Consider the following 144179-nt stretch of genomic DNA (forward strand, 5'->3'; position numbering starts at 1 on the left):
AGCCTCCCTACTTTTATTCTCAACTTCCTTTGAATAAAGGCCTAACATACGATGAACAGCTGAGGATCCTGGGATTGTACTCATTAGAATTCAGAATGGTTGAGGGGAGATCTTATAGAAACGTACAAGATAATGCATGGCTTAGAAAGGGTGGACGCTGGGAGGTTGTTTCCATTAGGCAGGAAGACTAGGACCCATGGGCACAGCCTTAGAATTAGAGGGGTAAATTTAGAATGGAAATGAGGAGACATTCCTTCAGCCAGAGAGTGGTGGGCCTGTGGAATTCATTGCCACGGAGCACAGTGGAGGCCGGGCTGTTAAATGTCTTCAAGGTAGAGATTGATAATTTCTTGATCTCGCAAGGAATTAAGGGCTATGGGGAGAGTGCGGGTAAGTGGAGTTGAAATGCCCATCAGCCATGACTGAATGGCAGAGTGGACTTGATGGGCCAAATGGCCTTACTTCCATTCCTATGTCTTATGGTCTTAATTCATTTGCTTTCTCTATTACTCACTGAACCTGGGTATTAGTTTTTTTTTGTGTGATCTATTCATGAGAACTCCCAACTCCTGTGGCTTTCTGCAGTCTTTCTCCATTTAAATAATATTTAGCTCCACACCATCCAAAACTAAACTGCATAATGTCACAATTCCAACCAATATATTCACCCAGAGAGTTGTGAGCGCATGGAATAGCTTACCAGTGGTAGTCGTGGAAGTGGAGTCATTAGTGACATTTAAGCGACTGCTGGACGTGCACATGGACAGCGGTGAATTGAGGGGAATGTAGTTTAGGTTATTTTATTTTTGGATTAGGATTATTCCACGGCATAACACTGTGGGCCAAAGGGCCTGTACTGTGCTGTACTTTTCTTTATTCCATCTGCCAAGTTTTTGCTCACTTTTTAAATTTGTCTGCATCTTCTCTGCAGAATCTTCACATAGAATAGAATCACAGAATCCCTGCAGTGTGGAATCAGGCCATTCAGCCCAACAGATCTATATCGCCCCTCCAAATGGCATCCCACCCAGACCCATTCCCCTAATTTGCCATGTCTAATCCACCTGACCTAAACCTAAGTGATGAGGGCGTGGAATGCCCTACCGGGAACAGTAGTAGACTCACCAAGTTTAAGGGCATTTAAATGGTCATTGGATAAACATATGGAAAATAATGGAATACTGTAGGTTAGATGGGCTTCAGTTTGGTTTCACAGGTTGCCGCAACATTGAGGGCCAAAGGGCCTGTACTGCGCTGTAGTGTTCTATGTTCTATGCTCTATCCCCAGGCACTGTGGGCATTTAGCATAGCCAATCTACCTAACCTGCACATCTTTGGACTGTGGGAGGAAACTGGAGCACCCAGAGGAAACCCATGCAGACACGGGAGAATGTGCAAACTCCACACAGTCACCGAGGCTGGAATTGAAGTCAGGTCATTGGCACTGTGAGGCAGCAGTGCTAACCACTGAGCCACTGTGCACCACATTATCCTCACAATTTGTCTTTTCACCTATTTATGCATCATCCACAAACTTATCAATGGTACTTTCACTTTTTTCATCTAAGTCATTTACATTCATTGTAAGTAACTGCGGCCCCTGCATGAATTCTGGTGGCATTCCACTGGCTAAAGTTTGTAATCCTGAAAATGCCCCTTTATCCCAACTTTGTCTTTTATTAGTTATCCAATCTACTAACCATGCTATTGTACTACATCCAATGTCACGGGCTCTTATTAAATTTTCTAACGTGTGGGGCCTTATCAAATGCCTTCTGAAAATCAAAATACATTACATTGCTTCCCTTATTTACCTTATTTGTTATCTGCTGATAGAATTCTATAAAATTTGTCAAGCATGTTTTCATCAATAAGCCATGCTTATTCTGCTTGGACAAATTATATATTTCAAAATACACTGCTCTCATTTTAAGATCTAAAGATGTGTTTTTTTCAAATGAAACAAGTAGCAGAATATGAATAAATGCATCTACTGCCCTACTGCATACTTAAGTACTCTTTCTATGCTTGGAATACGGTGCAATGTAAATAATTTACAAGCCGTAATGCTTTTGCCAATGGAGTATTAAAGTTAATTGTTACTGAAATAGATCTGACATATAAAATTAAACAGGAGCCTGCTGAGGGCATGAAGTATTACATGGCATATTTAGCGCATTTTAATTAGAATTTTTCAATATGATGCCTCATTCATGGCAAAGGCAACCTTTACCCACCTTATAATCTGCTATAAGATTCAAGGCCTAACAACCAGCTGAGAATGAGTTACTCCATGAGACAGAGTGAGATGCCTGTGGTGTCAAATCCTACAAAAGAACATTGGAACAATATTAATTGTTAATGCTCCACTGCAGTACTGGAGCTGCTGTCTTTTGAATTTAGAGGTTAAATTGATGCCCTGTATTTAGCCGTTCAGCATGTAAAATATCTACATAGAACATTACAGCACAGTACAGGTCCGTCGGCCCTCGATGTTGTGCAGACCTGTCGTACCGATCTCAAGCCCATCTAACCTACACTATTCCATGTATATCCATATGCTTGTCCAATGACGACTTAAATGTACCTAAAGTTGGCGAATCTACTACCATTACAGGCAAAGCGTTCCATTCCCTTACTACTCTCTGAGTAAAGAAACTACCTCTGACATCTGTCCTGTATCTTTCACCCCTCAATTTAAAGCTATGCCCCCTCGTGCTCGCCGTCACCACCCTAGGAAAAAGGCTCTCCCTATTCACCCTATCTAACCCTCTGATTATTTTATATGTTTCAATTAAGTCACCTCTCAACCTTCTTCTCTCTAATGAAAACAGCCTCAAGTCCCTCAGCCTTTCCTCGTAAGACCTTCCCTCCATACCAGGCAACATCCTAGTAAATCTCCTCTGCACCCTTTCCAAAGCTTCCACATCCTTATTATAATGCGGTGACCAGAACTGTACACAATACTCCAAGTGCGGCTGCACCAGAGTTTTGTGCAGCCTCAACAAAACCTCTTGGTTCCGGAACTCGATCCCTCTATTAATAAAAGCTAAAACACTGTATGCCTTCTTAACAGCCCTGTCAACCTGGGTGGCAACTTTCAAGGATCTGTGTACATGGACACCAAGATCTTTCTGTTCATCTACACTGCTAAGAATCTTACCATTAGCCCTGTACTTAGCCTTCCGTTTACTCCTACCAAAGTGCATCACCTCACACTTGTCTGCATTAAACTCCATTTGCCACCTCTCAGCCCAGCTCTGCAGCTTATCTATGTCTCTCTGCAACCTACAGCATCCTTCATCCACTGACCTTAGTGTCGTCTGCAAATTTACTAACCCATCCTTCTACGCCCTCATCCAGGTCATTTATAAAAATGACAAACAGCAGTGGACCCAACACCGACCCTTGCGGTACACCGCTAGTAACTGGTCTCCAGGATGAACATTTCCCATCAACCACCACCCTCTGTCTTCTTTCAGCAAGCCAATTTCTGATCCAAACTGCTATATCTCCCACAATTCCATTCCTCCACATTTTGTACAATAACCTATTATGGGCAACCTTATCGAACGCCTTGCTGAAATCCATATACACCACATCAACCGGTTTACTCTCATCTGCCTGTTTGGTCACCTTCTCAAAGAACTCAATAAGGTTTGTGAGGCACGACCTTCCCTTCACAAAACCGTGCTGACTATCCCTAATCAACTTATTCTTTTCTAGATGATTATAAATCCTATTCCTTATAACCTTTTCCAACACTTTACCAACAACTGAGGTAAGGCTCACTGGTCTATAATTACCAGGGTTGTCTCTACTCCCCTTCTTGAACAGGGGAACCACATTTGCTATCCTCCAGTCGTCTGGCACTCTTCCTGTAGACAATGACGAGTTAAAGATCAATGCCAAAGGCTCAGCAATCTCCTCCCTGGCTTCCCAGAGGATCCTAGGATAAATCCCATCCGGCCCAGGGGACTTATCTGTCTTCACCTTCTGAAGGATTTCTAATGCCTCTTCCTTGTGAACCTCAATCCCACCTAGTCTAGTAGCCTGTATCGCAGTATTCTCCTCGACAACATTGTCGTTTTCTAGAGTGAATACTGCTAAAAAATACTCATTTAGCACTTCCCCTATCTCATCTGACTCCACACACAACTTACCACTACTATCCTTGATTGGGCCTAATCTTACTTTCGTCATTCTTTTATTCCTTAAATACCTATAGAAAGCCTTAGGGTTTACCCTGATCCTACCCACCAACAACTTCTCATGTCTCCTCCTGGCTCTTCTGAGCTCTCTCTTTAGGTCTTTCCTGGCTACCTCGTAGCTCTCAAGTGCCCTAACTGAGCCTTCACATCTCATCCTAACATAAGCCTTCTTCTTCCTCTTGACCAGAGATTCCACCTCCTTCGTAAACCACGGCTCCCGCACTCTACAGCTTCCTCCCTGCCTGACAGGTATATATTTATCTAGGACACACAGGAGCTTTTCCTTGAATAAGCTCCACATTTCTAATGTGCCCACTCCCTGCAGTTTCCTTCCCCATTCTATGCTCCCTAAATCTTGTCTAATCTCATCGTAATTGCCTTTCCCCCAGCTATAACTCTTGCCCAGTGGTATACACCTATCCCTTTCCATCACTAAAGTAAACATAACAGAATTGTGATCGCTATCACTAAGGTGCTCACCTACTTCCAAATCTAACACCTGGCTGGGCTCATTACCCACTACCAAATCTAATGTGGCTTCGCCCCTTGTTGGCCTATCTACATACTGTGTCAGGAAGACCTCCTGCACACACTGGACAAAAACTGACCCATCTATAGTACTCGAACTATAGTGTTCCCAGTCAATATTTGGAAAGTTGAAGCCCACCATGACAACTACCCTGTCTCTCTCACTCCTATCAAGAATCATATTTGCTATCCTTTCCTCTACATCTCTGGAACTATTCGGAGGCCTAAAGAAAACTCCCAACAGGGTGACCTCTCCTTTCCTGTTTCTAACCTCAGCCCATACTACCTCAGTTGACGAGTCCCCAAACATCCTTTCTGCAACTGTAATACCGTCCTTGACCAACAATGTCACACCTCCGCCCCTTTTACCATCTTCTCTGTTCTTACTGAAACATCTAAATCCCGGAACCTGCAACAACCATTCCTGTCCCTGCTCTACCCATGCCTCCGAAATGGCCACAACATCGACGTCCCAGATACTAACCCATGCTGCAAGTTCACCCACCTTATTCTGGATGCTCCTGGCATTGAAGTAGACACACTTCAAACCAACTTCTTGCTTGCCGGTGCCATCTTGCTTCCCTGAAACTTTATTTCGGACCACCCTACTCTCAACCTTTTCTATAGTCGAAATACAATTTTGGTGCCCATCCTTCTGCTGAATTAGTTTAAACCCACCCGAATAGCCTTAGCAAATTTCCCCCCCCAGGATATCAGTACCCCTCTGGTTCAGGTGAAGACCATCTTACTTGTCGAGGTCCCACCTACCCCAGAAAGAGCCCCAATTATCCAAGAATCCAAAACCCTCCCTCCTGCACCATCCCTGTAGCCACGTGTTCAACTCCTCTCTCTCCCTATTCCTCGCCTCACTAGCACGTGGCATGGGCAACAAACCAGAGACAACAACTCTGTTCGTCCTAGCTCTCAGCTTCCATCCTAGCTCCCTGAATTTCTGCCTTAAATCCCCATCTCTCTTCCTACCTATGTTGTTGGTGCCAATGTGGCTCCCCCTCCCCCTGAAGGATACCAAAAACACGATCAGAGACATCACGCACCCTGGCACCTGGGAGGCAACACACCAAACGTGAGTCTCTCTCGTCCCCACAGAACCTCCTATCTGTCCCCCTAACTATGGAGTCCCCAATGACTAATGCTCTGCTCCTCTTCCCCCTTCCCTTTTGAGCAGCAGGGACAGACTCTGTGCCAGAGATCTGTGCCCCACTGCTTTCCCCCGGTAAGTCGTCCCCCCCAACAGTATCCAAAATGGTATACTTATTGTTGAGGGGAATGGCCACAGGAGATCCCTGCACTGCCTGCCGGTTCCCTTTCCGTCCCCTGACCGTAACCCATCTGCCTTTTTCCTGTACTTGAGGAGTGACTACCTCCCTGTAACTCCTCTCAATAACGCCCTCTGCCTCCCGAATGATCCGAAGTTCATCCAGCTCCAGCTCCAGTTCCCTAACGCAGTTTTCAAGGAGCTGGAGTTGGGTGCACTTCCCGCAGATGTGGTCAGCAGGGACACTAGTGGTGACTTTTCACATATTACTTTGAAGGAAAATGAGGGGATTATCCATGGCATCCTAATCAATATGTATTCTACAATTATTATTATCACAAAGCTCGATTTTCTAGATGTTATGATATTATCAAGAAGATTAATTTTAGAGATGAGAGGTTTATCTTATGAGACAAGATTAAGTCGCTCAGACCTTTACTTGCTTGAGTTTAAAAGATTGAAAGGAGATACAACTGAAACATGTAAGATGCTAAAGGGAATTGACTAAGAATTGGGGCCAGCACGGTGGCTTAGTGTTTAGTACTGCTGCCTCACAGCGCCAGGGATCCAAGTTTGATTCCACCTGCAGGCAGCTGTTTGTGTGGCCTTTGCACATTCTCCCTCCGTCTGCAAGGGTTTCCTCTGGGTGCTCCGCTTTCCTCCCACAGTCCAAAGATGTACAGGGTAGGTGGATTGGCCATGCTAAATTGCCTGTACTGTTCAGGAATGTGTAGATTAGGGGGATAGGGCTGAGTGGGGCTTCAGTGCCAGTGTGGACTTGTTGGGCCAAAAGGCCTGTTTCCACGCTGTAGGGATTCTATGATTCTAAGTTGAGGTTTTCCCTTGTGGGGCAATCTAGAATCAAAGGTCATAGTTATAGGCTAAGTGGTGATGGATTTAAAACAAAGATGATGAGGAATTACTTTTCTTAAAGGGGTGTGAATCTGTAGAATTTACTACCCCAGCATTCCGCAGATGATGAGATACTGAACAGAGAGGAGATAGACTGATATTTAATTAGAACCGGTTTAAATAGTTATGGGTGCAAGAAGTGCAGCCAAGGCCAAGATAAGATCAATCATTATCATATTAAATACAGAAAAGGCTTGAGGTGCTGAATTGCCTACTACTACTCCGAGTTCTTATATTTCTATGTTTTTATGTTCTCTTCATCAAGGTCACAATAGAAAATTTTGGAAGGTTGAATTTGAATGCAGAATACAGGGTTAATGGCAGGATTCTTGGCAGTGTGGAAGAACAGAGGGATCTTGGGGTCCACGTTTATAGATCGCTCAAAATTGCTACCCAAGTTGACAGGGTTGTAAAAAAGGCTTATGATGTCTTGGCTTTCATTGGCAGGGGAATTGAGTTTAAGAGCACTGAGGTTATGCTGCAGCTCTATAAAACTCTGGTTAGACCACACTTGGAATATTGTGCACAGTTCTGGTCACCTCATTATTGAAAAGATGTGGAAGCTTTAGAGACGGTGCAGAGGAGATTTATCAGGATGCTGCCTGGACTGGAGGGCAGGCCTTGTGAGAAAAGAATGAGGGAGGTAGGGCTTTTTTCACTGGATTGAAGAAGGATGTGGAGGGATTTGATAGAGGTGTGCAATGATGATGAGAGGCATAGATAGAGTCGATAGTCAGGGATTTTTTTTCCCAAGGCAGAAATGACTATTACTCGGGGACATAATTTTAAGGTGTTTTGAGGAAGGTATAGGGGGGATGTCAGAGGTAGGTTCTTCACACAGAGTGGTGGGTGCGTGGAATGCTCTGCTGGCTGTGGTAGTGGAGTCAGATACTTTAGAGGCTTTAATTGACTCTTGGATAGGCACATGGAGGATAGTAAAATGTAGGGTATGCAGGGTGGATTGATCTTAGTAGGATAGTAGCACAGCACAACATTGTTGGCCAAAGGGCCTGCACTGTGCTGTGCTGTTCTATGTTCTTAAAATGGTTTGAAGCTCATTGACTGTTTCAGAGGTTGAACAAGGGAACAAACACTTTAAACAAGTCAGTACTGTTGGAATGGGATATATGTAAGGACAACAATCAATTCAAACATAGTAACAGATGATCAGAAGTTGCTGAACAGCTTTTGATGTTATCGCCTAGGGGACCAATGGCAAAGTTGATAAGACAAAGATCAAAAGACTCAGGATGCTGGTGGTCTGAATAAAAGCAAAGGAAATCTAGATAACAAGGTATAGAGCTGGATGAACATAGCAGACGAAGCAGCATCAGAGGAGCAGGAAAGCTGACGTTTTGGGTCTGGACCCTTCTTCAGAAATTTGCCTGCTTGGCCTGCTGTCTTCATCCAGCTCTACACCTTGTTATCTCAGATTAGATAGATAGGCTGGAGAGTTGGGCAGATAAATGGCAGATGGAGTTCAATCTGGGCAAATGCAAGGTGATGCATTTTGGAAAATCTAATTCAAAGGCGAACTATACAGTAAATGGAAAAGTCCTAGGGAAAATTGATGAACAGAGAGATCTGGGTGTTCAGGTCCATTGTTCCCTGAAGGTGACAACGCAGATCAATAGGGTGGTCAAGAAGGCATATGGCATGCTTTCCTTCATTGGATGGGGTATTAAGTACAAGAGTTGGCAGGTCATGTTGCAGTTGTACAGGACTTTGGTTCGGCCACATTTGGAGTACTGTGTACAGTTCTGGTCGCCACATTACCAAAAGATGTGGATGCTTTGGAGAGGGTGCAGAGGAGGTTCACCAGGATGTTGCCTGGTATGGAGGGTGTTAGCTATGAAGAGAGATTGAGTAGATCAGGATTATTTTCATTAGAAAGACAGAGATTGAGGGGGGACCTGATTGAGGTCTACAAAATCATGAGGGGTATAGACAGGGTGGATAGGAAGAAGCTTTTTCCCAGAGGTGGGGGACAAAAAAAAAGAAAAAAAATTCTTTGTTCTTTTGGAAAGTTCTTTACACAGAGGGTGGTGGGTGCCTGGAACGTGTTGCCAGCAGAGGTGGTAGACACAGACATGTTAGCGTCTTTTAAGATATATTTGGACAGGTACATGGATGAGCAGGGAGCAAATTAGAAAATAGATGACAGGTTAGACAGAGGATCTCAATCAGCGCAGGCTTGGAGGGCTGAAGGGCCTGTTCCTGTGCTGTAGTTTTCTTTGATCTTTGTTCTTTTTTGAAAGATTCTCCAGCATCACCAGTTCCTACTATCTTGGAAATGCTAGAAATACTCAGCAGACATGGCAATTATGTTGAGAGAGAAAATTAGTGCTAGTGACTTGGATGCTGCAAATTATTCTTGCTCCTGCAACTTTCCTGTAGCAGATTGTGTAAGAGTTTCAAACCATCTCCATTCTGTCCGTTGTAACATCCTCCACAGATTCAGGAAAAACGTTTATATTTTGTTGAAATCTTTCGTTTTGTATTCAGCAGGACAAACACAATAATGCTAAATTTCAAATCCTTGCAGAAAAAAAATACTAGTGGAAAAACTGATTGACATCAACTCTGCTTAGCAAACACATTGTTATGGAGAAAGCAATGGAGATTTTTGGCCCTCCATGTATCTAAGTAATACAACAAAACACAAGGTTTTAACAAATTACTTTTGCTTTCAATAAACTTCTAATGACCTGTCATGCTCTGTTTCTTTTTTTCTCTTCCTCCTTTCTTGAATGTCAGCAATACAATTGCTAAAGTCCAACCTGCAAGAATCATTTCAGGATCTAGGGAACTTCAGAAAATCATTGTTCATGCACCAATCATTTCTGCAGCAATCCCTCTAGAACTTAGAATGGAGACCATCAGGTCCTAGGAATTTGCTGGGTCGTAGTTTCTTTAATTTCTCCAGGATTTTTTTCTCTGCTCATATTAATTACCCTATTTTCCACCTTATTAGCCCCTAAGTTACCCTTTATTCCTTTTTTTGCAACTATTGTCCTGTGTTGTGAAACTATACATAAAATATTTGTTCACTATCTGTACGATTTCCACATCTCCCTATTATAAATTAGCCTGCCTTTGCTTCTCAGAAGCCAAGCATTAGCTTTGCTACTCTTTATATACACATACAAGTTCTTGAAATGGCATTGACTTCCTGGTCATCAGACATTTGGAGCCTGGATGCACTGTGACAGATGTTTCTTGGGACCTCTAAGAAGTCACAATAAAATTACATTCTGGGAAATTTAAAATTCTGATGAGTAAACTTTGATTCTTCAGTTTGTAGATGCCCATAAAAAGGCACCCAACTATAAGCTGAAACTTCAGAGAGTTCCAGATACTGAAAACTAGACCAAACGCAAGGTCTGAAAAATGATAGGGTAGGTAGATAACTGATTCAAAGATTTGGAAATTGAAAATTTGAGCCCCGCTGGTTTCATATTGCTATCCAGTTTACTGTCATGTTTTGTTTTATGACAATTTTGTTGATCTTTGTTGGTTTCTAAAATACTCTCAATCTTCATGTTAACTACTATTAATTGGAACATTATTTCATCTAACATCTTAACTAAATTCATTACCCAGATTGGGTTGGATTTTTTAGTTGAATCTTTGTTTGGTAATGGAATGTGTTTTGTTAAACATTTTGAATTGATGCTTTGAATGTTGCCTCTTGCCAGCATTTGTGCTATTCCTGAATTATCTTTGAACTGAACAACTTGCTCAATCAAGAATCAACCACATTTCTGCGGGCCTTGTGTCTTGTAAGACAGGTCACGCAAGGTCAACAGATCTTTCCTTCTCTAAAGACATGAGTGAACTAGACTTTTTTTAGAAAAATAACAATTGATGATATTTTTATTTTCATGATAACATTTGGGATAATTTAATTCCAGATTTTATCCACAGGATTTAAATTCCACACAGCTGTCATGATGGGGATTTCAATCGAAGACTACTAGTTCAGTGAACTTACCACGCCACCCACTTCCCTATTTACCTTTAGAGCTTTCACCCAATCAAACTGAGCCTGCACTCACTGTATAAGTATTGGAGTAGCTTTTGTTAAGTTTAATATTCTTGTTTAGAGTGCGAGTATGTCACTTTTAAATGAAAATGAAATTTGCAGGAGGTGATGGCTTAATGGCATTAGTGCAAAGCCATTATTCCAGAGACCCAGACAGTGCTCTTGAGACCCAATTTCAAATCCTATCATGAAAGATATTGCGATTGAATTCAATAAAAATCTGGAATTAAGAGTTTAATGATGACTTCAAAATAATTGGAAAAGGAACATTTCATCTGGTTCACTGATGCACTTCAGGGAAGGGAACTGCTGTGCATAATTGATCTGGACTACATGTGTCTCCAGATCCATAGCAATATAACCGACTCTTAACTGCTCTCCAGGCAATAAATGCTGGCCCAGCTAGTGACACCCACAATCCATGATGGAATAGTTATGTAAGAGTAGCTATTTCCCAGTGGATAGTTTACTGTGAGATTGATAAACAAACTTTCATCACTACACAATACTACAGTCATAGAATCATATAGCAAGTAAACAAACCCTTCGGCCTAACTCATCAGCGTTGACAAGATTTTAAATAGCCTCATACTTTGATGGTGTCACAAGATAACATTCACAGAAACTGTCACAAAAATATTCTACAAATTCATCTTTCAAACCACCTTTGCCAATTTTCTTGATTGGTCCAAATTATACAAAAATTCAAGTCACTTACAGTTATTATATCCAGGCTAGGAAATGTGTATGCAAAGTGCTCTTGAATTTAGAAAAATAGTAGCATAAAAATATTTAATTGGGAAAAGTGGATTTCAATGAGATGAGAATGGATATAGGCTAGATAAATTAGAGTCAAATGTTGGCAAGAAAAAATGTTACTTGAAGAATGGATTACATTCACAGAAGAGCTACCTCGGCTCAGTCAATGTCTATTTTTTCAGATGAGAAAATTACGGCAAAGAACTCCAGAGGTCTCTGCATGACAAATCCCCAGAGGACTTAGGCCAGTCAGAGACCAAAAAGGAGATTTATGCATGATAGCAGAGAACATACCTGAGGTATTAAATTAGTATTTTGTATATGGCCTTACTAAGGAAGAAGGTAATTCCCAAACTATGGTGAAAAGGAGGTAAATAATACATTAAAAAACCATTAAAATTGAAGAAGCCAGTATTGGATGGACTGTCTATATAATTCATACCACACAAGAACTAGATGAGGTATACCCAATGACGTTGATGGAGAGAAGAGTCAAAGCTATCAAGATACCGGACATATTTTTTTCATTTTCCTTAGTTCAGAAATTATGCTCAAGCTCTGAAGAATTGAAAATATCACACTGTTATTCAAAAAGGGTGTAAAGGCAAGCTCAGCAACTGCAGGCCAGTCAGTTTAACTTTGGTGATGAGGAAACTTATAAAAACAGTAATACAGGACAAAATTAATTGTCACAGAGACAATTGCAGATAACGGAAAGTCAGCATGGATTTGGTGAGGGAAAGTCAGATTCAATGAGCTTGCTGTAAGTTTTGAATAGGTAACAAAGAGTTGCTGAATGCATTGCTATTGATGTGGTGTACATAGAATTGAATAAATCAGCTGATACAGTGGTGCAAGTAGACCAGTGGGCAATTTTTAAATAAAGCATAGAGTTTTAAGCATAGAATACAGATAAGCTTTATCAGTAAGGGTACAATGAGCAAGGCAAAGAATGTTATGCTTTACTTGTACAGGGGAATAGTGGCACCCGGGTTTGATTCCAGCCTTGGGCAACTGTCTATATGGAGTCTGGGCATTGTCCTCATGCCTGTATGTGTCCCTAAGATGTGCTTCTGTTTCCTCTCACAATCCAAAGATGTGTAGGTTGGGTTGATTGGCCACTTTAAATTACCCCTAGTGTCCAGGTATATGCAAGTTAAGTGAGTAAATGGTAAATGTGGGGCTACTGGCCTGAGTGGGATGGAGGGTGGACAGTCAATGGGCTAAAATGGCTTTTCTCTACCTCTGGGGATTCTGTCATTCTACAAACAATCAAAGAGGCACAAATGAAGGCCATAAAATTCACAGAAAATTATTTTCCTAAATTAGTTGTTTAAGGTATGTTACATTGCATTTTTAAAGCATTAAGCTTTACAAACGCCATTGTATCTGCAAAAGTAATTAAAAGATTGAAATTATATCTCTGAGGACAAGACAGCCACAGATCATTGGAGCTCAAACTGGCAAGGGAAATTTTCCCTAATATTTTGTCTTTACCAATAAGCATCAAATTGGTTCTTGAGGGAAAGGCACCAACTCTACAACAAAGTTATTCAATCTACATTGTTTTCCCAGCCCACTCTCCCCCATCCCATATCCGTCTTCTCCTTTCCCCTCTATCATCCTTCATCAATTCTTTTTTATTTTTTGACAGCATCCACATCCTCACATCTCTCCTGCTACTTCATCTTTAATTTTGTTTCATAGCTGGCAATCATTTTTCCCAATTTATTTTCCTGGTTTTTAATCTGACTTTTCCATGCCTTCATTTTTGATCATGGTTGCTCCCAGCTCTTATAACCGCACCTATTTCTGAGGTGGCCATAGTATAACAGCAATGCCATCGGACTAGTAATCTGGAGCCCCAGCCTAATATTAGGAAATACAAATAGAAAGTGCTGCAATAATCAGCAGACCAACATAGTTTCAAATCCCACCATGGCAGATGGCGAAAATTGATTTCAGTGAAAATCTAGAATAAAAAGTTTGCTTAATGCAGATCATAAAAGCACAACCAATCATCTGAAAAACCCAACTGATTCCCTAATACTCTAAGGTCAGAAATCTTACATCCTTACCTGGCCTGGCCTACGTGAGACTCTAAAACCCCCCAGCTATGTGGTTGACTTATTTTTCTTGGGCATTTAGGGATGGGTAAAAAATACTGACCTTATCAGTTAAGTCTTCATTCAATGAATGAATAAAAATAATACATAAGAACGAGTGTAGGTCATTTAACCCATCAAGTCTGCCCAACATTTATTATGGTATATCACTTCCATTAAAGAACTCACCTTTATTCAAGTAAATTCTTCAACTGTCTTGTTCGAAAGAACAATATAAAAAGTTGGTGTGAATATTGGTTCTTCAGGAAAACTTGCCCTTGTTCAGCGCGTTTTAACATAGTATGTCTGAGGAATGGAGTTTAGTGGACTCAAGGAAATGTTTCTGAAGAAATGAGACTTCTTCTTTATCTTCTATGTGGATTTGATTGACACATCCCTCTTAACTTTTGGTAAAATGGAAGCAAAACTATTGTTTTAATCTTGTTTGAAGGACCATCATTATAATACAAATTCATTTTAAAAAATCAAAATGATCATCATTGCACCACCAACATAGTTTCAAAAGAAAAAAAATTTAAGTGGAATTAATCACTATTCACAAAAACGATTATGTAATGCTGTTTTGAGTGGACCTGAATATTATTGAGTAGCTTGATTTGTGACTAACTTCAAAGATAATGGTTAAACAGTGAGAATGAAAATTTTAATTATATATTTTAATGCTGACAATTTGTCAGTCATATCCCATTTAGTGTAGTATTTGCAATTTTTGAATTGAGATTATAACAGAGATGCAAAGAGTAAAATATGTCACAGGGAGAAAAAAACAGAATTCAAGTACTCATAATGATAATTGTTATGGATGAATTACTTTGATTGCAGAATTGGGCTGTGAATACAATTGGGCCATGTGGCATGAAAGAGCTGCTGTTGAAGGCTAGGCAGAAGAAGAAGACACTCATTGGAAATGGGTCCAGGAGAAATATGCTCAGGGCAAATGGAAGGAACAATTTATAATCAGTTTGATGGTCTCTGTGAGCAGATTGATTCACAGGGGAAAAACAATTATCCCAAGAAATCTTTGCCTCCTGTGGCACTGATGGCACAGACACAGTGAGAAGGCTAATCGTCCAAACGTCTGTGCTAGTGACATTGGCCCAGATCTTCTAAGCAGTGGCAATGATCACCAGCTTGCCATTATCCCTGACCTGGCAATACTTTTGAATTTGTTTTGGGACATTGCAAGCCTGGCTTTCCCAAAACTGTTCAGCCCCACATCAAATCGGACAATTTGTCAAAGCTAAGCAGATCTGGGAAAAATTAGGGCACTCCCCTTTATTAGAAAGTAGCTGTTCCAATGTCAGATGATGTTCTTAAATGCCTAGTCTTTCACAGTTAGTGATGGATGAGTGAATGCATAGGTAGTAGAATGGGAGGATGGTTAGATGGGTGAAGCAGTCAAGTACATGAGGAGGGTAGATAGTAGGTGCAGTATGAAACTGAGTAAGTGGATAGGTTCATATTGTGGGCATGTGGAGTAAGTGGGCAGGTGAGACTGGAATAGTCAGGAAAGGCCAGGGGGTCATAGTCAGGTCTGATCATGGAGTAGTTAAGTAGAGAAAACAAAAATGCTGGAAATCACAGCAGGTTAGGCAGCATCCATGAAGAGAGAGCAAGCTAGCATTCTGAGTCTGGATGACTGTTCATCAGAGCTGATGTGAAGTGTGGAGGGGACAGCATTTCTGCAATGGTGAGCAAAGTAGAATGCTAACAGAGCAAGGCTGCAGAGAGTGTAGAGTTGTGTTTGGAATATGAGAATGGCAGAACAATGGTGCGTCAAAATGCTTAACAGGAAAGAACAGACTGGAGTGGGGGAGGGCGGGAGGTAAAAGAAGACATGGTAACAGAGAATGCAGCAAGTAAAGGAAAAGAAAGTGAAGGTGTTAGGAATAGATGTGGTCGGAGGACATATCAGCTCTTTTTAGTGAGGTTGTCAAATGGTCAAAGGGTAGACAGATAGTTGGGAGTTAGGTTTGGAGGCAAGCAAATTGAATCAGGTGGCTAGTCAGATAATTAGGAGTAGTCAGTAGTTTGGGAAATTAATCAGATGGTCAGTAAGGGTGACAGGGTATGTGGCGTACTTAGCAGTTTTGCATTTATCCATATGGCAGAGCTGACCAAAATCACTAACTCTAGATCTGAGCTGCAGACATTATGAATATAGAATCAGGAGTAGGATTTTCAGCCTACTGAACCTGCCACACCATACAATATGATGATTGCAAAATTGAAGACTTCAAGGTCTTTTGATTATCTCATCCCAATAACCTTCTATACCAATGGTAATATAAATCTATTAATCTTTACCTTGAACTTACTCGGAATATGAGCTGCCAAAGTTCACCTCCCTTTTAGTACAACAAAATTCTCCTTATGCTGGGTATAAGTGGCATCCCCTTGGTTTTAGAGTTCCCAACCAGGGAAAACATTTTACCTGCATCTACCCAGTTTATCCTTGAAAGTGTTTTGTAAGTTTCAATCAGATCATCGCTCATCTTTCGAAACACCAAAGAATACAATTTGTCTCTTCAGAGGATAATCTTACTATTCCAGGAACAAGTCTGGTGAATATTCATTGCACTCCACCGATGGCAATAATATCTTTACTGAGATGAGAAGACCAAACCTGCATACGGTACTCCAGGCGCGGTCTAGATCACAGAATCCCTACAGTGTGGAAACAGGCATTTTGGCCCAAGAAGAACACCCCATCCAGACTCAGGCTCATAATCCAAACATCCCTGAACTCTATGGGCAATTTACCACAGCCAATCCATCTAACCTGCACATCTTTGGACTGTGGAAGGAAACTGGAACACCCAGAGGAAACAACACAGACATAGGGAGAATGTGCAAACTCCACACAGACAGTCACCCAAGGGTGGAATTGAACCCAGGCTCCTGGCACTCTGAGGCAGCAGTGCTAACCATTGAGTCACCATGCTATCCAGAAACAAAGAGGTCCAGCATGGGGCTCGAACCCATGGCCCCGAGATTAGGAATCTCATATTCTATCTCCTGAGCTAACAGGGACAAAAAAGGATTCTATACAATTGTAGTAAGATTTCTCTACTTTTGTACTGAAATCCTATTGCAACACAAGCTGACAGTACAGTAGCCTTCCTAATATTTTGCTACACCTGCATGTTAACCGTCAGTGAATTACCAACAAGCACATCCAGGTCTCTAGGTATATTTACACTTCCCAACTTCTCACAGCTCTGCACACCTGTTTCTCATATCAAAGTGGATAATCTCACAACTTTTACACTTTATATTCCACCTGTGATGTTGTTGACAACCCAGGACACCAGCAACATCAATTAGGACACCACCTTGAAACTAGTAGATTTGTGCCTCACAACCCACTTCACCTTCAACGACAACATATCCCCAGTATCAGGACTGATTGCAGAAGCAGTGATGCAAAGGTTAGAATGGACAGCACCTCCAAATGTACAGCCCGAACTTTGGGTCCAATATGTGGATGACACCTTTGTGATTATTAAACACACTAAACTGGAAGAAACCCACCAACACATAAACAACATCCTTCTAGGGATAAAATTCACAAAAGAAGAGAACAACAACTGACTACCCTTCACAGATGACCAACCAGACAGCACAACATAAACCAAAGCAGAAACTGTTGAAAAATCTCAGCGGGTCCAGTAGTATCTGTGAAGAGAAATTAGTGTTAACATTTCAGGTCGAGTGATTCTTCCTCAGAACTCAGTGCAATGTAACACTAGCAGTAAGGAAGCCCAAAGAATGAGCAGAAGCACAAACAGTGGGTTAAAAGGTACCATTTGTCTTTGACAAATAGGATTAAGGAAAATCCTATTTTTTTTACGTATTAAGGAGCAAGTGATAACTAGGGAAAGATAGATACACTCAAGGACAAGGGAAGGAATTTATGGGTCGAGTCAGAGGAGGTGGATGAGGTCTTTGATGAATACTTTGCATCAGTATTTACAAATGGAAAGACATGATGGATGGTGTCTCAGGAGGAATGTGTTCATATTCTAGGCCACATCACTATAAAAATGGAGGTGGTGTTGGGAGTTTTGAAAAGCATTAAATCAGATAAGTCCCTAGCGCCTAATGAGATCTATCTCAGAATGCTGAAGGAGGCAAATGAGGAAATTTCTGGGGCCTTATACAAAGTCTTTGTAACCTCTTTAGGAACGGGAGTAGGACAACAGGGATAATCTGGGAAATTACAGTCTGGTGAGCCTTATGTCAGGGGCAGGATTTACTGGCATGTGGAAAATATGAATATTAGCAATAAGCAGCATTGCTTTGTACAGGGAAGGTTGAATCTTTTAAACTTGATTAAGTTTTTAGAGAAGGTGGCAACGATGATTGATGAGGGCAAAGTAGTAGATGCTGTCTACACAGGCTTCACAACACCACAAGACCCCTCCTACGGGCTGATGCAAAAGGTGTAAGTCACACAGGATCAGCAATGAGCTGATACGGGACTGACTGAGACATAGAAGATATACTACAATTTGTCTAATTCAGAAAAGGTTCATGGCAGATACATTTCCCTGCCCCTATACTCATCCCTGGAACATCTGGATAATAAGGACAATTATGTCAGACTCCTATTTATTGACTATAGCTCCATTTTATTCTAACAAAACTCATTTCCAATCTCTGAAATCTTGGGCTCTACTTTCTGCAGCTGGATGCTCAACTTCCTGACCCACAGACCTCAGTCAGCAAGGATAAGTGACAACATCCTCCACAACAGTCCTCAACACTGGTGCCCTACAAGGCTGTATACTCAGTCCTTACTATACTCTTGATTGACTCACAACTGCATTTTCAAATTCATTTCAAACTCCATTTATAAATTTGTTGATGACACCACTGTAGTTGGCCAGATTTCAATCAACACCAAGACAGAGTACAGGAAGGAGATAAGCAGTTTAGGTGCATGGTATAGAGATAACAAACTCGCCTTCAATGTCAGAAAAATGAAGGAGCTGATCATCAACCTCAGGAAGCACAGGACACACCCCTGTCTGTATCAATGTTGCAGATGTGGAGGTGGTCAAGAGCTTCAAATTCCTCGGATCTATCCTGGTCCATCTACATCCACATCCACACTATTGTTAAGAAAGTATACTAATGCCTCAACTGCTTCAGAAGGCTAAGGAACTTTGGCATGCCCACGATGACTATAACCAATTTCTATTGATGTATAAGAGAACGCATTCCATCTAGATGTATCGCAGCTTGGTATTGCCCAAGACTGCAAGAAATTGCAGAAAGTTGTGACTGCAGCCTAACCCATCATGTAAACTAGCCTTCCTTCAATTGATTCCATACACACTTTCCACTATCTTGGGAAAGCAGCCAACATAATCAAAGATCCATCCCATCTCAGGTATGCACTCTTCCAACTTCATCTATCAGACAGAAAATACAAAAGTTTGAAAACACATAACAACAACATATTTAAGAATAGCTTCTTCTCTGCTGTTATCAGACTTATGAACAGACCTTTGTTTCATTAGAGTTGATCCTTATCTTCACCTTCCCTGTTGTTGTAATACTGTATTCTACATTCTGTTCTATTACCCTGATGTATATGTGTAAGGTATGATTTGTCTGGTTAGCACACAAACAATACTTTTCACGTATCTTGGTAGACGTGACAATAATGTATCAAAGCAAATCAAGTCAGCATTTTATGACAACAAATCCTGAAAAACAAATATCTCAGCAGGAATTGTCTTATAGCATATAAGGGATCATTAATTCCATGGATTAGCATAATATGCCGGCTCATTTTGGCTTCCCAAAATTTTGTACCTGGTAGAAGCCAATAATCGAGCAGTGTCCAACTACCAGTATGGACAGATCTTGGTATAGTCACAATTCATGAGGCTCCAATCACACAAGTGACTCACACATGGCACAATTGAATCAGCTGAAGCTGAAGACATTCTTAAAGTTGACATATTACATTTTGTCCAGAGCCAAAGTGCACATCACAAGCCGACAATGAACAAGTACATGAGTTGCAAAAAAACGATTACGCAGTGATTGCCTGGGAGTATTAAAGAACCTTCAGAGAACATTAATTCCTTTTACCCATACAGACCTGAATTTGGTATATCTTATGGCAATCATTTTAAAAGCAAACAGATCCCAGTACTAAAATCATTATGCCAGGATACCCTGTATATGTTACACCTGAACATATGATTATTGAATACACAAAAGCTAGCAGGTGAATCTTTGTTTCAGAGATAGTAGGAACTGCAGATGCTGGAGAAGGGTTTTCTGAAGAAGGGCCTAGGCCCAAAACGTCAGCATTCCTGCTCTTGTGATGCTGCTTGTCCTGTTGCATTCATTCAGTTCTACATCTTGTTATCTCTATATGTGAATCTTTGTGCTGGTTAGATATGATTCATGATATTCAATGACTCATAAATACATGTAATGCGTGATAAAAATACCAACTCCAGCAGCAGTGAGAGATTATACACCCACATGATGTTTCGCCCACTCCTTGATGAAAATAACAACAGAATTATTCACAAAGCACAGGGATGATTACAGTCTTGTAAGATTATTCTCCAAATTTCCCATTGCTCAGCATCTTAGCAACAATCAGTGCAACAATCATTGAGATGATGTCTGCAATTTTCAGTTTATTTGGTGTCTTGAAATGGACAGTGTATGACAATAGGCCACAATTCACCAAACCATTTCAAGACATTTGTGCTAAATGAGCAGTAGATAATAGGACATAAAACTGTACAGCACAGGAACAGACTCTTCGGCCCATGATGTTGTGCCAAACATAATCCCTTCTGTCTTCCCTTGGTCCATATCTTTCTATCCCTTGCATGTTCAAGTGCATATCTAAAGGTCTTTTAAAGGTGCCTATCATATCTGCTTCCATCATCACCCCTCACAGTGCATTCCAGACTCATACCACACTCTGTGTCAAAAAGCATGCCCCTCACATCTCGTTTGATCATTCTGCCTCTCACCTTAAATGTCCCTAGTATTAGACATTTCAACTTGGGAAAAAGATTCTGACAGTCAACCCCATCTATGCATCTCTTAATTTTATACACTTCTATCAAGTCTCCCCTCAGCCTCCACCTCTCCAGAGAAATCAACCTGAGATTTTCTAGCCTCTCCTTATAGCTCATACCCTCTAATCCAGGCACCATCCTGGTAATCCTCTTCCACACTCTCTATTGCATTGAATGCTATACACTAAGTGTGACCTATTCAAAGTTTATAAAGCTGCAACATGACATTCTGACTCTTGTACTCAATTCCTCAACCAATAAAGGCTAGTATGCAGTCCAGGCAGCCTCAGAGGAGCAGGAAAGTTTGACGTTTTTGGTTGAGATCCTTCTTCAGAAATGCAAGGAAACAAGATATTTTCAATGCTTTGCATTGCTGCATTTTTTGGAATACCAGTGAAAAAGAGGGACTACCACCCTCAGCACAACCTGTGCGCAGAAGACAAGTATGAATGACCTTGCCCAGCAACTAATTGCCTAACCAATGCAAAACACAAGACATACATCTTCAAAGACAGAAGAAAATGAAAGAGATACATAGTGGTCAAGCAGGTAGAGAATTTTCAAATCTGCGCACTGGGAAAAGAGTTTGAGTCAAAAATACGAATACAATTACTTGGTTATCAGGGTGTCATGTTGGAGCTTTATAATACTTTGGTTAGGCCACATTTAGAGCTTTGCATTCAATTACGGTTCCCACACCACAGGATGGATGTGGAGGCTTTGGAAAGGGTGCAGAAGAGGTTGACCAGGATCCTGCCTGGGTTAGAGGGGAGAAGTTATAAGGAGAGGCTAGAAAAACTGTTGAGTGGCAGAGGCTAAAGGGAGACTTGATAGAAGTCTATGAAGTTATGAGATGCATAGATAGGGTTGATGGTCAGAATCTTTCTCCCCAGAGTTGAAATGTCTGATACAATCCCCAGAAGAGCATTCTACCCAGAACCAAGCCCTATCCTATCCCAGATAACAAAGTGTGGAGCTGTATGAACACAGCAAGCCAAGCAGCATCTCAAGAGCACAAAAGCTGATGTTTCGGGCCTAGAGGGAACTGGAATAAATAGGGAGAGAGAGGGAGGTGGGCTGAAGATGGAGAGAAAAGAAGATAGGTGGAGAGAAGAGTATAGGTGAGGAGGTAGGGAGAGGATAGGTCAGTCCAGGGAAGATGGACAGGTCAAGGAGGCAAGATGAGGTGGTCGGTAAGAAATGGAGGTGCGGCTTGAGGTGGGAGGAAGGGATGGGTGAGAGGAAGAACAGGTTAGGGAAGCAGATACAGGCTGGGCTGGTTTTGGGATGCAGTGGGTGGAGGGGAAGAGCTGGGCTGGTTTTGTGATGCATTGGGCGGAGGGGAAGAACTGGGCTGGTTTTGGGATGCAGTGGGGGAAGGGGAGATTTTTAAGCTGGTGAAGCCCACATTGATATCATTGGGCTGCAGGGTTCCCAAGCGGAATATGAGTTGCTGTTCCTGCAAACTTCAGGTGGCATCATTGTGGCACTGCAGGAGGCCCATGATGAACATGCCATCTAAAGAATGGGAGGGGGAGTTGAAATGGTTTGCGACTGGGAGGTGCAGTTGTTTATTGCGAACCGAGCAGAGGTGTTCTGCAAAGCGGTCCCCAAGCCTCCGCTTGGTTTCCCCAATGTAGAGGAAGCCACACCGGGTACAGTGGATGCAGTATACCACATTGGCAGATCTGCAGGTGAACCTCTGCTTAATGTGGAAAGTCATCTTGTGGCCTGGGATAGGGGTGAGGGAGGAGGTGTGGGGGCAAGTCTAGCATTTCCTGCGGTTGCAAGGGAAGGTGTCAGGTGTGGTGGGGTTGGAGGGCAGTGTAGAGCAAACAAGGGAGTCACGGAGAGAGTTGTCTCTCCCGAAAGCAGACAGGCGTGGGGATGGAAAAATGTCTTGGGTGGTGGGGTCGGATTGTAGATGGCGGAGGTGTCGGAGGATGATGCGTTGTATCCGGAGGTTGGTGGGGTGGTGTGTGAGAATGAGGGGGATCCTCTTTAGGCGGTTGTGGTGGGGTTGGAGTGGGAGGGATGTGTTGCGGGAAATGCGGGAGACGTGGTCAAGGGCAATCTCGACCACTGTGGGGGGAATTTTGCGGTCCTGGAAGAACTTGGACATCTGGGATGTGCAGGAGTGGAATGCTTCATCGTGGGAGCAGATGCGGCGGAGGCGGAGGAATTGGGAATAGGGGATGGAATTTTTGCAGGAGGGTGGGTGGGAGGAGGTGTATTCTAGGTAGCTGTGGGAGTCGGTGGGCTTTAAATGGACATCAGTTCCAAGCTGGTTCCCTGAGATGGAGGCTGAGAGGTCCCGAAAGGTGAGGGATGTGCTGGAGATGGCCCAGGTGAACTGAAGTTTGGGGTGGAAGGTGTTGGTGAAGTGGATGAACTGTTCGAGCTCCTCTGGGGACCAAGAAGCGGCGCCGATAGAGTCATCAATGTAACGGAGGAAGAGGTGGGGTTTGGGGCCTGTGTAGGTGCGGAAGAGGGACCTCTTCATCTCTAACAGCCATCGAGACATTAACCGCCTCAACCTCTCCACTCCTCTCACCCACTCCAACCTCTCCCCTGCAGAACGGGCAGCCATCCGCTCCAACCCCAACCTCACCATCAAACCCGCAGACAAGGGTGGCGCAGTCGTAGTATGGCGCACTGACCTCTACATCGCCGAGGCCAAACGCCAACTCTCCGACACCACCTCCTACCGCCCCCTCGATCATGACCCCACACCCGAGCACCAAACCATCATCTCCAACACCATTCATTACCTCATCACCTCAGGGGACCTCCCACCCACAGTCTCCAACCTCATTGCTCCCCAACCCCGCACGGCCCGTTTCTATCTCCTTCCCAAAATCCATAAACCTGTCTGCCCTGGTCGACACATCATCTCAGCCTGCTCCTGCCCCACCGAACTCATCTCCACCTATCTGGACTCCATTTTCTCCCCTTTGGTCCAGGAACTCCCTACCGAAGTCTGTGACACCACCCACGCCCTCCACCTCCTCCAGGACTTCCAATTCCCTGGCCTCCAACACCTCATTTTCACCATCGACGTCCAGTCCCTATACATCTGTATTCTGCATGCAGATGGCCTCAAGGCCCTCCGCTTCTTCCTGTCCTGCAGGCCCGACCAGTCCCCTTCACCGACACCCTCATCCGCCTAGCCGAACTCGTCCTCACACACAACAACTTCTCTTTTGATTCCTCCCACTTCCTACAGACTAAGGGGGTGGCCAGGGGCAGCCGCATGGGCCCGAGCTATGCCTGCCTCTTTGTAGGTTACGTGGAACAGTCCCCCTTCCGCACCTACACAGGCACCAAACTCCACCTCTTCCTCCGGTACATTGATGACTGTATCGGCGCCGCCTCTTGCTCCACAGAGGAGCTCGAACAGCTCATCCACTTCACCAACACCTTCCACCTCAACCTTCAGTTCACCTGGGCCATCTCCAGCACATCCCTCACTTTCCTGGACCTCTCAGTCTCCATCTCAGGCAACCAGCTTGTAACTGATATCCATTTCAAGCCCACCAACTCCCACAGCTACCTAGAATACACCTCCTCCCACCCACCCTCCTGCAAAAATTCCATCCCCTATTCCCAATTCCTCCGCTTCCGCCGCATCTGCTTCCGCGATGATGCATTCCACTCCCGCACATCCCAGATGTCCAAGTTCTTCCAGGACCACAAATTTCCCCCCACAGTGGTCGAGAACGCCCTTGACCGCGTCTCCCGCATTTCCCGCAACACATCCCTCACACCCCGCCCCCGCCGCAACTGCCCAAAGAGGATCCCCCTCGTTCTCACACACCACCCCACCAACCTCCGGATACAACGCATCATCCTCCGACACCTCCGCCATCTACAATCCGACCCCACCACCCAAGACATTTTTCCATCCCCAAGCCTGTCTGCTTTCCGGAGAGACAGCTCTCTCCGTGACTCCCTTGTTTGCTCTACACTGCCCTCCAACACCACCACACCTGACACCTTCCCCAGCAACCACAGGAAATGCAACACTTGCCCCCACACCTCCTCCCTCACCCCTATCCCAGGCCACAAGATGACTTTCCACATTAAGCAGAGGTTCACCTGCAGATCTGCCAATGTGGTATACTGCATCCACTGTACCCAGTGTGGCTTCCTCTACATTGGGGAATCCAAGCGGAGGCTTGGGGACCGCTTTGCAGAACACCTCCGCTCGGTTCGCAATAAACAACTGCACCTCCCAGTCGCAAACCATTTCCACTCCCCCTCCCATTCTTTACATGACATGTTCATCTTGGGCCTCCTGCAGTGCCACAATGATGCCACGTGAAGTTTGCAGGAACAGCAACTCATATTCCGCTTGGGAACCCTGCAGCCCAATGGTATCAATGTGGACTTCACCAGCTTCAAAATCTCCCCTTCCCCCACCGCATCCCAAAACCAGCCCAGTTCGTCCCCTCCCCCCACTGCACCACACAACCAGCCCAGCTCTTCCCCTCTACCCACTGCATCCCAAAACCAGCCCAACCTGTCTCTGCCCCCCTAACCTATACTTCCTCTCACCCATCCCTTCCTCCCACCCCAAGCCGCACCTCCATCTCCAACCTACTAACCTCATCCCACCTCCTTGACCTGTCCGTCTTCCCTGGACCGACCTATCCCCTCCCTACCTCCCCTCCTATACTCTCCTCTCCACCTATCTTCTTTTCTCTCCATCTTCGGTCCGCCTCCCCCTCTCTCCCTATTTATTCCGGAACCTTCACCCCATCCCCCTCTCTGATGAAGGGTCTAGGCCCGAAATGTCAGCTTTTGTGCTCCTGGGATGCTGCTGGGCCTGCTATGTTCATCCAGCCTCACATTTCATTATCTTGGATTCTCCAGCATGTGCAGTTCCCATTATCACTTGATCTTACGTTGGTATTCTGTAATAATGATTTTGCAGATGTAATTACTGTGCAATTTTAACTTGCTGTTGATTTTTTTTTGTGATAGTCCCAGAATTAAGGAAATAGTTTTCACAGAGTGAGCCAGATTATTGAATGAACTGATTTGAATGAATGAATGACTGGCCTGGAAGGAAAGTACTGAAAAGACAGAAAATTGCAGATATAGCTTGAAACTACAAAATGATTCAGAGTAATCACTTCCAAATGAGTGAACGCTGAAGTTTCAAATGCATCTGACTTTCAAATAATTGTGAAAAACCTACTGGAAAGTATTTCAGCTAACAATTTTCTAAATAATGTATTCAGTGAGTCATTTGAGGAAGACAAATAAAAAAACCATTTAAGGTTCAAAATTTTAGCTCAAACCTTTACGCGTCGTAAATTGAACTCAGCAAGCCCTTTACAACCGGCCTTGGAGCTAGGTAAGAGACTATTTTTGTACTTTTTAAAAATACTGCCATGTCAATTTGGAGCAATCGCACTGAAATGCACTGCAGAAATTCAGATGGTAACTAAATTTCAAGCATTAGCCATGCCAGTGTTCATACTCAAGTGATTGTAAACAGGTCAGTAAAGTGGACCACATAGAATATGAATTCGCTGATTGCGGCTGTTAATCTGGTCCAATCAGGGAACCCACGCTGATAGGTATAAATGGGAATGTCAGACATTCTTTCAGAGATAGTAGCAACTGCAGGTGCTGGAGAATCTGAACTAACAACCTAAGGGTTTAGGCCTGAAACGTCAGCTTTCCTTCTCCTCTGATGCTGCTTGGCCTGCTATGTTCATCCAGTTCTACTCCTTGTTATGTCAGATACCCTGTTCACTCTGAGAGCTGAGGAAACTGGTTCGGTATCAAGAACTTCCCATGCGTAAATAAAGGGTGGCTTCTGATGGGATGCTAACCTCTGTGGAGTTATTTCACTTTTCCTTCAGACCCAAATATCCGCCGATACACGAAAATTTGATGTGGTGGCTGGTTATGTTGAAAAGCTGTTGCATTACCCCATTCAAGAGTGCATGATTTGCAACAGATGGATACCACAATTCATGTGAGAAATCTACCCACAGTTTTCCATTATACCATTTTTATTTTAAATCATGTAGCACACTGGTTATTTTTGATGCAATACCATTGTAAACAGATCAGCATTTTTCACTTTTCTGAGCACAACAGGTGGAGACCAAGTTTGGTTCCCATTTTCTCAGTAAGTTCACATTTCACTTGTAACCACTGCAGAAAAACCTTCCTTTTGAAATATCTGTCAAAAACTTAGATACAATATTAAAATATATTGTTGAAAAGTCATGGTTACTGTAACACTAAATCTAAACCATGCATTTTCAGCTGTCAAATTTTGTTGCTGGTATTGAAGTCTTGTGATGTTATTTCAACAAAGTGGAACAAAACGAGTTAAAAATTTAATTGTATGAAATTGAGTTATGGGCAGTTCATATTAGGGATTTAGTCAAGACAAATTCATATCCGAGAACAACCTTGCACAAATGCAGGCCAAAGAAAATGTTTAAAAGAGTCAGATGTTCACAGAAGTGTGAGGAAATAGGAAAACTAGCCAGTAACAGACAGTCAGCCTGTGTACAATGAAGCCGAGGGGAAATGTTCAAGAGACCAACATGGTAATGGGCAGAAGACAGTATGAACATATCTTATTCTTTTGAACATTTTGTCTAGGAATATACTGATGATCCCAGAGGTAAGGAAATGTAAGCCTGAGAGAGATTTGTGCCAGAAAAGCACAACAGTTTGAGAGCTACAAATAGCATGCTCCTGCAAGTGCGCAATAAACTGAGAGGTTAAAGGGAAGGGACCATGAGGTGATTGGTGAGTACCTGGTGAATTTTTGTTTGTCTAGATGAGGGAAAGTTTTGATATTAGAGTATTAAATACAAGCATGACATATAACGTCAGTTCTTCTGAATGCATACATTGTGTCAACATTTGACCTACAGTATTCTCTTTGTTCCCCGAATAACCACATGTGTAGGAATTGTTGTCAACTGTAGCAGCTCCAAGTTTGGTGGCTTGAGCAGCAGTTGACATCATTGCACTATACCCATGAAATTCAAGGAGGAAGTAGCGAGGGGTCAGAACAAATACGCTGTCATTTTTAATTAATGACATTGGACTCCCAAATCTAACATGCTTTGGATGTCGACAAGCATACAAATTGATAAAGACAAAATGTAAGCAACTTTTATCTCAGAGATGGAGAATGTAATATTGTAGAATGCCTCATTGTAATATAGAAAGTAAAAGGTGAAATTGAAGAGAAAATTAATAATGCATTTTTTGTCACTATTTTGATCAGGAGAAAGGAGGTAGCCTGAGCATCTATAGGTCAGTCACCCTAACATCAGGGATGAGCAAATTGCTTGATAGCACACTAAAGAGCAACATTAATCACCATTTAGAAAAGCACAAATAAATCAAGGATAGTTTGCATAGATTTGTTAAAGGACAATTGACTAAAGGAAAGTCTAACTAATCTGATTGAATTTTTGATGGTCAATGCGTTTACTGTATTTGATTAAAATACGATGTTTTCAAGTAAGATTTAACTTGCTAAGCAATAGATTTTCAGCATTTCCTGGAGAGGAATTGAGTTAAAATTAGACGTGGACAGCAGAGCACTAATGTTTTGTATGCATCTTTCATCTATTCTCAAATTATTGGATGAGCTGACATAATACATATTTGGCCACACACAAAATTTTATATTACTAAGCAAAATGGTTAATAATTATTGCTAAAAGGAAGACATTTTGTTGAAGCTTTTCATCTGTTACTTATCAGGATAATTCACAAGAAATCCCAATATAAAGGTATGCATTGGTATTTCTTGCAAATTTTCCTGATGAGTGTAAGATGAAAAGCTTGGACAAAACATCTCTCCTTATCACATCAATATTCACGTCCGTACCAAACAACTAATCAATGAGAAGTATGTTATAATTTATCAATAATACCAATTGTATTGCAGATCCAACAGTTTTTCCAAGCTTATCTGTTTACACAAAGTTTATTGATCCATAATGGCAGTGAGGAGAGACTTTCAATCCATCCTGAATGCATGCTGAACTCATTTCTATTGCAAAGTTCATGGATAAGGTGACGGCAGAGTAAGACACTCCAGCTGGAGCTTCTCTGCTCCATTTGGTTTTTTTCTTTCCTTCTCCCTCTTCTTTTCTTTCTCTTATCTGCATTGGGGAATGGAGGTGCTGGCAAGGCCCAGAGGTGAATCCTAGAACAGCACTGGTGCAGGGGAAGTGACGCCAGGAGCAATGGTCAGCACAGGGAAGCAGCAGTCGGTGCAGCTTGGTCTATGTGGGTACCCTTGTTCAAAGGTAATCATTACCCGAATGAGAACCTGGCATTAAGTGGCGGGGGTGGGGAGTCCCAGTGAAAACTATACCCCACCACAGCTGCCAATTGTTCTCCAAGTCTTCTGCTTAGCATGCCTGCAACATAGATATCCTCCAAATTTTACTTACCTTTGGCCCAGATTGCACCGCATGTCTGGTTCCTCATTGCAAGTCATTCTGGCAGCAGCCACCATCTCCCTGGTGATGTTATGAATAAAAGAACTGTGGATCTCTGATTGGGCCAATTGTTTCAATGGATGGGATTTCCTACCCTTGGGATACTTTCCTGTGGGGCATCTGACAGTGGGTCTTCAAATGCCTAATTTGTTCATGATTCACAATTTGGGAGGTATGGGAGGTAGGGCGTAGGTGCTTTCCCCAATGGAGGCAATGTGAGTCAGTTACTACCTCTCCAGTCATCAGGAGAGCATCGTCATCCCCATATGATTCCTACGACTTTTGACCAAACGATCATAGGGCACAGGAGGAGAAATAAGCCATTGAGCCCTCCAAGCCTGCTTCTACACTTAATGAGATCATGGTTGATCTGATAATCCTCAACTCTACTTTCCTGTGTTATCTTCTGAAAGGGTGAGTTTAACCTTTATGAGACTCAGGTTCTTTTGTTTAAACATTTATTGGTACATGGGAGAGGAACATATTCAAAAATAGTTTACAGCTCAAATCTTTACAGCAAGATTTTAAAAATTATTTTGTGGGAGGTGGGCATCAGTGGCTGCCTAACATTTATTGCTTGTCCAAAGTTGTCCGTGATAAGGTGGCGGTGAGCTGCCTTCTTGAACTGCTGCAGTCCAACTGCAGTGGGCTGACCCACAATGTTATTAGGGAGGGAATTTCAGGATTTTGACCCAGCAACAGTATATTATATATTTCCAAGTCAGGATAGTGAGTGACTTGGAGGGGAACTTGAACTTGGTGGTATGGTTGCTGCCCTTGTCCTTCTGGGTGGAAGTGGTCATGGGTTTGGAAGGTGTTTGAGGGACTTTGGTGACTTTCTGCAGTGCATCTTGGAGATAGTGTGTGCTGCTGCTACTGAGAGTCAGTGATGGGGAGAGTGGACGCTTGTGGATGTTGTGCCAATCAAGCATGTTGCATTGTCCTGGATAGTGGCAAGTGTCTTGAGCATTGGTGGAGCTACAATCATCCAGACAAATGAGGTGTATTCCATCACATTCCAGACTTGTGCTTTATAATTGGTGGATAGGCTTCAGGGATTCTGTTACTTGCCACAGTATTCCTAGCCTCTAACCTGCTCTTGTAGCAACTGTGTTTATGTGATGAGCCCAGTTGAGTTTCTGATCAATGATAATCCCCAGGACGATGACAGTGAGGAATTCAGAGATGGTAACACCATTGAATGTCAAGGGACACTGATTAAATTGCGTCTTGTCGGAAATGGCCTTTGCCTGTGTGTTATGAATGTTACTTGCCAGTTCTGAGCCCAAGCCTACATAATTTTCAGATCTTGTTGCATTTGGCCACGGACTGTGTCAGTATCTCCAGAGTTGTTAATGGTGCTAAACATTGTGCAATCATCAACAAATGTCCCCATTTCTGGCATTATGTTGGAGGGAAGGTCTTTGATGAGCAACTGAAGGTGGTTGGGTCTAGGACACTACTACGCTGAGAAACTCTGCAGAGATATCCTGGAGTTGAGATGACTGATGTCCAATGACCACAACAATCTTCGAATGTGTTAGGTATGACTCCAACCACTGGAGAGTTTGCCCCAAGATTCATATTGATTCCAGTTTTGCAGGACTCCTTGAAGCAACACTTGGTCAAATGCATCCTTGATATCAAGGGCTGTCACTCTCACCTCATCTCCGGAATTCAGCTCCTTTGTTTATGTCTGAACCAAGGCTGTAACGAGGTCTGAAGCTAGTGGTCCTGGCAGAACTTAAACTGGGTGTCACTGAGCTGATTTTCGCTGAGTAGTTGCTGCTTGTTAGCATTATTGATGACACCTTCCATCACTTTGCTGATTATCAAGAGTAGAGTAATGGGGTGGCAATTTTCGGGATTGAATTTGTCTGTTTTTTAGGTACAGGGCATACCTGGACAATTTTCCGCCTTGTCAGGTAGATGCCAGCGTCATAACTGTACTGGAACAGCTTGGCTAGGTTTGTGGCAAGTTCTGGAGCACAGGTCTTCAGTACAATTGCCGGAATTTTGTCATGCCTGCATCCTTTGCCAGTGTCATCAACCATTTATTGATATCAGGTGGAATGTATAGAATTCGCCAAAGACAGGTATCTGTAATGCTGGGGACCACTGGAGAAGGCCAAGATGGATCATTCACTTTGCACTTCTAGCTGAAGAATTCTGTGAAAGCTTCAGCCTTTTCTTTTCTTTTGCATTGATATTCTGGGCTCTTCTATCATTTGTGGAGCCTTCTCCTCCAATGCGTTGTTTAATCGTCCACCACCAATCACAACTGGTGTGGCACGACTCCAGAGCTTAGATCTGATCCATTGGTTGTGAGATTGCTTAGCTTTGTCTATCACTTACTGCGTATGCTGTTTGGCAGCAAGTAAGCCTCTTTGGCGGCTTCATCAGGTTGACACATCATCTTCAGATATGTCTGATGCTGCTCCTGACTTGCCCTCCTTCACCCTTCATTGACACCAGGGCTGATCCCCTGTCTTGATGATAATGGTTGAGTAGGAGACATACCAGGCAATGAGATTGCAAATTGTGCTGGAATACAATTCTGCTGCTGTTGACGGCCCACACTACCTCTTGGATGCCTGGTCTTGAGTTGGTAGATGTTTTAAAAGTCTGTCCCATTTAGCACAGCGATAGTGAAACACAACATGATGTAGGTTATTCTCAATGTGAAAGCAGAACTTTGTCTCCACAAGGACTGTGTGGTGGTCACTTTTACCAATGCTGTCATAGACAGGTGCATCTGCAGCTGGCAGATTGGTAAGTATGAAGTTTCTCTCTTGTTGATTACCTACCACCTGTTGCAGACCCAGTCTCGCAGTTATGTCCTTTAGGAGCCGACCAGCTCGATCAGTAGTACTGTTGCTGAGCCACTCTTGGCAGTGAGCATTGTAATCCCCATCCAAAGTATATTTTGTGGCCTTGCCATCATCAACGCTTCCTGTAAGTGTTGTTCAATTTGGAGGAGTATTGATTCATCAGCTGAGGGAGGATGGTCCGTGGAAATCAGCAAGCGGTTTCTTTGCCCAAGTTTAAACTGAAGCCACAAGAACAAGGTTTTATTCTATTTTTTTAGAAATGACAAGCTTCAAATCAATTACTTCTATAGATAATAAATCTCATGTAAAAGTTTGTACATTTACTCATTCATATTTCAATCGAACCATGTTTGCAAAGTTGCATTCCAAATCAGTACATATGTATGCAACCGTATTCAAATGAATACCTACGTCTGTGTTATAAATCATATCATTACATGTTCACATCTTCTAACTGTTGATACAGAGTTGTGATACTGAAAAACCTGTACTGCCTATTTTCCCTTCAATTGACTATACTGTCTATTTTCCCCTTTCACACAGCAACTTTTGATTCCTTTATCTCAGTTTTGAATATATTTAATACCACAGCCTTGACTGACTTCTGCGGTTAAAAAAATCCACAGATTTACCACAATATGAGAGAAGAAATTCCTCCTTATCTCAGTCTTAAATGTGCAATCCCTTCCTCTGAGAATATGCCCTTTTATTTCAGACAATATCAAAGAGGAAACAACCTCCATGCATCTACCTTGTCAGTTCCACTAAGAATCTTATATGTCTCACTAAGATCTCCTCTCATTCCTCTAAGTATCAATAAGTACAAACCAAACCTACTCAGCTTCTCCTCATAAGAGGCCTGAAACATCAGCTTTTGTGCTCCTAAGATGCTGCTTGGCCTGCTGTGCTCATTCAGCTCCACACTTTGTTATCTCGGATTCTCCAGCATCTGCAGTTCCCTTTATCTCTGATCACAGTAGACTAGCTGTTTTATCAAGACCTCCCTATGATTGTGATTTGCTTTGATTTGATTTATTGTAGCCACATATACCTGTATACAGTGAAAAGATTTGTATTTTGGAAGTAGTACAGGCAGATCGTAGCAAACAAGAATATGGAGATCAAAGTATGCTTTGACAGAGCGAGGCATACATGTTGCACCACACAGGATAGGCACAAAGTAAAATCAATGTTAAAAAGGTCAACATTATTTGAAGTTAGAGGGTTCATTCGTCAGTCTAATAAATGACAGGGAAGGAGCTGTTTTCGAGTCTGTTGGTACTGTGTTCAAGTTTCGGTATCTTCTGCCTGATGGAAGAAGTTGTAGGAGAGCATTACAGAGGTGGGAGGAGTTTTTGATGATGTTGGTAGCCTTTCTGAGGCAGTGGAAAGTATAGATGGAGTCCATGGATAGGAGGTTGGCTTCCATGATGTTCTGGGCTGTAGTTTCTTACAGTTCCGGACAAAGCAGTAAGAAGGATCCTGACCCAAAACATCAACTTTCCTATTCCTCTGATGCTGCCTGGCCTGCTGTGTTCTTCCAGCTCCACACTGTGTTATCTCTGACTCCTGCACCTGCAGTTCCTGCTATCTCTGCCTTACCAGGCTGTTATGTACCCAATAGAATGCTTTCTATGATGCTTCTGTAAAAGTTGGAAGGGGTCCTTATGGACATGCTGAATTTCCTAAGTCACCTGAGGAAAAAGGGATGTTGTTGTACCTTCTTGACCATCGCATCTATGTTGGAAGCCCAGGACAGGTTATCAGTTATTGTCACTCCTAGGAACAGGATGCTCTCAATTCTCCCTACCTCTGCTCCATTAGAACATAGAACATAGAACACTACAGCGCAATACAGGCCCTTCAGCCCTCGATGTTGCACCGACCTGTGAAACTAACCTGAAGCCCATCTAACCTACACTATTCTGTTAGCACCCATTTGTTTATCCAATGACCATTTAAATGCCCTGAAACTTGACAAGTCTACTACTGTTGCAGGCAGGGCATTCCATGCTCTTACTACTCTCTGAGTCAAGAATCTACCTCTGACTTCTGTCCTATATCTATCACCCCTCAATTTAAAGCTATGTCTCCTCGTGCTAGCCATCACTATCCGAGGAAAAAGGCACTCACTGTCCATCCTATCTAATCCTCTGATCATCTTGTATGTCTCTATTAAATCACCTCTTAACCTTCTTCTGTCTAATGAAAACAGCCTCAAGTCCCTCAGCCTTTCCTCATAAGGCCTTCCCTCCATACCAGGCAACATCCTGGTAAATCTCCTCTGCACCCTTTCCAATGCTTCCATATTCTTCCTTAATGCGGCAGACCAGAACTGTACGCAATACTCCAAGTGTGGCTGCACCAGAGATTTGTACAGCTTCAACATGATCTCATGGCTCCAAAACACAATCCCTCTACCAATAAAACCTAACACACTGTATGCCTTCCTAACAACCCTATCAACTTGGGTGGCAACTTTCAGGGATCTATGTACATGGGCACTAAGATCTTTCTGCTCATCCACACTACCAAGAATCTTACCATTAGCCCAGTACTCTGCATTCCTGTTACTCCTTCCATTCATTCATTTCGGATCTCACCTATATCTGTGGTAAGCATGGGGACGAAAAGTTATCAGGCTGGTTGAACGTTGGGTTTTGTGGTAACAATCTGATTAATAGGCAGAATAGGCTCGAGGGGCAAATTTACTTAATCGTTTCTTGTTTATATATTTATAAGCACAGGTGCTGATATCCTAATATGCACAAAGTCCTGGATACCCGTCATACCTGTACAGGCAACGAACAGGATTGTACAGCACTTTGGTGAGGCCACAGCTGGAGCACTGTGCGCAGTTCAGGTCCCCACACTATAAGAAGGATGTGATTACACTGGAGCGGGTGCAGAGGAGATTCACCAGGATGTTGCCTGGGATGGAGCATTTCAGCTACAAAGACAGGCTGGAGCAAAGTTGATGTAAATAGCGGCATGTGCTGCTCCATTCTTCCTGAAGTCAATAATCAGTTCTTTCATTTTGCTGACATTGCAACACAACACCAAGCTCTCTATCTCCTTTCTGTATTCTGACTCATCATTGTTTGATATCAGTCCTGCCACGGTGGTGCCATCAGCAAACCTATAGATGGCATTTGTTCAGAATTTGACTACACAGTTGTGGGTATACAGGGAGTACAGTAGGGGGCTGAGAACACATTCTTGGGAGGCTCCAGTGTTGGGGAGTATCATAGAGGAGGTGGAGTTGTCTATAGTCACCGATTGCAGTCTTTCAATCAGGAAGCTAAGGATCCAGTTGCAGAAGGCAGAACCAAGACCTAGGTCTTGGAGTTTTGAGATCAGTCTGGAGGGATTTATGCTGTTTAAGGCAGAGCTGTAGTCGGTGATTAGGTGTCTGACGTAGGTGTCCTTGTTATCCAGGGAGGAGTGTCAAGCAAATTGCACGAACTTGGGTCAGGCTGAGAGGCTAGAGTTGATGTAGGCCATTACCAGCTTCTTGAAGCACTTCATGTTATGGAGGTCAGAGCCACTGTGTGGTACTGGGATGATTGTGCACTTTTTGAAGCAAGAGTAAGAACTTTGCCTCGTATGAAAAAGAGGTTGAAGATGTTAATGAATACTTCTGCCAGCTGGTCCACGTGGGATCTAAATGCACAGTCCGGAACTCTGTTCAGGCCCATTGCTTTTGTTGAGTTGACTCTCAGAAAGACTGGCCTGATGTCTTCAGCAGTGATGGAGGGACCAGGTCCCTCTGGGCTGTCAGAGCAGGTGACACTGCGCAGCAGGCATTCTGCTCAAACCGAGCAGAGAAAGCTTTGAGTGCATCACTGGGGGATGTGTTTTTGTCTGCTATCGTGCTCCACTTCAGTTTGAATCCCATTATGTTGTGTAGGCCTTGTCACAGGTGGCAGGTGTCCGTATGGTGGGTTTTGGCCTCTAACTTGGTCGGTACTGCTTCTTGGCATCTCTAATGGCTTTGCGGAGGTGAAATCTGGATTTTCTGGATAGGCCTGGGTTATCCAATTTGAATACTACAGTCTCATCTTCAATTAGTAGTGGATTTCCTGGTTCATCAAAACTTTCCAGTTTGGGAACTCCTGGATTGACGTCTTTGGCACACAGTCCTCCACACATTTGATAATGAAGCCTGTGACAGTGGTGTCATATTCATCTAGGTGGTCTGCTGAATTCTTGAATTTGATCCAGACCACTGACTCCAAATAGTCCCAGAGATGCTCTTCCGCTGCCTCAGACCAGCACTGCATTTCTTTCAGTGAAGGATCCTCCCATTTCAACTTCTGCTTGTAAGCTGGGAGGAGTAACACAGCATTGTGACCTGATTTTCTGTGGTCTGGATGGGGAATAGAGCAGTAGAGATCTTTGGTTGTGTAACAGTGGTCCAGGACGTCTCGTCCTCTAGTGAGGCAGGAGATGCCTTGGTGGTGTTTTAGCAGCACCCTCTTGAGGTTGACGTTGCTGGCCACATTATGTAAAACCTTGGGAATTTCTTCTCCAGAGCATTTGTGGTGGTGTAAGTTTCATCCAGGGCATTCTTCCCACTCACGTGTGGTGATATATAGACTGCTGTCAGGATGAACTTGTGTGGCAGGAAGTAGGGAGTGCATTTCACTGTAGGTATTCTAGATCCGAGGAGCAGTGGCTTGCCAGGGTTGCCTTGTCTGAGTACCAGAAGGTGCTGATCAGGAAGCATACCCCTCTGCCCTTTGCCTTACCTGCGAACACTGTGCAGTCCTTATAATGCATGGAGAACCCTTTATCTGGCAAGGCACAGTCAGGTATGGCAGGAGTGAGCCATGTCTCCATAAAACAGCACATACAATTTGGATTGAAGTAAAAGTCAACAGTCCATTTGTCTTTTCTACTTACCTGCTGAGCTTGGATGTGAGCTTTTTGTAATTCACAAGGATTTTTTGATGTTAAAGGAGAGAGTTTTAAAAAAAGACATGAGAGGCAAATGTTTTACAGAGGGTGGCTCTTCCTCGTGGACATAGGCACAATTATAGCACTTAAAAGGAATTTAGATAGGTTCATGATTAGGAAAGGTTTGGAGGTTTATGGACCAGGACCAGGCAGATGGGACTTGTTAGTTTGGGATTATTTTTGGCATGGGCTGGTTGGTCTAAAGGCTCTGTTGCCAGGCTGTATGACTCTATGACACTGCAATCTAACCCTATTGCAACTTTCTGCGGTCGTTTCTCATTTAAATAATATTCAGCCCCTCTATTTTCCTGCCAAAGTGCACTACCTAGCAATATAATAAAATGGGAGGCTGGATGAACACAGCAGGCCCAGCAGCATCTCAGGAGCACAAAAGCTGACGTTTCCGGCCGAGACCCTTCATCAGAGGGGGGATGGGGTGAGGGTTCTGGAATAAATAGGGAGAGAGGGGGAGGCAGACCGAAGATGGAGAGAAAAGAAGATAGGTGGAGAGGAGAGTATAGGTGGGGAGGTAGGGAGGGGATAGGTCAGTCCAGGGAAGACGGACAGGGCAAGTAGGTGGGATGAGGTTAGTAGGTAGGAGATGGAGGTGCGGCTTAGGGTGGGAGGAAGGGATGGGTGAGAGGAAGAACAGGTTAGGGAAGCAGAGACAGGTTGAACTGGTTTTGGGATGCAGTGGGTGGAGGGGAAGAGCTGGGCTGGTTGTGTGGTGCAGTGGGGGGAGGGGACGAACTGGGCTGGTTTTGGGATGCGGTGGGGGAAGGGGAGATTTTGAAGCTGGTGAAGTCCACATTGATACCATTGGGCTGCAGGATTCCCAAGCGGAATATGAGTTGCTGTTCCTGCAAACTTCAGGTGGCATCATTGTGACACTGTAGGAGGCCCATGATGGACATGTCATCTAAAGAATGGGAGGGGGAGTGGAAATGGTTTGCGACGGGGAGATGCAGTTGTTTATTGCGAACCGAGCGGAGGTGTTCTGCAAAGCGGTCCCCAAGCCTCCGCTTGGTTTCCCAAATGTAGAGGAGCCACACCGGGTACAATGGATGCAGTACACCACATTGGCAAAAGTGCAGGTGAACCTCTGCTTAATATGGGAAGTCATCTCGGGGCCTGGAATAGAGGTGAGGGAGGAGGTGTGGGGGAAAGTGTAGCATTTCCTGTGGTTGCAGGGGAAGGTGCCGGGTGTGGTGGGGTTGGAGGGCAGTGTGGAGCGAACAAGGGAATCACGGAGAGAGTGGTCTCTCCGGAAAGCAGACAAGGGTGGGGATGGAAAAATGTCTTGGGTGGTGGGGTCGGATTGTAGATGGCGGAGGTGTCGGAGGATGATGCGTTGTATCCGGAGGTTGGTGGGGTGGTGTGTGAGAACGAGGGGGATCCTCTTTGGGCGGTTGTGGTGGGGGCGGGGTGTGAGGGATGTGTTGCGGGAAATGCGGGAGATGCGGTCAAGGGCGTTCTCGACCACTGTGGGGGGAAAGTTGCGGCCCTTGAAGAGCTTGGATATCTGGGATGTGCGGGAGTGGAATGCTTCATCGTGGGAGCAGATGTGGCGGAGGCGGAGGAGTTGGGAATAGGGGATGGAATTTTTGCAGGAGGGTGGGTGGGAGGAGGTATATTCTAGGTAGCTGTGGGAGTCGGTGGGCTTGAAATGGACATCAGTTACAAGCTGGTTGCCTGAGATGGAGACTGAGAGGTCCAGGAAGGTGAGGGATGTGCTGGAGATGGCCCAGGTGAACTGAAGGTTAGGGTGGAAGGTGTTGGTGAAGTGGATGAACTGTTCGAGCTCCTCTGGGGAGCAAGAGGCGGCGCCAATAGAGTCATCAATGTAACGGAGGAAGAGGTGGGGTTTGGGGCCTGTGTAGGTGCGGAAGAGGGACTGTTCCACGTAACACCACCTAGCATTTTTGCACATTACATTCCCCCTTCCAAACTTTTGTCCATGCAATCAACCAACCTGTATCTCTTTGCTGACTCTACACATACAGCAACTTTTTTTTCATCCTCAAAGTAGGTGACAAAACATTCACTTCCTTTGTCCATGTCATTAATAAATATTGTAAGTAGTTGTGGACCCAACGCTGATCCCTGTGTCACACCACTAGTTACAGGTCATCCTGAAAATGCCCCTTTATCTCAACTCTGCCTTCTATTCATTAGCCAATTGTCTATCAATGTTGATATACTATCTCTAACACTATTGGCTCTTACTTAGTTAAATAGCTTTATGTCTGATAGCTTATCAAAAACCGTTTGGAAATTGAAATACATTAAATTTACTGCTTCCCCTTTATCTATCTTAATTGTTACCTTCTCAAAGATCTGTACCGAATTGGTCAGGCTCAACTTCTCCCGCACGAAGCCATGTTGAGTCTGCTTAATTATATTATGCATTTCTAATACTCTTTTATTACATGCTTTATAATGAGCTGTTAATATTTACCCAATGATTGATGTTGAGCGAACTGGATTATAATTACCAGTTTTTGTATTCCCCTCCCTTCCACACTCTCACACATGTGTTGTGGACAGAGGGAAAGACAGGGAGGCAGGTATGTGATTTCCGAGATTATTCTTATGATTTTTGTGCTGGCCAGAATGTTGCTTATTGGTAATCCTTCTCTGGATTGTTCCATTGGTTTAAAAGAGACTCACGGTTGCTCATTTACTTATGACAGGGTCTCAGTTTCAACAATTCAAAGTCACAGCTTACAGAAAATGTTGAAGAAAAGACAAATTAATTTCCTTTAGGCTTAAAGTGACTTTTACTGCAGAGATTGTAAACAGTTCCTGAATTTTAAAAAAAATTCTTGTACATGATATAGACATTGTTGACATTGTTGTCCGTCCCTCGTTGCTCTTAAATCAAGTGTCCCATTCAAACATTTCAGAAACCAATTAAGAATCAACCACATTGCTGTGTTGTATTATTTTCTTAAATGTCTGCCATTGTTTCTCAACTGTCTTCTCTGATAAATTCTTTTCTCAGTCCATTCTATGATGTGGAGGAGCCAGTGTTGGACTGGGGTGGACAACATCAAAAATCACACAACACCAGGTTATAGTCCAACAGGTTTATTTGAAAGCACAAGCTTTCAGAGTCTCATTCCTTCTTCAGGTATTAGGGAGGGAGGTGACATTTTTAAATTCTGTGTCTCATGCCACCTGTCTCACTAATACCTGAAGAAAAAGTGAGACTCCGAAAGCTGGTGTTTTGAAATAAACCTGTTGGACTATAACCTGGTGTTCTGTGTTTTTTTCTTAACCTCAATCCATTCTATCTGACGCTGCCTACATTCTCTATTTACTGATTTAAGTTTAACAGAGTTGTTTCCAAACAAGGTTGCTCTCTCTCAAATTGAATAATTCTCAAATTCTACCATGGTATGATTACAGTTTCCTACTGGATGTTTTACTCTGAGATTATTAATTAAACATGCCTGATTTGACATTATCAGATTCAAAACAGCCTGATTGATGGTTTGATGTACACCACAGTACTCCAGCAATCCGCACCAAATATATTCTCCACATTCTTCCTCTTGGCTATTTTTGCCAATTTGATTTTCTCAATACCATGACTCATGATTAAAGTACTGTTTATTTTACATGCCCTCCTTATTTCCTGATTTATTATCTGTCCTACAGAATTTGTTAGGGACCATAAGGATTACTCCCGCCGGTGTTTTCTTCCCTTGTTAATTAATCCTGAACTTTACACATGGATCTCTTTTGTTCTGTTTTGTGCTATTTTAAATGAGTCTTAAATCTATGTTTTGTTTTGTTAATGCTGTAAAGTCCATTCCCTTGTTGTAGATTCTATCCCTTACACTAACAACTGTCTGAGGCTAAGCTGAATTGTTTGCCATCCAATCAAACCTTTGTCCTTCTACTCTGTGATTATCTTTGATCCTAGAGCCATTTGAAATCTCTATTTTTTTTCCAATTTTGACTAGCACAGCCCTAAAATTCATGACTCTGTCCTTCTGGCATCTGTCCTTCTCTGTGCCTAAACCCTAGGATCTGGAATTCCCTTTTAAATCTCTGCACATGTTGACATCTGTTTTCTCCTTAATAAGATTCGAAAAACTTTTCTTTGACAAAGGTTTTGTCCCTTTCCCTGAATAGTGACTGTCATTATATGTGAATCAGCGTCAAATTTTCTTTGATAACATTCCTATTAAGTGTCTTTAGTTATTGTATTGCTTATACAATGCAAATTGCTGAATGCAGTGGGAACGGGTAAGTAACAAGCATTGAAGATTGAGATCTGCAATTTTTTAATGATAACAGATAGTAAAATTGTAAAAAAAAACTTACATTTCTAAAAAAGGGCACAGCAATAAGGGAACAGTTTTCTTTTGCTTATTCTTTGGGCTTCATGTTAGACGGCCAAATTTTGGGTCGCAACTTCCTGTGATTGAGTGTCTTCGAAACAATGAACCAATATATACGGGTCCTTGGTTCTTTTTACAAATTGAACAGTTGTCATGCCAAGTGTGGTGTTTCTAAACTGGACCCAATAATCCTGGATATTATTCTGGATAAGGTCATAGAGCTATTACCTAAAAGATCCTCCACTTCTGAGTCTTGAGTTAGTCATTTTATGTGGCTGGTAAGCAATTTTTTTGATCTGCGTTGCAAGCACCATAGGTAAAAACAATGTAAGTTGATGACCCTTTATTGCCCTTGAACTGATACCCCTGTCAAATAATTACGGAAGACAGATGGGCATCAACCACATGGTTTGGAACAGGAGTTAGATTTAGGCCAAATAGGCAAATGTAGCAGATATCATTGCTCGAATTACATTTAAAGGCAATTAGTGTCTGATTGAAAAGCCCTCGGTGGGAAGGGGATACCGACGGAATTTCATCCCATTGACCTTCTGCCAATCCTCATTCCACCATTTCCATGACCCCAGAATACTGAGTAAGAAAAACTTGGATTGGATTGTTTTTCTTTAGATACCATTCCAGCAACAGTCAGTGCAACCTGATTACATTACTGATGAGGTGGGCTTTTATTACAACAATTCATGACCGCGTCGTGATTACCTGTAACATTAGACTAAAGAGTTTAATTGGTTCTTTAAGGTCTGATCAAAATGAATACAAGAAGACAAACTTTGTTATAAAGCAAATTTATTAGCTTCATCTACTTTAGATATATTGGAACAAATTATTATTAGCTAAAATTACTTCAGATACATGCAAGCTAACGAATGGCTCTACTAGTTTAAACCACTTTAGGCACATTCAACAAATCAACCTCACATCTACCTGTCCATTGGGAACCCATCAGTGACAGCTTGCATTTGGAGCTCAATCTCAACTTTCATGGCGCCATTCATGAACCAAGTCTGATAATGAAGGCCCACAAACTGTGAAAGTCACCAATATTAATAGAATACTAGATTTGATGTTACATGCTGAACTGCCTCTTCAGAGTACTTTCCCACACATTACACTGTGCCTGGTGATCAAGAACAATTCCAGGTTTCACTGCAAAACAGCTTGTTCTCAGGTGTTACTCCACTGTCCTATTAATTACTTATATCCAATTATGCTATGTCCAATTAACCCTTAATGATCTGGCTTGGAGATATAATTTTTGGATTCATACTCCACATTACAATAACTGGGTCAAGCTTTCAATTCCAGTTTTTATTTAATTTCAGACCCATAACCAAAACCATCTAGAAGGAGAAGGGCAAGCGATAAATGGGAATGATATCACTGTCACCTGTAAGTTTCCCTCCAAGTCACTCACCATTCTGATTTGGAAACATGTCGCTATTCCTTTAGTGTTGTTGAGTCAAAATCCTTGAACTTCCTCCCTAACTGCTTTGTGGGTGTACATAAATGAAATGGACTGTAGTGGTTAAGGATGGTAGCTCACCACCACCTCCTTGAGGACGACCAGAGATGGGCAATAAATGCTGGCCCAGCCAGCAAAGCCCACATTCTTTGACTAAATTAAAGAAGCAGGTCATTAATGCCTTCATTCCCAAACAATTTTGTGGAATTATTTCTGTCACCTATCACCCACAATCTTAATGTCAAATCTGATTCCTTCACCTATCAGAAGAATGTACTAAAAACATACACCAGCCTCAATGTTGGCATGACATTGGTGTTGTTTGCAACGTGCTAATGTAAAGAAACTGCAGCACAGCAAAGTTGTTGATGATAATTTGTTTATTGTTTGAGTACAGCTTTAAAACAATTTTTATAGCTTGACAATAAAAAAGTATTTGTGTGTGTGCATGCCTTCTTATGTGTGCACATTTATGCAATAGAAACTATAGAAGTTATTATGCAGCACCCTGCTGTTTGCAGACGAAGAACATGTACATACGCTGCTCCTACTTCAATACAACAAAATGTGAGGTTGGATGAACACAGCAGGCCAAGCAGCATCTCAGGAGCACAAAAGCTGACGTTTCGGGCCTAGACCCTTCATCAGAGAGGGGGATGGGGGGAGGGAACTGGAATAAATAGGGAGAGAGGGGGAGGCGGACCGAAGATGGAGAGTAAAGAAGATGCAGTTGTTTGTTGCGAACCGACACTCTCATCCGCCTAGCTGAACTCGTCCTCACACTCAACAACTTCTCTTTTGACTCCTCCCACTTCCTACAGACTAAGGGGGTGGCCATGGGCACCCGCATGGGCCCCAGCTATGCCTGCCTCTTTGTAGGTTACGTGGAACAGTCCCTCTTCCGCACCTACACAGGCCCCAAACCCCACCTCTTCCTCCGGTACATTGATGACTGTATCGGCGCCGCCTCTTGCTCCCCAGAGGAGCTCCAACAGTTCATCCACTTCACCAACACCTTCCACCCCAACCTCAAGTTCACCTGGGCCATCTCCAGCACATCCCTCACCTTCCTGGACCTCTCAGTCTCCATCTCAGGCAACCAGCTTGTAACTGATGTCCATTTCAAGCCCACCGACTCCCACAGCTACCTAGAATACACCTCCTCCCACCCACCCTCCTGCAAAAATATCCATCCCCTATTCCCAATTCCTCCGCCTCCGCCGCATCTGCTCCCACGATAAGACATTCCACTCCCGCACATCCCAGATGTCCAAGTTCTTTCAGGACCGCAACATTCCCCCCACAGTGATCGAGAACGCCCTTGACCGCATCTCCCGCATTTCCCGCGACACATCCCTCACACCCCGCCCCCGCCACAACCGCCCCAAGAGGATCCCCCTCGTTCTCACACACCACCCTACCAACCTCCGGATACAACGCATTATCCTCCGACACTTCCGCCATTTACAATCCGACCCCACCACCCAAGACATTTTTCCATCCCCTCCCCTGTCTGCTTTCCGGAGAGACCACTCTCTCCGTGACTCCCTTGTTCGCTCCACACTGCCCTCCAACCCCACCACACCCGGCACCTTCCCCTGCAACCGCAGGAAATGCTACACTTGTCCCCGCACCTCCACCCTCACCCCCATCCCAGGCCCCAAGATGACATTCCACATTAAGCAGAGGTTCACCTGCATATCTGCCAATGTGGTATACTGCATCCACTGTACCCGGTGTGGCTTCCTCTACATTGGGGAAACCAAGCGGAGGCTTGGGGACCGTTTTGCAGAACACCTCCGCTCAGTTCGCAACAAACAACTGCACCTCCCAGTCGCAAACCATTTCCACTCCCCCTCCCATTCTCTTGATGACATGTCCATCATGGGCCTCCTGCACTGCCACAATGATGCCACCCGAAGGTTGCAGGAACAGCAACTCATATTCCGCCTGGGAACCCTGCAGCCATATGGTATCAATGTGGACTTCACCAGTTTCAAAATCTCCCCTTCCCCTACTGCATCCCTAAACCAGCCCAGTTCATCCCCTCCCCCCACTGCACCACACAACCAGCCCAGCTCTTCCCCCCCACCCACTGCATCCCAAAACCAGTCCAACCTGTCTCTGCCTCCCTAACCGGTCCTTCCTCTCACCCATCCCTTCCTCCCACCCCAAGCCGCACCCCCAGCTACCTACTAACCTCATCCCACCTCTTTGACCTGTCCGTCTTCCCTGGACTGACCTATCCCCTCCCTACCTCCCCACCTACACTCTCTCCACCTATCTTCTTTACTCTCCATCTTCGGTCCGCCTCCCCCTCTCTCTCCTATTTATTCCAGTTCCCTCCCCCCATCTCCCTCTCTGATGAAGGGTCTAGGCCCGAAACGTCAGCTTTTGTGCTCCTGAGATGCTGCTTGGCCTGCTGTGTTCATCCAGCCTCACATTTTATTATCTTGGAATCTCCAGCATCTGCAGTTCCCATTATCTCTCAATACAACAAAGCCTTCTTTCATCCATTTTTCAGGGAAATGCCTTGACCAATCAGTCAACCTCCATTGTTTAAACAAAGTTTACAGTTAGCTGCTAGTGATCATTAATTGTTTCATTCTACATGGCAACACCTCTGCAAATAAGTGTCTACCTTCCAATTAATCAGCATTCTTTCTCATCGACTATAAGACGACTTTCCCTTTTCTTTGCTGTTTCTTGTAAATTGTCATGATCAGTGCAAATTGAAAAGCTTTGACAAAATGTGTCTTTTATCATCGACAATAGTTGCTACTGCAACAGTTGACACAAGAATGACACTCTCCAGAGAAAGAATATCATTCTAGAAATGCGCAGATATCAGGAAAATTGTCAATGGAAATAAGCAAGATTACCATTAAGAGACTTATTTAAAGCCTAAACATGGAATCCATGTCCAGAAACTGATCGAAGTGGAACTGAGATAATAAGGTGCAGAGCTGGATGAATACAGGAGGCCAAGCAGCATGAGATGAGCAGGAAGGCTGACATTTCGGGTGTAGACCCTTCAAGTTCATCCAGCTCTACACCTTGTTATCTCAGATTCTCCAGCATCTGCAGTTCCTACTATTTCCGAAGTGGAACTGACATGTGTAACAGCACACTCTGCAAATGCATGATCATAATTTTGTGACCATGTTAATCGGGTAACTTAGGTAACTCTGAGCTCACCCATCTTTGCTATTCACATTGTCTATGTCCCTCATGATATTACTATTTACGGAGATTGACTCATTGAGGACACATGCTCTGAATTTGCTCATAATGTTGACCATGTATCAACCTCCGAAACATGTGATTTGATGATTTTCAGTTTGTTAATTGAATTACTTTTTTGACACTTTGTGATGAATTGGTTACAAGAAAATAAAATTGGTATAACAAAAAGTTATGACAATCCATCAAAATATATTAATATTTGAAACTCCAAAAGTTCAAACCAAGCTCTTGTAGTTATAGATAATAATGTCTGTCCCTGAGAGAAGAGGATTGAGAAAGTCAAGCTTCCTTATTTTGGTGATAGATTCTGTTAAAAAGTTATAATATTACTGGGGATTGTCAGAAAGAGGCTCAAAGTCTGAACTGTATGTATCCAGAAGATCCCTTTCATTTGTTTCTTAATGTATAACCACGCATACAGAAACAGGACAACGTGGCACATTCTTCCCAAGAGCTTATAAAATTTGTACTCATTGATATTGTACACTGCATACAGATGACAAATCTAAACATTTGTTGTTTTGGCAGCAATGACGCCAGTAGTCCAATTCTAACACATGTTTACCACAGCAATATATTTTTACAGCAATTGCAATTCCACAAACTATCAGAGAGTGTGGCAAGGATTTAAATAATTTTAGTAAAAATGTGCATTATTTTTATATGGGATTTAATTCAGTACCCTCTGTTGTGGCAAGTTTGGTAGCACAAGCATTCAGTCAGGTGGAAAGGTGGTTGGTGGGGTCACAGTCACCAGTGTTTGCATTGATTTAATCTCACAATTCTTTTTCTTCTGCATGGGCATACAAGCCACTTGCCTGCAGTGACTTTCAAAATTAGACATCAATGTTGTGAATGGCTTCACCAGGCACCATGTATGAACCCTGTCAGAGTGTCAGAACTTTGTGGGAAGCAAGGGAAGTGATTGATGGGGCACCTTGCTGAGATATTTTTGTCATTGAGAGCCAGAGATGACGTGCTGAAAGACTGGAATGTGGCTAATGTGATGCCATTATTTAAGGAAGATGGTAAGGAGAAACCTTGGAACTGTAGACCAGTAAGCCTGACATCAGTGATAGGTAAATTGTTAGAGGGGATCCTGAGGGTAGGATTTACATGTATTTGGAAAGGCAATGATTGATTAGAGATAGCCAGCATTGATTTGTGCTTTGGAGATCATGTCTCACTAACTTGATTAAGTTTTTTAAAGAAGTGACAAAAATTTTGATGAAGGCAGGGTTGTGAGCATTGTCTATATGGACATCAGGATGGTGTGTGACAAGGTTCCACATGGTAGACTTGTTAGTAAGTTAGATCACATGAAATCCAGGGAGACCTAGCCAATTGGTTACAAAATTAGCTTGAAGGGAAGAGACAGAGGGTGATCGTGGAGGATTGTTTTTCAGACTGGAAACCTGTGACCAGTGGTGTGCCACAAGGACTGGGGCTGGGTCCACTGCTATTTTGTCATTTGTGTAATTGGTTTGGATGTGACTAGATATGAATATTTCTTGGTTAATAAGTTTACAGATGACACCAAAATAGGTGGTGTAGTAGACAGTGAAGAAGATTATCACAAGTGCAACAGGACCTTGATCATATGGGCCAATTGGCCAAGAGTGGCAGATCGAGTTTAATTTAGGTGAGTGCGAGGTGTTTATATAAAGTCGATGTTGAACCGCCCCCCCCCCCCCCCCCCCCACCGCCGATAACTAACATGTAATCATCCAAAGAGGACTGTCTCACCCTATAGTGTGTATAAGGAGCGTGAAAGTGGTGTAATTTGCCTTTCTGCAACTTCTAGTGGTTAAACAAAATAAACCTCTGATGCTCACTTTGCAATCAACAAGCATCAATTTATTTATTTAACTCTAACACCAAACAAATTAAATTATTAACAAAGCAAATATATCCCTTCTGACTCCTAACTATTCGTGAATAAAACAAGATTCTAATGGCGCTGTTCCAACAAATACAAGCCACACCTACATATTGGGGTGGCATGGTGGCACAGTGATTAGCACTGTTGCCTCACAGTGCCAGGGACCCGGGTTTGATTCCAGCCTTGGGTGACTGTCTGTGTGGAGTTTGCACATTCTCCCCCTGTCTGCTTGTGTTTCCTCCGGGTGCTTCAATTTCCTCCCACAGTCCAGAGATGTGCAGGCTAGTTAGATTGGCCATTCTAAATTGCTCATAGTGTTCAGGGAGGTGTAGATTAGGTGGGTAATAGGGGATGAGTCTGGCTGGATGCTCTGAGGTTTGGTGTAGATTTGTTGGGCCAAAGGGCCTGTTTCCACACGGCAGGCGTTCTATGATTCAAAACAAAACTAATAAAAACAGAATTTAGTCTGTTGAAAATACAGCCAGGTTACATATTTTCCAGAATGTTCTGTATCTTCTCTGTCAAATATTCTGTCAAGAACACCTTCTCTGTCTAATTCTTCTCTCAGGAATATTAATTAGTTATGCTGCAGATACCTTTGATTTAGATGGTTCTTTCTTTAAAATGTAGCGAAGAATATGAGAGCTAGCGATTCTCTCTTGTGAGCTGAGAGATGTTAACTCTTGTAGATGGCAGTTTGCTCTCCTGTCTTGCCCAACTGCCCCATCTTTTATACCCTTAATGACATCTCAATTCTGTAAAATTGAAATGGCCCTAAGTTGTCAAAATCATCAAATTTAAATTTAATTGGTTTTTGGTATCTAAGTGCCTGATTCAAATTAATTGGCAAAATTCAAAACTTATTGCCTTGATAATAAAACAAAATTGTTGCTTGACCTGCTAACTATACATGCTTTTGATATAAATGTTTCAGTTCAGGTATTCTGTGCAACTGCAAACCCACAAGCTGCAGCCCACAGGCATCCTTTTTTGAATCTCTGAGCACAGAGAAAGGACATCATCTTTTAAAGGAAACATGTACTGCTTTACCCCTAGCATTTTAGAAACACCAATTTCTAACTTCCTTCTTCCTAATCCACAAGCACTTTCCCCAACATGTAACATGTTGCATTTTAGGAGTTGGGTCCTGGAGAGTGTTGTTAAACAAAAAAGCCTTGGGGTGCAGGTTCATAATTCCTTGAAGGTAGAATCACAAGTGGATAGTGAAGAAGGCATTTGGAATACTGGCTTTTATTGGTCAGTGCATTGACTATAGGAGCTGTGATGTCACATTACAGCTGTATAGAACATTGGTAGACCACTTTTGGAATATTGTCTTCAATTCTGGTCTGCTTGCTATACAAAAGAAGTTGTTAAACTTGAAAGGGAAGCAATTGGAAATAATTCTTAGATTTACACACATTTGGAAAAGGATGGCCTAATTAGGGGTAGCTTTGTGCAGAGTAAGTCATGTCCTACTAAGTTGATTGAATTTTTTGACCAAGTGACAAAGATGATCACTGAGGGTAGAATAGTGAATGTTGTTTACATGGATTTGAGTAAAGCTTTTGAAAAGGTCCATCATTATGGGGTCATCCAGAAGATTAAGATGCATGGGATCGACTGTGGCCTGGCCACATGGATTCAGAATTGGCTTACCCATCGAAGACAGAGGGTAGTGGTGGAAGAGATAATGGGAACTGCAGATGCTGGAGAATTCCAAGATATTAAAACGTGAGGCTGGATGAACACAGCAGGCCAAGCAGCATCTCAGGAGCACAAAAGCTGACGTTTCGGGCCTAGACCCTTCATCAGAGAGGGGGATGGGGAGAGGGAACTGGAATAAATAGGGAGAGAGGGGAAGGCGGACCGAAGATGGAGAGTAAAGAAGATAGGTGGAGAGAGTATAGTTGGGGAGGTAGGGAGGGGATAGGTCAGTCCAGGGAAGACGGACAGGTCCAGGAGGTGGGATGAGGTTAGTAGGTGGATGGGGGTGCGGCTTGGTGTGGGAGGAAGGGATGGGTGAGAGGAAGAACCGGTTAGGGAGGCAGAGACAGGTTGGACTGGTTTTGGGATGCAGTGGGTGGGGGGGTAGAGCTGGGCTGGTTGTGTGGTGCAGTGGGGGGAGGGGACGAACTGGGCTGGTTTAGGGATGCAGTTGGGGAAGGGGAGATTTTGAAACTGGTGAAGTCCACATTGATACCATTAGGCTGCAGGGTTCCCAGGCGGAATATGAGTTGCTGTTCCTGCAACCTTCGGGTGGCATCATTGTGGCACTGCAGGAGGCCCATGATGGACATGTCATCTAAAGAATGGGAGGGGGAGTGGAAATGGTTTGCGACTGGGAGGTGCAGCTGTTTATTGTGAACCGAGCGTAGGTGTTCTGCAAAGCGGTCTCCAAGCCTCCGCTTGGTTTCCCCAATGTAGAGGAAGCCACACCGGGTACAGTGGATGCAGTATGCCACATTGGCAGATGTGCAGGTGAACCTCTGCTTAATGTGGAATGTCATCTTGGGGCCTGGGATAGGGGTGAGGGAGGAGGTGTGGGGGCAAGTGTAGCATTTCCTGCCACCACACCCGGCACCTTCCCCTGCAACCGCAGGAAACGTTTCAAAATACCACCTCTAGAATATAGAACATTACAACACAGTACAGGCCCTTCGGCCCTCAATGTTGTGCCAACCTGTCATACCGATCTCAAGCCCATCTAACCTACACTGTTCCATGTACGTCCATATGCTTGTCCAATGACGACTTAAATGTACCTAAAGTTGGTGAATCTACTGCCGTTGTAGGCAAAGCATTCCATTCCCTTACTACTCTCTGAGTAAAGAAACTACCTCTGACATCTGTCCTGTATCTTTCACCCCTCAATTTAAAGCTATGCCCCCTTGTGCTCGCCGTCACCATCCTAGGAAAAAGGCTCTCCCTATCCACCCTATCTAACCCTCTGATTATTTTATATGTTTCAATTAAGTCACCTCTCAACCTTCTTCTCACTAACGAAAACAGCCTCAAGTCCCTCAGCCTTTCCTTGTAAGACCTTCCCTCCATACCAGGCAACATCCTAGTAAATCTCCTCTGCACCCTTTCCAAAGCTTCCACATCCTTCTTATAATGCGGTGACCAGAACTGTACACAATACTCCAAGTGCGGCCGCACCAAAGTTTTGTACAGCTTCACCATAACCACTTGGTTCCGGAACTCTATCCCTCTATTAATGAAAGCTATAACACTGTATGCCTTCTTAACAGCCCTGTCAACCTGGGTGGCAACTTTCAAGGATCTGTGTACATGGACGCCGAGATCTCTCTGCTCATCTATACTACTAAGAATCTTACCATTAGCCCTGTACTTTGCCTTCTGGTTACTCCTACCAAAGTGCATCACCTCACACTTGTCTGCATTAAACTCCATTTGCCACCTCTCAGCCCAGCTCTGCAGCTTATCTATGTCTCTCTGCAACCTACAGCATCCTTCGTCCACTGACCTTAGTGTCGTCTGCAAATTTACTAACCCATCCTTTTACGCCCTCATCCAGGTCATTTATAAAAATGACAAACAGCAGTGGACCCAACACTGACCCTTGCGGTACACCGTTAGTAACTAGTCTCCAGGATGAACATTTCCCATCAACTACCACCCTCTGTCTTCTTTCAGCAAGCCAATTTCCGATCCAAACTGCTATATCTCCCACAATTCCATTCCTCCGCATTTTGTACAATAACCTATTGTGGGGAACCTTATCGAATGCCTTGCTGAAATCCATATACACCACATCAACCGGTCTACTCTCATCTACCTGTTTGGTCACCTTCTCAAAGAAATCAATAAGGTTTGTGAGGCATGACCTTCTCTTCACAAAACCATGCTGACTATCCCTAATCAATTTATTCTGTTCTTGATGATTATAAATCCTATCCCTTATAACCTTTTCCAACACTTTACCAACAACTGAGGTAAGGCTCACTGGTCTATAATTACCAGGGTTGTTTCTACTCCCCTTCTTGACCAGGGGAACCACATTTGCTATCCTCCAGTCTTCTGGCACTATTCCTATAGACAATGACGAGTTAAAGATCGAAGGCTCGGCATTCTCCTTCCTGGCCTCCCAGAGGATCCTAGGATAAATCCCATCCAGCCCAGGGGACTTACCTATCTTCACACGCTGTAGGATTTCTAATACCTCTTACTTGTGAACCTCAATCCCACCTAGTCTGGTAGCCTGTATCTCAGTATTCTCCTCAACAACATTGTCGTTTTCTAGAGTGGATACTGTTGAAAAATATTCACTTAGCGCTTCCCCTATCTCCTCTGACTCCACACACAACTTCTTACTTTTGTCATTCTTTTATTCCTTAAATACCTATAGAAAGCCTTAGGGTTTACCCTGACCTAATGAATCAAGATATCTTTATAGTCTTTTTCACTGTGCACCCTACCACCAATTGGGCCAGTGAAGCAGCCGGGAGTGGGGCTCTGGTGGAGGTATGGCGAGGGCTGGAAATCCCTGATGGGAATGCGGCAGTGGAAAGGAAAGTTGGACTCTCTTAAGTTATCTTTTTCCCTTATCATATTATTAAGTTAATGTGAATGGTGCCATGTGGGTATGGTTAAGGTACACACTTCTCACTGCACTTTTACATTGAATACACGTGACAATAAATTATTCAATCAATCAAAGCCATGCTGACTATCCCTCATCGGTCCCTGCCTCTCCAAATGCATGTAAATCCTATCTTTCAGGATCACCTCAGAATGATCGATGGAGATGAGGTAAGAGAGGGCAGGCCCAATGGAGGAATAAACCCAGTATGGGGTGGATGGGCCAAATGGCCTGCCCGCTGTACAATTCTATCTAAACCCGCCCACCCCTTCTCTGTGTGTGCCTATTTCTTCTCCATTTAGAGCCTGCTGAAACCCCTCTCCTTCCCTCCCTCCCTGAGGGAAGTTTCTCTCACCTGAGGGCTTTCTAGGCATCGCATAAATGTCAGTTGTTGTTGGTCTTCTCCATTGCCCCAGCAACTGAGCCCGCCCCTCATCGTACGCTAAACCTAGCATTCCAAGGATCATCCATGTGAATCTCCGCTGGACACACTCCAGCGCCAGTATGTCCTTCCTGAGGTGTGGAGCCCAAAATTGGACACAGTATTCTAAATGGGGCCTAACTAGAGCTTTATAAAGTCTCAGAAACACATCACTGCTTTTATATTCCATCCCTCTTGAGATAAACAACAATATTACATTCACCTTCTTAATCACCGACCCTACCTGCAAGGTAACCTTTAGAGAATCCTGGACAAACACTCCCAGATCCCTTTGTACTTCTGTTTTATGAATTTTCTCACCACTTAGAAAATAGTCCATGCTTGTATTCTTTCTTACAAAGTGCAAGACCTCGCATTTGCTCACGTTGAATTTCATCAGCCATTTCCTGGACCACTCTCCTAAACTGTCTAAATCTTTCTGCAGCCTCCCCCACCTCCTCAGTACTACCTGCCTGTCCACCTATCTTCGTCTCATCAGCAAACTTCGCCAAAATGCCCCCAGTCCCTTCATCCAGTTCATTAATATATAAAGTGAACAGCTGTAGCCCCAACACTGAACCCTGCAGGACACTGCTTATCACTGGTCACCATTCCAAAAAAGATCCTTTTATCCCAACTCTCTGCCTTCTGCCAGACAGCCATTCCTCAATCCAAGCCAGAGCTCACCTCGAAAACCATGGGCGCTCACCTTACTCAACAGCCTCTCGTGAAGCAACTTATCAAAGGCATTTTGGAAGTCTAGATAGATAACATCCACTGGGTTTCCCTGGTCTAACCTACTTGTTAATTCTTCAAAAATTCCAACAGTTTTGTCAGGCACAACCTCCCCTTACTAAATCCACGCTGACTTGTTCTAATCTGACCCCGCACTTACAAGAATTTAGAAATCGCATCCTTAACAATGGATTCTAGAATTTTACCAATAACTGAGGTTAGGCTAATCGGCCTATAAATATCCGTTACGGGACAGCTGTGGAGGCTTTGGAAAGGGTGCAGAAGAGATTTGCCAGGAATCTGCTTAGATTAGAGGGTTTGAGCTACCAGGAGAGGCTAGAAGAACTTGGGTTGTTTTCTCTGGAGAGGCGGAGGTTGAGGGGAGACTTGAGAGAACTCTACAAAGTTATGAAATGCATATATAGGGTCAACGGTCAGAATCCTTTTCCCAGACACGAAATATCTAACATTAGAGGACGTTTATTTAAGGTTAGAGAGCGAAACTTCAAAGGAGACGAGAGGGGCGGGTTTTTTACACAGAGTGTGGTAGAAGTCTTGAGCACACTGCCTGTCTATGGAACTTTTCGATAAGCATGTGAATATGCAAGGAGTGGAGGGATATGGACCAAGGGCAAGCAGAAGTGATTAGTTTAATTTGGTGTCATGTTCAACATAACATCTTAGGCCAAAGGGCTCATTCCCCAATCCATGCATCTGTACAGATCTATGTTCTATTATCAATGTGCAGAAAAGATTTACAGGGACGTTGCTGGGTTTTTATGGCTTAGGCTATAGGAAGATGCTAAATAAACTGGGGCTATTTTCCCTGGAGCATCAAAGGCTGAGGGGTGACCTTATTAGAGGTTTATAAAATAATGAAGGGCATGGGTAGAGTGAATAGCTCAGGTTACCTGCCCAGGGTGGGGGAGTCCAAAACTAACGGAATAAGTTTATGGTGAAAGGGAAAAGATATAAAACAGACCTAATGGCCAACCTTTTCAAGCTGCCAGAGGAAGAGGAGGAGTCTGGTACAATTGCAAAATTTAAAAGGCTTCTGGGTGGTACATGAATGGTAAGCGTTTAGTGGGATATTTGGCCAAATGCTGGCAAATGGGACTAGATTAATTAAGGGTATCTGGTCAGCTGAACAACTTTATGCGTGGCTGCATGGGCATGCAACTACACAGCTTGGCGGGAAAGTCACCTGTCAATTTCCCAGAACCACCTGGATGGCCTTCCTGCCTCACTACTAATTGAAACATTTAAGTGGGTAATTAATGGTATTTAGCCAATTGGTAGGTGGGAGACAGCTACATGGGAAATCTGAAATGGTCTTCAGGGTTCCTTCAACAATGGGAACTCAATGTCTCATTGAAAGGCAAGTCTTGCCCTTGGTCCTCTCAATCTCCTCCCCCACACCCTATCATACATCCCATATCAATTGCAATCCTTCACCTGGGAGGGATGGGAGTGCATATCAACAGGATATACCATTTCCCAGTTGAATATCTGATTGACATTTAATGTTGTGGGCCTTCTTGAAAAGAGGTCACCTCTCCAGCACCAGGAGACATCCCATTGTCTCCATTAAATATTGCCATTGGCATGCACAACTACCATTTCAAAACTCATAGAGTTAAACAATAGTCATAAGCTGAAACCTGCACAAGCTTGAAAGGCTAGATTTTGTGACAAAAAAGTGGTGAAATAACAGTTTTTGTGGTTATTCACATGGAGATTAGAAAGCAATCTTGAAAACACACATGCAATTTACATGAAGAAATTAAAGAGTTCCTGTTCAGGATACCCTCTTTCTTCAACGTTGCACAATATTGACATGTTGCCATCAGACTGTACAATATACAAATAGAATGTTGTGTCATTGCTTCACTTACCTTTTGTACCTGTTAGTCTCACTATAAAGGTTAGGGTTTGTCCATTCCATCATAACTAGCTTTTAAATTCTGCAATATGACTCAATTACCATTTCACTATCTTATTTTATGACTCTAAAAATGCGTTTTACAAGTGTATGGTGTTATTTCTACAGATTCTAGTGATTGTTGAAGATTTTTATGTTTTCCTTTTTTTTAACCTATTTTAAAACTGAACTTTACCTTTCATTGTTTGTTTTATTTTATACACATAATTTAACACTCAATTAATTCTCTAATTTGCATTTCTTGGTTCATTCTTTGCTTTACTAATAATTGGTGAACTCTGATTTGTTGGGAGACCAAATTTTTCATCTTGTTCACATAGAATGCTGTACTTTTGCCTCCTTGATGACAGTGAATTTCAATATAAATCCCATAGAAAGTCTGATGTCAAGTGTAGACATAACATGTAGCACATACCTTTATTCACCACTACTGCAAATTCCAGGAAAATCTGGGAATCTGAATGTCTGGTGTATAAGCAAATGACTGTCCATGTTACTGAAATAAATGAGCTTGCCTTCATTTGGTAATGGAATGCACCCTTTAGTTCTCAACACAAACATTCCAAAGTGAATTCAGGCTTGGGCTATGTTATTCTTCAATTTGTATCATAATTCTAGAGTCAGAGAGTTTTAAAGTTATAGAGCTTTTACAGCATGGAAAAAGGACCTTTGGCTCATCTTATCTATGCCTGTCATCAAGCATTTATGATGTGAAGGTGCCTGTGTTGGACTGGTGGGGCAAAGTCAGAAGTCACTCAACACCGGATTATAGTCCAACAGGTTATTTTAAATGACAAGCTTTAGGAGCGCTATTCCTTCATCAGGTGAAATCTTCAGCTGATGAAGGAACATCAGTTTGAAAGCTTGTGATTTCAAATAAACCTGTTGGACTATGACCAGCTATTGTGTGTGATTTCTGGTCAAGCATTTATTTATTCTAATCATATTTTCCACAACTTGGCCCATAACCTTGTATGGCATTTCAAGTACATTGAGTGTGGGAGTTGGGAGGTCATGTTGTGGCTGTATAGGACATTGGTTAGGCCACTTTAGGAATACTGTGTTTAGTTTTGGTCTCCATGCTTTAGGAAAGATTTTGCTGGACTTACAGTAATTCAGAAAAGATTTACAAGATGCTTTTAGAGGGATATGAGCCAAATGCAGGCAAATGAGACTAGGTTAATTTAGCATACCTGGTCATCATGGATGAGTTGGACAGAACAGTCTCTTTCCGTGTAGTACATCTCTATGACTGTATGACTATAACCGCATTTAAATACTTTTTAAATTATCTTAATGATTCCTCTACCTCTACTAGTGAGTTTAGCCTGATACCCTTCAACCTCTAAGTGAAAACAAAACTTCAAACAAAACCAGAAATTGCTGGAAAAATATCAAATTCAGCCTTTAGCTTCTTAATGTAAAACCTGTATCCCCTGGTTACTGACCGCTCTACTGGAGGGATATGTTCTTCTCCACCTACCCTGTCTATGGCCCTCATTACCTGATTCAAATCCTTCCTCAGCCTTCTATGCTGTAAGGAAAACAACCTTAGCACATCTAGCCTCTCTTCACAGCTGAATCACTCCAGTCTAGCCAACATTCTCATGAATTTCACCTGTACCCTATGGAAATGCAATCACATCCTTCCCTATTGTGGTGACTCAAACTACACAAAGAACTCCAGCATAACAAAGTGTGGAGCTGGATGAACACAGCAGGCCAAGCAGCATCTCAAGAGCACAAAAGCTGACGTTTCCGGCCTAGACCCTTCATCAGAGAGATCTTTCTGATGAAGGGTCTAGGCCTGAAACGTCAGTTTTTGTGGTCCTGAGATGCTGTTTGGCCTGCTGTGTTCATCCAGCTTCACACTTTGTTATCTTGGATTCTCCAGCATCTGCAGTTCCCATTATCACTGATACAAAGAACTCCAGCAGTGGTCCAACTAATGTGGTGTGCAAGTCCATTGTTAACTTCTTTCACCTTGTACTCAACGTTTTGACTAATAGAGGCAAGTATCCCTTATGTTTTCCTAGCTATCTTATCTACCTGTCCTGCTAGTTCAGGATCTATGGACATGCACATCAAGGTCCTTCTGATCCTCCATACTTCCGGGCCTCCTGCAATTCAAGTGTACTCCCTTCCCGAAAATGCATCACTTCACACTTTTCAGGATTAAATTCCATTTTCCGCTGTTCAGCCCATCTGATCAATCTGACTGTAACGTCCTGTGGAGCGAAAGCCTCGCTATTTTCGTGCCATCTGCCAAAGTACACAACGAACCGGCAACATTTTATTAACATAATGAGATGTCCCTAGGTTGCATTTCTGTGGCGGTATGAAATATATACACGCCGGACTAAATCCATCGATCTGGAACGTAAGCTCCGTTTCTCTCACCACGAACGCTGTCTAATTTGCTGAATATTTTTAAGAGTCTCCTGCTTTCCACCCATCCGGTATTTTAATCGTGTGCTGATTTTATTATACCTGGCATTCTAAACAATCAGGCTGTCTTCAGCAGCTAGTGCTTGATTTCGATAGAGTAATCGCATTTTATTTATTCCACTATATGCCCACAGCCATCAGCTATTAACTGGTATCAATTTAGACCGCAACACAACGTGTATCTATTAAACACACATTAACATCAAAGGGAAGAACATCTCAGCTCCATCTTTTGGGTTTCAAGTCGGCCGCCCACAAAATTGCAAAGCTGAAGTCGCAAATATGACAATATTGTATCTGTCACGCTTCATTGAACTGAGCTGTTGATGCCAAAAAAAAGTCCTTGAGCTTTCCAGCTTGTATTTGGAAATTAAGTTAGCCCTCTCCCCTCGGCGTCAAAAACTGAAACATTGAGATGAAAGGGCTGAATGTGCTGAGACGGTAATGGACCTGATCTCTGGTTCCTATGGTGAAAGGTCTTGGTGTCCACTGAATTGTGTCTGTGCTTATACCCGCAGCGAATCACCGGGTAGCCGGTCATATCCGGAGAACAATTAATCCACCAGTACCATCTGAACAGCAGCGAAGCAAGTCTAGTCAAACATCGGATTAACTGCAGCGAGCTCTGGTTGCGTCTAAACGGGTACAGTATGTGAGTTTAATTAGAATCTAAATGTGCATGCTGTATGGTTAAATATGGTTAAACAAACAGCCTGAACGGAGGTAGAGTAGGATGAAATGTAATTGCTAGTCTTTTTTTCCCTATCGCATGTTTTTTTTTGTTGAAGTGCATTGGAAGCCCTTTGGAGCTAAATGCTTGCTTTTTCTTTCCTTGATCTATTTAGTAAACATTCATCTGTTGGTGATTGCTAAGAGAGATGTCAACGACTTCGTGGTAATTTGAAATAAAATTGCAAAATGTAATTACCGACAGCATACCAAAGGCTGCAGCTACAGTTTTAAATAGAGGTCCGAAGGATAGCAAATATAAACAAAAATCATATTTCGCACCGCCGGTTCACTCCGTAATTGTGGAATATTAAGGACTTATCTCCGGAAAGAAAAACATTTTTTTTTCAAAAAGGAATTTATCTTTTCAGTTAACCTCCAAGTACAGCTAGAGTTCATAGAATTGCCGGCAGTACTATGTCACTGAGCACGTTTTACCAAAAAAACTTTTTTTTTTGTCCAGTTACTGTGTTGAATTGCTAAATACGCAAGTATTGTATCTTCTAAATGAAGTCCTCAAATCTGTCTAGTGTGCTAAGGTGCACGGTTTTCTCTCTGCTGTAGTGTTTACAATAAGCAAAACTGTGAGCGATTTCACCACGCTAGCAATAAAAATATGGAAAATCTCTTTCCGAATCCGGTATCTTCGAACGTCTCCTGCATGGACCAGGAGGTGAATTGTTTGTCTGCAAATGGCAATGGGACCAATTCGACAGGGCCAGGTCTATACCCTGATTTTTACATTGCTATCCCTGTCATATATTCCGTTATATGTGCAGTTGGGTTAACGGGTAACACAGCTGTCATTTATGTTATACTCAAAGCTCCAAAAATGAAAACGGTGACAAACATGTTCATACTGAACCTAGCCATCGCCGATGAACTTTTCACTTTGGTTTTACCCATAAACATTGCTGACTATCTGTTGCTTCAGTGGCCCTTTGGTGAGCTGATGTGTAAATTAATCATTTCCATTGACCAATACAATACTTTCTCAAGCATTTACATTTTGACTGTCATGAGCATCAATCGTTACCTGGTGGTCCTGGCCACGGCGAGGTCCAAGAAAATGTCTTATCGTACTTATAGAGCGGCTAAGATAGTCTGTTTATGTGTTTGGCTCTTCGTCACTGTCATCATTCTGCCCTTCACAATTTTTGGTAAGATCCATGATGGTGAAGGCAGGCTACAATGTGTCTACGTGTTTCCATCTCCTGAGATTCTGTGGTGGAAAGCTCGTCGGATCTATACTCTCCTAATGGGATTTACCATTCCAGTGTCCACAGTTTGCATCCTGTACTCAATGATGTTACTCAGGTTGAGAAATATGCGTTTGAACACCAACACCAAAGCTCTGGACAAAGCGAAGAAAAAGGTTACATTAATGGTGGTGATTATTCTAGCAGTCTGCCTTTTCTGTTGGACACCTTACCATGTGAGCACAATATTAGCTTTAACAACACATATTCAACAGACCACGCTCATCATTGGAATCTCCTACTTTATCACTAGCCTGAGCTATGCAAATAGTTATCTTAATCCTTTCCTCTATGCCTTTCTAGATGATAGCTTCAGAAGGAGCTTTCGGAAACTGGTAGAATGCAGAACAACACCCTGATATTTGTAGTTTTGATGAACGCATCTGGTTACTCAATGTAGCACGTTTATTTTAATTACTGTCTTCTTCAATTGCACTCTGCTGTAAATGCCCTCTGATATATTCAAAAGCCTTTAATGAGATAATTATGTTTGGGGACTAAAAATTGAGTTTCCCATTTATTAAAGTAGTAGATTGTCTGGAATTTCTCCTATGATGTGATATAAAATTAAAATATGCATGCTATTAAAATTGTGTTTAACTTAAAATCCAGGATAAAGTTAATGTGCATCGTTTGAATTGCACTTCTATTATATTCTACGTAAGAGTAATGAGAGCATGATAACTTGTTAGACTTTTACACAATATATGGCAATAGTGTTTAAATGTCAGGAAAAAAATCTTTCACTGCTTGCTTTAGCATTTTTTTACAACCTAAAACTTTTATTACAGATCTTAAGTTCAAAATTATGTGCACAGCTCCTGTTAAATATCATGAAGACCACCAATTTTCATGATGTAACTGCAAAATCTTCATTATATATCAGTTACTTAATTTGCATTAAGCTGTTCAGTAAATGTTTCTTATTCAACATTTTGACTGCTGTTTTCTCTATCTACTAAGAAGATTCTGAATCACTGACAGAAAATAGGATGCTTGCCAATGCAATCATGTTTAATTTTCTATCTGACATCGGCTTCTTCAGAGATCACCATAGAAGTTTGCTCTTGCAGTTTCTAATGACTGGTGACAAATGCATTATAATGAAACTATTTTTTTCACCTAGTCATGTTTAATAAATAATGAAAGTAATTACAAATTAGTACAATTTTGTTTAATAAATATAAAATAGATGGGCAGCGAATTTTTAGTATTTGCATTTCAGTTTCAAATTGAAGACACACACATGCAAAATTCCTGCGTTAGCACTTGGTAATAGATATGTTTTTTTGAAAAAAGTAACATTGCCACAGTCTTACCAGACCATTTGTTGCTTTCTTATTAGAGAGAGATGACTGGTGTATTTTAATCTGAAGGTCACCGTGCCTCAGACAAGTGGAGAGGTTGAGTAACCTGAGCCAGTGCAGGAATTGAACGCCTACTGTTGGCATCACTCTGTATGGTGAACCAGCTCGTACACTAGTTGACTCTCACAGTGTTAAATAATGCAAAATTAACCATTCAATTGTTTTACTCACCATTTGAGAAGCTTGAAAGCTGCAGTTTACTGACTTGTTATGCTGAAGCAACAAAAAATTCTTGTGGCAAAAGCGCATATATATTTCAGAGCAACATTTCGTTTTGACGGTTTGTTCTTTTTTAGCCCTAAAATTCCCTGGAGCCTCAGTGCAAGTATTTTCCATATCTGAAAGTTTTCCTCAAAAGAAGTGCACTATTCTGTTAGCCTTTTGTATGTGCCTTTATAATATAGTCTACAATAATCTGCACAAGACTTGAAATCAAAGCTTTACCTTCAGTCATGTATTCTCAAATGGGAGAGAAGCCTGATGCAACAAAAAAAAATTCTTGCTGCAAAAAATGCATATATATTTCAGAGCAATATTTTCTTTTGAGGGTTTTTTTCCTACATTAATACTGTAGTTACCATGCACAAGTCATTATCATTCAGCTATGTGAGAAGTGTGCTATAGTTAATTAAAAATATCCCAAAAGTTTTAAGGAGTTTTATGATATAGAAAGTCCTTCTCCCTCAACCTTCTTATACATTATATGGAGGAAATATTTGTGTAGATTATCTACAGATTTTAAAGTATGATTCACCCCAGAAATCTTTGCAGTTTTATTGTATTCAGTAATAAGGCATGTGGCAGTTGTGTGTTTCTTTGGAGACACCTGCTACAGACTATTAAAAGCTAAATACATCAATGCAAATAACATAGCACACTGATGTCTTTCATTCATTCTCTAAAGAATAAAAATGCATCTTGTACCCATTTTTCAAGATAACGATTATCATTTTTGATATGTCTATGTCTTAATTCTGTTGACTGAGGTAGCAAAAATACATTGCACTGTCTTCTCATTTGCATGACTAGCTGGCTGCATTTTTCCATGCTTGTCGAGCTTTCCTGTTTTGCCAACTAGCATCCAGCAGTCTGTCTCTCTTAGAGGGAAGAAGCACTGAACATATGGAAGCTGCTGCTTACATCAATACTGTGATAGGCTACAATAAGGAAAAAATAACAGGAATGGCAGAAATGTAAGAGGAGTATGGGCTTATACATGGCAGCAATGAAGATGGCAGTCATGGATTAACTGAAGAAGCAAAGTCATGTTTTCCCAGAGCTAATATTCTTCAAAGTACAGTGGGAAAAAGTAGCAAGTGGATCAGAAGGTGAATGTAAGGTGTCTGGTCTCCAGGACTTGGCAGCACTGTCATAAAATGTTCGTCAACATCATAAAGATATTCAATGTCAGGGAATTCATTTTTATTAATTGACAGGATATAAGCAGTATTGGCTGTGCCAGCACTTGTTGCCACAATTGCATTTACGAATGAGATGAGAGAGTCATCTTCTTGAACTATAGTAATCCATGTGATGAAGATGCACCCACAGTGCTAGGGAAAGAGTTTCACATTTTTGACTCCATGATCACTAAAGGAAAAGTGATATAGTTCAAAATCAAGATGGTGGAAGGTTTGGAGGGGAAATTACATCTAGAGGCACTCCCGTATGTCTGTTGACTTCGCCCTTCTACATGGTAGAGTCGTGGGTTTGAAGATTGCTTTAAAAGAGGCATGCGTGAGTTACTACAGTGCATTTTGCTGTTAGTACCTGTTTGTTGAGCATTGTTTGTGTTGTGAGTATTCTATCACATTCCTGACTTGTTTCTCACATATGGTATGCAGGCTTTGTAGAGTCAGGAGTTGAGTTAGGAGGGGAATTAATAATGTTAATTGTTACAGTGTTAATTGACCTTCAGAGAGCATGATAACTTTTAAAAAACAATTTTGGATTTCCAGTTACAAGTTGTAAAATTGCTGCACCAAGATTTCACGTTTTAGAAACTTGAAATTTTACTGACACTGTTGACTACACAACAATCACCATTGACTGAATAATTTCTTTTGCAGGAAATTTACACATTAAATGACAAAAACTAATGCTCCCCTATCACCCCTGTTTATCACCCATCACATTAGCTATGGAATTTAAATTCTTTTAGCCATTGTCCAAAGTTACTGTCAGCTTCCAATGAGTCATCAAATTTCTGTTTCACTAAGTAGTAACTTTGCGTGACTGACTTCAGCTTACCTGAGTTTTTTTTTGGACAGTTTCTTCAAAACTGATCAGATAATTCCTTTTCATACGCAAACTTTAAAATACAGTTCCACATTATTATAATCATATAAACTTCACAGATGTATCAAAATGCAAGTGAATTTCAAGAATAGACAATTAGATTACCATTCATTAGAGATAGTCATTGCTTAGATTTTTATGCAAATATTAGTTGCCACTGATCAGTTCTTGTTGCTTGTGGGCATGGTTTGCTTCAGCATCTGAGGATTTTTGAATGTGCTGAATGCTATACAAACAATGAACATCTGTACTTAAGATGGAGGGAAGTGCATTGCATAAAGCAGCTGAAATTGGTTAGACAGGAGACAATGCTGTGAGGAGCAGGAGCTGCTATAGCACAGTCAAGGTGTCCCTATTTCTGAGCCAGGAATCTTGTGTTCAAGTCCCACCTGCTCCAGAAATAATAACGTCTTTGAACAGATTGCTTCGAAAACAAGGGGCCTTGTGGTGCAGTGGTAATGTTCTTGCCTCTGGGCTAGGAGGACGGGGATCAAGTTGCACCTGCTGAAGAAGTGTGTTATCACATCTCTGAACAGGTTAGTTAAACGGAAACTGCTCTGAGGAACACCTGCAGCAATGTCCTGGGATTAAGCTAATCAGCTACCAAAAACCACAAGTGTTTCTTTGTACAGAGTATGACTCCAATCAGCGGAGAGGTTTCTCCCATTTAACCTCAATTTTGCTGGGTTCCTTGATACTGTCCTGAGTCAAGCCCTGTGTTACTGTCAGAGACAATTGCTGTCATCTCACTTTGTCTTCCCATGTTCAATAAAGGCTGATGGCATTGGAACCAAATGCCCTGGCATAACCCCAATTAACATCAATAAGATGATTATTGATGAGTAGGTGCCACTTGATGTGTTGTTGACAATTATTTACGTCACTTTGCTCATGATGGAGAATGGGCTGATGGAGATTAGCTGGATTGAATCTTCCCACAGCATGGACAGGACAAACCTGTCACATTTTCACATTGCTGGGTAAAGTGCAGGGTCATAGCTGCATTGAAACAGCTTGGCTAGGGTCAGAGCAGAGCAGCTTACATTTTCAATGCCATAGCTGTATGTTGCCCGTGTCCATTGCCTTGAGCTCTCGCTTGCTGTCATGGAGGTGAATTGAATTATCTGAAAGCTGACATCTGTGATGTTGGGGATCTTAGCAGTCTGCTGAATTAAATCATCCACTTAGCAGTTCAACCTACAGATGGTTATAATTGCTTCAGCTTCACATCTTTCAATGATATCTCCTGTACAACAGAGCATTAATATGTCATTGTTCAATAAACCACACCAATATCATTCACCCATTGGTGGTCTCAACTGACCATGACTCAGTGCTGCAATCAGATATTAGCCCCAACCTCACACATCACTGTCATATTAGCTTCATAACCACCTGTTGCAGTTTTCAGCTACTCAGCTATGGTAAGCACATCAATGAATCATATTAGTATTCAAACACAGACAACATGCCCTCACACTAATAGGACAAGATCACACCCAATCAATAATAGCACAGCAGAACTAGGCAAGGTTCAAGAAAGTCAGTATCATCTAAGCCTTGTGATGTTGGTGTCATGGTGTCATGGGTCTATTGCATTCACCATACACTGAGGGAATTGAGAATAATAATGTGATGGTTCTTGCCTTGTGCCCTTTTTCAAAATGTGGCCCACCATCATCTTGCATGAAGGGCAAGTTGTTGATGGTCTGACTATTGTGCTCATCATCCTAAACATTTCCTCCCCTTCTACTTTTAGCTTTCAGTCATGCAAGAATTGATCTCTGGCCAGAAACAGCAACTTCCAGATGAAAATATGGCATGAGAGAGAGAGAGAGAAAACAAGAGCAACATCACATTGGAGTTGAGACTGTTTGATCTGAAACATGAAGCCATAAAGTCAGATATAGGAATTGTACAAACTTTAGAATCTCATATAGAGTTGAGATCTCTATGCACTGAGTCACCAGGTATGAGTGAGCTGCAACCGGTCCAGCTCATGTGCTAGTTATCTAAGGTTTCAGATCACAAAATGAGTTCATCTACAGAGGAAAGCGAGATAACAAGGTGAGAGCTGAATGAACACAGCAGGCCAAGTAGCTCCTCCTCTGATGCTGCTTGGCCTGCTTTGTTCATCCAGCTCAGTACCTTGTTATGTCAGATTCTCCAGCATCTACAGTTCCTGCTATCTCTCACCTACAGAGGAATCAGATTAGGATTTCGCTGTGTGGTCTTCAGGGAAATTCTGATGTACAAGAGCACCAAGGTATTTTAAGGATTGATAGGTTTTTCAGAGACTGTCTTGTCATTCTCAGGAATTATGCTCCAAGGTGGCACATGATATGATATAGAGCCATTGTCTTAACTTACCAAGTTGCACAGGCAGAACCATAGAAATTAGGACCAAGGGTAGGCCATTCAGCCGACCCTTCATAATGCTTCGGTAACTTCTTAGACAAGGTGAGTGAAATAATAATCATCGTTTCCTTTCCACCCTGGCATTTTCTAATGTATCCTGGGAAACCATCTCTTTGCAAACATACATAAGAATGTCTGTTTAGGCAGAGCCTTAACTCTACATTTCATAGATGGCAATGACATTTTCATGAAGTTAGCAGACCTAGCACCCCACATCCCATCTCACTCAAATATTCCACCCATGCCCTAAACATAAACAGGTGAAATAATAGTCATTTGCTCTTTCATTTCTTTTATCAGGAGAAGAGAACAGCCAATTCCCAGGAGATATGCAGAAGTGGAGTAGAGGGGAAATCATGGCATCCTGAAGGCAATGGAGGAGAATGCACCGGAATTTGTAAAGGTTTGGAAGGGCATGCATTGACAGGTTGTTTCCAATGGCTAAGGGATGAAGAATCATGGATCATTTGGATCATACACCCCCTCCCAAGTGATTTGTGTGAAGGCCAGAACCTACTTGACTGATGCTGATCTGCCTTCCATCCTATGAAGGGCAATGAAAGTGCTGCAGAGCCAGTCTTTGGTCAATTGATGCCCTTAAGTGGCCAATTAATAGAGACATGGACAGAATTCTTGCACTGATCCAGTAAATGGCCCTCCATGTGTGAAAAAGATAGAACAGCAACTAGACTTTTGATGGAACAGGCTCCTAGCCATTCTTTTTAGTCTTAGGGAGAAAACACATCTTACCATAAAATCCAACCTAGATAAAAATTAAATTGTTGCAACTTAGAAGAGGGCCATTCAACCCATTGTGTCCATACGGGTCCTCAATAAGATCTATTCTCTAGAACCATCTCTGTTATTTTTCTCTATAGCCACATAATTTACTTTTCTCTTCCTTTTGTAATCCAGTTCTCTTTTGAGGGTTTAACTTGACAAAGCCAATATCACACTTTCTGGAGTGTCCATTTCAGAACACAACCACCCACTGTATAAAAAAAAATTTTCTTCACATCACAATTGCTTCTTCTGTTAATCAACTTAAATTTGATGTCGTCTGATTCTGGACTGTTTTTTAGCAATGGGAACAACTCCTCTCTCTCTCCTCTCTGTCTATTACTCTTATAATTTTGAATTCTGTTAGCAAATCTCTTTTCAATCTTCACAATCTTTAAGGAGAACAACCTTGGTTTTCTAAATTATGGACTATAACTAAAGCTCCTTATCATAGAGGCATATCTTCAGGACAAGGGAGTTGATCATTTATTGCTGAGCCAACTTCAGTTACAGAGCTCAATACATCAGTACCATACAGAAAACTCTTGCTACATTGTATGAGGCGTATAACCAGAGCAACTATAGTCATAATTTGGTAATGATGTTTCCAGTCCTTTTCAGTCCAATGTGGATTTCTCCATATCTCAAGTTCAACAAAATATGAAAGGTAAAGACAATCTGGGCTTGGAGTACATTCATAACCTGACCAAAATAAAAACAGAAGATGTTGGAGAATCTCAACAGCTCTGGCAGCATCTGTGAAGCAAGAAACAGAGTTAACATTTCAAACTTTGATTTGATTGGATTTATTATTGTCACTTGTGTCTAAGTACAGTAAAAAGTTTTGTTTTGTGAGCAATACAGGCAGATTATAGCAAACCAGGACATGCGGATCATTTATGCTTAGATAGAGCAAGGTACACAAAGTTAAGACTTCACAGGAGTTGCACAAAGCAAGATCAACATTAGCAAAATTAACATTATTTGAAGCTGGAGAGGTCCATTCAGCAGTCTACTAACAGCAGTGGAGAAGGCGTTCTTGAACCTGTTGGCCCATGTCTTCACGTTTCTGTTTCTTCTGCTTGATGGAAGAGATTGGAAGAGATCATTACTGAGGGCAGGAGAAGTCTTTGATGATGTCGGCAGCTCTTCCACAGCAATAAGAAGTGTAAATGGAGTCCATGGATGGGAGGTCGGCTTCCACAATGATGTGGGCTGTGTGTACAACTTTCTGTAGTTTCTTACAGTCCTTGGCAGAGCAGCTGCTGTACCAAGCTATTATGCACTCAGATATGATGCTTTCAATGGTGCATCTGTAAAAGTTGGTGAGGGCCCTTATGGACATGCAAAATTTCCTAAGCCACTTGAGGAAGAAGTTGTAGCGCTTCTTGACCATCATATCTATGTGGGGTGCCCAGGACAGATTATCAGTTATCATCATTCCTAGGAACTTGATACTCTCGGCCCTTTTCACCTCACTTCAGTTGACGTAGATCAGAACATGTTGTCCTCCTTTCTATTTGAAGTCAATGATCAGTTTTTCTTTTTGCTGAGTTTGAGAAAGAGATTGTTATCATTGCATGTTTGCACGTTAACACCAGACACTCTATCACCTTCCTGCATTCTGATTCATCATTGTTTTTTTATCCATCCTTCCATAGTGGTGTCATCAGCAAACTTGTAGATGGCATTCATTTCGAATTTGTCCACACAGTCGTGAGTGTACAGGGAGCACAGTAGGAGTTCAGGATGCATCCTTGCGGAGCCCAAGTATTGGAGATTATCGTGGAGGATGTACTGTTGTCTATCTTCACTGATTGTGGCCTGTGGGTCAGGAAACTGAGGATCCAATTGCAAAGGGTGGATCCAAGGATTATGCCTTGGAATTCTGGGATAAGTTTGGCTGAGATTGTAGTGTTGAAGGCGGAGCTCTAGTCAGTGAGTATGAGCCTATGTAGGTGTCCTTGTTATCCATATGATCCAGGGAGGAGCGTAAGGCTAGGGGAATGGCATGTGCTGAGGACCTGCTTCATTGGTAGGCAAATTGCATGGGATTGATGCAGGTTGGGAAGCCAGAGTTGATGTGGGCCATGACCAGCCTTTCAAAACACTTCTTCAGAATTCTGCGCATTTCTTGACACAGATGCTGCCAGACTTGCTGAATTCCTCCAGCATTCTATTTTTCCTCACAAATTTTCAGTGCCCACAGCATTTTGCTTTTTATCTTCACAATCTGCTCACTTTGGAAATGGGAGAGAAGGTGTGGATCAGCGACCAACAGCTAAGGGACACAATGATTGCAACAACCAAGATCACAGACAGGTTCCTGGTCTATTCAATCCACCCCTTGAAACTGTGAAACCTGTACATGACAGAATTATTTGCAAACCACCCCACCCAAAAATATGTGATTACCTGAGACAGGTGGTATGCTCTGAGAAACTTCACTTCAACTCATTAATGCAGTAGGAGATCATGTATTGTTTTATAATGCCATATAATTGCTACCTTCTGCATAATCTCTGTCACAGCCAGAAATAGATCTTGCCTTTGCTTGAGGGAATTCAGTAAATTGTAAAACATGCCTTTTAATGAACAGCATTGGATCTGTATGCAGATCATGCAATGCTGCATATGCAATAAAATTAAAATGACAAAGAAAAATTGAAAATAATTCACCAATTTCCCTAAGAGTCTTGAAAAGGAGCAGCTGAACATTGTGGACATATTTTACACTCTACTCACTTGGAGTTTAAAACCTCCTGTCAAGAGTGGCAGCATATATGGTTGCTGAAAAAAGCGAAGTATTTGTACTTTCCTTGGACAGTGGTTATACTAACAAATGTTCTATTTGTAATATTCAACAGCCTTGGGGTGATTAGGAATTTGGCTGGGTGAATAAAAATATCTAATCTTGATAAGTAACTATTGTTTTTTCTTTCCTGCTTTTTGTTACTATTCAGTAATATGTAGTTTGAGAGTTAGAAACCATCAGCACAGTGATGGTTCTTGCATGTTTAAAATTTCAACATTTATTTCGGGCAGGGACACCTATAATACGGTAGCGATGGCAACTTTATAAATCAGATATACAAAGCCACACTTGCAGCAATTGTTATAGATTATATTCATCTCTGGTCGATTCTTGCCATCGTCTGTTAGCACTTTGTGATTTTATTTTATTTTATTACCAGTAATGAAAATAGCAGTATCTGTGCCAATGATAATGGGAACTGCAGATGCTGGAGAATCCAAGATAACAAAGTGTGAAGCTGGATGAACACAGCAGGCCAAGCAGCATCTCAGGAGCACAACAGCTGGCTTTTCGGGCCTAGACCCTTCATCAGAGAGGGGGATGGGGACAGGGTTCTGAAATAAATAGGGAGAGAGGGGGAGGCAGACCGAAGATGGATAGAGGCGAAGATAGGTGGAGAGGAGAGTAGAGGTGGGGAGGGGATAGGTCAGTCCGGGGAGAACGGACAGGTCAAGGAGATGGGATGAGGTTAGGAGGTGGAAAATGCAGGTGCAGCTTGAGGTGGGAGGAGGGGATAGGTGAGAGGAAGAACAGTTAGGGAGGCGGGGAAGAACTGGGCTGGTTTTTGGGATTCAGTGTGGGGAGGGGTCGAGCTGGGCTGGTTTTGGGATGCAGTGGGGGAAGGGGAGATTTTGAAGCTGGTGAAGTCCACATTGATACCATTGGGCTGCAGGGTTCACAAATGGAATATGAGTTGCTGTTCCTGCAACCTTCGGGTGACATCATTGTGGCACTGCAGGAGGCCCAGGTTGGATATGTCGTGTAAGGAATGGGAGGGCAAGTTAAAATGGTTCGCGACCGGGAGGTGCTGTTGTTTATTGCAAACCGAGCTGAGGTGTTCTGCAAAGCAGTCCCCAAGCCTCCCACTTGGTTTCCCCGATGTAGAGGAAGCCACAACGGGTACAGTGGATACAGTATACAACATTGGCAGATGTGCAGGTGAACATCCCTCACACCCTACCCCCGCAATAACCGCCCTAAGAGAATCACCCTAGTCCTCACATACCACCCCACCAACCTCCGGATACACCGCATAATCCTCCAACACTTCCGCCATCTACAATCCAACCCCACCACCCAAGATATTTTTCCAACCCCACCCTTGCCTGCCTTCTGGAGAGACCACTCTCTCTGCGACTCCCTTGTCCGCTCCACACTGCCCTCCAACCCCACCACACCCGGCACCTTCACCTGCAACCGCAGGAAGTGCCACACCTGACCCCACACCTCCTCCCTCATCCCCATCCCAGGCCCCAAGATGACCTTCCACATCAAGCAGATGTTCACCTGCATATCTGCCAATGTGGTATACTGCATCCACTGTAACCGGTGTGGCTTCGTCTACGCTGGGGAAACCAAGCAGAGGCTTGGGGACCACTTTGCAGAACACCTACGCTCGGTTCACAATAAACAACTGCACCTCCCAGTTGCGAACCATTTCAAGTCCCCCTCCCATCCCTTAGACAACATGTCCATCCTGGGCCTCTTGCAGTGGCATAATGATGCCACCCGTAGGTTGCAGGAACAGCAATTCATATTCCACTTGGGAACCGTGCAGCTCAACGGTATCAATATGGATTTCACCAGCTTCAAAATCTCCCCTTCCCCTACTGCATCCCAAAACCAGCCCAGCTCTTCCCCACCTTCCTAACCTGTTCTTCCTCTCACCTATCCCCCACCACCTCCAGCCGCACCTCCTTTTCCTACCTACTAACCTCATCCTGTCCCCTTGACACTCCAGCAAGCATGCAGGCACCCAATATGTTCTTCTCCTTGGCCGATCCCAGTTGTTTAAGCTATGTCACTATTGAACCTAATTTGATTGTTTATTCACATTGCAAAACAGCTTATTTGGAACAACATCTTTGTTTACTTTATTTTGGATTGATTTAACTCTTCCACTCCTGCAATATTTTAGTTTGGCCAAATCATCTTTAATAAGGAAAGTCCTTTTTACCTTATGTAAAAAACATCTTTATAGTTATAATTACATCAATTTCACACCCGCAGCACATGCCAGAGTATAAGGCAAACATCTTACATGTGCTTCAACCAAATGGCAATGTTTCAAAGGTTAAAGGAACAAAGAACATAAGGACTAGAAGCAGGAGTTATCAATTCAGCCCCTCAAGCATGATATACCATTCAATACAACCATGGCTGATCTAATCTCAACCTCAACTTCACTCTCCTGCCTGCTCTCTGTAACCATTCAAAACCATTACTAATTAAACATCTGTCTATCCCTGCTTATATTTACTCAATATCCCTGCATGAACTGATTCTGATTAGTGAATTCCACACATTCATAATCTTTTGAGAAGCACATTCTCCTCTCTCTTCTTTAAATTTAGCACCCTTTATCCTAAAACTATGACCTGTTAATCTAGATTGCCCCACAAGAGGAAACATTGCCTCTATGTCTGCTTTGTCAATCCCTTTATGTATCTTTTATATATCAATTGAAATTACTCTCATTCTTAACATATATGTACATGTAAAATACAGTGTACGCCTCAACTGCTCAATCTTTCTTCATCTCTCATTCAGAATAGCCCTCAATCAGACCAAGGGAGTTGGTCTTAAAGGACCCAACAAAGTATGTCCAATATCAGTCCAGGGGTTTAGACATGGTCAATTGACTGCTTATGGCACACCGCAGCTCTATAAACTACAATCTTTCTACTCTCAATCCTGTAGTTCAGCTCATTGAAACTTCAGGGGAATTATAAACGGCATTGTTCTGGTAATGAAATTGGGAAAAGCTAATCCTAAGATTTGGAGGCAGAATGCTGGGATACAGAGGGACAATAATTATAAATTATCTCATCTGGGGTACATTGTATAGTATTGGTCTTCTCAATGGAAGGGTACAAATGCTTTAGAAACAGTTCAGAGAAGGTTTACCAGATTAACAACTGACTGTGGTGACTGCCATATGAGTAAAGATTGGGTAGGCTAGGCTTTAATTCACTGGCATTTGGAAAAGTAAGAGGCAACATGAGTGAAATGTAATATCCTAAGAATTTTTGATAAGATGGATGTGGAAGGTTTCCTATTTTGGGGAAAATCCAGAAGTATGGGATGAACCATTTAAGACAGAAAAGAGGGCATTATTTTTTCTCACAGAGGGTTATGCAGGTTTTGGAACTCTCCGTTAAAAGGAATGGAAGGAAAGTCTTTAAATATTTTTAAGGCAGCGATAGATAGATTCTTAATAAGTAGGGTTTGCAAGATTATTATCTTATCAAGTGATGGCAAAGTCACAAAAGGCCAAATAGCCTATTCATGCTCCTAATTTGTATATTCACTCATTGAAGTCTCTGCTGAAAATAGACTATTTAGGGTTAGAAATTGAGTGGTCAGACGGATGATGGCAAGCCAACCAAAAATGTATTAGAAGGGATAAGATCTAAGGAAAACTGAAGATGCATTAAATTAAGAGATGGAATAGCATGCAAAATATGCACAAGTATGGAGTTAATAACATTTGAAAGGAAGAAAATGCAGACATCTGGCCCAATCCAGAGTGGAGGCAACACAGTGTGGAGCTGGAGGAACACAGCAGCTCAGACTGCATCAGAGGAGTAGGAAAGTTGACATTTCAGTTCAGGACCATTCTTCAGAACTGGGTAGGGAGAAGAGAGCTAGGAAATAATTAGTAGGAGGAGGGATGGGGCTGAGGGGAAGGTAGGTAGGATTGTGATAGGTAGATGCAGGTAGGGGATAGTGGAGATTGGTCAATGGGAAGGGTGGGGCAGATAGGTGGGCGAGAAGATGTCAGGGCTGTATCAGGTTAAGGAGGGATGGGGCTGGGGAAAGGTAGGTGGGGTGCTGATAGGCTGGATGCAGGTAGGAAGTGGTGGGGATTGGTCGATGGAAAGGGTGGAATGGATAGGTGGAGAAGAATATGGGCACGTTGTGTCAGGTCAAGGATGGGGATGTTTGGAAATGGGATGAGGCCAGGGGTGGGAAGATTGTAAAACTGGTGAATTCTGTGTCCAGGCCATTAGATCATAGGCTCCCAAGGCGGAATCTGAGGTGTGGCTCCTCCGGTTTGCATGTGGTGTCTTTGTGGCACTGGAGAAGCCCAGGATGGACATGTCACCCAGGGAGTAGGAAGGGCAGTTAAAATGGTTGGCAACCCAAATTTGTTGTCAATTATTGCGTACAGAATGCAGATGCTCCTTGAAACAGACCCACGTCTGCACTTCGTCTCACCAATATGGCGGAGGCCACATCGGGAGCAATGGATACAGTAGGCCAGGTTGGAGGATGTACGGGTCGGGTATGTGCCTGTCACATATGGAAAGTTTACTTTGTGCCTTGGATGGAGGTGAGGGGCGAGGTTAGGGGGCAGCGTAACAATTCTCATAGTTGCAGGGAAAGGTGCCGGCTGTGGTGGGGCTAATGGGTAGTGCGGAGCAGACGAGGGAGTCATAGAGTGAGTGGTCCCCATGAAAGGCAGATAGGGCTGTGGAGGGAAATATATCTTTGATCATGGTGTTGGATTGTAGGTGGTCGAAGTGGCGAAAGATGATGTGCTGGATGCGGAGATTGATGGGGTGGTATGTCAGTACCATTTTGGGTGGAGGGGATTTGAGGGCAGACATGCGGGAAATGTAAGAATTTTTGTTTTATTATTCTTTGTTTTTCGCCGCATATCATCTTATTAACTTGCAGTAAAAAAAATTATTTTCTATTAATTTCCACGTGGGGGAGCACTTTAGCAGCAATTATTGTTAAATTATCAGATTTTGTTAGTTGTATGTTAATTTATTACTGCAGACTATTTAATGTGAATTTAGGAACCTCGTTTTTCAAATTTGAGATAAGGTTCTGGTGAAACAACCGGGGTGGGGGTGGGGGGTCGTGGGGTGGGAGTCAGGGGAGTCTAATAAATTTATAGTGATGCGAATGAAAAAAATGATGATTTAGTTCTGTAAAATGCTGTATTTACCCTGAGTCAGGTAGCATCTTTAAAGAAAGGAAAAATATTATTGTCTCAGGTAGATCTTTTCCTAAAACTGGAAGATACTGAAGGTGAACAGTTTAGAAGGGTCAAGGGGAGGAAGCAGGATGGGGGTTTACTTACACAAAAACAAACATATGAGAATCCCACCACTGCCATTTGTGCTGTGCTTTGTTGGGCTGAGAAAGTTGCGTGGGTGAGATCTGTCTAAATTGCACACAGGCAAATGTGCCACTTTTGGGATGGCATGGTGCTCAGTGGTTAGTACTGTTGCCTCACAGCGCCAGGGACTCGGGTTTGATCCCACCCGCAGACGACTGTCTATGTGGAGTCTGCACATTCTCCCCGTCTTCGGATGCTCCAGTTTCTTCCCACAGTCCAAAGGTGTGCAGGTTAGGTTGATTGGCCGTGCTAAATTGCCCATCATGTTCAGAGATGTGTAGATTTGGTGGATTATAAGGAGATGCTCTGAGTGTTGGCGTGGACTAGTTGAGCCAAAGGGCCTGTTTCCACACTCTAGGGATTCTATAATAAAAACAGGAGCTGGTTCAACAAAGGAAATGATAAAGACAAAAGGAGGAAAATCAAGAGAAATTAAAGACAGGAAAGATGTACAAGCTCAGGAAACATCTGAATGGTTTAAGCTTGTTAGCTACATTTCTTCTTTTATTCAATGGCTCCATCACTCCTAATTGCCCTTGAGAAAGTGGTGAGCTGCATTCTTGAGCCTATATTGTCCAACTGATTTTGTTACATCACCTACAATGTTGTGATGGACAAGAGTTTCAGGATTTTGATCCAGCAACAGTGAAGGAATGGTGGCATATTTCCAAGTCAAAACAGTGAGTGAGTTGGAGATAATCTTGCAGGTCGTAATGGTCCTATGGCGATATGTAAGTCTGGCAAAATAGAGCAGGCATCTGAAATCCAAAATTTTGTAATAGAAAAAACACAGGTGAACACTTACACTGCAAAACCCCTGTGGTGAGGGTGTCAGTAAGGAGGCCACCTAGTAAGTCTTCTACCTTGCCTACTCCTAGAACAGTTGGCACACTCAATCCTTATTTACAAACAACTATTCTCGGCAAGAAAACGGTTGTACTGGTTAAAGACAAGGTTGGATATTCTTCCTCTAGAGGAAAGAAGACAAATCTTTACATTTATGAAATGGTTTAATAGGATAGAAAGGATGTTTCCACTTGTGGTTAATTCCAAACCTAGGGTTCCTAGATGTAAAATAGTAGAACATAGAACAGCACAGTACAGGCCCTTTGGCCCACAAAATTGAGCCGTCCTATTATCCTACTCTAAGATCAAACTACCCAGCATACCCTACATTTTACTATCATGTAATTAATAAATCTTAAAAAGAAATCAGAAAAAACTTATTGTCCTAACAGTCTTTAGAATATGGAATTTCATTTTATGAGAATTACATAGATCTTTTTACGAACAAGCTTGATATTTTCTAAAACGACATATTCAGAGATATTATTATATACATATGGAGCAAGTGGGACTTGGCTCAGAGGTGGAGACACTACCCCAGCATCTCAAGAGGAGTGTATTTTATACATGCGCAGTTGCAGGTATCAGCAAAAACTGCACCATGGTAACTGTGACACAGAACAGAGATGTCATGAACCTGGCCTCCCCAAAAAGAGCCAAATATTTATGTATGGGAGAAAAGTACACAAGAATATGTAAATTGAATAAGAAATGGAGGCGACTTAAGTAGCTTAAGAGTCAGAGATAATGGGAACTGCAGATGCTGGAGATTCCAAGATGATAAAATGTGAGGCTGGATGAACACAGCAGGCCAAGCAGCATCTCATGAGATGCTGCTTGGCCTGCTGTGTTCATCCAGCCTCACATTTTATCATCTTAGCTTAAGAGTCTGTTGGGAGATCATGTATTACCATGAATAGTGGATTGGCTAACTTATAGAAGACAGAAAGCTGGGATAAGGTGGACATTTTCAGGGTGACAATCTGCAATAGCGAGAGGCCACGGGAATCCAAACTGGGTCACAATTATTTACAACATATATTCATGATGTGGTTGAAGAAAGTGAATGTATTATAGACAACCTTTATGGATAACACAAGAATAGATGGGAATGCAAGTGGTGAAGATGACAAAAAGAGTCTGCTGACCCCTTACTTGTGGAAAGATATGCTGGCAGTCCAGAGAAAGTTTACTAGGCCACTGACAGGAATGGAAGGACTGTCTTATGAAGAGAGGTTGAGTAGATTAGGCCTAAATTCATTGAAATTTAGAAAAACGAAATGTGACCTATTTGGAACATGGAAGATTTTTAAGGAGTTTGACAGACTGGATGCAAAAAGGTTGTTTCTCTTTGTGAGAGAATCCAGGACCGGAGGGTATAATCTCAGAATAAGGTGATACACATTGAAGACAGATATGAGGAGGCATTTTGTCACTGAGGTGAAAATCTGTGAAATACTTTACCCAGAGGACTGTTGAAGCTGGGTGATTAAATGTAGTCAAGGGCTGATATGGGGGCAATCAAGAGTTGTGGGGAAAGGCAGAAAAGTGGAGGTGAGCTTTATGAGATAAGCTATGATCTCATTGAATGGCACATACAAATGTAATGGACTTTTGTTCCAACATTTTATGGACTTATTGTCTTGAAATGTATAGTTCATCCTCTGAAGCACAATATAGGACCATCCAATTGAGATATGCTGGGAATTCTCTATCATTCTATGTAGTGTAAGCTATTGAATGAGATAAATAATAAGGGCAAGTGGCCTCAAAGGCCTTAATAGAAAGATGGAATGCTGTTCTTGAAATGTGTTTCGAGTTTCATTAAATAACATATAATGCGATAAACAGGAAACATTGTAGGATTGAGAGAAGAAGGATTATTGGCCTCTGATTAGCTGGACAGCTCAACCTTTGGGAATCAAGACTCCAAGATATTCAAACCCAGAGTAAAGCTTACCTCTGGCTGTCAAGTACAAAATGTAAGAGGATATCTTGAAATATGATAATGCAAAGGTGTTGCCCACTTTCCAGCCAGTGGCTTAGCTTTGTCATCTCCATAAAACTCTGCATAGTTATAGGAGCATACCCTGCCTAATGGCTGGAGACAAAACTCAGGAGACAGGCAGGATTCAGGCATGTGAAAGATTTTTATTCTAGCAGACACCGGATAATGCAGGGAGAGGGCCAAAGGACCTACCTTGAATATGGCCTTGACTTGAGAAATCAATTTCTCCCTTAATCTTTGCCACATATCTGAAGAGATATTGATGACTCACTCTGACCTTTACAGTGAAAATGCCACATTTTATACATTTTCTGTTACAATAATCAAATACAGCCTAGTCACTGTCCTTTCCTTTTAATCCATTCACCCATTCCTGTGGGACACCTAATCGGTGATGGGAATTCCTATGGATAGTTCCAGATTCCCATAGTCTTGTGGCATTTATCAGACATTGTAAACTCTCGGCCTTGGGACCTTTCTACATATCCTATTCATTAGCATTCGCTAAACTCCTTTGGATCTCCCTCAGGCTGCTTATCTCTAAGGAGAGTGTGAATTCTATTATTCATTGGGCATAAGGTAAAGTGTTTCCTAAGACTATGAAACTTTCACACCCAGGTTTAAGTGCCTTCGCCCTAATGCCTGTATTATAGTTGGTTATATGTTAAAAATAATTCTATGATTTAGGAATTTTTAAGTAGAATCGATTTAATATTGCAGGTAATCTCAAAGAAGCAACTATTTACTACAAAGTTACTTTAGTTGTTGTCTTTGCAGCTGTTTAGGGAATTAATCTTGGCTGGTTCATGGGCTGAGACCTGCACCTGGTAATATACATTTACTGGGAAACTCATCCTTTCATTAATGAGGCTGGAATTAATCATTTGTCTGTTCCTAGGCATTCTCTTATCAAAACTGTCTCACATGGTTGGTGATAAAGCTCTTTTGCTAATCTTGGAGTAGTTTAGTTCAAAGGCACCAGTGTGTTTCATTTAAATGTTTGAGCAGGCTGTCTCATTTTGTTTTAACCCTTGTTGGCCATTTTGTGTCTTTCAAACATGGGCTATCTTCATGTAAACAGATACATTTCACCCCTACAATCATAATTTACTTGTACATCTTTCAGCTTAAGTCACAATTCAGTCCTTACTATGTGGTTTTTTTTTAATATTATGGAGACCAAACATTGATTGAATAACCGTTTGGTATTCAGTTGACTAACATGACACTGAGCTTTTGGTTGTCTATTATTTCAATTTTCTGCTTCATTCCCACTCTGACCTCTTCATCTTTACTGTTCAATGATCATCAAAATAGCCTAGAGGAGCAGTACCTTATTTATGACCAGGCACATTATAGCCTTCTGAACTCAACATTCAGTAATTTCAGATTATTATCTTTGTTTCTCCTTTCTTTGGTTGGTAATTTTATTTTTCAAATTCATATCCCTGCTAGGCCAATCTTTTTGCTACTTTAAGTGTCTCATTATAACTTCATTTGTCTTTTGTCATTTAACTCTTCTGTCTTCCATCCCAACACAAACCATTCCTCTTGTTCTTTCGCCCTCTTCCAACGCCTTCGTTAAAAATTAATGAATCTTAAAGCGATCCCACTTCTAATGAAAGGTTGTGAGTCTGAAACTTTTGACAAGATTATCACAGAGTTATAAAAACTCAGTGGGCATTTATAAACTGTATCAGTACCTGGTTTCATGATTCATAGCACAATTTCTGGATGCCTCAATTTTCATTAGCAAGAGATACGTTTTGGGGTGGTGTGGATCATAAGCAAATACCTAATGGGTTTGTATATGGAGTCCAATTCTACATGTTTGTGGGTGGAGAACCATGCCTCTAGGAATTCCTGTGCATTTCTGTGCTTGGCTTGGAGTACTATGGTTACCTTGTCCCAGTTAAACTGATGGCCTTCATTGTTAAATTAAGGAGAATTCATCCTGCTGTTTTGCTGCCAGCTGATGTTTGTGTATTCTGATTGTTAGTTTACTTCCTGTCTGTCCGATGTAATGTTCGTGGCAGTCATTGCATGGTATTTTGTAAACCATGTTGGTTCTGCATGTTTTGGAAAGGGCGTCTTTAATTCTTGTGAGCATTTGTCATAGAGCGGCTGTGGGTTTGTGGGCCACCATGATTCCTAGTGGTCTTAAGAGTCTTGTTGTCAGTTCCAATATGATCTTGATGTATGGCAGTGTGGCCAGTGTGTTAGGGTGTACTGTGACCTCCTGTTGTTGACTGTTTAGTAGGCACCTGCGAATGAAGTTGTGGGGAATTCCATTTATAGCAAGCATTTTGTATAGGTGTTCTTCCTCTTTCCTGCATAGTTCCAGTGTTGCAGTGTGTCCTGGCCCATTTAAATAGTGTCGTAATGCAGGTTCGATGGTCAATTGGCAAGACAACGTACTTAAATTACTAAGCCTATGCCTTGCCACACACTTTGTCTTTAACGGTCAACTGTACAAGTAGATCGACGGCATACAGTGGGATCACCCAGCTCAGGAATCATTGCAGAAGCAGTCATGCAAAGACTAGAACACACCATTCTCCCCCGCATTCAACTTAAATGGTAGATCTGGTACGTAGATGGCACATTTGTCATTATCAAACACAATAAATTAGAAGAGATCCACCACTTCATCAACAGCGTATTCGCAGGGAATACATTCACAAGGGAAAAAGAAAACAACAATCAACTTCTGTTTCTGGATGCCAAAGTTGAGTCTATGACCAATAGGAAGTTCCAAACCTCAGTATATAGAATAGCAACTCACACTGATCCAATCCTCGACTTCCACAGCAACCACCCTAATGCCCACAAACAAAGCTACAATAGGACGCTATTTAAATGAGCCAGGACACACTGCAACACTCTGAAACTACACAGGAAAAAGGAAGAGCACCTATACAAAATCCTCGTTATGAATGGATATCCTCACAACTTCATCTGCAGGTGCCTACTAAACAGACAATAACAGGAGGACACATTACACCCTAACACACTGGCCACACTGCCCTAAATCAAGTACAAATAAGACTGACAACAAGACTCCTAAGGCCACCAGGAATCATGGTAGCCCCTACGACAAACACTTGCAAGGATTAAATAACCCATTCCCACAACATGCAGGACCAACATGGTTTATAAAATACCGTGTAACACCTGCCACAGACATTACTTTGGACAGACAGGAAGGAAACTAGGCATCAGAATACATGAACATCAGCTAGCAGCAAAACAGCACAACAAACTCTCCCTAATATTAGTACACTCAGACAATGAAGGCCTATAGTTTAACTGGGACAAGGTAGCCATAGTAGCCCACGGGAATTCCTACAGCCATGGTTGTCCACCCATAATGCAATCAACAAACATAGAATTGGACCACATATACAAACCCATACAGATCAAAAGCGGAAATGACACGACTCACCATAATGGGCCAGACAGTATAAATTCCAAGCAGAGTAAAATAATGTTTTACTTCAGTTGTTGGTAAAGTGTTGGAAAAGATTATAAGAGATAGGGTTTATAATCATCTAGAAAAGAATAATTTGATTAGGGATAGTCAGCACGGTTTTGTGAAGGGTAAGTCATGCCTCACAAACCTTACTGAGTTCTTTGAGAAGGTGACTTTGAGAAGGTAGATGAGAGTAAACCGGTTAATGTGGTGTATATGGATTTCAGCAAGGCTTTTGAGAAGGTTCCCCACACAGTAGGCTATTGTACAAAATGCGGAGGAGTGGGATTGTGGGAGATATAGCAGTTTGGATCAGAAATTGGCTTGCTGAAAGAAGACAGAGGGTGGTGGTTGATGGGGAATGTTCATCCTGGAGACCAGTTACTAATGGTGTACCGCAAAGGTCGGTGTTGGATCCACTGCTGTTTGTCATTTTTATAAACGACCTGGATGAGGGCATAGAAGGATGGGTTAGTAAATTTGCAGACGTCACTAAAGTTGGTGGAGTTGTGGATAGTGACGAAGGATGCTGTAGGTTACAGAGAGACATAGATAAGCTGCAGAGCTGGGCTGAGAGGTGGCAAATGGAGTTTAATGCAGACAAGTGTGAGGTGATGCACTTTGGTAGGAGTAACCGGAATGCAAAGTACTGGGCTAATGGTAAGATTCTTAGTAGTGTAGATGAGCAGAGAGATCTCGGTGTCCATGTACACAGATCCTTGAAAGTTGCCACCCAGGTTGACAGGGCTGTTAAGAAGGCATACAGTGTTTTAGCTTTTATTAGAGAGATCGAGTTCCGGAACCAAGAGGTTATGCTGCAGCTGTACAAAACTCTGGTGCAGCCGCACTTGGAGTATTGCATACAGTTCTGGTCACCGCATTATAAGAAGGATGTGGAAGCTTTGGAAAGGGTGCAGAGGAGATTTACTAGGATGTTGCCTGGTATGGAAGGAAAGTCTTACGAGGAAAGGCTGAGGGACTTGAGGCTGTCTTCGTTAGAGAGAAGAATGTTGAGAGGTGACTTAATTGAGACATATAAGATAATCAGAGGGTTAGATAGGGTAGATAGGGAGAGCCTTTTTCCTAGGATGGTGATGGCGAGCACGAGGGGGCATGGCTTTAAATTGAGGGGTGAAAGATATAGGACAGATGTCAGATGTAGTTTTTTTACTCAGAGAGTAGTAAGGTTATGGAGCGCTTTGCCTACAACGGTAGTAGATTCACCAACTTTAGGTACATTTAAGTCGTCATTGGACAAGCATATGGACATACATGGAATAGTGTAGGTTAGATGGGCTTCAGATTGGTATGACAGGTTGGCACAACATCGAGGGTCGAAGGGCCTGTACTGTGCTGTAATGTTCTATGTTGCTTCATTGGAGGCTCCACTAATGATGTCACCTAGCATGGTGATGAAACGTCTGAATGAAGACAAGACAGCTCACCAAGCAAATCAACAACCTCTGATAAAGTATTCTTTTTCAGGCTAGTGGCCTGTCACTGCTGGTGTTTCACTGGAATTAGTACTGGGACCATAAGTGTTTACAACATAGCCTAATGACTTGGAGGAAGGAAGCAAGCATACGGTAGCCAAATTTGCAGATGATACAAACAATAGATGGAAAGGCAGGTTGTGAGAGGGCTACAAATAGGTTATGGAGAAATATTGATAGATTAAGTAAATGGACAAAATATTTGCAAAATGTGAAGCTGTTCATTTTGGAATGGAGAAGAAAAGAAGAGAGTATTAGTCAAATGGCGAAAAACTGCAGAAAGCTGCTATTCAGATCAGTCATGATCCTATGCTGTAATAAGACCATAAGACATAGGAGTGTAAGTAAGGCCATTTGGCCCATCAAGTCCACCCCGCCATTTAAATCATGGTTGATGGGCATTTCAACTTCACTTGCCTGCATTCCCCCCACAGCCCTTGATTCCTTCTGAGATCAAGAATGTGTCGATCTCTGCCTTGAGGGCATCCAACGTCTCGGCCTCCACTGCACTCCGTGGCAATGAATTCCACAAGCCCACCACTCTCTGGCTGAAGAAATGTCAGCTCATTTCAGTTTTAAATTTACCCCCTCTAATTCTAAGGCTGTGCCCATGGTACCTAGTCTCCCCGCCTAACAGAAACAACTTCACAGTGTCCACCCTTTCTAAGCCATACATTATCTTGTAAGTTTCTATTAGATCTCCCCTCAACCTTGTAAACTCTAATGAATACAATCTCAGGATCCTTAGCCGTTCAACATACGTTAAACCTACCATTCCAGGGATCATCCATGTGAATCTCTGCTGGACACGCTCCAGGGCTAGTATGTCCTTCCTGATGTGTGGGGCCCAAAATTGGACACAGTATTCTAAATGGGGCCTAACTAGAGCTTTATAAAGCCTCAGAAGCACATCGCTGCTTTCATATTCCGACCCCCTTGAGATAAACGGCAACTTGCATTCGCTTTCTTAATCACGGACTCTACCTGTAAGTTAACCTTTAGAGAACCCTGGACCAACACTCCCAGATCCCTTTGTACTTCTGCTTTACGAATTTTCTCACCATTTAGAAAATAGCCCATGCCTGTATTCTTTTTTCCAAAGCGCAAAACCTCACATTTACTCACATTGAATTTCATCAGCCATTTCCTAGACCTAAACTGTCTAAATCTTTCTGCAGCTTCCCCACCTCCTCAGTACTACCTGTCTGTCCCACCTATCTTCATATCATCAGCAAACTTTGCCAGAATGCCCCCGGTCCCTTCATCCAGATCATTAATTTACAAGGTGAACAGCTGCAGCCCCAACACTGAACCTTGCGGGACACCACTCGTCACCAGTTGCCATTCCGAAAAAGAGCCTTTTATCCCAACTCTCTGCTTTCTGTCAGACAGCCAATCCTCAATCCAAGCCAGTTGCTCACGTCGAACACCATGGGCCCTTACCTTGCTCAGCAATCTTAATCAGCAGTAGTCTTAAGGGAATGAATAGCTTACTTCTGTTCCTATTTATAATGGTCTTAACACTAATGTGAGCTCTTTAAACAAATCACCTCGGTCCCTAGAAACCCCTACATCTGTCTCTGTAGCTTTTCTGGTTATAGTAGGCCCTACATACGTTAATTCCCACCCAAACCTCTTCTCACTGTCTTTCACATACTTTTTTCCAATGTGGGAAAACTGAACTGGAAAATTTCCTGATCCCCAGTACCCAAATCTCAGATGAAACTGTTTAATTCTATCATGCCAAATATTGCCTACTTTGTTGAGTATTTCCAGCGTTTTTGTGAAAACCACATATCTGTGAATTTATGAAGATAATTTCAGTACTTTCTTTGAATTAAACTGGAAGAAAAGAACTGAATAGGGCTTTGTGCTTGTTCATCACAAATTGCAATGTTCCATTTGCTTTTAAAGAAAAATCAAATTTTCATTTAAAGGATGTTTTTGGACATTCATTTAACATTTCATAGAGGAATTTCCTTTCAAGCACACTATTCAATAGCAGTGATAGCAGGCATGTATAAAATACAAGGTCTAATCTACCTCAAGGTAACAGTTGAAAGATGTAGACCAGTTAAAATCAATGAAATGCAACCATGGATCCATTGAATGAATACATACTTAAAACTTTTTCACATTTTCTTCTTATTATATAGTACAAACGGAAGTTAGTAGCAGAAAGCCTAGACTGGCAGAACGTTTAAGATTGATTCTGAAGAAGTATGACATTCGCTGACAATCATTTTACTTGAGGGCAAATTGCCTTGTCTTTTCTTCATTGTGTAATGTAATCATAGCCAATATGATTATATCTGAGTAACAGCAGATGTGTCAACTTTATGGAGAGGAAATATGAGGCTATATAAGGTCAATCATAATTGTAAAAACCAGTTAGCTTGCTCTTGAATGTGCAGGGTAACACATTACATCAAGTATGGTCAGTCTGGTTGCAGAATCTCAGGCTCATCATTTTCTTAAGCAGAATTTTGTTATCAGTTTCAAAAGGTAGACCAAGGGCCAAACCCTCTAATTCCTCTACCCTTGAACCCTCTGAAAGTCTTCATAAAATTGGAGACTTTGGATGGCTGTGATGAGATGTAATAAAATCGTTGTTTAGGAGATATGAGACTGTTAAGTATAAAGTAGAATGGCTAACTAACTTTTAAACAGACCCATACATACAACACACAATACCAACTACACTTTTTCTAGACACCACACAACCCACAGACACCATCCAGACACATGCCTACACGACCCTCAGAGAGAATTCATTGCTCAGTTTAATCACTTAGGTGGAAACATTCAACTCATTGAAAAGTAAACTGAAGTGCTGTAACCAGCAAGACCATATGCTGAAAAGAGGGGCTTAGGTGACTAGGGAGATTCAGGCAACACAGATATGATGGGCTGAGTATCCATCTTCTGTGCTTTAACATTTTTCTGATTCTATGGTTCTTTCTTCCATTTCAGTAATAGCAATATTATTGTTTAGACTTCTCTATATCATGATGTGGGACAAAAAGAGCGGCAGAGGGCTATGGAGATTAAAGATCAAGGGTGTCATGGAACAAAGGCAAAGTAGGCTACAACAGGTAATAGAGAAGAATAACACATTGGTCCAGACTAGGTGATAATAGTAGAATATAGGTTAGCTCTGGCTGGAAGCAAAAGTATGAAAACAAGAAACAGAAAATGGTGAAATGTAAAATCTCAAAATATGCAACAGAGTTCATGGTCTAAAGTTGTTGAGTCCAGAAAACTGTAAAGTGCCTAAGCAGAAAATAAAATGCTGTTCCTCCAGCTTGTGCTGAGCTTCACTGGAACATTGCAACATGCTCAGGTTGGAAATGAAATCGTGAGACCAAGATGGAGTAATGAAATAGCATTGGATTAGAATGTCAAGATCATGATCATGGATTGAGCAAAGTTGTTCTGCAAAGCATTCACTCAACAAAAAAAAACAAAAGAACTATGGATTCTGGAAATCAGAAATAAAAACAGAAATGGCTGGAGAAATTTCAGCAGGTCTAGGAGCATCTGTGTGCACAAAGCAGGTTACAAATTGTTTAATTATCGGGGCAGGATGGGTTCAGCCATTCATTTTTTTTTAAGGCTTTCTGTACTGGCAGTTTCAGCTGTTACTCACAGACATAACCTTAACAATAAACAAATTACTAACAGACAGAGCAATACCCCTTTAACTACTACCTATTCCCTAACTGAACTAAATTCTACTGGTATGTTGTTCTAATTAACACGATTCCCACTTATATAAACCCAAGTAATGGGAAAATAAATTAAAACTTAGCCTTTCAAAGTTTACATGCCTTTCTTCTGCTGTTCTCAAGTCATAAACATCTTTCTTCTGCTGATCTGGCTGTTTTCTCTGTGAAGGCTGAGAATCATAGAATTTCTACAGTGTGGAGCAGGCCCTTTAGCCCAACAAGTCCACACTGACCTTTGCAGCACCCACCCAGACCCATTCCCCTACAACCTACCTAATCTACACATCCCTGAACACTATGGGCAATTTGGCATAGCCAATCCATCTACCCTGCACATCTTTGGACTGTGGGAGGAAACTGGAGCAAACCCGCGCAAACCCGCAGAGACACAGGGAGAATGTGCAAACTCCACACAGACATTTGCCTAAGGGTGGAATCAAACCTGGGTCCCTGGCACTGTGAGGCAGCAGAGCTAATCACTGAGCCACCATGCTGCCTGTGAGGGCAGTTAGCCAGAAGTGCCATGGTACTTTTTATGGATAGATGATGCTTTCTTAGGGAGCTTAACAATTTCTTGTGAGAGCTAAATACTTATTTCTCAGATGGCAGTTCACACTCACACAGATTTTCAAAACCCTGTCTTTATATGCCTTTGATGATACATCACTTTTCTTACAATAGCATTGGCCCAAGGCTGTCAACATCAACAGATTAAAATTCAATTGGCTTTCAGTCTCTAAGTTCTTGATTTAAATTAATTGACTGATTCCAGCTGGTTTCCAAAACATCAAAACAAGCCAAAGGTTTCCAATCACACTGCCAATTGATACATGTTTCAATTTCAGAACTGGCTGCACATCTTCAGCTATACACAGACACTTCCTTGTATAAATCTTTAAGCTTAGAAAATCACTTTACCTCTTAAAGGAGCCATGCACTCTTCTCCCTTATCATTTTTTTAACAAAGAAATTCTAACTTCCTGCCTTCCAATTCATGGTTACTCTACACAAATGTGTAATAGGCAGCTAATGATCCACTATATGTGGATGCTGGTGGAATAGCAGATGAAGACAAAGGGAACCCTGTCACTGTTGTGGGAGGAAAGAAAGGGGGTGAATGCTGAAGTGGGGGAGATGGTTCTGACCTGGCTGAGGGCCCCGCCAAATACATTGCTGAAAAATCCTCAGGAGGAGGAAGAAGGTGGCCATTTCAGAGGCCTCCCTTGTTAAAGCTGGCATCATCAGAACAGATGCGACTAAGACAGAGGAGATGGAAGAATGGAGTAGAGTCTTTACTGGAAGCAGGGTGTGAGGATGCATAGTCTAGGTAATTGTGGCAGTCTATGGGTATGTAATAGATATTGGTGGCCAATCTATGCCCAGAAATGGAAACAAGGATGTCAAGGAAGGGAAGGGAGGGGCTGGAGATGGACTGGATGAAGGTGAGAGTGAGTTGAAAGTTGGAAGCAAAATTGATAAACTTTTCCAATTCTGGATGAGAGAGAGTAGTGCCGATGATATTATTGTTATACCGGAGAAAGAATTCGGAATAGGACTGGAGAAAGGAATGTTCCATATACTCCACAAAGAGGCAGCCAAAACTGGGCACCATGCAGGGTCTTATGTCGCTACCCTCTGACTTGAAGAAAGTGAGGGGAGTTAAAAGAGAAGTTGTTCAGGGTGGGAACAAGCTCAGCCTGGTGGATGGGGTTGGTAGTGGTGCATGTGGACAGCTCATGCCTTTTTCCAGGAAGAAATGTAGAGCTTTGAGACCACTGTTGGAGGATGGAGGTGTAAAGGACTTGCATGTCCATGGTAAACCGAAGCTGTCTGGAGTCTGCAAACTGAAAATCCTATAACTAACATAAAGCATCAAAAGAACCATGATTGTTAGTGGGAAGGGACTGGACAAGGGGAGAAATAAAGGGAGTCAAGGTAGGAAGAGATGAGTTCTGTAGGGCAGGAGCAGGCAGAAACAATAGCTGGGCAGTCCTATTTGTCGAATTTGGGAAAGAGGTAGAAGTGAGCTGAGTGGGGTTGGGAGAATTTGACCTTTAAGGCAGTGGGGGGTGGGAGATCACCAAATGGAATGAGGTTAATGACCATAGTGGACACAATTGCCTGATTTCCATGGCGGGGTCGTGGTCCGGGGCACATAGGGGGAGGTATGTGATAGCTGGCGCTCAGCCTCTCTAATGTAAAGGTCAGTCTGCCAGACAACAACACTACCACTCTTGTCAGCAGGCTTAATTACAATATCAGGGTTGAATCTGACAGCATGTATTGCCATCAGTTCACAGAGAAATCGGCTGGAATGGGAAAGGGAAAGGACAGAGAAATTGAAGAGATCTATATTATGTCGACAATTCTGAATGAACGACTTAAATGCAGGTAAAATGCCAGAGAGAGGGGTCCAGATGGAGCGAAAGTGTTGGTATTGGACAGAGGTGGAGGCTGGTCTGTGGTATGGTGCCAGGACACTTGTCCAAAGAAATGGACACAATGGCAAAGGCAATGGAGGAAGAGTTAAATGTCATGTTATGTTCAAATTTCATTAACATGGGTCACAGAAGGATAAAACTGAAACCTTTGCTGAGTACTGAACACTTGATATCGGAGCTCGGAAGGTCAGGAGGGGAAGTAAAGACACGATAGGATCTGCGATTGGGAGAGGGGATGGGGTCAGAGGGAAGGGGAGGGGTGGAATGTTCCAGAGAGCCATGGGTATCTCTGAGTTGTTACATCTTATGCTCCTTGATGCCTGAAAGAAAATGAAAATTTTTCTTGTTAGCATATCAAATGAGGCAGAGGAAGAAGTGGAATTGGGAGCAGTGAGGCTCTGAGCCAGCGTGAGGCAGTACTGTTGAAGAGAGAAATCGAGAATGTGCATATGATGGTGCATGGCAGGGAGTGTGGATTTCAGGATGCTTCAGGAACACCTATTTGCAGAACATTGAATGTTACAGAGATAGATATGATCCTGAGTAGATTCAAAATGTAAAGGATGAAACTTGAGTTGGAATCCACGTGGAGTGAATCTGAGCTACAGGCAGTAACTGAGGAAGTGATTCAGCAAATAAATTGTCAAACACCGCGAGTGACAGCAAAATTAATGATAGTGGACAAGAAAAAAGATTGAAATGGAAATCCAATGAGATGAGAAATAGAGATAGTAAGAACTGTCAATGCTGGAGTCAGTGATAATGCAATGTAGAGCTGGAGGAAGATGAAAGGCCAGGCAGCATCAGAGGAGTAGGAAAGTTGACGTTTTGGATTGGGATCCTTGTTCAGAAATGGGGGAGGGGATAGGGAGCTCAGAAAAAAATAGAGAGAGGAGGGGTGGGGCTGGGGAAGGAGGGTGGGATGGTGCAGGTAGGCATTGGTGGGGATTGGTCAGTAAGGTGGGAGGAGTGGATAGGTGGGAGAGAACATGGACAGGTTGCATCAGGTCAAGCTGGTGGGGATGAGAGGGAGGGTTGGTCATGGGATGAGGCCAGGGGTGGGGAGATTTTGAAACTGGTACAGTCCACATTTAGGCCTTTGGACTGTAGGCTCCCAAGGTGGAATATGAGGTGCTGCTCCTCCAGTTATCGGGTAGTGTCATTGTGATGCTGGAGGAGGCCCAGGATGAACATGTCCAGGGAGCTGGAGGGGGTGTTTAAATGGTTCACAACTGGAAGGTGTTTTTTGTCATGAACAGAGCGCAGCTGCTCTACAAAGCAGTCCCTGAGCCTCCGTTTGTTCTCACTGATGTAGAGGAGGCCACATCAGGAGCAGCGGATGCAATAGACCACATTGACAGATGTGCATGAACCTCATCTGATGTGAAAGATTTGTTTTGTGCCTTGAATGGAGATGAGGAGGGAGATGTAGGGGAAGGTGTAGCACTTCCTGCAGTTGCAGGGAAAGGTCCTGGGGATGGTGATGCTAGGGGGGGGTATGGAGCGGATGAGGGAGTCACGGAGACTGTGATCCCTCCGGAAGGTAGATAAGGGTTGGGAGGGAAATATATCCTGGTTGTGGGGTTGGATTGCAGGTGACAAAGTGGCAGAGAATGGTAGGTTGGATATGGAGGCAAATGGGGTGATGTGAGATGACAAGGGGGATTCTGTCTTTGTTTTTGTTGGGGGGAGGTGATGTGAGGGCAGAGGTGCGGGAAATGCAAGAGATGCTGTCGAGAGCATTTTTGACCCACTGAAGGGGGGATGTTGCGGCCCTTGAAATAACAGGACAACTGGGATATTTGGAAGTGGAATTCCCCATCTTGGGAGCAGATGTGGTGGAGGCAGAGGAATTGAAAGTAGTGGATCACATTCTTGCAGGAAGATGCGTGAGAGGTGGTGTAGTCTAAGTAGCTGTGGGAGTCAGTGGGTTTGAAATAGATATCAGTTTCCAGGTGGTTACCAGAGATGAAGACATAGAGGTCCAGGAAGAGAGAGAGGTATCAGAGATGGTCTAGGTGAACTTGAGGTTGGGGTGAAAGGTGTTAATAAAGTTGATGAACTATTCAAGCTCATCATAGGAGCACGAGGCAGTGCTGTTACAGTAATCAATATCATGGAGGAAGAGGTGGGGGATAGCGTCAGTATAGCTGCAGAAGAAGGACTGTTCCATGTATCCTACGAAGAGGCAGGCATAGCTTGGGACAATTTGGGTGCCCATGGCCACCCCCTTAGTCTGTAAGAAGTGGGAGGAGTTGAAGGAGAAGTCGTTAAGGATAAGGGCGAGTTTAGTTAAGCAGATGAGGGTGTCAGTGGAGGGGAACTGGTTGGGCCTGTGGGAGAGGAGGAAGCGGCGGGTTTTTAGGTCACCCACATGGATAATGCAAGTGTACAGGGTTTGGATTTCCATAGTTAAGATGAGGTGTTGGGGGCCAAGGAATTGAAAGTCTTGGAGAAGTTGGAGGGCGTGGGTGGTGTCCCGGACGTAGGTGGGGATTTCTTGGACAAGGGAGGAGAAAACAGAGTCAAGGAAAATGGAAGTAAGTTCAGTGGGGCAGCAGCAGGCAGAGACAATGGATCGGTTAGGGCAGTCAGGTTTCTGGATTTTGGGAAGGAGATAGAAATGGGCTGTGCGGGGTTGGGGAACGATGAGGTTGGAGGCTGTGGGCAGAGGTCACCTGAGGTGATGAGATTATGAGTGGTTTGAGAGATGATGTTTTGATGGTCAGGGGTAGGGTCATGATTGAGGGGATGGTAGGAAGAGGTGTTAGAGTTGGCACTTGGCCTTGGCTAAGTAGAGGTCAGTGCACCACTGTGGCCCCCTTTATCTGCTTTCACATCAGACAGAGGTTCACCTGCACATCCGTCAATGTGGTCTATTGCATCTGCTGCTCCTGATGTAGCCTCCTCTATGAGGAAAAGAAGGATGATGGTAGGTGGAGAGCATTCAGGTCTCAAGGGAAAATCAGACTGCTACAGGCCATCCAGGTTCAAAAGGAAGGTGTACAGGGGTTAGACATTTATAGCAAAGAGGAGGCTGTCAGTGCCAGGAAATGAGAAATTGTTGATATGACATGTCAGAAAACTCACAAATGTAGTTTGGCAGAGACTCAACAAAGGAAGAAAAAGAAGGGAAGAAGTAAGTCCTCAGCACAATGATTTAATCTCCAATGGCAGCATTGTGCTATCAATGGCAAAGATAGAAAGAAGTGTCTGAGTGTTGTTACTCAACTGTTGCAAAGTGGAGGTTAATACATTAGAAGTCAACAGCAATACTCTTATTAGCAGATTTGATAGCAAAATTGAGAGAATAAAATTCAGCAAGTTCAGAGAGACACACATTAGAATGGGTTAAAGGAAATGAAGTGGTTAATGTCACCCTACCAAAATATAAAGCTTTGAATAATCAAGACAATACTTCTGGCTATGTAAGTTATAGAAGTTATGATAAATGCAAGATACATTTTTGAAAGGAAATAGTAATGCAAAAGGCAGATTTGTAAGAACTAATTACTGCCCAGAGCTATCAAATTTGTCTCAATGCTTTCTTTTCTCCCAATAGACCTGCATATTCTTTTTCCTTTTCAAGTATTTTTCCCAATTCTCATTCAGAATTTACTATTGAATTCACTTCCGCTGACCTTTCAGGCAAATCATCAAGCTCACTGTGTGAAAAAAAATCTTTCCATCACCAGTCTTAGTTGTTTAGTCAATTATCTTCCATTTTCTCTTCTCTTTATCATTTGATACACCAAATAGAAATTACCTGCTGGCAAGTCAGTCGAGTGGAATTAATAATATTCATGAACCATATCATTTTAAACTAGTAATCAAAAAGAATAAACAGTAGTTGTCAGATAACTAGGTTTAGAGATGAACAAAAATGAAGGAAACGCTAATTATCTGAGCGGTTACAGAAAAAAATTCTTTCAAAGATATCAAATAACGAGCCACAGTAGTTGATTTTCTACAAACTGCTGTTGTATCCAGCAGAGCGCTGGCAAGATAGCAAGGTAAAAGGCTGATTGCATTTCAACAGGCTGATTAAACTAAAGACTTTACCACGAAGATCATGGAGTGGGTTCTAGCTACCGCTGCAAAGGAAAGTGTGAATATGAAACAGTGTTTGTTGCAAAAGATGAAGACAGCTGTTCTGACCTCAGCTATGTTACTACTGGACAAAATTGGTGCTGTCTTTTCCATTTTCTAACAGCTCATCACTCTTCAAAAATTATAAATAATAGCAAGGAATACAGCTTGCATTGGACATCATCAGCATTGGGCACCATACGTTGATCAAGCACTCCCCAAGCCTCTGTGTCTCCTATTACATTGCACTACCCCAATAGCCCATTTCAACCCATTCCTGACCATATAGAGACCCACCTCGTTGAATTTCACCTCCAACTGTCCTCACTATTCACTGAACCCTGGCCTTACACTCAAAGGTGTCCATTCCTCTCTCCTCTATGCTTTCTCGTTGCAGCTGTGGTCATAGTTGATGTCAATAACTTCCCTCCCGTGGCTTGTCATAACCTCTTATGCTGTTTCCACATAACCCCTTATTCACTTTGAGTTTCCAGCTGTCACTGAATATATTTCCACTTCTACAAATGCATCTGTTTTCTCCTCCCAGCTATGACTCCCCCAGACTCTTCTGCCACTACAGAGCCCCTGAAAGATAAACACCCAAGATTATACTTGCCTTAGGCCTGCAACCAACTTTGATGAACAGCCCAAGGCATGACTGGTCAAACACTGACCACTGTCTTTGTAGCTCACCGACTAATGATCCACAATTCACCTGATGACTTGTGTTGGCCTTATAGGACTGACTATTGATCAATTCCTGTACTGTACCGGATCAGTTCCCCTAACTATGAACATGGCGAATAACTAATTGTTTTGAAGCCTGCATGTGTGTGAATTGTGTCTGCCACAACTGACTGTATCAGGACCCCTTGACTGGACTGTAGATAAGCCCCCTCCAAATTTTGACATGTCCAATGAATGAGCATGTAGCTTGTATGCCATGCAGGCATCTGACAGATGCTTTAGGTGTTAGGTCAAGGTCTTACTATCCAGCTCATCATGATGTCCAGCACCCTATGCCAGAATCCTATTAGTAAGCAGCCTGTATTTGTGTCCGTAGTAAAGAATACCTCAATGTTGCAACAATGACTGCCTTTGCCTCAAGCAGAAGCAGTAATGGGCTAACAAAGATGGCACTGCATTGATGTTGTAAGTATGCAGACTGGCGCTAAGTGAGCAAGTGCTGAGTGAGATAGAGAGAAGCCCTGAGATGCAATCTGTCCAACCTGGTAACTGGGCCCCTGAATGCGCTAGCTAAGTTCTCTTCGAAATGCACCTCATTGGTCCTGTCGCCAATTCTGCCAAACATCTCACCAAAACCCCATCACTCAGAATGCTGTAAAATTCAACTCAAAGTCTTCTTTTCCTCCACTAAACATTTCTGTAAATTAAAGTGAAGAGAGGCAACTGCACCTCCTCCACAATAGCCCTCAACACTGGAGTCCACAAAGATGCATTCTCAGCCCCCTGCTGTATTTCCAGTACACCTATGACTGTGTAGCCAAATTCTGAATGAATGCCATCTACAAATTTGCATGATAGGACTGATATCAAACAATGATGAGTTCGAAGGAGACAGAGTACTTGGTGTTATGTTGCAATGATAACAATCTCTCTCTGAATGTCGGCAAAACTAATAAGCTTATCATTGATTTCAGAAAGAAAGGAGGAGACTATGCCTCTATTTACATTAATGGAGTGGAGATTGAGAGTGTTGAGTGCATCGAGTTCCTGTGAGTGATGACAACCGACAACCAGTCTTCCCACACAGATGCGATAGTCAAGAAGGCACAACAATGTCTCTTCTTCCTGAGGGGGCTTTAGAAATTCAGCATGTCCATAAGGACCCACATCAGCTTTTACAGATGCACCGTTGAAAGCATTCTATCTGGTACATAATGACCTAGTATGGCAACTGCTCTGCCCAGGAACATAAAAAATTATAGAAGGTTGTGTGCACTGCCCAGACCATCATGGAAGCCAACCTTCCATCCTTGGACTCCATTTAAACTTTGTGCTGCTGCTTAAAGGCTGCCAATATCATCAAAGACACCTCCTACCTTAGTAATACTCTCCTACAACCTCTTCCATCAGGCAGAAGATATAGAAGCTTGAACACATGCACCAACAGATTCATGAACAGCTGCCATGATTAGATGGTTGAATAGACTTCTCTATCTTCAAATAATGTTGACCTTGTTTTGCGTACGTCTTGTGCAGTGTAACCTGTATGACTCACTCTCTCTAAGCACCCTATGATGTGTATGTCCTGGCTTGCATTACTCTGCCTGTACTGCTCATAAAAAATCCTTTTCATTGTACTTAGGTACATGCCACTACAATAAATCAAATGTAGCTGATAAGCTGTTTGAACCCTGCCTTGCCATCTTGCATTAAAACAATACCAATATCAATGTCAGATAACAAGATGTAGTGCTGGATGAACACAGCAGGCCAAGCAGCATCAGAGGAGAAGGAAAGCTGCTCCTCTGAAGCTGCTTGGCCTGCTGCGTTCATCCAGCTCAACACCTTGTTATCTCAGATTCTCCAACATCGGCAATTCCTACTGTCTCCATACCAATATCAATGTCAGCGGCTTCTCATAATAAGGCACTGCTAAAACTGATGCCATTCTCAGCACAACATTCAACTTGTCTTATGCCTGTTCAAACATTCTGCCTTTCTTCAACAAATTCAGGGAATAATAACAGGCTCAACTTCAGCATGAATTTGCATTGAAATTGAATGTTGCCAACATATGACAAGATTTCACATTTTTTTCCTCAATTTTCTTGGTGCTACATGAACCACTGTACATCCCAAATAAGTCACTCTTTTCTTTGGAATGTTGATTTTTAGCTAGATTTATAACAATGTGTTGACTCTTTGTCACCAATCAAATAGTTTATTCAAGTCCCATAAATGTTCTTCCCAAGTTTGGGTAAAACGATTTAATTAGCTAAGTAAACCAAGCAGTTGCTAGTTCTTCAAAGACTTTATTGAGCATTCATTGGAATGTTGCATTCTGAACTGCTTGACTCTGCATTAATACAGTCCATGTGGTGATGCAGAAGTGAATATTTCTCTGGTCTTGAACTTGTCAATGTTAGTGGCAAGTTGTATGAGTCCAAATCTTTTAATGTTGTCCCTCACTTGTGGAATATGTAATGAGGCCATTTTCATTAGCACATTGGCTTTGTGAGAATAAATATAGAATCCTTATGACCCACCTGGTTTCAGCACCAATATCATGAGTGAGTTCCAGCGACAATTAACAGTAATATAGAGATGATGGCACTTTGAGCAAAATCTCTTCTCTCGCCCAAGCTAATTTTTCTGAATCAAATCCATAAGGATGTTATTTTGTAGGCAATGCATCCCTCCACTACATTAATAACATGAATGACTAAGGACTTTTTTTTTCCCCTGGTCTATTCTCTCAATTCAACGTCTGGACTTGTAATCACCTTTGTATGACAATTTAATAGCTCTCTGAAAGACAAAATATTATGCTACCTAACCTTTTAAGTACCTCCATATTATTAATCTGTTTGTTGGAGGATCAACTTTTGAATTTCTCATTCATTTGTCCAAGAATTCTGATGTTTTTTGTCATTCCCTATTTCTTTCACCACAGCATATACACTTTCCTCCTGACTATTGTTGCTGTCAAAATGTTTCAATATATTAAGCCACATTGGCTGATTTTCCTCTTATCAGAAATATTCGCTACACTAGTTACATCATTAAGTTTCTTTTTGATTAAATAAATTCCAGTAAATCTTGTGCTTAATGATTCACCTGAGACAGACAACAAAACTGGAAACCTTGCCTCAAGCAATAAAATTTCAAACTTTGCCCTTTTAACTGTTATGGTTTTCATTGTTGAAAACTCTTCAAAAGCCTCTTGGCCAACTTGAATGCTTTTACTAGCTTCACTATGAAACTCAAAACATAGACTGGAAGCATAGTCTATGAGTTTTGATTTATTGATGTTTCTTTGATCAATTTAGGAGGTCCTCCAAGTTCAAGCCCTCATGTAAGTTCAAAAGGACTGAATCCTGTGGATTTACGAGGAGCATCCCTGATGACAAACAGTAACAAGGGAATTCCTCTATCCCAATCATTCAGATATTCTTGACAATAAACTCTAATCATGTTCTTTAAGATGTGATGTCATCCAATGCACCCTATGATTCAGACTGCAATTTATACATATGTTTTAATATCAGTTGTAAAGTTGGCTTTTCTGAGTTTGTAACAAGGGGATTTTAGAACACTAGAACAAGAAGTAGGAGCAAAAGTAGAAAAACCAGCCCTGAAGCCTGCTTTGCTGTTTAATATGATTATGGTTGGTCTCATCTTGGTCTCAATTTACATTTTTGCCCATTCCCTGTAATCCTTTAACAAATTACTAATTTAAAAAATCTGTCCATTGCCTCTTATTTCTTATTATTCAGTGTTCCAGTGTCCACTGCACCCTGGTGTAGTGAATTCTATGAAATCTTGATCTTTTTAAAGAAGTAACCTCTCCTGATTTCTGTCTTAAATCTGCCACTCTGTAGCCTAAAACTATGATCTCTCGATGCCTTACAAGGGGAAATATCCACTCTACATCTACTTGTTAATCCCTTTTAGCATTTTATATACTTAAATAAGATCTCTTCTCATTCTTATAAACTCTATAGAGGAAATGTTTAAATTGCTCAATCCCTACTCATAAAATAGGCCTTCCATCTCTGGATTTAATGTAGTAAACCTTCTCTGAACTTTTTCCTGTGTTTCTGAAATTAATAATTAACTTGCAAGTACTTATGTAACCAGGATGATTACTTTTAAAACAGCTTTTGAGGCCTAGCGTTAAAATTAATGATTGTTTATAAGCACCACTAATAGATATTAATTTACTGCAGATTGTTTGGTACCTAACAAGGTAAATAATGGGGCCTCAAGGTTTGTTAGACATTATTGGAACTTGTTTTTTTAACTTAGGAGAAACACACTTATCTTAGATAGAACAGTTTATTTGTCTTTCTTTGAATTTTGGATGTCCCAGTGAAGTTCTTTGATGAAGCTAACTGTATAGACCAGTGCTCCTGAGAAAAGAAAGATATAATGAAACTAGGTTACCTTGGGCTAATGTATTAGTGCTGGTCCCAGGCCAGAAGTGTTAGTATAAGACACTAAAAAGGTTGTTTGATCTGGGTATAAATAATTTCAGAAGTCTAATTGCTTCAGGAAAAAAAATATTTCTCCAGTGCCAGTCTTTTAGTTAAAGTCTCAAGTGACTAAAAACTATTGAGTGATAGGGGGCATCAGTAACTGACAGTTTTCAATATCTCCTAATATCACAAAATCAAGATTAGGTTCCTACAGTGTGGAAACAGGCCCCTCAGCCCAACAAGTCCACACTGCTTCTTGGAGCATCCCACCCAGGCCCATCCCCATATACCCTACACACCCCTGAACACTATGGGCAATTTAGCATGGCCGATCCACCTAGCCTGCACATCTTTGGACTGTGGGAGGAAACCAGAGCACCCGGAGGAAACCCACGCAGACACAGGGAGAATGTGCAAACTCCACACAGACAGTTACCCGAGGCTGGAATTGAACCCAGGTCCCTGGCGCTGTGAGGCTGCAGTGCAAACCACTGAGCCACCGTGCCACCCAAAGAAAAGAAAGAAAGAACAAAAGACAAAGAACTGCAGATGCTAGAAATTTGAAATAAAAGTAAATAATTAGAGAACTGGCAGTTCTGAAGAAGGGCCACTGGGCTTAAAACTTTAACTTTGTTATCTCTCCACAATGCTGCCAGACCTGCTGAATTGCTGTAGCAATTTCTGTTCTTTGTTTTTAATCTCCCAAAAGCTCTATTGCTTTACTTATTTGATTTGTAGCATAAAGCAGTGCCTCTCCTTATCAGATCAATTTTTTTGGGCGAGGGCAGCATTTAATGTTCATCCCTAATTTCCAGGAAGGCAGTTAAGAGTCAACCAGATTGGTCTGGAGTCCCATGTTGGCCAGACCAGGTAAGGTGGCAGATTTCCCAAAAGGACATGAGTGAGCCAAACAGATTTTATGACAATTCACAATGGTTGCATGGTCACCATTCTTTCTATTAGCTTTTTATTCTAGATTTATTGAATGAAAATTTTGCCTCAGCCATGGTAGGATTCAAATGCATATCCTCAGCACATTAGGCTGGGCTTTTATATTATTTATCCAGTGGCATTACCAGCATTCCACCTCTGCTGCTGAGAGGGCCCAATAACCTGATTCTTTTTGTTAGTATGTGAAAAACAATTTTCATGATTATGTTAAGATGTGACTCCCTTCTTACTATTCTGAAGAAACATAAGAACATAAGATATACCAGCAGAGGTATATATATTTTGGGCAGCACGGTGGCTCAGTCGTTAGCACTGCTGCCTCACAGCACCAGGGACCCGGTTTCAATACTACCGTTGGGCAAACTACCTGTGTGGAGTTTGCACATTGTCCCTGTGTCTGTGTGGGTTTCCTCTGGGTGTTCTGGTTTCCTCCCACAGTACAAAGACATGCAAACTAGGTGGATTGGCCATGCTAAATTGCTCATAGTGCTCAGGGTTGTGTGGGTTATAAGGCTGGGTCTGGGTGGGATGCTCTGAGAGTTGGTGTGGACTTATTCGGCGCAAGGTCTGTTTGCTCACTGTAAGGATTCTATGAAGAAGGCCATTTTGCTCAAAGAATCCAGTTTGCCATTCAATAGCAATGTTTCTATGTACTACCGTTACAGTTTCAATGCATATTTCCTTTTTCCAAAGCCCTGTTTTCTGAGGATTCCTTCCAGAATTCTGCTCCCACAATTGGTCTCCCATTTAAGTTACAGCAGTTGGATTTAGTGTCTCTAGTCTTATTACAATTGAAGCATATGATGTAGATAAAATTACTTTTTGTCTCCAGCCTTTATCATTTATTATATTGACCTCTTTCTCCTTGCCCCCTAAAGCCAGTAACTTTGGATGTCCTATTTCCCAATTTCTTTCCCATATGTCCATTGCTCCATCTGTCATTGGGAGATGTCATAGATACCTGACAAAACTACTACTTCTTTGATCTTGGAGATAATGGGAACTGCAGATGCTGGAGAATTCCAAGATAATAAAATGTGAGGCTGGATGAACACAGCAGGCCAAGCAGCATCTCAGGAGTACAAAAGCTGATGTTCCGGGCCTAGACCCTTCATCAGAGATAATAAAATGTGAGGCTGGATGAACACAGCAGGCCAAGCAGCATCTCAGGAGCACAAAAGCTCTGATGAAGGGTCTAGGCCCGAAACGTCAGCTTTTGTGCTCCTGAGATGCTGCTTGGCCTGCTGTGTTCATCCAGCCTCACATTTTACTTCTTTGATCTTTGACTCTTATCTAATGACGTTTTCAAGTTTGCAGGAATGTTATTTCTGAATTCATTCATAGTCATAATTTCTCCTACATTCCCAATTCTTTTCCATAATTCTAGTGATTGAAACTGAAACTAGTTAACGCAACATTTTTTTTCCTCTTGGAAATTCTACGAAATGCCTCATAAGGTGTATCGCTTGTGGTCCTAAATTTTAATTGACCAGCTTCTGGGATAATTTCCTGAGCATAGAATGTTTCTTTTGTAACCATTCCATAAACTGCAGATTGTTCTTCCGATAAACTGACATACCCAGTCACACCTATGCCTGTGAAACCACTTTGTAACATCAAAATCCAAACATCTTTGGGCCACTGAATCTGTCTAGTTGACTTCTCAAATTAGGTAAAATATACTTTGACTTTATCCATAGCAAATTTAGAAACTAAGTAGAGGTTCTTAGTTACAGCAGACCCCTCATCGGTATCAACATTATCCTCTAAGCTATTATCTCTTTTTTCCTTCTTCATTCTAAGCCTTTTATTCAGCCAATAAGGATCAGCAAGGCTACCTATGTGTGGAAGCTCAGGAGATGGGGAAGATACTAAATTAATACTTTGCAATAGTGTTTACGTCAGAGAAGGATTTGGAAAATGGAGAACATAGAACATAGAACATTACAGTGCAGTACAGGCCCTTTGGCCCTCGATGTTGTGCTGACCTGTGAAACCAATCTGAAGCGCATCTAACCTACACTATTCCATTATGGGTTAGTCATTGGAAAAATGAAGATTATGGGGACAGAGGGTAGGATAATCTGTGGTCTCAGTGGGCTGAATGGCCTGCTTCCACACTGTAATGATTCTATGATTCAACTTCCCCCGGCAGTTCATTCCATATACACACCACCCTCTGTGTGAAAAAGTTGTTCATCATGTTCCTTTTAAATCTTTCCCTCCTCACCTTTAAATTATACTGTCTAGTTCTGAACTCCCTTACCCCATGAAAAACACCTTTGCCACTTATTTTATCAATGCCCCTCACGATTTTATAAACCTCTATAAACCTCAACCTCCTATGCTCCAAGAAAAGAATCCCAGCATCTCATAACTCAAACTCTCCAGTCCTGGTCATATACTTATAAACCTTTTCTGCACTCTTTCCAAGGTAATAATATCCTTCCAAAAGCAGGATGACCAGAACTGTATGCAATAGAATGTTGGGAAATAAATAATAGTATCTTGAAAAATGTCCATATCACAGAGGTGGTGGTGCTGGACATCTTAAAACACATAAATGTGGATAAATCCCTGGGACCTGATCAGGAGTACGCTAACATGAGAAGCTAGGGAAATGATTGCTAGATTCCTTGCTGAGATACTTTTTTCATTGTTAGCCACAGGTGAGGTGCCAGAACACTGGAGATTGGCTAATATTGGTGCCACTATTTAAGAAAGGTGGTAAGGAAAAGCCAGGGAACTACAGATCAGTGAGCTTGACATCAGTGACGGGCAAATTGCTGGAGGGAATCCTGAGGGATAGGATTTACAAGCTTTTGGAAAGGCAAGGACTGATTAGAAGTAGTCAATATGGCTTTGTGCGTGGGAAATCGTGTCTCACTAATTTGATTGAGTTTTTTGAAGAAGTACCGAAGAGGATTGATAAGGGCAAAGCAATAGACATAATCTATACAGATTTCAGTAAGGCTTTCAACAAGGTTCCTTACGGTAAACTGGTTAGCAAGGCAAGATCACAAGGGAGAGAGGGAGAACTAGTTATTTGGATACAGAACTGGCTCAAAGGTAGAAGACAGAGGATAGTTGTGGGGAGTTGCTTTTCAGATTGGAGGCCTGTGACCAGTGGTATGTCACAGGAACTGTGCTGGGCCCATAGGTTTTCAGCATTTATATAAATGATTTGGATGCACACATAGGAGGTATGGTTAGTAAGTCTACAGATGACACCAAAATTGGAGGTGCAGAAGACAGCAAAGAACGTTACCTCAGAGTACAATGAGATCTCGATCAGATGGGCCAATGGGCCAAGGAGTGGCAGATGGAGTTTAATTTAAACAGATGTAAAGTCTTGTGCTCTGGAAAGGCAAATCAGAGCAGGACTTATACACTTAATAGTAAGGTCCTGGACAGTGCTGATGAACAAAGAGACCTTGAAATGCAGGATCATAGTTCCTTGAAAGTGGAGTCACTGAGAGATAGGATAGTTAAGAAGATGCTTGGTATGCTTGCCTTTGTAGCTCAGTGCATTGAACATAGGAGTTGGGAGGTCAAGTCATGATTGTACAGGACATTGGTGAGGCCACTATTGGAATACTGTGTGCAATTCCGCTCTTCCTGCTAAGGGAAGGATGTTGTGAAACTTGAAAGGGTTCAGAAAAGATTTACAAGGATAATGCCAGGGTCAGAAGTTTTGAGCTATAGGGAAAAGGCTGATTAGACTGAGGCTACCTTACCTGAAGTATCTGAGGCTGAGGGGTGACGTTATAGAGGTTTTTAAATCATGAGGGGCATGGAAAGGGCAAATAGGCAAGGTCATTTCCTTGGGGTCATGGAGTCCAAAACTAGAGTGCATAAGTTTAAAGTGAGTGGGGAAAGATTTAAAAGGGACCTACTTTTCATTTGGAGGGCGGTGTATGTATGGAATGAGCTGCCAGAGGAAGTGGTGGAGGCTGGTACAATTTCATCATTTAAAAGCCATCTAGTTGGGTAAATGAATAGGACGGGTTTAGATGGATATGGGCGAAATAGTGGCAAATGGGACTAGATTTACATAAGATATCTGATCAGTGTGGCCAAGTGGACCAAAGGGTCTGTTTCTGTGCCTTTTATCTCTCTGACTCTATGTCATGATGTATAATTTCCCAAACCATTTGAAATTCAGGCTTTCAAATCCCTTCTCTTTTTCCATTATCACCTGTTTTCTCTCTCCTTACTCTCCATTTTTCTCTGCTTCTCATTATCCTCCCTTTTTCTTTTAACAAATCTTTTCATTTTTAAACGTATCCTACTTAGTTCTAGCTGTGGCATTACAATTATTTATTGTTGTCCTTCTAATTCTAAATACTAGATGATCTCACTAAACAACTCCTCCTTACAAGGTCTTAATTATAGTTCTACTTCCAATTTATCTGATAAATTTATCAGTTTAGCTGTAGCCACAGATTTTAAAAAAGTTAGATCTTCTCCTCCCAGAAAATTCTTAGCAACGTTCAAAGCCATTTTCAAAATCTGTGCAATAAACTTCACCAGAAAACAACAATTTCATGTCTAGCACCTCCATATATCCACTCCCCCAAAGGAGACACTGACCCATCTTAAATTCAGTGAACTGATACCTCTCTTAAATTCAACAAAATAAGATTGTGGCAAGAGCTTCTGCTTGTTATGGTCCCAGCTGTTACTTCTGGACAAGTCTGATCACAGAATGAAGCCTGCCTTGTTAGATCATATTTTCCTACTTTCAATTTAATGTGCTAATCTTCCATGAAATTGAACATAATTTGGGATTATTAGTTTATGGGATGTTGGCGTAATTGGCTAGGTCAGTGTTTATTGGTCCTCTCAAGGTGCCCTTTAGAAGGTGACATCTTGAACCACTGCAATCATTTTGCGTAGGTACGTCCATTGCCCTGTTATGAGGTAGTTCTGTGATTTTGATGTGGCAACACTGAGAGAAGATCAACATGTGGCTTCTGGCCTTTTTGAGGATAGTGATCATCAATTTAGAAAGTGCTGTTTGAACAGCCTTGGATTTTTTTGTAGTCAATCTTGTAAATGGGACACACTGCTGGTACTGAGCATTGGTGGTGGAGGAAGTATATCTTTGTGGTTGTGGTGCTAATCAAATGGGCTGCTTTGTCCTGGATGATGGATGGAAATGGTCTGAGAAAAAAACTGACTTCAAACTTCCCACAATACCATCCCAGAATGTCCACCTGCACCAATACCAGTTGGTGCCACACAGACTGCATCTGATTTCCATGGTGCCACCCTCTATTCCTGTGGCAAGATTGAGTGAATATACCTTTACGTTTCTTCAATTTAAATTATACTTTTAGAATAAGTTTAATTTAATCATATTCATGACTATCCACTATTAATTTACCAGCACCTCTTTTTATTCTGCCTGCTGTTTCTTTTAAAGTTTTGCACAGGTTCTTTTATCATAAAATTTGCTTTGGAGAATTTTACATATGGCTTTGAACTACTCTTTGAAAGATGCATATGTTCATCATCAGGAGTCAGGCCAACTTGTTAACTAAAAATGTCACAAGCAGGGAATTGTGGCAGGGTTTCCACCATCACTGCAGAGAAAGAGAAGCTACATGTAGATAGCAATAATTAAGCAGTGAAGAAGTAAATAATTCTTTTAATAAGACTTTTAAAATTCTAACAAGATTGGATAGGGTACATGCAGGGAGAATGTGCCTGATGGTGAGTGTGTCCAGAGCCAGCAGTCACAGAATGAGGATTCAGGGGAGGTTATTTAGGATGAAGATGAGGAGACATTTTTTCATCAAAGAGTGATGAGTCTGTGGAATTCATTACCACAGGAAATAGTTGATGTAAAAACATTGAAAGTATTCAAGAGGTGACTAGATTTAACACGTGGGGTGAATGGGATCAGAGCTTCTGGGGAGGATGAGGCTATCGAATTGGATGATCAGCCATAATCGTGAATAATGGTGGAGCAGGATTCAAAGGGCTGAATGGCCTCCTCCTGCTCCTATCTTCTATATAAATTTCTTACAAGTGATCAAAATGACAGCCTTGAGTAATGAATCTGACTGCTGTTCGGTGTCAGTTGTTTCTGGGTCAGGCTTCTTACACTTAAACTAACTAATAAATCATGATCAGTAATTCTTCAGGGATCTTTTTTTCTCTGAGGACATTTATTATACCTGCCTTATTACCCATTTACAGATCCAAAATAACATGGTCCAGGCTGGCTTCATTAGATATTGCTCTAGGAAAATATCCCAGTGCACAAGATGAATTTGTTGTCATAGTTAGCCTTTTCAATTTGATTAACTTAACCAATATGAAGATTAAAGTCGCCTTTAATAGAATTGCATCCCAGGATGATGTGGGAGGCAGGGCTGGAAATTGCAGGGACTCTGATTGAAATTTTTGATTCTTCTCAATTTTATGGCCACTCCCTTAATGTGTACTCTTTCCGTAGTTTCTTTATATCATTCTCACCAGTTGCTTTGCCACCTGTATTTATCTGATTATAATCTTAGGGAATTCCCTCCCCTGGAAAGTATTGAAGACTGGGTTGTTTTCCAACCTAGGCTTAAATAAATTCAGACATTTTTCGGCAATGAATCCAGGGTTTGCAGGGTAAAGAAGAAAGTGGAGTTGAATCTACAACAGGTGAGCCATGATCTTATTGAATGGTAAAGTGTTAAAAAGAGTAAGAATAGGCTGACATCACATGGGTCTCACTTTATAATGCTTTCACTTGCACTTTGTCCCTGCCACTAGTGTCATTTTTATTCTGCTCCTCCCACTCTAAAAGGGGGTAGAAGAGCAAAGAGCTCTCTGTAAGTACAAAAACAGCAATGATGATGCTGGTCAACCTGACCATAACTGAAACAAAAGAAGCAGAAATGTTTAAATCTTCAGATAAAAATGTCAAAGTTGATTTGAATCTTAAGATGGACTTCACTTCCACTAGTTAGTGTGTAAAGCAAGTCAGCATATTAAAAGGAAGATATGGAGACATTGTAGAGGTTGTAAAGATGTTAATCCCTAATAGAAGGCTTTTGTATTGATGGTGAATAGAATTGGAATGTTTTTCTGTTAAAAAGAACATTTTAGTGATTGACCTAATACAGATCTAACAAATCCTGTTTTAGCTGAGAAGACGGTGAGGGGAGAAAGATTTAAAAGGGACCTGAGGGTATCTTTTTCACACAGAGGGTGGTATGTATGTGAATGAACTGCCAGAGAAAGTGATAGATGCAGGTACAGTTACAACATTTAAAAGACATTTGGATAGACACATGAATTGGATAGATTTGGAGGGATATACGCCAAACATAGGCAAGTGGGACTAGTTCAGTTTAGGAAAGTTGGTTGGCATGGATAAATTGGGCCAAAGGGTCTGTTTCCATGCTGTATGACTCTATGTTGAGCATCTTTTGTATTGTTTGAGCTCCACTCATCAAGATGAGTGCAGAGCATTCTATCACATGTTTGAATTACGCTTTGTAGGTTGTGGGTAGGATTTCAAGAGTCGGGGGTGAGCTACTTGCAGTAGGTTTCTTGGTCTCTGACTTGCTCTTGTAGTCTCGATATTCATATTGCGAGTCTAATTCAATTTTTGGCTGATGGAAAATCCCAGAATGCTGATTGCGTGGGACTCAGTCATCACAATACCATTCTCAAAGATGGCATTTCATGTTTGATGTTAATAAACAGTTATTACAAAAAAGGAGGAATAATTAACTAAAATAATTCAAACTAACGTATCAAGATATAACACAGTTTGTAGAATTTTAAAGAACATGGCAAAACAAAATTTCTTTTACTCCCCATCATCTTTCATCTGCACAAAAACCAGAGATGTATCTTTTACCTTTCAACTTGGTAGGTTTGACCCAACTACTTACTTTCATTTCCAATCCCATGAGCTGTGAGGCCATTTTCCTTTGACCACTCAAACAACTGAGCTTAGACTCCTTCAGTTATTCAACATTCAGTGAACTTCTAACCAAACACTCCTGATCTGAAAGTTTCACAACCTAAACCCCCTCCCTCGGATATTTTTTCCCTTAAATGTTCTGAATAATATCATTTCTGGAAGAATCTATTCCTTCAACTCACCCCAGATAGTTATCCTTCAAACTACATGAAATCTTTCCAATTTCTCATTTTCTTCTAAGCTAAAATTAATCTTTGATCATCTAAAAAGCAAACTAATATCTTACAATGCTTTCTCTTTCATGTAATAAAACTCACAAGTTATACAAGCTTCCATTAACATTTCAAGAGTCACGTACTGGTTTAAAATAATAATTCTGAAAGAACTGACCTAGTTAATTTTTAAATCCCTTCACAAAAAAATGACCCCCATGTGTCATTAGTTTGAAATTCAAATTCTAAAGCTAAATCTAAATCACAAAAACTTTTATTACGCAGTATAAAAATAATCCTCCATCAATCTGACAATTGATTAATCTTATATATTACCATATGGATCAGACATACAATACCTTGGGTGATTTAATTATCAATAGTTAGACTTTTCTTAGTTAGTTTATATTTTTTATTCCTAATTGGAAAAATAGCAATTAAGATTACTCTTCAACATAGAATCTTAGAACCTGCCATGATTGTGGTACATTATAACCATTCTACTCTCTGAAAAATCTGTTCAGTTTGTAATAATTTTCTTCCTATAATTGATTCTTTTAATCTGTTTTATTTCCCATCATTTTGTAATGGTTTGTTAGAATTGAATGTGGCAAATGATAGGCTCACCTTTGCAATTAAAAATCATGGGGCCATCATCTCCATTCTGATAATATTTGCCACAAATGGTTAAGACTTGATTTTCTTTTGTTTTTCTTTGGTAGAAACCTTGATTTTTATCTGTTCTATTTTGTGAGACATTACGTAACCCTAACCGAGACTGTTTTATTTTTTAATCAATGTCACCTTAGAAACATGTACAACCACGGTTTTAGGCAGCTGCAGAAGTTGAGATACAATTTAACACATAATTTATCAAAAGCTTTTAATTTCAGGCTGGAGGTAAAAATCAATACATGTATTTCACTGCTGCATTACAGCATAAACTAATTCATAAAAATCCTGGCATTTTCAGGAATAAAAAAGCCATGATGGTATGTAGGTTTCTGCAGCTTTTTAAAAAAAGACTACCACAAACGTTTCGACTCATTATTTTATATTTTACCTATCATCTAGTTTATCTGAATCGAATGTTCGATTGTTACTCCAGGATTGTTTCCAATTCTAACACATACACTTAGTTTAGCACATCACTAATGGCTTTCAAGTTCATTAAGGATGAAAGTAACAGTGTAAGCAATCAATGTGGATAGTTACAAAGGAAATTTACAAAGGATTAATTACAGTGTATATTTCATTGGTTGAAACAAGGAACAACTAAATTTTAATCCTACTCACTGGGAACCTTTTGGCACAGTATTTGTTACCTTCACCTCATTCTCTTGTTGAATTGAGAGGAACTGTAACAGAGCCTTATGAGCTCAAGGGTTAAAACAGTGGAAATCTAACTAAAAAATCTTAAGATTCACGATGAAGTCGCCCATAAATGTATATCTAAAAGAAATATCTGTATCCGGTTACAAAAAGAACATTATATTGTTACTATTTAACTGCTTATCAAATCCAGATATGAATATTCATAATAATCTTAATTTCAGCTGCAATATTTTATGCCCTAAAATAATTCATCAAGGGACAAAGAGAAAGCATGATTGACTATGTGTATAAATTGCAATCACATACAGTTTGTTTATCCTATTGATTACTTCCTCACAAACAAGTGAATATGTATCACACTGAATGTTTCTCTTTTTTGAAGCTTTCTTTTTTAAATGGTAGAAAATCATTAAATAATATCCTGACACCATCTATCCAATAATACTGATCATTATGTTGCAGTAAACTTTCAAGAAATGTAATAGATGCTTAAGTGTGAATACAAATGATTAAAGTTCTTTTCATTGCTGCAAATCACAAGTGGGAAATTTAAAAAATGGTGAATTTTTCAAAGAAAAGACTGTTTTTCTAGGAAATGTGTCTGAGATATTGTTAGGAGTAAGTTCTTCATAAGTGGGAAACCTGCATGGGCATGTCTATCAGTGCATTAGTCACACAACTCCAAAGGAGATGATGTTTTAAGTAACTTTCCACAAAGGTCTTTACTAAAGATGCTCATTTTATACCTATATAAATACTTAGTATGAATGAAGGAAGTAGTACATTTGTTAAATACAACCAAACTTGAGGATATGTTAAAGTGTGAGAAAAAAGTTGGAAAAACATACATGGCATATATAGCTGAAAGTTGTGCATGAAAATAGGGATAAGGAAAAAGAGTGCATCTTTATGCAGTTGGAAATATTTAAACTTGATGGCACCACCTCACTTCTTACTCAGAACATTAGTTTCCAGTCATAGGGATAATACATCATCAGAAATTGGTCACATTTTGGTGTACATGCAGTGGTGAGGATACTGAAAACAGAATGGGCTAATAAAATTGGAAAGATCCTCCAATGATGTCTTGATAGGGCTGAAATGATTGACTTTCAACAACCACAACTATCTTTCTTTCTTTGAGGTATAGCTCCAACTAGTAGAAAATGTTTCCTTTGACTTTAGTTAATTCAACAAATTCTACAGATCTTTAGTGCCACACTGTGTCGATCGCTGCCTTGATATCAACGGCAATCACTCTCATCTCATCTGTGGAATTCAAATGTTTTGTTCATGTTGCTATGCCTTAGACTAATATTGTAATGAGGTGAGAAGCAAGGGGTCCTGGCAGAGCTCAAAATAGGTATCAGTGAACAGGCTGATGTAATGTATGTCTCACTTAGAAATACATCAATAACATTTCGCATCATTTTGCTCATAATTGAGAACAGGCTGATAAACTAGCAATTGGCTGAATTGGATTTATCCTTCATTTTGTGGACAATGGGTTTTTAACAGTGTAGTAAATTATAATTGCTGATGAATAATCTCTATATCCTTCAAAAATGAATTTTAATAATTTGGAGTCTTTCCATTCAGACAAAATTAATCTTGAAGATTATATTTTCGTATTGCAATCTCTTTTATTTCTATCCATTCATCCCAAATGCTTAGCCCAACATTTATTTTATTCCTGTGCAATTAGTTAAACAGCAAGTTTCATTTTGACCTTTATTACATCCTGGTGTGTAGTCTTTGTATCTTAATGTAGATACTTTAATCAGAATGGTTGAAGAATCATGCTGCTCCGTAATCTACTGAGACTACCACATGACTCAAATAAATACAGAGGGTGCCACCATGAAACAGCTGATGGGTTAGGCAATATCTGGGCTGAATAATTTGACAAAACATCTATGGTTAACTGCACTCAAAATGATTGGCAAAAGACATTCCTTCATTGACAAAGTAAAATTTAGGTCAATATGTTAAAGGAACAGTAAATTCACATAATTTAATAGGATTCCCCAATTAACTTAAATTCAACCATAAGACTGACAACGTATCTTCAGTAAGGATGCAAAATGTCAATAAAGTGGAAATGCAACAGGGGGATGCACAAGCATGAAAGGAAATACAGTGGCAGGTGATCTTTTGTAATTTTGCTGATACCACAATTACATGTTCTGGAATATTTTGTCATTCTTTACTATTACAGTTGTAAAATAAATTGAAACTGCAAAAAATTTGCCTGGGATCTTCCCAACATCTGAAGTAATGGGAACAAGATTGGGAAAACATAGCAAAAAGAAATTCTCAACATTGAGAAAATAGAGTCCAATTTTCCCCTTCAGGCTGAATGGCTAGATGAGAATCACACCAGAAAGAGGCAAAGGCCTTATTTTATGAACTAATAGTTCATGAACATCTGTTTCTGGCTCAATTGTATGCCATATCACCGGTGATTTTGAGAATCTAGATGGCGCCATTTCACAACTTGAAAGTCAGAGTGATTACTTAACGGCTGCCACTCAGCAATATATTTTCTGGGCCAGCATTCCCCAAAACTTCAGAGTATGGCCTATGGGTAGTCACCAGCTGCTCCCTCCATCCATGTAAATTGCATCTGTTTCATCACATCATGATTGCACATCTTAGATTAACTCACAGAATTGTTCAACACCTTATCGCTACACTTTGAAGCTTACTGACACGTTTCATTGCAAGGTTCCGGTCAGATCACTCTGTCATCCATCCCATAAATAGAACAGTGTGTATCTCAGGGCTTTTAACTTGCTTTCTTTGCATTCACTCACTTTGCACTTACTGGGATTTTCACAGCATCTCTGTCTGGCCTTGCCTTTTAAAGTAGACAGACAACTGGCAGTTTTTCATGCTTGCCAGTAGTGAACAGTCAAGGAGGAACACATGTTGGTGTATGGATCATACTTTACCAATATGGCAGCATCTAATGTAGCAAACACACTGCATGTGCTTCAACCAAATGGGTATGGTTGAAAATCTAAGGGGATTGGTCTGTTGTCAAGCCAAAGGGGGCTGGGGTAGTTAGGGAGTTTGACCATTTACTGTCAAGAAAGGTCGTGAAAAAAGGTTTGCAGTTTAGGGAAATGGGGTGAGCATAAAATTGCCTACAAGTGGCACCTTGGAGACAGGAAACATAACTAATAAGATGAGCAGTGAAAAATTGAGAAACAAAAGTTGGAAGGGGTCACAGAAGGAAACCCTCCATGAATCTCTCTGATACTGACTCTTAGCAAAGGTACAGGAAAAGTCAGCCCTTTTTCCCATTTTATTTTAGTGGTCGGTTAGTGATTCTAGAGTGAGTTGTAGCTCATGGCATGAACAATACTAAATTAAATCCTCACATTAATCTTCTAGTTGGTGGTGGCTTACGTGAAGAGGAATTATGAAGTTCAGTTGCTTTCACACCTTAATAGTACAGACTGTAGAAATTGGAGCTTCTGCTAATGTGCTGTTGAGTTAGATTAGGTGAATTACTGTAAAGCCCCAGTAGATACATGCTGTAGCCAAAGGGTGTTGGTGGCTTGAGGAGGTTTATTGCCCAGTAATAGGCTGCCAATCAAGAGGGCTGAACCATACAGGCAAATGGGTCATAGCAGTTGTATTGATCAAGATAACTTGTAAATTTTCCACTAAACACTTGGTTCAAGGAATCAGAAGATGAAATACATGCTGGATACTTAGCCTCTGCTTAACTATTTTTTAGCCACATAGCTGATATGATGTTCTAGATCATCCTCCAAGTACAAGGCTACCATAAAACATACATCACAGTTTTCCTTTACATTAATCTATTCTCCTCTGTTTCCAACTCCTAATAAAATAAAAAAAAATACTTCTGACAGTTCTGATATTTAGACCACAGCAGGTAAAGGAGGGGAGTTGCCTTCTGTTTGCATTGTGTGGTATAATGCAATATAGCCATGATATTAGATGTACAGGTGATGGAGGAAGTAATAACAATGATTTTATTCAGGAGCTCACTCAGGTTTTTAAGTTCATGGGCTATTACTTTAGGCTATTTTTACCAGTTTTGTTTTTGTAATTTATGTAGAGAAAAGACATTTATAACAAGATTATTGATGTGTTGTGCCTTCAGTGACCTTTATGGAAAAGAAATTATGATTTTCTATGAAATTTCTTACAATATTTACAGGAATGTTTTTGTTTAGAACACGTCATTATTGCTTAAAGAATATTTGCACGTACTAATTTGTTTCAGTATCATAGTTTGCACTAGGCTGCAAGTTCAGTTGTAATTTTTTCCTGACAATCTGCGTTTAATTTAATGGGCAATTTGTTTCTGTGTGTTGTAGACCTGGACAGTACTACCTGGGTGACAGGAATAGCCTGTTCTGCTTTTGCTGCATAAGACTCTTGGCTTTAGAATGCTTCTTCTGTTTCTCATCATGGATGTGTAGTTGTCATATTTTCACATGGGTTCTCCCAGTTGCCTAGTATAATTTCAGTGAGAGATTGACACCAAAATTGGTAGTGCAGTGGACAGCCAAGAAGGTTACCTCAGAGTACAGCGGGCTCTTGATCAGATGGGCCAATGAACTGAAGAGTGACAGATAGAGTCTAATTTAGGTAAGTGTAAGGTGCTGCATTTGGTTATACAAATCAGGGCAGGATGTACATTTACTTAATGGTAAGGTCCTGGAATGTGTTGCCAAACAGAGACCTTGGAGTGCAGGTGGTCCACCAGGATCACCAGGAACCCAAACTTACCGCTGGCACTACTGTGATGAGTTTATGCTGGACCCACTCAAGTCTTTGCTGGGTTCATTTGAGTCCATATTGGATTCAATCGAGTCTGCACTGGGCTTACTCTCTGTCGCCAATGCCATCGCCACAACAGAGCTCTTCAACAAGAGGTAAGTGAAACAAAATAGGAAAAAATTTAAAAAAACAGAAAAGGTAGGAAGGAAAAAACAAGAAAAGCAGATGGAGCAGACGAATCCCAGGCTCAGAAACCCTACTTCACCGCCATTTTACCAGACTTGAATCGGCTGATAAGCCCATACTCTTCCATGTTGAATAACAGTTGGAAGAAACACTGAGTTTGGCAAGAGTACAGAATGTACTCTGGTTGGGGGACTTCAATGACCACCATCGAAAGTGGCTCTGCAGCCGCACTACTGACTGAGCTGGGAAGTTCTAAAATATATAGCTTCGATGCTAAGTCTGTGGTAGGTGGTAAAGAAACCAAGAGGGAAAAACAAACTTCATCACATTCTTACAAATCTACATGCCCAGTTACATCTGTCCATGACAGTATCGGTGAGAGTCACCATCTCACAGGCTTTGTGGAGTCAAAGCCCCACATTCACAGCGAAAGGACCATACATTGTCTTATGTGACACTACCACTGTGATAAATAGTAAAGAGTTTAAACAGATCTAGCTGTGCCATGAACAGCAACAGAATCATACTTGAATACAATCTACAAACTCATAGACTGGCATATTCATCACTCTACTACTACCATCAATCCAGAGATGAACCCTAATTCAATGAAGAGTGCAGGAGGGCATGCCAGAGGCAGCACTAGTAATACCTAAAATTAGGTATCAATCTGGTAAAGATATAAAACAGGACAAGCTTTGCACCAAACAACAAGTGATAGGCAGAGCTAAGAGATTCCATAATCAACAAATCAGACCTAAGCTCTGCAGTCCTACCACATCTAGTTGTGAGTGGTGGTGGAGAATTAAACAAACGACTGGAGGAGAAAGATCCAAAAATACCTCCATCCTCAATGATGGAAGAACCCATTTCTTCAGCGTAAAACTCAAGACTGAAGCATTGAAACAATCTTCAGTCAGATTTGCTGAGTGGAAGTCCCCAGCATCAAAAATGTCAGGCTTCAATTCAATTCACTCCATGTGATATCAAGAAGCGAGGCACTGGATATTGCAAAGGCTAGGCACACTAACAACATTCTGACCATAGTACTGAAGGCTTATGCTCTAGAACTCATTGTATTTCCAACCAACTTGTGACAGTACAGCGACATCACTGGCATCTTCACAAAGTACAGAAAAGCTATGTCCTGTAAATAAAAAGGAGGACAAATCAACTTGGTCAATTATTGTCCCATCAGTTTATTCTCAATTATTTATACAGTGATGGGAAGTGTCACCAACAGGACTATCAAACAGTGCCATGCTTAGCAATAACTCACTCACTGAAGGTCAGTTTAGCCTCCGCCAGGGCCATCAGCTGCTGACTTTATTACAACCTCGGCTCAAACGCGGACAAAAGAGCTGACTTACAGAGGCTGCATTTGATTGGCTGTGGCATCAAGGAGCCCTTGCAAACTGAAATCAATGGGAATCAAGTGGAAAACACTTTGCTAATTGGAACCATACCTGATAGATTGGAACATGGTTATAATTATTGGAGCTCCGAAATGTCAACTCATGAACATCTCTGCAGCTGTTCCTCAAAGTAGTGCCCTAGGCCTAACCATTTTCAGTTGCTTCATAAATGACCTTCCCTTCATCTAAGATCAAAGTTGAAATCAAGATGATAATTATACAATGTTCAGCACCATTTGTGACTCCTCAGACACTGAAACCGTCCATGCCCAAATGCTACAAATCATACAGAATATCCAGGTTTGGGCTGACAAGTGGTAAGTAACATTCATGCCACACAAATACCAGGTAGTCACTATCTGCAATAGGAGACAATCTTATAAAGTAATTACATAGCCAGTGACACCCATGTCCATTGCGTGAATAAAAAAAATTAATGATCACCTTTTGACATTACCATTGTGTAATTCCCCACTCCTGATATCCTGGTGGTTACTGTCGACCAAGAAATAAACTGGGCCAGGCATATAAATACAATGGCTACAAGGACAAGTCAAAGGCTAGGAATGTAGTGAGTAACTTACCTCCTGGCTCCTCAAAGTCTATGAGCGATCTACAAGACACAAGTCAGGAGAATGATGGAATACTCTTCAATTATGTGGGTGAGTACAGCTCCAGCAAGTTTGATACTATCCAATACGAATCAGCCTACTTGATTGGCTGAACATCACAGACACCCATTTCCCCCCATCAGTGATGTACGTTAGCAGCCATGTGTACCATCTACAAGATGTAAAGCAGAAGTACAACAAAGATCCTTAGAGAGAACATTCCAATGCCAGAACCACTTCCATCTTTTATCAGGCAGCTGTGAAAAGCTTGAAATTTAGCCCCAGTTATGTTGATAACCATCAACAAGTAATCAAAGACTTTGTGAGAAAGGTTATTGTGAAAAAGAATCAAAAAGTTGAGAATTTCAGTCAAGAGTATCCATGACCATGTTTAATATGCGTTTTGAAGTAACATATACATAACTATCTAAGAGAATCTTTATTTTTCAGTATTTGCAGCAAAGTTTATTTATTTTGAACCGTGGGATCTTGTAAATTCAGGTAGTTCTGTTATAATGCATGTTTCATTAACGCAAATTGGCTGTAACACAATTGATAAATAGCGGATGCTGCTTGGATAACATGAACTTTCTGCTTTACAGATATAATGATTTTGTGGAGCAGTTTCCCTCTAATGTGATTTTTCAATGGTGATTTTCTATAGTGCGAGGTCGCACAAGAACGTAACTATCACCTTACAGGAGTACTACCTGTTCTTTCAGTAAATGACTAGCTGTTTGAATTTCTGTGAACTCTACAGGGATGGTGACAAGGCTAAATAAAAGAAGCTAATAAATCATTATATGAAACTGAAATACTACAGATGCTGAACATGTGAAAGAAAACAGGAAATGCCTGAAATACAGAGCAGATCTGCCAGCAGATATAAAGGAGAAACAGAATTTACCCAGTTCTAAAGAAAGATCACTGACCTGAAACATTGATTCTCTTTCTTCACAAATACCGCTAGACCTGCTGAATATTCCTAACATATTCTGTTTTAATTATTGATAAACTGTGTTGCCTAGCAACTGTAATTTACTTTGGTTGCCGTCTGTGGATACCTTTGTACATGGTGAGCTTTTTTCCATAATTATCCACATTTTTACCTATGGCATTTTTAAAATTACAGACAATACCCTCCAGCAACTATGAATATGAGATCCAATGTTGGCTGCAGACTATATGTCACAGTTTACATTCTGCGTTATATAGACCTGACCCTTACATGATTTATTGTGACTTTCATCTGTAAATCTTATTATCAATGTGTTTGTATGGTGTGTCTATTTCTCCCAGGAATTGAGGAGTGTAGATTTGCATTGAACTAAAGTGTACTATGTGGGGAACTTAAGTAAGATCATAACACGACAAGATAAATGAGCAGAAGTAGGCCATTTGGCTCATCGATTCATCTCTGTATTCAATCATAGATAATGGGTTTCACAGTCTCATTCTTCTACCTTCTCCCAGTAACTCTTGATCTCCTTATCAATCAAGAACCCATCTACCTCTGTCTCAAATACACACAATGACTTGGCCCCCACAGACCCCTCTGGAAATGAGTTCAACAAATTAACCACCCTCTGGCTGAAGAATTTCTCCTCATCTCAATTCTAAAGCTTCATGCCTTCTCTCTGACTCTGTGCCCTCATGTCCTAGTCTTTTCTACTAGTGGGAACATCTTCTCCGTGTCTGGTCTATGCAGGCCTCTCACTGTTCTATAAGTTTCATCCTCCTAAATCCCATTGTGCACAAAGCCAGAATTCTCAACCACTCTTTATGAGTCAAACCCTTCCTCCCCGGATCATTTCTGTAAACCTCCTCTTGCACCCCACCCCCCCCCACCCCAATGTTAGCACAACCCTCCATAGATACAGATCCCAAAACTGTTCATAATATTCCAAATGCAGCCTGACCAGAGCCTTATACAGCCTCAGCTTCACATCTTCACTCTTGTATTCTAGCACTCTTGAAATGAATGTGAACATTTTATTTGCCTTCTGAAGTGCCAACTGAACCTGCACATTAAGCTTGATTCTTGAACTAGGTGTCCAAAGACCCTTTGAGCTTTCAGGTTTCCTTCTGAAGCCTCCCTGCTTTCTCAATTCTACCTGGCCTTTATGCCATCAGCAAACTTAACAACAATGACCTCAGTTTCTTCATCCAAATTGTTAATCATAGCCAGTTAAACATTATTCTCGGGGGACATTTGAAATGGCCTCTCAAATGTGCATTCCTAAAAATATTTACAATTGTGAGGAGTGTGCTGAGTTTTGCATTGCAATAAATGTCTATTATAAAGGACAAAAAAAGCTTCTGTTTAATGAAGTAGCTTTGATTTTGACCTATTCTGTTCTAAAATGGATGATGTCAATGGAGTATAAAATCAGAAGGGCTGGAAATAGTTTTCTGACTTGAATGTTCTGATCTGTTAGGTGATTAAATTAAAAATATGGCTAAGACTTAACTCCTTTGTTGTTTATACATTAAGAACTTTCCAAATAACTTCCTGGATGAAGCTAGTTGCAATATTAAATTTCCTTTACTCCCAAATTCCAATTATTATCATCATTTGTTCTATATGTTATAGACTAGGCCAGGATCCCTCAAAACATTTTAAGGAGGCAACCTAAACCCTAACTTTTTCTTATTTTAAAGAAAGATGTGAAGCACATGTTCCAGATGTGATGCACTGATCAAACCACTCGACATTTAACAAAATACACTCTATTTAAATGCTATAGTTAAAATATAAACAAAAGAAAGAGGAATTTAGAATAACTCAACTACTGGAAAACTTAACCGACTGTTAATTAACTGTTCCAATATAGTAACATCCTATAAACACGCCCCTTAGCAAAAAGGTAAATTTAGACATAGAATCTTATTTTGATAATGGGAACTGCAGATGCTGGAGAATCCAAGATAATAAAGTGTGAAGCTGGATGAACACAGCAGGCCAAGCAGCATCTCAGGAGCACAAAAGCTGACATTTCGGGCCTAGACCCTTCATCAGAGAGCATGAAGGGTCTAGGCCCGAAACGTCAGCTTTTGTGCTCCTGAGATGCTGCTTGGCCTGCTGTGTTCATCCAGCTTCACACTTTATTAACATAGAATCTTACTTGCAATTTTCCAATCCAGGAGGAAACAACATTATGTGAGAGTTCAGAGAACATAGCAGCTAGGAATCATTTTAGTGAAGCTCCACCTTTTCTGGGACCCAAACAGCTTCTGACTGCTGCAGATTCAAACAGCCTAAAAAGCTTGATCTGTGAGAACTGGACATTCCCTTCCATTGTTCAATCAAAAAAAACCCCAAAAGCCTCCTCTGATTGTTAACTTCGATCATCTCGCATAGCCACTTTGGTATCTCTGCCTTTACAACCTCCCTTCAAAGCCAGCCAGGACAAAATAACATTTCTAAAGTGGCAGCATCATCGCACATAACAAGGTAGAATTGTAAAACTTAAGTTAAGTAAAAACTTGATCTGGTCATACTCACTGAAGCATAACTTTCAATGCACCAGAGATGATTATCACGATCCTTCACTATCCTTGGTTATATCCTGATTAACCATGTCACCTTATATCCATGTCAACCAGCTACAAAACTCAAATGAGCAATACTGTCTACTTGCCAGGAAGGATAACAGCTGCAACAAGATTTTAGAAGCTCAACAACCTGCAGGTCAAAGCAGCCTGCTTGATAGGCATCCCATTTACCAGTTTAAACATTCTTTCTCTCCACCACTGATCCACACTGCCAGCAGTGTGTGCCATTTACAAGATGCACTGCAGCAACTCACCTGGGTTCCATGGACAGCACTTTCTAAATGTGCAGGACAAGGGAAGTAGATACATAGAACACCACCATCTACAAGTTGGCTTGACTTGGAATGATATTGCTGTCGTAGATCTCCCTTCCATTCAGCACTGTGGGTATACCTACACCAAATGGACTGCAGACATTTAGGCAAGTGGCTCACCACCATCTTCTCAAGGGCAGTGAAGGATGTGCAATAAATGCTGGCCAATGATATCTCAATCCAGTGAAAGAATAAGAAATATGGCACCTGACATATTTACTGTTAAATTTCATGCTTTTTTTAACACTTAACCTAGTTCTTGAAGCTTCTCTTAGAGTGTACCTTTCACCATTCTTGTTTAATTATGCTTCATTACTCTCTCCTAAGCCTCTATCATTTGTCACACATTTTCCTTCTGAATAATAGGGATGATACAAAGTCTACAAAGGTGCGTAGACAGGTGAAGAGAGTGGGCAATAATTTGGCAATGGAATATAATGTGAGGAAATGGGAGGTTATGCATTTTGACAGGACAAATGGAGAGTTAAATGTTATTTAAATGAGGAAAGACTGTGCAAATCTGCAGAACATAGGAATTTGGAAGTCCTCATGTATAAATCTCAAAAAGCCAGTGTACATGTTCAGTGGGAAAGCAAATAAAATGTTGACCTTTATTTCAGAAACAATGTAGAAAAATAGGGAAACCAGTCAGACCACAACTGGAAAACTGCAAACAGTTTTAGTCCCCTCATCTAAGATTTAAAAGCCAAAAGAACTGCGGATGCTGTAAATCAGGCTCTGAGGAAGGGTCACCGGACCTGAAACGTTTACTCTGTTTTCTCCTCCGCAGTTGCTGCCAGACCTGCTGAGCTTTTCCAGCAACTTTGTTTTGTTCCTAAGGAAAGATTTGTTGGCATTGGAGATGATCCAGAGTAGTTTTTTCTAAGCATATCTCGAATATGCAGGGACTGTCTCATGAGGAGAGATTGGACTGATACTCATTGAAATTTAGAAGAATGAAAGGTAGCCTTAGTGAAACATATAAGTTTCTAAGGGGACTTGCCAGGGGAGATTAAAAAAAAACATAGTTTTCCCCTTGTAAGAAAATCTAGGACCAGAAGGCTTACAGTCTTTAAGTCTCACATAAGGAGAAATTTCAGAGGGTGGTGAATTTGTGGAATTCTTTACCACAGAGTGCTGTAGAAAAGGTTGGCTCATTCAGAATCTTCAGGTTTGAGATAGTTTTTTTTATTAATAAAAGGAATCAAATGTTTCAAGGAAAGGGCAAAACAAGTGGAGTTGAACATAGAGAACATAGAAAAGTACAGCACAGTACAGGCCCTTCGGCCCACAATGTTGTGCCGTGGAGTAATCCTAATCCAAAAATAAAATAACCTAACCTACATTCCCCTCAATTCACTGCTGTCCATGTGCATGTCCAGCAGTTGCTTAAATGTCACTAATGACTCTGCTTCCACGGCTACCACTGGCAAAGTATTCCATGCGCTCACAACTCTGTGGGTGAAGAACCTCCCTCTGACGTCTCCTCTGTACCTTCCTCCTAACACCTTAAAACTATGACCCCTCGTGGCAGTCATTCCTGCCCTGGGGAAAAGTCTCTGGCTATTGACTCTATCCATGCCTCTCATTACCGTGTACACCTCAAGAAGGTCACCTCTCTTCCTCCTTCTCTCCAGAGAGAAAAGTCCGAGTTGAGGATTATCAGATCAGCCACCAATCTCTTTGAACGTTGGAAAAGACTCAACGAGCTGAATATCTGTTTCTTCCCCTTTAACATATTGTGTCTTATGGTCATTGTCATGTTCACTATAGTAGAATATAGAAATCATGGAATGATCACAGCACAGGAGGCCATTCAGCCCATCGTGTCTGTGTTGCTTCTTCAAAGAAGCAAATTATCTTTTGTTACCATCTACTTTCTCTCTGAAATGTACTGTCCTTTTCTGGATGTTAACCCAATTCTGTCTTTAATGTTTCCATTGAATCTGCCTCCACCACAACCTCAGGCTGTGCATTCCAAATCCTAACAACACGCTGCGTGAATATGTTTTGCTCTCAGGTTGCCATTACTATTTACTTTAAATGTCAGCCCATTTGTTCTTGCTCATTCAACCAATGAAAGCAATTTTTCCTATCAACTTTGTCCAGAACCTCAGTGATCCTAAAACGTCAATCAAATCTCCTCTCAACCTCCACTCTTCAAAACAAAGACTCAACTCCACCAAAGAAAACAGTCCGAATTTCTTCAATCTACCCTCACACTTGTACTATTCTCATAAATATTTTCTATCCTCTTTCTTGTGCTTTCAAATCCATCCTTCCAGATAAGAATAGTGTACATTATCACATTACAAGTTCAGTTTCAGGGTAAAATAACCTCAGTAGAAATTATGTATCCTTTCTAATCAACTGTATAAGTTTGAATCTAATGACTATTCACACAACCATATCTTTGTTATTTCTAGGTCAGCAGCCGTCAAGTTTTGGTTAGAGCAATTCTAGTACTTGTTTGATTCATTTGCTACAGCTGTGGTTCATCTGCTCTTGGCAAAATTATGTTATATACAATGAAAGATGATTTCTACCACTCGACTGATCAACATGTTTTAAAGAAGAAAAGTTTTAACTTCTTGAATATCGTGAGCCACAAGAATGGCTATAAGATAGATTGTCTCTGAAGTTAAAACATACAGGAGAATAATTTTTATTTGTTGATATCTGAATATAATTCACACACACAAGCACACGCACACCTTCCAACAATGAATTGTGGCGGCTTATTTCTTCTAGTGTCACATTTAAGCCTTTGTCCCATTTACTATGTAGTCAAGTGGTTGAAGTGAAGGTCTGCCTTGGTCTTTCAACTCACTAGGTAAACGGCAAGTCCAATTCCACATGTTAGAGATTATAAGCATAATCCTTTCCATCCGAGTCCCTTCATTACCAAAACGTATTGAACTAAACTGTCAAAATATGCACTAATAGATGTCCCTATCATATCTTTGTTTCAAATGGATGAGCATTTGGTTTCCCATCATCCATACAAGTAATCCTTGATGGCCTAAGCATCAGCATACAGTGTTGACTCAGAATGAGTCTTCTCTTCACCATTCTTTGAAATTTCATTCTGCACTCCCACAAAGTGGGGGGACGGGTTGGACTTCAACTGCCTTTTGAAGTAATACAGACACAAAAACAGAGGTAGACAAATGTAGTGATAGTTAGTTTAGAAAGTCTTCTTCCATATGGAACTCCAATACTCACAACTGGACTCTTTGACAACTCTATCAACAACAGCAGCTGAGTTGAATTCATCTGGGATTTCATTGCACAATTATACCAACAAAACCTTCAGATCTTAATATGTTCAAGCCTTTGAAGTCACTGAAAGAAAAGGGGTCTGAAGAAGGATCACTGCGCTCAAGATGTGCCAGATTGCTGAGTTTCTCCAGCAATTTCTGTTTTTTTGTTATTGAAAGAGTGCACCTTCTGTTCATCCCTTTAAGCATTAAACAGACTGTTGAGCTGCCAAAGTGTTCAACCATCTGGTTATGTGTTCAATCAATGAAGCTGTCAATCAACAAAAAGATTCAATTACGAGGGACATCGACACAGTTAATTCTAAATATTACTTTTTAAAATGTAGATGATGAAATCGAACACATCTTAACTCTTTTCCACCTTCACAACATTGGGTAATTTAATTATCTCTTAAATTCTGTAAAAAGAGCCCTAATATCCATCATAGCAACAATAACACCAGACTTGAGCTGTCCCATGTCTCATAACATCTCTGAGTTGGTATGACCACATTACTTTAAAGCTAGAACAACACCATCAAAAGGGATGAAATATCACCCTGCAATGGAGTCGGCAGATTTCAGACAGCTGCATGTGGGTTTAAGATTTGTCCCACTTCTCCTGCCAGAAATGGTGATGCAGCTTCCATGTTTGTCCCATACCAGCACAGGAAAATTATGAGAGCTTCCCAGCAGTGTCTACCTAAATAATGCATTATAAAGATGCTTACACATTTTCAATAACTGAAACACAACTATTATATAGTGTAGATTAATGACCTGAAGGCTTTGTCAACAATTTTTCATAGCTGTTTAATGAAGCCTGCTGGCTTCATATTCCTCACGGGCCCTGTCTAATTTTGGCTAATCTAATGCCCTTAACAAATTCCACCCCGTCTAAACCTCTTGCTCTAAGGGAGTCCAAAATCAATATTGGAGATATTAACGTCAACCACATATGCCTATGTATATGTTCCTTAATGTCATAATTTTTGTATAATAATTTTTCACATCCTTTCACAGCACCAAAACCCAAAATCATTGACACCAGCTAATGAGTTGATCGGTCTGCTTTCTTCTCTTCTGGGTAATTGGTCCAAAAAGGAAGTATAACACAGAAAGAGGCCCTTTGGCCTTTCACATTAAAAATTAAGTACAAGTCACTAAATTAGGGGAGGGAAAATTACATCAGTATTAGGCAGGAGTTAGGGAGTGTTAACTGGTACAAAATGTTATCAGGCAAGTCCACATTTGACATGGAGAAATTGATTAAAGACCTGATGAAAGTTCAGGACTGATGTTCCAGTAAGGAAGAAAGACAAGGATGGCAAGGTAAAGAGACCTTGGGTTACGAGGGAGGTTATGGATTTAGTCAAAAGGGAAAACATAAGTATGTTATGTTTAGGAAGCCAAAATTAGACAGGGCCCGTGAGGAATATGAAGCCAGCAGGAAAGAACTCAAGCAGCAAGGAGAGCAAGAAGGGACTAAGGAATGACCTTGGCAAGTAGAGTTAAAGACAATCCCAAGGCATTCCAGGCATACATTAAAAATAAGTGGATAACTAAGGAGAAGATAGAACTGCTCAAGGATAAAGGAGGGAACTTGTGCTAGGCGGCAGAGGATATGGGTAAGATTCTAAATGAGTACTTTGTATCAGTATTCATCCAAGAAAAGGATGTGGAGGGTTGTGTGATTTGTGTGGAGCATGCTAATATCAAGAAAGAAATGGCGTTGGGTCTCCTGAAGAACATTAAGGTGGATAAGTCCCCAGGAAGCAATGGTTTCTATACCAGGTTTTTGTGAGAGGTAACGGAGGAAATTGCTGGGGCCTTGACCAAGATTGTTGTATCCTTGTTAGCCACTGGACAGGTCTTGTAGGACTGGTGAGTAGCTAATGTTGTTCCTCTACTCATGAAGGGAAATAGGAATAATCCAGGAAACCATAGATTGCTTAGTCTCACATCACTGGTTGGAAAGCTATTGGAGAGAAGTTTTAAGGATAGGATTTACACACATTTGGAATAGCATGGTCTAATTAGGGACATTCAGCATGGCTTTGGTGCGGTGCAGGTCATGTCTTAATAACGTAATTGACTTTTTCAAGGAGGTGACAAAGGAGATTGATGAGGGTAGAGCAGTGGATGTTGTCTACGTAGATTTTAGTAAGGCTTTCGACAAAGTCGGTCATCCAGATGACTAAGATGCATGGGACTTATGGTGACTTACCTGCATGGATTCAGAATTGACTTACACATAGAAGGCAGGGAGTAGTGGGAGAAGGTTGTTTTCAGGTTGAAAGTCCTTGGCTAAAGGTTTTCCACAGGAATCCATACTGCGACTTCTGCTGTTTGTAATAAATATACATGACTTGAATGAAAATATAGATGAATGGGTTAGTAAATTTGCAGACAATATAAAGATGTGGATAGAGTAAAAAGTCATCAAAGGATACAGTGGGATACAGATCAGTTGCAGATATGGACAATGAAATGGCAGGTGGGGTTTATGCTGGATAAGTATCAGGTGCCGCACTTCGGGAGATAAATTGTTAATGAAAGTTTTACAGTTAATGAAAGGATCCTGAACAGAATTGATGTACAGAGGATCCGTGGGGTTCAAGCCCATAGCTCCCTCAAAGTAGCCAGATGGTAAAGAAAGCAAATGGCATGTTTGCTTTTATTGGTCAGGGAATTGAGTCTGACAGTCAGGATGTCATGTTACAGTTTCTTAAGGCATTGACTAGGCCATTTAGAGTATTATGTTGCCACATTATAGGAAGGATGTGGAAGCTTTGGAATGGGTCAGAAGAGGATTACCAGGATGGTGCCTGGATCAGAGGGTATGAACTAGAAGGAGAGGGTAGAAAACTCAACTTGTTTTCTCTGGACTGGTGGAAGCTGAGGGGAGGCTTGATAGGAATGAATAAAACAATAAGATGCATAGGTAGGGTTGATGATCAGAATCTTTTTCTCAGAGTTCAAATGTCAAAAATTAGGGGGCATGCATTTAAGATGAGAGGGGGAAACTTCAAAGGAAATGTGAGGGGCAAATGTTTAACACAGAATGGTAAGAGTGTGGGATACATGCCCAGGGATGTTGGTGGAGGTAGATACTATTAGGGCATTTAAGTGATTTTTAGATAAGCACGTGAACATGCAAGGAATGGAGGAACATGGACCAAGTGCAGGCAGAAGTGATTATTTTAATTTGGCGTCATGTTCAGCAAAACATCATGGGCTGAAGGGCCAGTTCCTGTGCTGTACATTTCTATGTTCCGTGTTCTATCAATGCAAATAGTTTGCTGGCTAAAGTAAAGATTTGTGGGCTAGTGTACTAAATGGTCTTAATAATTGCATGCTAATAACTAGACAGATACTGCCAGATCAAATTGGATTGGAATCTCAATGAGTAAGTCTCTGATTTAAGAGCATCTCAACTCTGCCTCTGTATGTAGTGCAAATAGTTAGTAAAAGTCAATCAGTTTCCGCGAACAAACTGCCCATGCCTCATCTGAGTAAGGTATGAAGAATTTGCTTGTGATGTTTATACAATTCAGCAGTGTGAAATGAATCACAACTGACAGAATTACTTTGCTAGTTTACTCTGTTCCATGTACAATCCAGAATGAACAAGTAGAACATATTAGCATATTCGCTGTGCCTATGAAATTTCACACTAGTTCATTGTTATGGCACATAATTCATTGTGATAAATTAATTGTTTCCATGCAGTTTCGCTAAGCAATTAGGATGTTCAATGGCTTCAGGAGCATTCCTCAAAAATGCAGTACTCAGACAGAAAATTGCATGGCAACTGTTCAGGGAAGAATTTATCACAGGATATCATTCTATCACAAACCACTTGCCATAATAATTGTATTGCTCTCAGGTTTCATAACACATCAATATTTCAGAATCACATTTGCTTCCCTCTGTTATTTTTCTAATGAATATTTGAAGCTTAAAAAAATCATGAAAGTTCCACCTAGCCTGCACATCGCTGGACAAAACAGGGCAATTTAGCTTGGCCAATCCACATAACCTGCAAATCTTTTGACTGTGGATAGAAACTGGAGCACCCATAGGAAACCCATGCAGATATGGGCAGAATGGGCAAAACCCACACAGATAGTGGCTCAAGGCTCGAATCACACCCACTTCCCTTGTACTGTGAGGCAGCAGTGTTAACCACAATGTCACCATGCTGCCCCTCGCCAAAGAAATGTACCATTAAGCCAAAGAGACCAGAGGTAACTTAATTGAAAGCCGTTTTCAGGATGTGTGAATTGAGTTTGGTCTTTATTTATTTGTTTAACATTCTGTTATTAGTATGGCAAGCAGCCTCTGCTTAGTGCAAAGGACATGTGTACCTTGCTACAAAATCATAGGATTATCAGATGTAGGAGAATGACCCCATTCAGCTGATTGCATATCAGAGCAGATTCGATGAGATCATGGCTATCTGATAATCCTCAATTCCACTTTTGTGTTTTACCCCATAAACTTTAATTCCCTTACTGATTAAAAATATATCTATCTCAGTCTTGAATACACTTAATGATCCAGCCTCAATAGCCCTCTGTGATAAAGACTTCTGTAGTTCCACCAACCACTGAAAGAAGCTCCCCATCATCTGTGTCTTCTTGTGAGATTACATCCTCTGATCCTAGAATCTTCCACAAGGGAAAGTAATCTTTCGATATCTACCTTGCCAAGTGCCTGAAGAGCCTTGTATGTTTCAATAAGGTCACCTTGCTACTTCCATATTCCACTTGGGGTCATTTTGCTTGTTTGGCTGGATAGCTGGTTTGCAATGCAAAGCGATGCCAATAGTGCTAGTTTCAATTTCCTTACCAGCTGAGATGATCAAGAAAGTCGAACTTTCTCAAGCTGACCTTTTGCCTGAAGCATTGTGAACCTCAGGTTGAATCACCACTAGTCACCTCTCTTTTTAATGAACGACTAGCCTTATGCTCCTTTGGGATTATGATGATTTTATTTACTATATTCCAATGAGCAAAGACTCAACCTCTCCTCATAAAACAATCCCTCAATACCTGGTAATAACCTAGTGATCCTTCTGTAGATTACCTTCAATATCTTCCCGTAGATAAGGGGCCCAAAACCCTTCATAGTATTTCAGCAGATATTTTTGCAGTTCTAGACTTTCTTTATTTCTGGATAAATGTCTTGTTATTCAAGTGATTGCATGCTTGAAATCTTCAAGCAACCTCACTTTACTCTGTAGGCCCTGATCATCTATAGAAAAAAGAACCTTTTCAATGTAAACTGTCTGAGCTCCAAATACTCATAATACACTGTTGCAGTGTACTATGAGTTACTTGAGATTGGCCATGGTGATCTAGTGAGATTGGTATTGTACCAATGCTAACTTCCCATGCATGCAGGGTGGCAATGGACATTGTCAATAGGACATGCTATGAGATGTTGGTGAATGAATTTTAAAATGAAGTTTGGGTGAAGGAAGCAATGAGCTGCATCCACCAGATAACTATTCCGAGTCTTAAGTCAGGAATTGGTACCATCTAGTTTCTTGTCAGCGTAATGAAGGATAATGAGCTGCAGATAAATTAGGCTAATTTCATGAATAATGAGATGCAAACACTTGGAAATGAGGTAGTCACTGCTTATGTACAAGATTCTGAGCTCGCTCATAAAACCTTAAGCGGAATTTTGGAATTTTTCCTTGAAGTTGAAAATCATTTTTCATTCTCACCATATTTTCTTACATTTCTTACCATTGCCCATGCGTCTCGTGGCATCAGAAAATTCTCCCATGGGGAGGGGCAAAAGCACCCTCACATCATTTTCAATTAAGGCTGCTCACTTAACCTATCTATACCCCTCCGTAAACTCCTTGTTTCATCCTTTCTATTCACCTTCAAAGTTATTTTAATGTTATCCACACACTTATTGATAGCACATTCACTTTCCTCAGCCAAGTTAATTACATATAATGTTAATAATTGTGGTCCCAATTCTGATCCCTGTGCACTCAACTAGATATACATGGCCATCCTGAAAATAACTTCTTTATTACAACTGTCTATTTGTTAACCAGTCATCTACTGTAATAAACTTGTCAGTTACGATTTCACCTTCATGAAACCACACTTACTCTTTTTAATTCTGTTTCCTGAAGGTGTGGTTCTGAATTGTGCAATCAGTCTAGCAGGGATTGTGCCACATAATCCTAACACGCTGTGCTCTGTACAATTAGGGCAGACAAAGTGGGGTGTGATGGATGCTAAAGAGCTGGAAGAGCAGCAGCAGTTTTCTAAATAATAAGATGACAACATTGAGCAAGAGCAATATCACCTTCTGCCAGACAAGATGCTACAACATCAGGCACAACAAACTTGACAGGACATAACTGATAAAGTAAATTACTGCAGATGCTGGAATTAAGCCCTGAAACAAAAAAAAATGCTGAAAATCACAGCAGGTCAGGCAGCATTCATGAAAAGAGAGCAAGTTAATGTTTGAGTCTAGATGACTCTTCATCAGAGTTGACATGAAGTGTGGAGGGGGCAGCATTTATGCAATAGTTGGAGGAAGTGGAGTACAGCAGTAGAAAGCATGTTGATGGGCTGGATTAAGTGATCAGAATGTGAGAATGTCAGAACAATGGTCTGTCTAACTGCCAGACTAGAAACAACAGACAATCCTACTCGAGTGGTAGGAGGGGAGAGAAGACATAGCAACAGAGGATGGAACAAGTAAAGCTAAAAGAAAGGAATGGGAATGGGTTCATGATCTGAAGGCATTGACCTCAATATTAAAAGGTTGTAAAATGCCTAGTCTGAAAATGAACTGTTGCTTCTCCAGTTTGTGCTGTGATTCACTGGAATGTTGTAGCATGCTGAGTACAGACAAGTAGGCATGTGGGTAGGACGCTGTGTTAAAATGACTGATCATGGGAAGGTCAGGGTCATGCCTGCAAAAGGCCTTGAGGCATTTTGCAAAGCAGTCACCAAGCCTGTGTTTGGTTTCTCCAATGTAGAGGAGACCCACATTAGGTGCAGAGAATGAAATAGACGAGATTGGAGGATGTGTGAGTAAAATGCTGATTCTCCTGGAAAGACTATTTTGGCCCTTGGATGGTGAGCAGGGGAGACATGAAGGGTCAGGTGTTCCACCATCTGCAGTTACCTGGGAAGTTTCCTTGGGAAGAGGGGGTGGTGTTAGTGGTTGAGAAATGGATTAGCATGTCCCAGAGGAAATGGTCCCTGTGAAGTGCAAAAAGCGGACTGTGTAGAAGATGTCTTTCATGGTGGCATTCTGCTGGAGTTGCCTGAAATGATGGAGAATGATTCTTTGAACGCGGAGGCTCGTGGGATGAAAAGTGAGGACAATGCAGACCTGATTATGTTGTTGAGTGATGGGAAGGGGCAGCAGCAAGGGCAGAAGCACGAGTGATGTAGTTGGGGGCCCTGTCAACCACAGATGGTGGGAAACCATGGTCATGAAAGAAAGAAGCTATGTCAGCAGTGCTGTTGTGGAAGGTAGCATCATCCAAACAGATGTGATGTATGCAAGGGAACTAGGAGAATGGGATGGAATCCTTGCAGAATGTGGGGTGTGAAAAGCAGCAGTGAAAGTAGCTATGAGAATCAGTGGCTTAATAGTGGATGGCCGTCCCTGAAATGGAGATGGAGAAGCCAAGGAAAAGGAGAAAATTGTTGGAGTTGGATCATGTGAAAGTGATAGAGGGAAATGGGAGGCAAAATGAACAAATTTTTCAAGATCCAGATGGGAGCATAAAGCGGCACTGAAACAGTCACCAATGTACCAGAAAAAAGTTACGGGAAGGGGCCAGTGTAGGATTGGAACCAGAATTGTTCCACATACCCTATAAAGAGGTGGGCATAACTGGGACCTATGCATGCCACTCCTTTGAATTGGAAGAAGTGAGATGAATTAAATTGTTGAGTGAGAGAGCAAATTCAGCCAAGTAGATTATGGTGGTGGTGGATTGGGATTATTCAGGCTTCTCGGTGAGGAAGTAGCTGAGAGTTCTCAGAACATCCCGGTGGAGAATGGATGTATAGAGTGATTGTAAATCCACGGTGAAGAGAAGGTAATTAGTGCCAGGGAACTGGAAATTGTCAATATGGCAGATGGTTTCAGAGCAATAATGGATATTGGCAGACAGAGTCTGGATAAGAGAAAAGAGGATGGAGTAAGGAGGAAATTAGCTCATTGGGGCAGGAAGAGGCTGATATGATGGGCCTACCAGGACATTCAAGCTTGTGGATTTCAAGAAGGAGATAGAAGCAGGCTGTTCAGGGTTGGGAGAATATAAGATTGGAGACAGTGTGAGGAATATCTCCAGAGGTAATGAGGTCAGAGACAGTCCTGGCAACAATGGCTTGGTATTCAGATGTGGGGTCATGGCCCAGGGGAGGCAGGAAGAAGTATTCAAGAGTTGGCATTGAGTCTCCGCAAAGTACCAATCAGTGCACCAGAATACAACAGTGTCTTTGTCACCGAGTTTGATGGCAAAGTTAGGGTTGAATCTGAGAGCGCGGAATGTGGCAATTTCAGAAGGGGAGCAGAGAAAGTGAGATGGCTGATGTCACACCGACGATTTTAAATGAAGTTATTGAGGATCAGTAAGAAGTCAGAGGAGGGGGTCCGAGTGGTGGCAGGTGAAGTGATCAGTGGACTGGCTGGGGGGTTTCCTGCCTGAGGAAGTAATTGTGGAGATGGAGGCACCAGAAAAATTGTTCAAGATCACGGTGAGCCCGAAATTCATTAATGTGTATTTCAGTATGAAGCTGAGTCCTTTGCCAAGGACAGTACATTCAGCCACAGAGAGAATATTGAGTTCAACATCTTCAGGTTGTGAACATATTCCCATTCCTTTCCTTTCTTTTAATTTTACTTGATCTATGATCTGTTGCCTTATCCTCTCTCTCCTCCACCCCTCTAGTGGGACTGTTGGTTCTTTCTAGTCTGGCTGTAAGACACACCATTGTTCTGGTGTTTTCACATTCCGATCACTTAATCTGAGCTATCAACATCAAAATGGCAACCTGCTTGATTGGCAGTACACCCACAAGCATTCTTCCCCATCACTACTGATGCTCAGTTGCAGCAGTGTGTATCATTTACAAGATGCACTGCCCCTTAGACAGCATCTTCTAAATGAGACCAGTGCTGTCGAGAGGACAGGAGTAGCATATACATGGGAGCATGAGCCCCCTGAAAGTTCGGCTCAAAGCTGCTCACCTTTCAGACTTGGAAATATATCATTGTTTCTCCAGTGTCACTGAGTCAAAGTGCTCAAATCCTCTCCACAACAGCATTGTGAGAGTGCCTACAACAAAGGCCGCTGCTGTTCAAGAATTTAGCTCACCATTGCCTTCTCAAAGGGAATTAGTGATAGACAATTAATGTTGGTCCAACCCATGATGCCCACATCCTGTGAACGAATAACCTGGTAAATTAATACTTAACCTCCAACAGGGCTAAACGAAGGCCTATGCCATCCAGTACAAAATAACTTGCTGGTCAGCAGCCTATCCACCAGCTTAAGTATTTGTTAACTCTACTATTTGCATACAATCATAGCTGTACGCAAGTGCCAATTACAAGAAACACAGCAGAACTGTCTCAAGGCTCCTTCAACATCACTTTTTAAATAAAAACTCTATCTCATGGAAGGACACAATGTCATGTAAAGGAAAATGGAAACATCATTTCAAATGCCCTCTAAAACACAACACATCCTGACTTAGAAATATATTCCTGTTCCTTCAGCCTCCTTTATTCAAGGTCCTGAAACTCCTTCCCTGATAGTACTGTGGATACACCAACACAAGACTCTTCACTAGCACCTTCTCTATTAGCAATTTGTGTTGGGCGATAAATAATGTTCTTTCTAGCAACACATCGCATCCCAAGAACAATTAAAAAATTGACACCTGTTTTCCACCAAAGTTTCCTGAACTCAATTTACAGCTCACTGGAAAAACCTGGAAATTTCTGGTCATTTATGCTGTATTTAAGCCCATCTGTCTTATTAATCAACAGAAAAATCAGTGCTGGCAAGTCATTGAGTCATAGAGACATAGAAATGTACAACATGGAAACAGACCCTTTGGTCCAACTCAACCATGCCGACCAGATATCCTAAATTAGTCCCATCGGCCAGCATTTGGCTCATATTCCTCTACATATTTCCTATTCAAACACACATTCAGATGCCTCAAAATGTTGAGCTTGTAGCAACCTCCGCCATTTCCTATCATATTAAATCATTTGTTGGCTTTCAAAGTCCTATTAAAAACTTTTTATCTATTGATCAAAGGTAACTAGTAGGGCTGAGCAAAATAAATACTGAAAGAGTGGAAATATAATTTTATAATAGTTACTATACTATCTTTGGCTCAACTGCCTGTGAAATTGTTTAGCATATGCATGGATCTGAATAACAAGCAGAGTTTCTAATTTACATATTAGCATATTGAAAATCACTTAAATTTTGAATATCCAATGACAACCCATTCATCTCATGCATTTTCTTCACTGCTAAGTCCAACAAGGTCACTTTTCAGGTCATTCCTACAATTTGACGCTGAGGCAATGGGAATGACAATTAACCTCATACTCTAATTACATTCTAATTAATAAAAATTGGACAGGGGATGGGCAGCCATCCGAAACAGCAGCACTAGTGGCAACTTACTCATGAGCTACCACCTGTAAAATTAAGGGGAAATGCATGTTGGTTGGCCATGTGTGTTGTGGACACCCATTTTTGTGCCACTGTCGGGATTCAGTCCCTTTTTGGAAAATTCTACCCTCTGTCTCCATACAACCCAAATTTAATTGAACTACTGTTCTGTTCCAAATGAAACATATATGCTCTCAGAAGCTCAGAAGTAATATAGATGGAATATTCTCCTAGTGTTAGGCAGCTGCAGGAAACAAAGTTAGTAATTAATTTTTAATGAAGAGCATTACATTTTTTGAGATTAACATTAGATTTTGCACTAGGGAGGTCTTTTGCAATACATGGATAACCCCCAATGACTTAAAACATCTTTATAAAAGTGGAACATTACGATAACACAAAATGTTGAAAAAAGTCTTCATTTGTTCTACAGCTATTTATGATCAATAAATTTGCTACTTTAAGTCATGGACAACCTTATGGTACTTTAAGGGAAAGGTCAAATACAACCATCTCAGGGGAATAAAAGCACTGTTTTATTTTGAAAATTGTGGTAAATGGAATTCTGCTGAAAGAAAAACAAAAGATTAGAAATATGCAGCAGATTAGTCAGTATCAGTAGCGATAAGTGAACTGGTAATTATAAATGAATGATTTCTCCTTGCCGTGTTGTATGTCTGAAGATTTACCCTAATGCCACACATTGCTGATTCCACAGTAGAAACAATAAGTGAGATGATTGCTGAATGAGATTGTGACTGTGTAGGATTTTAGATTTACCTAGACTGTATCCATTTCAATCTGTTGCAAGAAGAAAAGGCATTGCAATGATTTCAGTCCTTTTTGGGATTAGAATTGCATCAGACTGATCCTGCTTGTTTTTTGCCATATAGCTTGTAATTTCTGTGATACGTCTACGTAATTCTACTCATGCTCCTTATATTTTGTACTCCTCCAGTATCCTCAGTAATACATGTTGAAGCAGGTTTGTGAAGTTACCCTTCCTTAGATTGATCCTAATTAAGTGAACTGCACACAAAAAAATTGATGCATATTGGAAGCCTAAGAGCAAACTAATTCTCTGTCATCAAGGGTTGTACTGTTAACACCACACAGTTACTATGAGTTTTGTTGCAATTCTGTGATTTTCTATATGTTAGGACCTTAATGGTAACATATACCACAAAATCTCCAATGTGTTTATTATTAACTTGCTTCATGGAGCGCCATGCTTTTAGGAATTAACGTGCCTGTCTCTGCCTAGCCTGCCAGGATCTTGGTGTTGTCCCAGTCAAAGTGGTTGTTCTCCTTGTCCATGTGGATTGAGATGGGTGAGTATTGGTCATGTCTTTTATAGCCATTTGGTGTTCATGTAATCTTGTTGTTAGTTTCCTTCCTGTTTGTCCAATGTTGTGTTCTGCAGGGGAACTTCTAGATTACATTGGTCCTGTCCATGGCAGGGAGTGGGTTCTTGGTTCAGATGAGCAGTTGTCGTAGGGTTGATGTGGGCTTGAGTGCCACTCTGATGCCCAGCGGTCATAGGAGTCTTATGTTTCTGATATCAGAAATGAATAAACAAATTGAACTCTACCCTACATACATTCCATTATGAAGGAAAGCCAGAAGTGAGGCAATCTGCCTCAACGGACCCCAGAGTTTAAAAACCAGGCGGGAAAACACACCGGCGCTTCATCGGAGGCTGCACTGAGAATGTTACCCAGCATGGTAATGAAAAGTCTGCGAAACAAAAAACCAGCTCAGCGAGCCAACCAACTTAAACAACCTCAACACCCACAACCCGAGCTACAAACCTACTCCAAAACTTTAGATACAAGAGATTCGTGTGTGTCCCTTGCACAATGTGCCATAGCAGATGCATGCAAGTCATAACTGTGTCATTGATCTCCAAAACAAAGTGCTGAAGTAGTGTTTGAGTTTAGCTCCGAGAGCAACAATGATGATGTGGCAAGACTTGTGGTTTTATGATGTCACCTGGTCCATGAATGGTTGAGGATGATGGTGTCCATGTAGCGTGCAAGTAAATTTGTTGTGAAGACGTATTTTTATGATGTTCTTTCTATTGTCCACATCACACCAGACAAGGAAAAATTCCACCAGCATCTGGGTTCTGTGCTTGCAAATGATATTGTGCATTACACATAACTGACAAAGCAGACTGCACGACATCGACACCGTGACTGAAGTCAAAGAAGGTGCCATTGTACGGGTACAAGCATGTTTTATCTGGAATCCATGTCATGATACATCTCTCTCCTTTATCCAATAACATTTACAAGAATGCATATAGACATAATGGCTTCAAGCATTCAGATAATGTCTTGGAGGACAAACAACACAACTGGATCTGGTCCTTACAGAGTTTTTGCGATTTGTTGGCACCACTTCACTCTGTAGTATGCCATCTATGGTTATAGATGGATGTGTACCATTAGATCTTAGCTATGCAAATGTTATGACATGATATCTTCAGTACCTGAATCACACATCCTAAATGATGGATAGTTGTTTGGATATGTCATTCTGTTCTTTGGAGGACTTGACCATTGCTTAGAACCACATCATAATCTATGCTGGACGCTGTGACATGATATCTCTCCATGAATATGCTAAGCTTTTACCCCATCATACTTTGTTCTGGTTCAGTTTTGGATAATTGCCTGCACACTTATTGATCAAGTTCTTGTATCATTTTATCACTTCTTTCTAACAATGTTTCATACTCATGTGCATGTGCGGTGAGAGTGTGTGTGTGATCAGTTGTGTGGATCCATCTTCCAAACATGAGAGCTGCTGCTGAGGGTAAATTGTTGCCTACAGGAGTAGCACGCTGAGTTAGCATAGCTCAGTTATCTTGAATTAATTGCATTGCATTAAATGATCATGGATTTGCTCACCTTTGTGTTATGTAATGCTTTCTCCTTAAGTTTCATGTTTTCTTAATTTCCTTAGTTAACCTTGGATGTTGGGTACTCCTTTTAGAATTTCTCTTTATAATAAGAATATACTGAGTCTATGTTCTGAAATATCCATTTACGCATCTGCCACTGTGTTTCTATTAATATATCCCCGGCCTAATATTTCAATTTCCTTTAGCTAGCTGAGCTTTCATGCACACATAGTTGCCATTATTAAAATTTGAAATATCAGTTGTAGACCCATTCTTTTCTCTATGTGCTGGAGCTAGTGGGTTGGAAACTCAGAATCAAATCCAGAACAAACCAAATTTGTGAACAAAATACAAACCAAAAGGACCACTGATGCTGAAATCAGAAACAAAAAGACTCAGCAGGTCTGGTTACATCAGTGGAAAGGAATCAGAGTTAACATTTCAGGCTGAGTGACCCTCACTCAGAAGCATCACTCAACTCAAAATGTTAACTCTGATTTCTCTCCAAATTTGTGAACAGTCTGGTTCAACTTTAGAAAATTGTCAGAGTTAGAAATAGTGGTATCACTGTACATCTTCCAGAGCTAAAAATTTTGAAACCATAGTAGCTTCATGGAAATAGTTTATTTAACTCTTTGCAAGTCTTTATCAGTATGCATTTATCAACTCTTTTATAATCACAGGAATCTGGAATTATAGCGCAAAAAGAGGACCTACAGACTCTCTGCAAGTGATACCATGAGGCCTTTCTCTTGTGGCCCTGAATTCCTTTTCCCCTTTAGATGCTTACCCAATTCTCCATTGAAAAATCTAATTGAATTTGCCTCCACCATCTCTTAAGGTACTACATACCAGATCTTAAACATGCATGGTGGGAAATTGCTTTTCTCATATCATATTTGATTTCTTGTTATACATCTTAAAAATATCCTTTGACATTTACATTAATAGGATTGATTTCTTCTTCACGACTCTGTCGGGACCCCTCATGATGTTGAATACTTTTACCAAATCACTTCTTGAAGGAAAAAGTTCCAAAGTGTCCAATGTAACCACATAAAAAAATTCCTCAAACCTAAAGCATTCTTTTAAATTGTTTCTGAATTCTGAATCAAAATGCATTTTGTTATATTTGGGTCAGAAAGAGATAATATTGATGATCTCACGTGGATTTGTGGGCTGAATAGCTTCATTTCTCAAAGGAAGGAATACCTACTTCTGATTTTCCTCCACATTGGTGTAACAATGCCTGTTATTTCAGTGTAATCTCTAGCTAGTTGCTGACATGCAATAAATTATATCTTGTTAATTATGAGAGATTCTTATAATTAGTCAAGCGTGGTTTTCCTGCACCACAATAGACCAAGCAAATCTTGGTCCCAAGCTCCTTTAGTATTTTGTCCTTTATATTGTATAGCCTTGTCTCACTTTTTTTTCCAAAATACATCACTTCACACTTCTCTGTATTGAACCACATGGCCATTCATTATCTTTATGAAATCTATCACTATTGCCTTCACAGTTCACAACGCTTCCAAATTTTGTGCTGTCCTCAAATTTTGGAATAGTGCTTTTGGAGGCAATGGCAGATGGAGTTTAATCCTGACAAATGTGAGGTGGTGTATTTTGGAAGGTTGTATATAGTTGGAAAGTATACAATGAATGGTAGAACCCTCAGGAATGCAGAAATATGCAGAGGGATCGAGGTGTGCAGATCCTAGAAGGTGGCAGCGCAGGTAGATAAGGTCATCAAAAAAGGCCTATGGCATACTTGTCTTCATTGAAAGGGGAATTGAATATAAGGATAGGCAAGGTGCACTGTAGTTTTATAGAACTTTAGTTAGGCCATACTTGAAGTCATGCGTATGAAGTATTCTGGTCAGCACACTACTAGAAGGATGTGGATGCTTTGGAGAGGGTACACAAATGGTTTACCAGGATGTTGCCTGGTAAAAGTTAGACAGACACGGAAAGTATAAGGCTTTTTCCCAGGGTGGAGGGATCAGTTATGATGGTACACAGTTTCAACGTGTGAGAGGGGGTTAAGTTTAAATGAGATGCTCAAGACAAGTTTTTCACACAAAATGTGGTGAGTGCCTGGAATGTGATGCCAGAGGAGGTGGTGGAAGCATACACACTGGCAGCATTCAAGAAGCACCTAGACAAATGCATGAATATGAGGGGAATAGAGGGAAATGGATCCTGGAAGTGAAGGCAGTTTTATTATGGAAGGGAAAAATGTGTATGTGCAGACTTGAAGGGCCAAAGGGGCGGTTCCTGTGCTGTACTGTTCTTTGTTCTTTGCTTTTCACTCACCTAAAGCCTTGGTCACTGAAGCAGTGACACTAATACTAAGGCCTGGGGAAAGCCACCACATACAATTTGTTTTTTTCCTATTCAGTTATGGCATATAGGCATCACTGGTTGGCTAGCATTTTTGCCCATCCCTAGCTGCCCTTGAGAAGGTGGTGATGTGCTTCCTTCTCGATCTGCTACAGTCCTCCTGCTGTGGGTAAACACACAATATCATTAGGGAGGGAATTCCAGGAGTTTGACCCAGCAACTGTGAAAGAATGGCGATATATTTCCAAGTCAGGATAGTGATGGCTTGGAAGGGAACTTGAAGGTGGTGATGTTCCTGTATATCGGCTGCCTTTGTCCTTCTAGATGGAAGTGATCGTTAATTTGGAAGGGGCTGTCTGAGGATCTTTGGTGAAGTTCTGCAGTGCATCTTGTGGATAGTAAATACTGCTGCTACTCAGCATCGGTGGTGGAGGGAGTGGATGCTTGTGGATGTAATGCCAGTCAAGTGGGCTGCTTTGTTCAGGATGGTGTCAAGCTTCTTAAATGTTGTTCAGGCTGCTCCCATCTGGGCAAGTGGTGAGTATTCCATCACACTTCTGACTTGTGCCTTGTAGATGGTGGATAGGCTTTGAGGAGTCAGGAGGTGAGCTATTCACTGCAGTATTCCCAGCTTCTGGCCTGCCTTGGAGCCACTGTGTTTATGTGGTGAGTCCAGTTGAGTTTCTGGTCAATGATAACCCCCAGGATGTTGATAGTGATGGATTCAGTGATGGTAACACCATTGAATGTCAAGGAACGGTGATTAGATTGTCTCTTATTGGTGATGGACATAGCCCGGCATTTATGTTGCATGAATGTCACTTGCAACTTGTCAGACCAACCCTGGATATTGTCCAGATTTTGTTGCATATGAACACAGACTGCTTCAGTATCTGAGGAGTGACACTGGTGCTAAACATTGTGCAATCAGTGGTGAATAACCCCACTTCTGACCTGATGATGGAGGGAAGGTTATTGATGAAGCAGCTGAAGATGGTTGGGCCTAGGACACTACCCTGAGGAACTCCTGCAGAGTTGTCTTGGAGCTGAGATGGTTGACCTCCCACAACCACAACCATCTTCCTACATGTCAGGTATGACTCCAATAACTGGAGAGTTTGCCTATGATATACTTTGATTCCAGTTTTGCTAGGGGTCCATGATGCCACACTCTGTCAAATGCATCCTTGTTATCAGGGGCTGTCACTCTCACCTGACCTCTGGAATTTGGTTCTTTTGCCCATGTTTGAACCAAGGCTCTAATGAGGGCAGGAGCTGAGTGGTCCTTGCGGAACCCAAACTGGGCATCACTGAGCAGGTTATTGCAGAGCAGGTGCAGCTTGATAGCACTGTTGATGATACCTTCCATCACTTGATTAATGTTTGAGAGTAGACTTATAGGGTAGTAATTGGCCGGGTTGCATTTATCCTGTTTTTTGTGTACAGTACATACTTGGGCAATTTTCCACATTGTTGTGTAGATACTAGTGTTGTAGCTGTACTGGAACAGCTTGGCTAGGGGAGCAGCAAGTTCTGGCGCATATGTCTTCAGTACTATTGCCGGAAATTTGTCAGGGCCTGTAGCCTTTGCAGTATCTACTGTCTTCAACCATTTTTTGACATCACACAGAGAGAATCAAAATTGTTGAAGACTGGTATCTGTAATGTTGGGAACCGTTCGAGAAGGCCGAGATGGACCATCCATTCAGCACCTCTGGCTGAAGATTGCTGCGAATGCTTCAGCCTTGTCTTTTGCACTGATGTGCTGGGCTCTTCTGTCCTTGAAGATGGGGATATTTGCGGAGTATCCTCCTCCAATGAGTTGTTTAATTGTCCACCACCATTCACGACTGGATGTGGCAGGACTGCAGAGCTTAGATCTGATCTGTTGGTCATGGGATCACTTAGCTCTGTTTATCAATTATTGCTTTCACTGTTTGGGGTGCAAGTAATCCTGTTTGATGGCTTCACCAGGTTGATGCCTCATCTTCAGGTATGCCTACTGCTGCTCTTGGCATGCCCTCCTACACTCTCCATTGAACCAGGGTTAATCTCGTGGTTTGATGGTAATGGTTGAGTGGGGCATATGTCAGGCCATGACGTTACGGATGGTGCTGGAGTAAAGTTCTATTGCTGTTGATGGTCCACACCACATTATGAATCCCCAGTTGTGAGTTCTCAGATCCATACAATGTCTGTCTCATGTAGCACAGTGGTAGTGACACACAACATGATGGAAGCTATTCTCAATGTGAAGGCGGGTCTTTGACTCCACAAGGACTGTGCGGCCGTCACTCTTACCAATATCTTCAAGGACAGATGCGACTGCAGCTGGTAGATTAGTAAGAATGATGTCAAGTATATTTTTCCCTCTTGGTGAATCCCTCACCACCTGCCGCAAACCTAATCTAACAGCCATGTCCTTATGGACCTAACCAACTTGATCAGTAGTACTGCTGCTGAGCCATTCTTGGTGGTGGACATTGAAATCTCCCACCCAGATTACATTTTGTGACCTTCCTACCCTCAGTGCTTCTTCCAAATGTTGTCCAACATGGAGGAATACTGATTTGTCAGCTGAGAGAAGATTGTATATGGTAATCAGCAGGAAGTTTCATTGTTTAACGTGAAGCCATGAGACTTCATGGGGTCTGGAGTCAGTGCTGCTCCTAGAGTATATCACTGTGCTGCCAACTCTGCTGGGTCTGCCTTGGTGGTGGGTCAGGGCATATCCAGGGATGGTGACAGTGATGCTTGGAACATTGTTTGAATGGTATGATTCTGTGCATATGACTATGTCAGGCTGTTGCTTAACAAGTCTATGAGACAGCTTTCCCAATTTTGGCATTAATCCCTAGGTGTTTGTGAGGAGGTCTTTGCAGGGTTCACAGTGCTGTTTCTGCCATTGTCTTTTCTGGTGCCTCGAAAGATGCCAGGTGATCTGTCCAGTTCCATTCCTTTGAAATTTTGCAGCCATTGTGTGGGGGTCTGGAGTCACAAGTAGCTCAGACCAGGGGAGGGTGGGAGATTTCCTTCCCTGAATGATTTCATGGTGACCAGTAGAATTTTAATTCCAAACTTTTTTTTGTTTGAAACAACTCTTTTGTTTGAAACAGCCTTTACCCTCTATTTCCTGTCACTTAACCAATTTATTTTCATTCTGCTAATGTCTGCTTTTATTTCCTGGGTTTTAACCTTACTTGTGAGCCTTGTTAAGTGACTTCATTAAATGCCTTTTAGAAACCTGTGTGCACTACTTTATCTGCATTACTGTCATCAATGCTTTCTGTTACTTTATCAGTAAACACAATCAACTTGGTTAAACATGATTTGACCTGAAGAAATCTGTGCTGGCTTTTATTAATTATATTTTTCCAAATTACACTGAATTTTGTCCCAGGTTATCATCTCAAAAAGCTTTCCAATAACTAATGTTAAACTGATTATCTAGCAGTTCCTTGCACCATTCTGAACAGGGATATAAAAATTTCAATTCTCCAGGACTCTGGTGCCATCCATGTCAAAAGAAGATTGGCAAGTTATGGCCAACACTTCTAAAATTTCCACCATTACTTCTCTAAGCCTCCTCAAATGTATTGGATTAGTTACCGGTGACTTATCACATCACAACTGCCTTTCAGTTTCTCCTCCTAATCGACTTAACAGTTCATGCAAAGTATCAAGCAAACTTTTGTTTCTCTCTAGCGGAGATCATTTGATTAATGTAGCAACACATTTTTGTGACTGTTGAGCATCAGAACCTGGAGGAAATCTTGCTGTGTACACCTGTACGCATGTATGGTACATACATGGGAGCTTTAAACACCTGGAGAGCAGACATGTTAACCACTGGTGAAGGACATAGGGTAGAAGTGATTTCCACTGAAAGCTGCAGCAGGAAGGCCTTTCTAATTAATAAAAATATTTAAAACAGAACTTTTGGAATGACACTATACTTCACACGTATTTCATCTCAATCACCAACCCTCAAAGTCCAATTCCCACCTCAAATCATGACTCCAACAGCCCACCACTGCACCTCCCCCTTCCACACATCTACCTACATTGTTCCTTCTGCTGCTAATATCAGAGGGGACATGCCCTCAGCACTTCAGTGTCACGTCAGTATCTGTTCAATCAGGATAGGACTGTCCGTAAAAAAGTAAGGCCCAAGTATGAATAACAGTTAACAGTATATGCCTCGGTACTTAATGTAAAATCTGCACCTATGACTTTGCAGCACCTTCTTCTTTGGTAAAGATGGAGATAACATTCTTATTTAATACGTTCATGAGTAGGTCCTTTTTGGAAGTCCCTGTCTCATAATGCAGGAATATTTTTCTCACTACGATTATCAAACTAACATGCCTGCAATTACAGTCATATTGATTTTAATTTATACTGTTAATTTATTTACTTTAATGTTCTATAATATCCCACTTATTGTCTGTTGCCTCAGACCATTTGTTTCAAATTTGGCAAATTTGTAATAAAATTCAAATCAGCATCTTGTGGAAGGAGAGCTCTGAAGCTAAGGGGTAATTTCCTGTTCCTACCGGTGGAATATTACAGCAGTGAATGCTCTTCAGCTGTAGTGTGTTGCACAGCAAATGGTTTCCAGCATAACTCCATCACAAAGATAGTACCCAGCCAACATGTACTGGCAAGTTCTGAATCAGCAACATGTTGAAACAGCATTTCCCTTCACTCAGGTGGACTACCAAAATACCTAACAGAATACATGCAATTCCAGTCAAAAAAATTGCTAACTAGATACGGTTAAGTTGGAGGATGCGCCTTAATGTCCCTTATAGTTGAAGGCACCCAAATTACAACTTTGCCCAATGGAGGCCTCCATGCCAGTTTCCATTCTATTGCCTTTTACCACCACCTAATGAATTTACCCCTTCTCTCAAAAATCACCACCCCAAGGGCTAGTCACCTGGGCTCTGCCAAACTTTTGGATTTACCTTCAAGTCAGGGTCTATGGACTAACTATTATAGATTTATAATCAAACAGAAATTGCTGGAAAGCTGAGCTGGTCTGGCAGCATCTGTGGAGAGAAATCAGAGTTAACATTTCATGTCCAGTAATGCTTCCT

The 144179-nt window shown here is 41.5% G+C and overlaps 1 protein-coding gene across 7 annotated transcripts; it reads left to right on the top strand.

The window, feature by feature from the left end:
- The first annotated feature begins 58148 nt into the window (after window positions 1-58148).
- Window positions 58149-95800, top strand: LOC125451910 (neuropeptides B/W receptor type 1-like). 7 transcript variants are annotated; one of them, XM_048529648.2, is made up of 3 exons: window positions 58149-58259; window positions 58846-58975; window positions 59173-61161. In XM_048529648.2, the coding sequence occupies exon 3, from the start codon at window positions 59673-59675 to the stop codon at window positions 60672-60674; it is 1002 nt and encodes a 333-aa protein (XP_048385605.1). In that variant the 5' UTR covers window positions 58149-58259; window positions 58846-58975; window positions 59173-59672; the 3' UTR covers window positions 60675-61161. The 7 variants fall into 7 exon arrangements, 1 of the variants encoding a protein (XP_048385605.1); XR_009445770.1 differs by lacking the exons at window positions 58149-58259; window positions 59173-61161 and adding exons at window positions 66699-66801; window positions 95085-95800 and having other exon boundaries at window positions 58364-58979; XR_009445773.1 differs by lacking the exons at window positions 58149-58259; window positions 59173-61161 and adding exons at window positions 66699-66801; window positions 95089-95800 and having other exon boundaries at window positions 58364-58979.
- Window positions 95801-144179: the final 48379 nt, after the last annotated feature.

Source organism: Stegostoma tigrinum, chromosome 5 (assembly GCF_030684315.1).
Source record: "Stegostoma tigrinum isolate sSteTig4 chromosome 5, sSteTig4.hap1, whole genome shotgun sequence".
NCBI classification, from domain to species: Eukaryota; Metazoa; Chordata; class Chondrichthyes; order Orectolobiformes; family Stegostomatidae; genus Stegostoma; species Stegostoma tigrinum.

Excerpts from the sequence above, each read along its gene's own strand:
- LOC125451910 (XM_048529648.2), top strand. The coding sequence starts at position 59,673 with ATGGAAAATCTCTTTCCGAATCCGGTATCTTCGAACGTCTCCTGCATG.